Source organism: Parasteatoda tepidariorum, chromosome 8 (assembly GCF_982258835.1).
Source record: "Parasteatoda tepidariorum strain Cologne lab strain chromosome 8, Ptep-v5.0, whole genome shotgun sequence".
In the NCBI taxonomy this organism is placed as follows: Eukaryota; Metazoa; Arthropoda; class Arachnida; order Araneae; family Theridiidae; genus Parasteatoda; species Parasteatoda tepidariorum.
Genome location: NC_141762.1, coordinates 23,180,904 through 23,303,968, shown reverse-complemented (window position 1 = coordinate 23,303,968; position 123,065 = coordinate 23,180,904). Strand labels below are relative to the sequence as shown.

The 123,065-nt window shown below is 28.9% G+C and overlaps 6 protein-coding genes and 1 long non-coding RNA gene across 9 annotated transcripts; 3 read left to right on the top strand and 4 right to left on the bottom strand.

Moving 5' to 3' along the window:
* Positions 1-1,689: 1,689 nt before the first annotated feature.
* Positions 1,690-7,164, bottom strand: LOC147805930 (uncharacterized). Its single transcript, XM_087149991.1, has 3 exons — positions 6,835-7,164; positions 4,637-4,728; positions 1,690-1,984 (listed from the first exon to the last, which is right to left on the bottom strand). Coding segments are annotated over exons 1-3 (312 nt in total). The 5' UTR covers positions 6,837-7,164; the 3' UTR covers positions 1,690-1,766.
* A 3,246-nt stretch (positions 7,165-10,410) lies between these two features.
* LOC107453279 (uncharacterized) lies at positions 10,411-17,466 on the bottom strand. Its single transcript, XM_043045301.3, has 3 exons — positions 17,346-17,466; positions 15,141-15,232; positions 10,411-10,728 (listed from the first exon to the last, which is right to left on the bottom strand). Coding segments are annotated over exons 1-3 (312 nt in total). The 5' UTR covers positions 17,348-17,466; the 3' UTR covers positions 10,411-10,510.
* Positions 17,467-20,921: 3,455 nt separating this feature from the next.
* LOC122268278 (uncharacterized) lies at positions 20,922-26,114 on the bottom strand. The gene is made up of 3 exons (XM_043045302.3): positions 25,961-26,114; positions 23,067-23,158; positions 20,922-21,239 (listed from the first exon to the last, which is right to left on the bottom strand). Coding segments are annotated over exons 1-3 (312 nt in total). The 5' UTR covers positions 25,963-26,114; the 3' UTR covers positions 20,922-21,021.
* Positions 26,115-33,947: 7,833 nt separating this feature from the next.
* LOC107453859 (uncharacterized) lies at positions 33,948-43,756 on the top strand. Of its 2 annotated transcripts, none has more exons than XM_016070836.5 (3): positions 33,948-34,085; positions 37,805-37,899; positions 43,483-43,756. In XM_016070836.5, the coding sequence occupies exons 1-3, from the start codon at positions 34,069-34,071 to the stop codon at positions 43,692-43,694; spliced, it is 324 nt and encodes a 107-aa protein (XP_015926322.2). In that variant the 5' UTR covers positions 33,948-34,068; the 3' UTR covers positions 43,695-43,756. The 2 variants fall into 2 exon arrangements, with proteins under 2 accessions (XP_015926322.2, XP_015926323.2); XM_016070837.5 differs by lacking the exon at positions 33,948-34,085 and adding an exon at positions 34,092-34,241.
* Positions 43,289-104,401, bottom strand: LOC107453871 (uncharacterized). Of its 2 annotated transcripts, none has more exons than XR_015428679.1 (4): positions 104,148-104,401; positions 70,323-70,572; positions 55,950-56,002; positions 43,289-43,665 (listed from the first exon to the last, which is right to left on the bottom strand). It is a non-coding gene; the product is annotated as an uncharacterized LOC107453871 (long non-coding RNA). The 2 variants fall into 2 exon arrangements; XR_015428680.1 differs by lacking the exon at positions 43,289-43,665 and adding an exon at positions 55,071-55,208 and having other exon boundaries at positions 104,148-104,247.
* On the top strand, positions 47,653-55,624 carry LOC107453870 (uncharacterized). Its single transcript, XM_016070872.4, has 3 exons — positions 47,653-47,888; positions 51,857-51,951; positions 54,956-55,624. Coding segments are annotated over exons 1-3 (312 nt in total). The 5' UTR covers positions 47,653-47,886; the 3' UTR covers positions 55,171-55,624.
* On the top strand, positions 57,527-63,714 carry LOC107453869 (uncharacterized). Its single transcript, XM_087149989.1, has 3 exons — positions 57,527-57,583; positions 60,256-60,347; positions 63,436-63,714. Coding segments are annotated over exons 1-3 (315 nt in total). The 5' UTR covers positions 57,527-57,581; the 3' UTR covers positions 63,657-63,714.
* Positions 104,402-123,065: the final 18,664 nt, after the last annotated feature.

Below are 123,065 nucleotides of genomic sequence, written 5' to 3'. Positions count from 1 at the left end.
GTTTTGAAAATATGTTGAATACAGTAGTCATGAAATTAAGAAAAATTGGTAGAATGCTTCGATTAAACTTAAGGAATTAGAAACTTAAGGATTAAGAAGGAAGTTTGCATGTAAAAAATTATTCGAGTAATTACAAATTTACAAAAAAAATTGGATTTCGAGTATTCCCGCTCACATGAATGTCGGGTATCACCGCCCAATTTTATTTCGTCGATAAATGTACGGTTGCAAAGATTATTATTTTATTGCTTCAAATTTGAATGTTATATGCATTTTTAACCACAAATATATGTTTTAATATTATATGAAACATAAATTTATATATTTAAAAATGAAAAATTAATTACTTTTAAAATGTAATTGATATCTCCAAATTAAATTTAATATCAAGACATCATAAATATTATGATAAGCTATTTGCTTACTTATTTATTTTCACTTATTTGTGAACGAATCAATCTACAGAAGCATTTGAATGCAATCAAAATACAAAGTGAATTTGTAATTTTATAAGAAGTATTTTATATTAAGTTTATAAGAAGAGATCATTTATTGTTATTAATTATTGTTACTTAAAAAACAACTTTGAAAAACAACTATTGTTATTAATTATTGTTACTTAAATTAAATTATTTTCGTTCAATATTTAATATAAATATATATTAATATTATAATATATTAATATACATTAATAGTGATAAAAAGTATGACATTTGTTGCTATTAAATGATAGAATTCATTAAAAGTATAAAAATATGCAAAAAATAAAATAATTTTGTGATAAAAATGATAAATGAGGTTTATCTATTGTCAATACATTGGTCATTCTCATTTACACCTGAAAAAATAACCAAAAAACACAATTTTTGTAACTAGGCGGGGCTACCCGACGCATTTTGAAAAGTGCTGAAAAACATGTTTTTTTAAATTTCTATTTTTTTAAGTTTAACTATTCTTTTTTTGGTTTATTCTTTTTGCATTATTTAATTAGATGATAAAACAATAGAAACATACAAAAATGTTGATAATTACTCAGTATTATACAGAAATATAAGCAATACTCCTTAAGTGAGCGGGGCTACCCGACTCTCCCCTACAACTTTTTACCACATAATATTTTTATCTCTATTGAGATTTTTTTAGATTTTATAAAAATTTCATCATAAAAGATATGATAAATATCGGGCAGCATAAATTTTTTTCTCGCATTTTTTATATTACGTAATAATTTTCCTTTTTTACTTTTGATGAGTTTTTTACTTTTGATACTTTTTTTCCCCAATGAATTGAAATTTCAATAAATAAATAAATAAATAACTTTATGTTGAAATCATAAAAAATATGGCCCTTTCAGCATACCAGTTAATCATTAACAAACTAAATAATTCTCAAACTAATCATCAAATGTTTTTTTTTATTCTAATCCCTGCGGAATTTGTTTCAATCCTGCGGAATCTTAAATTTCTAAGTCCAGTTTTTGCGCAACTAAACAAAATGTATTGTGAAGTGAAACACCAAAAACGGCAGTAGCATTAACGATTATGAAATATCTAGAGATACATGTGTCAAAATAATATTCAAAACAAGATACATGTTTCAAAATACATATATCAAAATAATATTTTAAAAGGTTTTTCCATTTTTTATGAAAAAAAATATAAAGTTAATTTCGAATAAATACACACGCACTCATGAAAACAAATAAATTTTTTATTTCTCGTTTTTTAGGCATTCATAAAACTCTTTTGTAACATCTCCTGTATCTCCTAAGCGTATCTCTTAGCATTCATCAGCGCTTCCGAGAGACCCTTTTGAAAATCGTAGCTTCCGTCGCTGGAGAGTGCCATAGCATTTACGCAAATGTACCACCAAAGAATTTTGACGCAAGATTTTCCTGGAGGACAACTGTAGTCTCCACCAGGACAGCACACAGCATTGTCGAACGGAGCGCACTTGTAGACCTGACTATCACCGTAACAACATCCTGTAGAAAAAAAGTATGAAAAAATTAAATATTATCCAAGAAAATATCATTTGCGCTTTTCATCAATAAGGGTAGGGCATACTTGAAGTCTCACATCGATTAGGGAAGTGCGTTTAATAGTATTCTTCGAAAATCTTCAGCCAAGAAAAATGAAAAAGCCACAGCTTAATTGTCTCACACTTGAGGTAAAGATCTAAGTTTAAACTATGAGTTCCATTTTGCTTTAAAGAATAATGTGTCCCTTAAAACGCACAAATAATTATTTGAGGCGAATATAATATATAAAAGCTATTAAATTTTTTAGAAATCCCTAATTTGGTGAAATTTTTTCACGTAGATAAAAATTAACAATTTAATAACCTAGATAAAAAAAACAAATGTTTAATTTTAATTATTTAAAAAAAAGTTCTTTGAGCCTTTATAAGGCAGAGTTAAAGCAAATATTTAAATATTAAAAACTTTGTTTACACCTATCAAGGTTTAACTCCGTAACTTTGCAATTTTGAACCGAATCCACACAAGGGAAGATAAGGGGGAACACAGAGGGCAAGGGAATTCCAGGATCAAGCATTGGGGCAAACTAGCCCTCCTGATGAACTTGTTGATAGAACCAACCCGTATTTGTATTACACAGAGAAGAAAACCACGAAAGCCTCCCAGGGTTAGCTCGATGGCAAGGAAATTCAAACTTTTGATCCATCTGTCACTGAGAATATTTTATATCAGCATTGTGGTCGGTTTGAGCTGGTTGCGAAATTCGTATCGCCAGCAATTCGAAACTTTGTCACCTCATAGGAGACCCCTTTCAATATAATTGAACTTCTTTTATCTATAAATATTTAGTGAAAATATATTTTCAGTTACATTCAATATCCGATACTAAGGGCGTGAAAGTTTTCGTCCTTCTTTTTCAGGAAATATTTTTTTGAAACGAAATGATTTTTCAATTATAAAAGATTTTTTTAGCTTAAAAAATTAAGTACTACTGTATTTTGATTTTTAAACAATAACATTCTAATTGCCGTAACTTTAAGTTTTGTTAGTTTTTTTTACAATATAAATATCTTATATTTTAATCAAAATAACTTGAAAATTAATTTGAATTTTTTAAGAGTAATTTAAAATGTTTTTAAATTGGAAATTTTTGTTCCAGAAGAATTTTTAATTGTTTACGAGGTTAAACAATAAAATGATTCTTTCCTTAAAATAATAAATGTTGGGAATAAAAAAACTAGATTGCTGTATGACAATTAAGCACAATTAAACTTTTTTAAGTTAAATTAAGTCCTTACAATTTATATGAATATTCTCGGATATTTGGAGATTAAATTTAAAAAAAAAGTTTGTTGCCATTTTTTTAAAATCAAAATAACGGATTAAGATTTATTCGCATGAAAACTATATGGTAAAATGCTTTTGAAACATTTTTAAAGCTCAGGATGCATTTAAAATTTGGCGATAATTTCAAGCTCTCCTGAAAACTTATATTCATGCATTATTCGTAATATTCGTATATATTTACTACTAATATAAAATCTCGAGTACAATAAATCAAAAATTTAGTAAACATGAAAATCTTTTTCAAAGTCTCAAAGACTTTATTCCTTTTCAAAACTATTAGAACATTTACTTAAATTTAAATATTTGCATGAACGAGAGTTTTTTCTTCGTGTGAAACTGGTAAAAACGATTAAACTATTTTCGAAACTTGATCTAAATTATTAACAGTATATTTTTAGAAAGGTATTTTTTGCTTATACATGCACACATACATTACAAATTTAAAACTGTTAAAATTAAAATGTTTTAACTGTTAAATTAAAACTGCTTTGACTAATGACTAGGTGACTTCCCCCTGACTCGCTTCGCCACCTTCCTAAATTCCTTTTCATTTATTATTGGTTTATTCCTTAAATAGCAATAATTTCGACAAAAATATTAAAAATACAATTAAACGAAATATACAATTATTGTAGTTTTATGTAAGGATATTTTATAAAAATGTTAATCTTAACGAATAATCCAATTACCTAGACATAAAAAAATCATCTGTACTTGAATAAAAAATTTCATTTAAGGAATACTAATTGTGTGACAAAGTAAGAAGATATAAATGCGAAGTAATTTTACTCGTTGACTAGACTAATAACAATTCAGTTAGGAAAAAAATTTCTATCGCTCTTCATTAAGCTTTTTTTTCATAATTAAAAATTTCATGTCTATCAACATGTATACTTTTTATACTGGATAAATAGTTTATATTTAAAGCAAAAAAAAAAACGGGAAAAATTCCGAAATATTATTTAATTCGTAGCAACTTTTGAACAAATTGAAATTTCCAAACAAAATTTTCGTTAACTTTTTAAATAAAAATGTCTCTTTCAACACTTGAAATTTTTTTAATTCAGATTCAATTATTTTAAATGTTTAACAATATGCATGACCTTTAATGTTTTTTTTAATAAATTGCTATCAATATTTAACTAAAATTGCTAATATTTTTATGACATTTTTATAAACATTATTCAACACGTTTTTTAAAATATTTTTGTGGAGCTAGTAAAATTAATTCTACTTAAAAAAATGCGAAATGTATGGTGAAAACACATTAAAATGATTTAGATTCCCTACAAGATATAAAATTTTACTTACTGCCAACTCCAGGGCAAGATCCCCAGCCACACGTCTCAGCAGCAGCCAATGATGACAAGCATAGGACGCCAACGACAGCAAGTAGTACCTTCCTACATAACCGTGAACAAACAAAGCAGCTTAAATGATACTTGACTAACAAGCAAGAAATAAGTATGAATAATTTTTAAAAGGTTTTTTAAAGTGATATCGACTAATTAAAATTTACTCGTTGTATGCAATTTGAAAAGAGAAGGGAAGGACAAAAAAGCATTTTAACTTTTAATTTTCGAATCTCACATTTGAGAACATTTTTCTAAAACTACAAGATAATCATTTTCCTAAAAACACCTTTTCACATTTGAGAGATTTAAATTTTTTGAAATTTTATCCAATTTTATTAAACAAATGCCTCTTTTTATATATATCATTGCACGTAAGAGTTTTCAGGATTTGTTCACAGTTTCTATATTTCGACTCTTAAGGAAGTTGTTGTCCAAATTTTTGCTTATAATTTGCTGTTATTGTCATTGTCTTGTCGTTTTACTTTGTTTTTGCGTATAAAATGTGATGAAACAGTTTAAAAAATGAAGGCTTACGCAATTTCATTTTCTTTCTTTGTGAATTATGCCACTAAATTTGCATCTTTATACAAAAATGAAACTTTTCCTTATCTTCATTGAAATGTACTAATCATTTAATTATTTTATTTCACAGTTTAATTGTTATTGATAATGTACAGTTACAATAGAAAGTGTTTCACTTTTACTGCTAACAAGTAATATATTTATTTTCTTTATTTAGATGAAATTAATTTATGGAATTTAAGTATTTAATGTTTCATTATTCGTAGTAATAGTTTAATTAGCAATGTTAAGGAATATTGATGACAAATTTTCAAAAACGAACTTTCTATCTGTCTTATTTTTAATTTTATCAAATGATTTTATATTTTAATCATTTAACAACACAAAAATTTAAATTTCTCTTCAAAGTTTAAATATTATTTGCAGGAAACATAGATAAAGCATTTACAAAATTGAAGTCTCAAGTAGTCGTTTTTTAATCGTTAGGAAACAATGTGCTTATTTATCATTTAAAAATACTTAAAGTTTGCCTTGTTTCTATTAACAAATTTAAAACTTTTTCTCACTTTTATTGTTAGAAGATAAAATCATTAAATCCTTATCATTCAACAATACATTATAAGTATTAAATTTATAATTTTTCATCTTCTTAGTTTATTTGTTGTTGCTATTAAACTTTGATAAAGCTGTTATAAAAATAAGTTATAAACAATAGTTATACAAACAGTATCACTTTTGGCTTTAACAAATAACATCATAATTTTTCTGTCGTTTAACAATATTTAGCTGCAAATATAATAATTAAGTTGAATTAAATAGTTAGTTGCGAAAATTAAAAACAACATTTATAAATTTTCGGCGAATTTATTTTATTTTAACACTTAAAGAGCTTAAAGAGACGTAGACTTTATTAACAATTTCATTCAGTTATGCGTAGAAATTCGTTGAAGGTTTCAATAGTTTTATTAATAGCTTTATATAAGTAAATAATTTTATTTACTACCAACATTATTTAATTCACATTACGAACCTTCGGTACAAAAAATGTTATAACGTAAACTTTTTTTAATTACCAATACACATTAAGGAAAATTTAAAAACAATATCTGTTATTTCAAAATATAAATAAATATAATAATTTTACATACAAAACAGTAATTTTTTAACTTCTATTTATTATAAACAGTAAGGACTTCATGAAATAATAGAGAAAATTTACAGTTTTAGATCAAGTTATTATTTATAATATTAAATAATTAATTATTGCATCGGGAAGTATAAATGAAAGCAATAACTTCAAATAAATTTAATAGTTATAATTATCAACAAATAATTAAATAAATATAATAATCTTACTAACAAAACAGAAAATTTTTTAAGCTCCATTTAAAAATATAAACAATGAGATAAATTTAAAAAATTTACATTTATAGGTCAATGATTTAGTTATAATATTTAATTCTTACATGATAAAGTGTAAATCGAAATAATACTTGTACTAAGAAATGAATTTTTAAGCTATATATAAACTGTATATAGACTATATATAAGCCGTAACAGTGAAAATTTAATGAAACAATTATTAGTATTATATCACTTAATTATTTATGCAATTTAATAATAAATACTTACATGATGAAGTGCTTCGGATATTTTCAAGTTACAGAACAATAGTATAAATAAGTATTTCGGAATAATTTTTATTTCGAAAGCATCTGATTTATATAGTAAAACAACTCTAAAATTATCTTTGACAACAATTGATAAGACTGCATGAATAAAGTATACAGTGGAAGTGAAACCAAATTCTTTTGTATCATTAAGAAAAAAAAATGTTGATCAAGTAGTCAAAATAACAATACCGGGATCTTTTAAAAGAAGATAAGAAAGAAGGGATCCTGAAATAATCCTATTGGTCTATCTGAAATATTGATTTATTGTATTTTTTTACCGAGTGTGCCACTTACCAGCTAAGTTCCTTATTGATTCAAAGTAATTGTTTTTAGGAATATTTTGTTTCCTGAGTATTAGATAATAGGTAGAATGAATCAGCCTGCTGTTTTAAAGATAACCTAATTAAATGTATAAATATATAGTAGAGCGCTTATTATCGGAACTCCCGTTTTATCCGGATCCAATTATCCAATTATCCGGATCGTTCAAGAATCATGTGTTTTTACCTTCTTCTTCAAAAAAATGAATAAATAAATAAAATAACAACTTTTTTTTAAAAAAACAACAACATCTTTTTAGTAAATACTAAGTCATTAAAATAAATTTGAATTCAAATAGATGACATGTAATTCGTTAAACCTATTAGAAATGTGCTATAGTATGACATCTTAAGATAAAATTTCTGAAACTAATATCTCTTTAAAAAGTTTAAGATTTTGGCTATAATTAAGTCTATTAAAAATTGAAATAAGTGAATTGCAAGGGAAAACCGGCATAAACAAAACATTGTGTTTTTAAAAAATAATAACCATGAACGATTCACAACTTTGTTAAAAACATAAGTATTAGTCTTAGAAGTTTGACATACAAAAGAAATACTTGCAGAAACTAAACATTAATTTGCAATAAATACTAAATGCGAACAAATACTGAGAAAGATTAAGGGCTTTGTTAATAACAAAAAAATAATTACTATTAAAGACTAAGAACTTCCTTAAACACACAATTATAAATTTCTGGACTTAGAGCTATCGCTGTTAGGCTGTCAAATGATCTAACCCTAGAGAGGCCAACATAAAGTTGTCCATGACTAAAAACTGGTTTAGTCTATATAAATTCGTGAAAAAAAGCGCTTTTGACAAAATACTAAAATAGAGATCTATCGACAAAGACTACTCACTTCTGCCTAGCTTAATAGTATGAAATTGCAGCAGATGATATGAAAAACCTGCTGATGCTCTCTCTGGTTATTTCAGTTTCCGTTTTTAAAAGCGCTATGTGTTGAGCCACCTCAGCAAGATTTGGCATGTGACATTTTTAGCTACAATTATTGGTCGATTTTCTTGCATTGCCATTCGGGGAGTTGTAATGAGGCTTTTTTTGTTGCCGTGTAAGAGAAATATGTATATAGATTATGATTATAAATAAATATTGTCAATAACAGTACATTATTTTATCTATCAAGTAGTGATTAATGGAATCTCACTCACATTTAAAATGCAATAAATGTTTTAATTTGAGTTTAAGTCATTTACTTTCCCAGCATATATTGATGTATTATTTATGTAGAATTTATATACAACTTTGTTTATGGACAAATATTATAAGAAATTGTATTTTATTTTGTTTACCAAGTAAAAGTAATGCTCAATGGATTTTCGCTCACATTTTGAAATGTAATATGATGTCTTAATTTAAGTTTTACTTAATGAACATAAGTTAGGCTTATATATCGTCATGACTTATGAATACAAACACACTACAATACAGATTTATACTGCCATGTTTATAATTTTATTACATAAATGCATTTATTTATTTTAAATTTATGTTCCTAAATTTATATGGGGTAGTTTCAAAAAGCTTGTACATTTGAAGTCCCTTGACTTTAAATAATCTTAATTGCTAAATTAATATTTCAAAGAGAATTTTTTACACATTCAACATAGTGAACTATGTGTTTTAAGTAAATGTATTGCATATACATTGAAATTTGTATTTTAAAAATATTGCTTGGGTAATACCATTTTAATACGTCAGATGCAAACAAATTGCTATTACCGGACTTCTTTGCCTGGTATTTAACTCCAATTAAATCAACTGTTATTTGAAAACAATTTTAATTTATCTAGTTGTGAAAAATGCTTTGTATGTAATATATAGCAGCGATATATAGAGAGATAGTTTTAAAATTACTTTTGAGTGAAAATCAAACAGTTTAGCGTTGCCCCAGAATTTTTTCCACTCTGATTTTAAAATTATTTCTGTTGAGTTGGCGAAACTGTGTCTCCTGTCTCCCTCAATTTACTATTTTTTGGTTAGGTGGCTATTTTAAAAATTTTCATTATATTTGCTGCATTCTAAAAATTAAGGCTTTAACAAAACTAAGGATGCTTCATTTTTTGTATCCCCTGTTAATAACATCTGTTAATACTCTGTTAGTAAAAAATATAATAAATTAAAATATTATAAATTAAAATTTAAAAAATAAGTAATAATATAAGAAAATGAATTAAAAAATTTCCATCATATTTTAGTTTAAAAATTTTTTTAAAGCTGAATGTTAGATAGTGTTAAAATAAAGAATTTTTTTGAACGTTAATTAATTGACTTTTAAGTATACATTTCACATTAATATTATTCAATATTCATCAATATTCAACTTGCCTCAATATTCGTATGACACGAATTTTATTATTTGAAATAAAAGAGCATTTAAAATTTAGTTCCACTAACAGCTCTTCCTTCTGCTACATTTTCCATTTTGTTAGCGACCATTTATTAAGCTTTATTTCTATACACTTTATACTATATGCTCTATACTTTTTACTTTATTTCGATATACTTTCTATATATTATATACTTTGAATTAGAGCAAGTTTAGCGATTTATAGTATAAACTTGACTATTATAAAAGTTATGAAATATTCTTTTTATATCAACTTGTAATATGAAATGGTAGATTTAACAAAGGCTTAAAATTTTTCCATACATGGTAATAGAGAAGATGTTTTTTGCATCTTTTATTTTAATAAAGCTAATAATATAAAAAATTTATTGATACTACATGTTGGTAAAAAGAATGAAAATGCTAAAACTGTAATGTTTACTGCTTCAGGCAACTTATTATTTTTTTTTATTTAAATATTTTTGAACACTACCAATAAAGGGCAACATAATGCTGATTCAAGAAAATATTTTACTTATTATTTTATGACTCCAAGAGTTGTCCTGATGATATTTTTCCCCACAAGTTTAAAAGTTACTCAAACAAATTACCAAAAGCTATTTTATTATTCCATCATAATCCCTGATCATTTTATTAGTCCTTCGCAACTTTAAATTCCTAATTGCTTCTTAATAACTTTACTTGACATACAAAAAAAGGTGGTCCCAATGATTTTAATATAAGAGATTAATTTATGAAAATAAATTAGTTTCAATATAAAGGGATTAATTTAATATCTCAATACAATATTTAAAAGGTTTTTTTTGTAATAAAAAATGTAAAGTAACTTCACATAAATACATGCATATGGATGAAAACAAGTCCTTTATTGCTTGTCGTTTCTTAGACATTTATAAATATCTTATATACATTCTAAATACATTTCAGTAACATCTTTTGTATTTCCTAAGCATATCTCTTAGCATTCATCAGCGCTTCCGAGAGACCCTTTTGAAAATCGTAGCTTCCGTCGCTGGAGAGTGCCATAGCATTTACGCAAATGTACCACCAAAGAATTTTGACGCAAGATTTTCCTGGAGGACAACTGTAGTCTCCACCAGGACAACACACAGCATTGTCGAACGGAGCGCACTTGTAGACCTGACTATCACCGTAACAACATCCTGTAGAAAAAAAGTATGAAAAAATTAAATATTATTCAAGAAAATATCATTTGCGCTTTTCATCAATAAGGGTAGGGCATACTTGAAGTCTCACATTGATTAGGGAAGTGCGTTTAATAGTATTCTTCGAAAATCTTCAGCCAAGAAAAATGAAAAAGCCACAGCTTAATTGTCTCACACTTGAGGTAAAGATCTAAGTTTAAACTATGAGTTCCATTTTGCTTTAAAGAATAATGTGTCCTTTAAAACGCACAAATAATTATTTAAGGCGAATATAATTTATAAAAGCTATTAAAATTTTTAGAAATCCCCAATTTGGTGAAATTTTTTCACGTAGATAAAAATTAATAATTTAATAACCTAGATAAAAAAAAGCAAATGTTTAATTTTAATTATTTTAAAAAAAAAGTTCTTTGAGCCTTTATGAGGCAGAGTTAGAGCAAATATTTAAATATTAAAAAATTTGATCACAATAGTTTTAGATTTTCAGAAAACTTGATTTTTTCTTCATATTGGCGTTTTGTGCCATTTTAAGAATCAGCACAGAGAGTGCTGGTTAAAGACAGGCTAAACTTGACCTAACAATCGTGAATTACCGTTGTAAGCTCTCAGCACAGTTGTGAAAATAGCATATTATTTGAAAAAAGTGACGATAAAGCCTTTTAAAAACAGCCTTAGCCGCTTCGCATTGTCTTGATATAGATTGAGAGAGTCATGTCATTTCTTCGATTCTCCTCCCTTAAAAATACTTTTACTCGTGTTCCCATGCCTGCGGAAAACTTTAGATATTCATGTGGGAAGATTTCTCATGATATCCGCAAAATACGAATTCTAACGGTTATGTACTAGATCTATCACATTAGTAAAACATCTTCGCAGTAAATGGTAAGGGATCTTTGCGGCATTCTAAGAGTAAATTCTATATTATACATGCATTCCTTATTCAATATCTACCTGCGTTTCCTTATTCAAGGTATTCTGTAACCACCACACTTGATGTCGGTTTTTAGCATTTTTATTTTAAATGAGTACTTTTTTTGAGATAAAATATAATTGTTAACATTCATTATTTAGTCCTAAATCTCGCTCCCGTGAAAATGACAGGGTGAGTTTTCGCTCGCTAATTCTCGCTCCCGTGATATTGACGGGCTGGAGTGTTCAGTAGTTCTACAAAGATAAGAATAAAAGTAATTCATTTCTTTTGCCAGGAAAGCATTTTATTTATCATTTTACACACCATATAGCAGTACCAGGATATTTTTAAAGTAATTGTAAATAGTTAGTTAATTTTAAACTAAGATACTAGCACTAATCAAATATGTGTATTTGGCAAAATAGAACTTTTATGACCGTTTTCTTGAAAATTAACCGATCGTTAAGGGGTTAAAGAAAAACTGGCAGAAATTTGTCAACAGTTTTTAAATATTTATATTATACACAAATATTCTTTATTTGGGATAAAAATAGTTGATAGCAATAATAAGTAAATTGAAGTTCTGCAAAATTTTGAAGCTAATTCAAAAGTTTCCCTATCAAAACAACATGAAAAAAATCTAATTAAATTAGGCAATTTTTTTCAACCTGCAGTGCTTTTCCCTTTGAGAATTATTTACCGTTCCATTTAGGGAAAAAGCTGGAGTTAAATAAACTCCAGTTTTTCACTTCTTTTTCAGTAAATTAAGAAGAATATTTATGTCAATTGCAATTTGTGGTATCAGTTGCATCATTTAAAAAATATAAACAGGGGAATAAGAATATTTTTGGTCTAATCAAATTTTACATCATATAAAATGTGAAGCTAACTCATTTTTCCTAAATATATTTAACTTAAAATAGCTTTAATATCTATATATTGATCATTTTTCATAAATACATTAGAAAAATTATCAAACCTAATTTTTTTTTTCAGTTTTGATTTGAAAAAAGTGTAGAAAGTTTTGATCTCAAAATCATTTTATGTACAAGAAAATAGAAATATGCACTATATAAAAAGCACGTTGCACTATAATATTGTGTCCAAATTAAGGGCTAAATTAAATTTTTTAATTTGTTAACTTAAATAATGTTAAGAGAAGAACAATAAGAACAGAAGATGAAGTACAGTTTGAAAAATACAATTAAAAATCGGAATTATGCAATTTGTTACTCAATGTTTCAATACGATTTTATTTTACTTTATATCCAACGTTGAACAGCCGTCCCGATTCTTTGTTTACACCTATCAAGGTTTAACTCCGTAACTTTGCAATTTTGAACCGAATCCACACAAGGAAAGATAAGGGGGAACACAGAGGGCAAGGGAATTCCAGGATCAAGCATTGGGACAAACTAGCCCTCCTGATGAACTTGTTGATAGAACCAACCTGTATTTGTGTTACACAGAGAAGAAAACCACGAAAGCCTCCCAGGGTTAGCTCAATGGCAAGGAAATTAAAACTTTTGATCCATCTGTCACTGAGAATATCTTATATCAGCATTGTGGTCGGTGTGAGCTGGTTGCGAAATTCGTATCGCCAGCAATTCGAAACTTTGTCACCTCATAGGAGACCCCTTTCAATATAATTGAACTTCTTTAATCTATAAATATTTAGTGAAAATATATTTTCAGTTACATTCAATATCCGATACTAATGGCGTGAAAGTTTTCGTCCTTCTTTTTTAGGAAATATTTTTTTGAAACGAAATGATTTTTCAGTTATAAAAGATTTTTTTAGCTTAAAAAATTAAGTACTATTGTATTTTGATTTTTAAACAATAACATTCTAATTGCCGCAACTTTAAGTTTTGTTAGTTTTTTTTACCATATAGAGATCTTATATTTTAATCAAAATAACTTGAAAATTAATTTGAATTTTTTAAGAGTAATTTTAAAAAGTTTTTAAAATGTTTTTAAGTTGGAAATTTTTGTTCTAGAAGAATTTTTAATTGTTTACGAGGTTAAACAATAAAATGATTCCTTCTTTAAAATAATAAATGCTGGGAATGAAAAAACTAGATTGCTGTATGACAATTAAGCACAATTAAACTTTTTTAAGTTAAATTAAGTCCTTACAATTTATATGAATATTCTCGGATATTTGGAGATTAAATTTTTAAAAAAAAGTTTGTTTGCCATTTTTTTAAAATCAAAATAACGAATTAAGATTTATTCGTATGAAAACTATATAGTAAAATGCTTTTGAAACACTTTTAAAGCTCTGAATGCATTTAAAATTTGGCGATAATTTCAAGCTCTCCTGAAAACTGATATTCATGCATTATTCGTAATATTCATATATATTTACTACTAATATAACATCTCGAGTACAATAAATCAAAAATTTAGTTAACATAAAAATCTTTTTCAAAACCTGAAAGACTTTATTCCTTTTCTAAACTATTAGAACATTTACTTAAATTTAAATATTTGCATGAATGAGAGTTTTTCTTTTCGTGTGAAACTGGTAAAAAAGATTAGACTATTTTCGAAACTTGATCTAAATTATTAAAAGTATATTTTTAGAAAGGTACTTTTGCGTATACATGCGCACATACACTACAAATTTAAAACTGTTAAAATTAAAATGTTTTAACTGTTAAATTAAAACTGCTTAGACTAATGACTAGGTGACTTCCCCCTGGCTCGCTTCGCCACCTTCCTAAATTCCTTTTCATTTATTATTGGTTTATTCCTTAAATAGCAATAATTTCGACAAAAATATTAAAAATACAATTAAACGAAATATACAATTATTGTAGTTTTATGTAAGGATATTTTATAAAAATGTTAATCTTAACGAATAATCCAATTACCTAGACATAAAAAAATCATCTGTACTTGAATAAAAAATTTCATTTAAGGAATACTAATTGTGTGACAAAGTAAGAAGATATAAATGCGAAGTAATTTTACTCGTTGACTAGACTAATAACAATTCAGTTAGGAAAAAAATTTCTATCGCTCTTCATTAAGTTTTTTTTTCATAATTAAAAATTTCATGTCTATCAACATGTATACTTTTTATACTGGATAAATAGTTTATATTTAAAGCAAAAAAAAAACGGGAAAAATTCCGAAATATTATTTAATTCGTAGCAACTTTTGAACAAATTGAAATTTCCAAACAAAATTTTCGTTAACTTTTTAAATAAAAATGTCTCTTTCAACACTTGAAATTTTTTTAATTCAGATTCAATTATTTTAAATGTTTAACAATATGCATGACCTTTAATGTTTTTTTTTATAAATTTCTATCAATATTTAACTAAAATTGCTAATATTTTATGACATTTTTATAAACATTATTCAACACGTTTTTTAAAATATTTTTATGGAGCTAGTAAAATTAATTCTACTTAAAAAAATGCGAAATGCATGGTGAAAACACATTAAAATGATTTAGATTCCCTACAAGATATAAAATTTTACTTACTGCCAACTCCAGGGTAAGATCCCCAGCCACACGTCTCAGCAGCAGCCAATGATGCCAAGCATAGGACGCCAACGACAGCAAGTAGTACCTTCCTACATAACCGTGAACAAACAAAGCAGCTTAAATGATACTTGACTAACAAGCAAGAAATAAGTATGAATAATTTTTAAAAGGTTTTTCAAAGTGATATCGACTAATTAAAATTTACTCGTTGTATGCAATTTGAAAAGAGAAGGAAAGGACAAAGAAGCATTTTAACTTTTAATTTTCGAATCTCACATTTGAGAACATTTTTCTAAAACTACAAGACAATCGTTTTCCTAAAAACACTTTTTCACATTTGTGAGATTTAAATTTTTCAAAATGTTATCCAATTTCATTAAACAAATGCATCTTTTTAGATATATCATTGCAAGTAGGAGTTTTCAGGATTTGTTTACAGTTTCTATATTTCGACTCTTAAGGCAGTTGTTGTCCAAATTGTTGTTTATAATTTGTTGTTATTGTTATTGTCATTGTCTTGTTGTTTTACTTTGTTTTTGCATATAAAGTGATGAAACAGTTTAAAAAATGAAGGCTTAAACAATTTCATTTTCTTTCTTTGTGAATTATGTCACTAAATTTGTATCTTTATACAAAAATGAAACTTTTCCTTATCTTCATTCAAATGTATTGAACATTTAATTATTTTATTTCACAGTTTAATTGTTATTGATAATGTACAATATAAAATAGAAAGTGTCTCACTTTTACTGTTAACAAGTAATATAGTTATTTTTTATTTATTCAAATGAAATATTTTTATGGAATTTTAGTATTTAATGTTTCATTATTCGTAGTAATAGTTTAATTATCATTGTTAATGAATATTGATGACAAATTTTCAAAAACGAATTTTCGATCTGCCTCATTTTTAATTTTATCAAATGATTTTATATTTTTATCCTTTAACAATACAAAAATTTAAATTTTATCTTCAAAGTTTAAATATTATATACAGGAAACATAGATAAAGCATTTACGAAATTGAAATTTCAAGTAGTCGTATTTTAATCGTTAGGAAACAATGTGCTTAGTTATCATTTAAAAATACTAAAAGTTTGCCTTGTATCTATTAACAAATGTAAAATTTTTCTCACTTTTATTGTTGGAAGATAAAATCATTAAATCCTTATCATTCAACAATACATTATAAGTATTAAATTTATAATTTTTCATCTTCTTAGTTTATTTGTTGTTGCTATTAAACTTTGATAAAGCTGTTATAAAAATAAGTTATAAACAATAGTTATACAAACAGTATCACTTTTAGCTTTAACAAATAACATCATAAATTTTTTGTCGTTTAACAATATTTAGCTGCAAATATAATAATTTAGTTGAATTAAATAGTTAGTTGCGAAAATTAAAAACAACATTTATAAATTTTCGGCGAATTTATTTTATTTCAACACTTAAAAAGCTTAAAGAGACGTAGATTTTATTAACAATTTCATTCAGTTATGCGTAGAAATTCGTTGAAGGTTTCAATAGTTTTATTAATAGCTTTATATAAGTAAATAATTTTATTTACTACCAACATTATTTAATTCACATTACGAACCTTCGGTACAAAAAATGTTATAATGTAAACTTTTTTTAATTACCAATGCACATTAAGGAAAATTTAAAAACAATATCTGTTATTTCAAAATATAAATAAATATAATAATTTTACATACAAAACAGTAATTTTTTAACTTCTATTTATTATAAACAGTAAGGACTTCATGAAATAATAGATAAAATTTACAGTTTTAGATCAATTTATTATTTATAATATTAAATAATTAATTATTGCATCGGGAAGTATAAATGAAAACAATAATTTCAAATAAATTTAATAGTTATAATTATAAACAAATAATTAAATAAATATAATAATCTAACTAACAAAACAGAAAATTTTTTAAGCTCCATTTAAAAATATAAACAATGAGATAAATTTAAAAAATTTACATTTATAGGTCAATGATTTAGTTATAATATTTAACTTTTACATGATAAAGTGTAAATCGAAATAATACTTGTACTAAGAAATGAATTTTTAAGCTATATATAAACTGTATATAGACTATATATAAACCGTAACAGTGAAAATTTAATGAAACAATTATTAGTATTATATCACTTAATTATTTATGTAATTTAATAATAAATACTTACATGATGAAGTGCTTCGGATATTTTCAAGTTACAGAACAATAGTATAAATAAGTATTTCGGAATAATTTTTATTTCGAAAGCATCTGATTTATATAGTAAAACAACTCTAAAATTATCTTTGACAACAATTGATAAGACTGCATGAATAAAGTATACAGTGGAAGTGAAACCAAATTCTTTTGTATCATTAAGAAAAAAAAATGTTGATCAAGTAGTCAAAATAACAATACTGGGATCTTTTAAAAGAAGATAAGAAAGAAGGGATCCTGAAATAATCCTATTGGTCTATCTGAAATATTGATTTATTGTATTTTTTTACCGAGTGTGCCGCTTACCAGCTAAATTCCTTATTGAATCAAAATAATTGTTTTTAGGAATATTTTGTTTCCTGAGTATTAGATAATAGGTAGAATGAATCAGCCTGCTGTTTTAAAGATAACCTAATTAAATGTATAAATATATAGTAGAGCGCTTATTATCGGAACTCCCGTTTTATCCGGATCCAATTATCCAATTATCCGGATCGTTCAAGAATCATGTGTTTTTACCTTCTTCTTCAAAAAAATGAATAAATAAATAAAATAACAACTTTTTTTTAAAAAAACAACAACATCTTTTTAGTAAATACTAAGTCATTAAAATAAATTTGAATTCAAATAGATGACATGTAATTCGTTAAACCTATTAGAAATGTGCTATAGTATGACATCTTAAGATAAAATTTCTGAAACTAATATCTCTTTAAAAAGTTTAAGATTTTGGCTATAATTAAGTCTATTAAAAATTGAAATAAGTGAATTGCAAGGGAAAACCGGCATAAACAAAACATTGTGTTTTTAAAAAATAATAACCATGAACGATTCACAACTTTGTTAAAAACATAAGTATTAGTCTTAGAAGTTTGACATACAAAAGAAATACTTGCAGAAACTGAACATTAATTTGCAATAAATACTAAATGCGAACAAATACTGAGAAAGATTAAGGGCTTTGTTAATAACAAAAAAATAATTACTATTAAAGACTAAGAACTTCCTTAAACACACAATTATAAATTTCTGGACTTAGAGCTATCGCTGTTAGGCTATCAAATGATCTAACCCTAGAGAGGCCAACATAAAGTTGTCCATGACTAAAAACTGGTTTAGTCTATATAAATTCGTGAAAAAAAGCGCTTTTGACAAAATACTAAAATAGAGATCTATCGACAAAGACTACTCACTTCTGCCTAGCTTAATAGTATGAAATTGCAGCAGATGATATGAAAAACCTGCTGATGCTCTCTCTGGTTATTTCAGTTTCCGTTTTTAAAAGCGCTATGTGTTGAGCCACCTCAGCAAGATTTGGCATGTGACATTTTTAGCTACAATTATTGGTCGATTTTCTTGCATTGCCATTCGGGGAGTTGTAATGAGGCTTTTTTTGTTGCCGTGTAAGAGAAATATGTATATAGATTATGATTATAAATAAATATTGTCAATAACAGTACATTATTTTATCTATCAAGTAGTGATTAATGGAATCTCACTCACATTTAAAATGCAATAAATGTTTTAATTTGAGTTTAAGTCATTTACTTTCCCAGCATATATTGATGTATTATTTATGTAGAATTTATATACAACTTTGTTTATGGACAAATATTATAAGAAATTGTATTTTATTTTGTTTACCAAGTAAAAGTAATGCTCAATGGATTTTCGCTCACATTTTGAAATGTAATATGATGTCTTAATTTAAGTTTTACTTAATGAACATAAGTTAGGCTTATATATCGGCATGACTTATGAATACAAACACACTACAATACAGATTTATACTGCCATGTTTATAATTTTATTACATAAATGCATTTATTTATTTTAAATTTATGTTCCTAAATTTATATGGGGTAGTTTCAAAAAGCTTGTACATTTGAAGTCCCTTGACTTTAAATAATCTTAATTGCTAAATTAATATTTCAAAGAGAATTTTTTACACATTCAACATAGTGAACTATGTGTTTTAAGTAAATGTATTGCATATACATTGAAATTTGTATTTTAAAAATATTGCTTGGGTAATACCATTTTAATACGTCAGATGCAAACAAATTGCTATTACCGGACTTCTTTGCCTGGTATTTAACTCCAATTAAATCAACTGTTATTTGAAAACAATTTTAATTTATCTAGTTGTGAAAAATGCTTTGTATGTAATATATAGCAGCGATATATAGAGAGATAGTTTTAAAATTACTTTTGAGTGAAAATCAAACAGTTTAGCGTTGCCCCAGAATTTTTTCCACTCTGATTTTAAAATTATTTCTGTTGAGTTGGCGAAACTGTGTCTCCTGTCTCCCTCAATTTACTATTTTTTGGTTAGGTGGCTATTTTAAAAATTTTCATTATATTTGCTGCATTCTAAAAATTAAGGCTTTAACAAAACTAAGGATGCTTCATTTTTTGTATCCCCTGTTAATAACATCTGTTAATACTCTGTTAGTAAAAAAAAATAATAAATTAAAATATTATAAATTAAAATTTAAAAAATAAGTAATAATATAAGAAAATGAATTAAAAAATTTCCATCATATTTTAGTTTAAAAATTTTTTAAAGCTGAATGTTAGATAGTGTTAAAATAAAGAATTTTTTTGAACGTTAATTAATTGACTTTTAAGTATACATTTCACATTAATATTATTCAATATTCATCAATATTCAACTTGCCTCAATATTCGTATGACACGAATTTTATTATTTGAAATAAAAGAGCATTTAAAATTTAGTTCCACTAACAGCTCTTCCTTCTGCTACATTTTCCATTTTGTTAGCGACCATTTATTAAGCTTTATTTCTATACACTTTATACTATATGCTCTATACTTTTTACTTTATTTCGATATACTTTCTATATATTATATACTTTGAATTAGAGCAAGTTTAGCGATTTATAGTATAAACTTGACTATTATAAAAGTTATGAAATATTCTTTTTATATCAACTTGTAATATGAAATGGTAGATTTAACAAAGGCTTAAAATTTTTCCATACATGGTAATAGAGAAGATGTTTTTTGCATCTTTTATTTTAATAAAGCTAATAATATAAAAAATTTATTGATACTACATGTTGGTAAAAAGAATGAAAATGCTAAAACTGTAATGTTTACTGCTTCAGGCAACTTATTATTTTTTTTTATTTAAATATTTTTGAACACTACCAATAAAGGGCAACATAATGCTGATTCAAGAAAATATTTTACTTATTATTTTATGACTCCAAGAGTTGTCCTGATGATATTTTTCCCCACAAGTTTAAAAGTTATACAAACAAATTACCAAAAGCTATTTTATTATTCCATCATAATCCCTGATCATTTTATTAGTCCTTCGCAACTTTAAATTCCTAATTGCTTCTTAATAACTTTACTTGACATACAAAAAAAGGTGGTCCCAATGATTTTAATATAAGAGATTAATTTATGAAAATAAATTAGTTTCAATATAAAGGGATTAATTTAATATCTCAATACAATATTTAAAAGGTTTTTTTTGTAATAAAAAATGTAAAGTAACTTCACATAAATACATGCATATGGATGAAAACAAGTCCTTTATTGCTTGTCGTTTCTTAGACATTTATAAATATCTTATATACATTCTAAATACATTTCAGTAACATCTTTTGTATTTCCTAAGCATATCTCTTAGCATTCATCAGCGCTTCCGAGAGACCCTTTTGAAAATCGTAGCTTCCGTCGCTGGAAAGTGCCATAGCATTTACGCAAATGTACCACCAAAGAATTTTGACGCAAGATTTTCCTGGAGGACAACTGTAGTCTCCACCAGGACAACACACAGCATTGTCGAACGGCGCACACTTGTAGACCTGACTATCACCGTAACAACATCCTGTAGAAGAAAGAATTTATAAATTAAATATTTTTCAATAAAAGATTTTTTCATCAATAAAGGCACCACGAACTAAAATTTGCATGTAATTTAACAATAATCAGATTGTGATTTTTTGCCGCATTTGATGCATATCTGGATATTACGAGAACTCCCACAGGTAAAAGGTTAGAATAACTGTAGTTACGAAGACTCACTGTTTTTATTTTGAAAAAATCTTAAATTCTGCTATTTGGAAAATTACCCACAGTCTGAAAAATACAATTATAAGTCAGAAATACAGAATTTTTTATTCAGTGTTAAAATATGGCTGAACTTTTGTGCAACTTTTGTGTTGTAAAAACTTTTGTGTACATTGCACTATGATGTATTTGTTTTAAAGGATTAAATTAAAAATCTTAAATTCCGGTATTAGAAAAATTAAGCACTGTCTGAAAAATACAATTAAAAATCTGAAATATCGGATTTGCTATTCAGTGTTTAAACATGGCTAAACTTTTTTTAAAATCTATAATAGTTAAGTTACAATTTTAGTTACCAATCATATCTAATTCAAAAGTATCACCAATAATATCTGATAAGGTAAAGTCTTCGTCTTATTGTTTTAAACAAATATTTTTACTGAAACAAATTAGTTTTTTTTAGTTTAAATCATATGCTATTGATTGTTTTTAGATTTTAGAACAATACTAGAGTAATTCCCATTATTATGACATAGAGTAAGAAAGAGCAAAATAGTTTGTTTTTAACATAAAAACAACCTGAAATTTAATATTAATTATTTCATAAAATTTTTTTATGTTTTGATTCTAGAACATTTGTTTAAATAATAATGTGATTATCGAAACACATTAATCTTCCTGATAAATTAAAAATATTCGAAGAAAATAAAATTTACTATAAATAAAGTCAGCTTAATTCAACCTTTTTCAGAAAAAAAAATTTCTATAACTTGTAGGCCATATTCGAGAATATTTGCTAAGTAAAAAATATCGGTCATCATTTTTCAAAATTGAAATATCGAATTAAAATTGCTTCTTATTAAAACCGTAATTCAAAAATGCTTCTGAACTTTTTTGCGCTCTTGTAATTTCCGGAGCGGATCCATTTTAAATTTAGTTTCAACTTCAAAGGCTCCTGCTAACTTCTTTTTATGCATTATTCTTAATATATTTCGACTTGCTGGTAATGTGAAATCTCAAATACAAGAAAGATAAAAAATTTAGTCATCATGAAAATTCTTGTCTAAAGCAGTGAAAACCTTCTCCCCTTTCGAAACTAATTCAAACATCTATTTAAATTTAAACATCTTCTTTTGTGACTGTATTCTTTTTCTCTCGTTGTGGAATTGCTAAAAGAGATTGGGCTATTTTCAAAACTTGTTATCTCAAATATTGAAAGTATACTTTTAGAATTTTTTTGCAGATATTTTAATGTAATTAAGTAACTATTAAGATTTGTTTTACTAATAAATTTTTTTTATTCGTCCACATAAAAATGGTAAGTTTCTTTAATAACTTATCCACAACTTTCAATTAAAGTGAAAAAATGAAACCAGGTTCTAATCACATTTATAAATTGTTTAATTATTCCAAGTGATGAAAGTGTATTATTAACTCATAAGAAACAGATCGCAATGTGTATTAGTTTTATTTCTAAAATGTACTGATATTAAGTAAAAATTGCTCATATTTTTAAGACATTTTTATTAGTTTTTAATTTCAAAATATTTTGATAGAACAAATAAAATGGATTCCACTTGTAAAAAATACTAAATTCGAGGTGAAAAATATTTAGATTCCCTACAAGATATCAAATTTCACTCACTGCCAACTCCAGGGCAAGATCCCCAGCCACAGGACTCTGCAGCAGCCCACGATGCCAAGCACAGGACGCCAACGACTACAAGTAGTACCTTCCTATATAAACAAACAAAAAAGTTAAAACAATACTTGGGAAACAAATAAGAGCTATAAATATTTTTTTAAATAATTTTTAAGTGTTATCAAGTCTTTATAATTTATTCAAAGAAGGAATTTTAAAATAAAATTGAAAAGAAAAGAAAATCACTTTTCATTAATGATTTTTAAAAACCCTCTATTAAGAACAGTTTCGTAAAACTACAAGTCTATTGCTTGTGCTGGAAAAACTTTTTCACATTCGAGTATTTAATATTCTTAAACTTTTTATCGGAATTGATTAATATGTAGCTTGCCTATATAGCTAGCAGGTTGTCAAACAAATAGATATCGATGTACGATATTTGTTTTTTGTTTGACTGTCTCTGGTAACATCTATGAAAGATATCGGAAGGAGATAAAGAAATTACACTATTTGCAGATTCATTGACTTTCCTTATTTTTGTACTTGTTTAATATACATTTTTAAAGCTATTTTATTTAATTGAATGTTTTCTCGAGCAAATGATGTGTTTAAAGCACTGTTACCAAAAATAAATATATATATAAAAAAATCATTGCACATAGCAGTATTTAGGCTAGACTAGGTTTACTGTTTCTTATTACATGGCTAGAAATATCTCGTAAAAATGGTTAATTAAATATTTATTGAAATTTTTCCATATTTAAACCAAATTATTAAATAACCATATATAAGATGATATTTATACTATTACCTGTGAGAAAAACCATGCTTTCACTTAATCAGCTTAAGCAATCAGAATTTTATGACTTTAACTAGGCCCACTTAATGAAGACACGTAATTCCTTGCAACTACGTACATACTGTAGCCGATAGAGATAATCTGTTAATCTCGTGATTGTCAGATCAGGGGTTCGAGTCCCCGCTTTGACATCACAATATGTCAGTTATGCCCTGCTCATGAAGAGTTAAGTGTCCTGCTTTTCCCAATTTTTAACCCTTGTCTATTAGACTATTATATTATCATTCACTCATATATAGCAGCACCATAAAGCTGCTAAACAATGTCCAGTTGAATTTCTTTTTCACAATTTTGAAACCATGCTAGTAGTAAATGCTCAAAAACCCATATAGTTTTGTACTGATGGTTTTTTAACCATACCAGTTGAAATATTGCTTCAAAACCGTAAAGATAAAAAATATTCTTTATCGTAAATTTTCCGGGAATTGGATGGACAGATTGCTGCCAATTATTTTACCGCAATTTTATAATAAAAATTCCACTAGTGTACACTGTACAAAATATTGGCTAACAGTTGCCCTTAGTTTTGGTGAAGTAAACTAAACTCTTTTTTAAATACAGAACTGTTGTTACAGTGGAAAAAATTAAATTAAATTGTCAAAATCAGAATTGTTTGAAAGCAATAAGGGCGAAAAAATTGCCAACGATTCGCTTGTTTCTTAGTTTTGCAATGCAGCTATGAAATTCATTCTAATTCAATTGAAAATATGTGTTGTTTGTAAACAAACTCACAAAGAATGATTAAATAAATAAATTAAACTATAACGAAAAGAAAGTAAATAAAAAAAATGCGCCAACATACACTTTAAAAATTTTCAGTTTACATCAATGGTGGCAACTACTCACTAAAGTTTTCTACAGTGTGATTAAACAATATGTTTCGTCCCTGACATAAGTTTCTGTTCAAAATATTGCTTTCAGTTTGGTATTGCCAATTAAAGTTGATAAAATGGTTACAAAATTGAAAGTTTAAACAGTCTCACTTTTATTATTAGCAAATTATAAAATAGTATTATTATTATTAGATTTTTATGATTAAACTAAAATTAAATTTTTCTTTATTACTGTTTGTATATATTAAAAGTTCATTTATTTTTCTTCGCAGTTTGATCGTCATCGATAACGTACAGTTGCAAAGTAAAGTCTCATACAGTCTCACATTTACTGTTAGCAAATAATAAAGTTGATTTTTTGTAGTTAAACGAAAATGAAATTTTACACATTATCAGAAATAAAACTATCACTTTTGATGATTCAACAATCCTTGGACAGTATTTCGTTAATTTTGAGAATCTTTTCGCCACGAAAAATTATGTGATTTGTCACATTTTGAAAAATAAAGTCTTAAACAGTTTTTATTGTGAGATTATTTTTTTTAATATTTAATAGTGAACTATATCAAGTATTGAGAATAAATTTGTTTTTTATAATTGCGTATGGAGTTTTGAGAGAGTTAATGGAATATTATCTATGTTTATAATTAAGTTCTAACTATAAATTTAATTATTAATCTAACTTGAATAGTTAATTGAAAAAGTTTAAAAAATACTTATAAATATTTGGTGAAATTGTTTTATGTCACCACTTAAAAAGACATGATTTTCATTAACAATTTATTCAGTTTAGGTACTTATGTCAAAAAAAAAAAATAGTGAAGTGTACAATATTTCAAAATAACTTTAATTACAATATTTTAAACAATTTATAAATAATTTTATTTAAGTAAATAATTTTATTTATGAATAAATTTATTAATAACAAAAAATGTTCAACAGAGAAAAACTGTTTTTGATCACTTCGTATACTGGAACTATAGAAAAATAATTCCTGTCATTTAAAAATATATAAATAAATGCAATAAATTTTTTAAAAAGAACATTAAATTTTTAACCTCTATTTAAAATTTAAAAAAAATTACAACTCGAAGAAGGAATTTAGAAAATACTCATTTATATATAAATCAAGTTATGTTATTAAATTATAATTACTCACTTATATATCAATTAATCAATTATATTATTAAATAATAAATACTTACATGATGAAATGCTTTGAATATTTATAAATTGAAAAACAATAATGTAAATAAATATTTCGGAATAATTTTTATTTTCAAGGCGTCTGATTTATATAGTAAAGCAGCTCAAAAATTATCTTTCACAAATTTTGATAAGACTGCATGAATAAAATATGGAGTGAAAGTGCAACCGAAATCTTTTGCATTTAGAACAATACCAGGATCACTTATTATCAAGATAAAAAAAGGTTCCTCAAATTATCCAATTGGCCCGCCTGAAAAAAAAACGGTTTGTTATGTTCTTTTTTTACCAAATTTGAAACTGTCACTATCGTGATAATTGAATACATCACTATCGTGAATATGTTGATTAAAAGATAAAACAATATTTTAATTTAAATTAATGACAACTAGAAATTAAATGTGACTTTTTGAATATATCACGATCATGAATAAATATTGCAATTAAAAGAAAACACAATATTTTAAGTCAATAAATTATTTACATTTAGAAGTTAAACACAAATATCTTTCTTAATAAATCACTATCACGTGGAAATACTGCGAATAATTGTGCATTATTTAATCTTTCAAGTAGGAATTAAAAGAATTTCTCCTCTGACTTAAAATGTAAGAAGTATCTTACATACGCTCTCTACGACCTCAATAATGATTGGTTCTGAAATTTTTCAAAAAATATTTGTTAAAGGGGGTCATTACGAAACACCTTGAATATTTGTAAGTTTTGAAGAAAGAGGTAACTTAAAAGTTCAGTATTAGTAATTTTATGGACACACTTGAAATTAGTATTAAATGTATGAATTAGAAAATAACATTGCATTTCTTATTTTGACCCGTTTCAACAAATTTTGAAGAAACTACAAAGGAAAAAATAAAAAAAATTGTATTTATTCAGAAAAATGTCACAATTTTTATTTTTATTTTTAACAAAAGAAAAACTAGTCTGAAGCTGCTGTATTGAGATTGATTATTTTCTAATATCAGAGGAAGGTAGATGCGTTAATTTTCACAAAACCTATTTGTTAAATCTAAGTAATTGAATAACTATATCTCCTTGAAATGTGATTTAATCTTCGAGTTTATTCACAATTATTTTTAGTATTTAAATTTAGTTTCAAATTCTTCGTTTTTATTTTAACTTTATTTGCACAAAGTAAAATAAAAATTCACATAAAATTTGAAAAATAATAATATTTAAGCAACAATAAATATCATTATTCTTTTATAGTATAATACGTACCTCATTTATTAATATATTTTTGAAGAACCTTAAGAGAAATGCTAAAAATTTCTTAAATTTTACAGGTACATTAACAGTAATCGTAAAAATTTACGAAGTTTGGTTTATTCTCGAAGTTCTAAGTAATGTTCACAAAGAATAAAATGATGCGCTTTTAGATCCATTTCATACTTGTTTATTATTAAATGGAACAATATCCTTCAATTCAAAAATTCTATAAAAATGATATATATGTTTATGCTCTCATCATCACATAATGTCCACCTTTTACAAAGGTCATCGCCATCTTCAGAAGTCACCTGGACACCGGCCAGCCAAAAACCCTTTCATCTTAGGGCACCCATTGCGTTAGTTTCCTTGTACCTCTTACTTCCTGCGGTGGCACACATAAATCACGGTGTGCCCAATCTTTTATAGTCGCGCGACCCAGGTGATTCAAGTCACAGATTATTATACAACATAACACAAAAACGGGCATTTCTTTGCATTGACCCCTTTTTTTTTGATAGCCCGTCCCCAAGGAAAAGGGGGTAGGAGCTTCTATAGAAGGGAAGTTATGGCCCATCAATAGAAAGTCATTTGTGCTAAACGCGCACACGCCTTTTTATATCTTAATAGTTATTATTGTCCTATATGAGAACATGTTTACACAACTGCGCTATGGATGTGTTGTCATATCTGTTGTTGTGTTGCCGATCTAGGAAAAGTAAGCACAAAAACGAGGGAAGTGAGTTGAGTTGAGTAGTTTAGGTTATCTGCTGAAAATATCGTTTGATTTATGTGTTTCTTGAGGTTGATATATGTTACTGCAGTTCTTTGCACAAATAGATTAAAAAATAACAAATGTTTATTAAATGAGATTACATTTATTTTTCTTTTTAAATCATTGCGAGAATACATTGTATTGATGTATGAATTTAATGTGTTGGTAATAAATAAGAAACAGATTTTAACTCTTTCGCTGAAAAAGCAAAAGATTTTTAAAGGCTAAAAATAAACTATTTACAGCAAAACAACATTTTGGAAATCATAATTGAAGAGCTGTGGATTGGGAGGTTCTTCTAAGTGGCATTTTAGTGATTTCAAGTAAATTTGCTTTTGAGTTTATAAGTTAATAATGGATAATAAAGATGATGTCCTGTCTTTATTTTTCATCAGAAAGCTTCCAAATGGCAAATGCTATAAAAAGGAATCAATAAAATCATAATTATAAAGCTGAGTGAATGATAAGTGACATTTTAGTGAATTTGAATAAATTTGCTTTAGAGTTTGTACCTGGACAGTAAAAATTAAAATTGATGCTTGCCTTAAATTCTTATAAGCAGGCTTCGAAATGGCAAGGCTGTAGTATTTTATAAAATCCTTATTGAGTGGATGGAGGTTCTGAGTGACATTTTACTACATTTGAGTAAATATGCTTTGGAGTTTGTACGTTGACAATGGTTAATAAAGATGATGCTCTGCCTCAATTTCTTATCAGGGAGCTTTTAATAGGAAAACTAAAAATAAAAAAAATAGTCTATAAAATCATAATTATAAAGCTGAGTGGATGAAGGCTCTAAGTGACATTTTAGTGATTTTGAGTCAATTTTCTTTGGAGCTCATGCGTTGACAATGGTAAATAAAGATGATGCCTTGTCTTGATATCAGTAAGCCATTAATTGGTAAAATATATAAACTCCAATCGCTCATTTAAACTGCTAGCGTTGTATCGTTCACAATAAGACTACAAATGAAATTGGAACCTTCTTTCACTATGAAAACTCTTACAGATTTTAACTTAGTGCAGAGTGTTATAACCAATTTGATAACTCGGTGAAATTTGGAGAGATTTTAGTTATCACCTTTGAGCTTCCTTTTGTGTTCCCCAGAAACCACGCGAGTATTGATGTTTTGTCTTAATTTCTTATCTGTAAGCTTTTAATTGCGAAAAACTAAAAAGAAAAAAAAATCAATAAAATTATGTATATAAAGCTAAGTGGAAGAATATTTTAAAGGATATTTTAGTTGGGATACACTCCCAACTTCCTCAGTAGTGATTCGTTAGATTTCGATTGCTTTAATAAAAAAAAATTGCTCCTAATTTAACATACATACTTTTTCAAATCCTGTTTTGACTAGCACCCTAAAAATATATATCAAAGACGGTTAACGCAACACATTATTTATGCATATTTTCTTACTGCTGATAAAAGAGTTGATATTTTCAAAAAAATAAAAATGACAACTTTTTTTGCTATCAATCTCAATAAAAATATATCTAGGAGGATCTCGTGTCTTTAGCAAATTAATTATCTTATCAATAAAAAAAAGTAATCAGTATAAAAATACGAAAACTTAGCTAAACTTTACCGCTACAATTGCCAATTAGAACTATCTGTAATTCAACTTCAAAGTAAATATGGGGCCATGACCTCGCCCTTGTTATTAATAAGTTCGAATCGGGATCCGAACGTGGAGAACATCTAAATATTACCCCTGGCAATTACTTTTAGTAATTAACTGGCCATTAATCTGATGGCCTTATTACACTTGAAATTCAAAATTACGTCAAAGATGGACTGTGAAGATAGTCGATAATGTAATAAAAAAAAAACTGGCAGCTGCTTCGACGTTTTGCACATCCTTGAGAAAGGGTAATTGTTTAAGAATCGAAAAAAGTTTTACGTAGCCGATCTATATATCATATTCGATAGTTAGACTATTTATCAGTTTTAGCTTGGCGAGTGACCTTGTTATTTGGCGAATAAAAAATGTTTTGATTTGTGTGCTGTTTTGGTAAATGGTATAGTTTTTTTTTTATTGTTTACAGAATGAAATGCTTAATAATGATCATATATTTACCAATGATTTAGTTATTGTTATTTTTTGAGTGACATGCTTTAATTAATAAATAATGGGGTGAAACAAAATTATGGAAGAGCGAAGCAAAAAAAAAATAAATAAATAAGAGAGACATTATCTCCACTTTATTTTATTTCTGTTCAATCTTTTGTGGCATTCAGTTAGTTTCAATAAAATTTCAAAAACAGCGTTCACGTGGTAAAGTTTTAGCCTCCTACAACTGCGAGATGTTGCTATGCATAATTACATTTAACTAAATTGAAAAATCTCTTATGTTAGCTACCATTTAGGCTTTTCAAATACAACAAGTGAATGGTTTGTAACTAATTTCTAGTTCAACATTGAGTAGATGTTTATGTATCACAACTTATTATCTCAAACAAATCGGATCATAATATCGTTACCTTGGACCCATCTGCATTATACAGTGCAGATTTGTTATAATCTGAAAAAGGTGTAGTGAAAAAAAAAGTATGGTGAAAACTACCAGACTTTGCTGAAATCTACCGTTTTTTTCCTCTGAGGAAACACCAAAGCTAGCTAATTTTTACCGTAGAGCTTTGTTAATTATTTTCATAAAATTAGCAATAAGATTTTATACTAGCAATAAAGCTTTATAATATGTGATAAAATTTGGTAATTTTATCATGATAGCATAGAGAATGGTGTAAAAATTATTTCTTCGGTTAAATTTGCTTTTCAGTTTTGCATTTTCTACTATACCTGTGTAATAAGAGCTATAGTTTTGAAAACAAGAATTTCCAATTAACCGTTGAATGAAAAAATTACCAAATGAATGGTTTAATTACTGTATATCTTGATTTCATTAAACAAAATTTTACGGTTTGTTTTCTTTAATTAGAAATTTTATTACTATACAGAACGGTAATTTTACCTGAATTTTGTTTTCTTCTTGAGTGATTATGTTTAAATTAAAGTTAAACCATAGTATCATTTAATCAAGACGTTTGATAATCTATTTCAACTTCGAGCTATAATATCGGTATCTTAAATTGAAGTGCATTTTATGTTGCAAATTTGATAAAAATCTTAATGGGCTGTTAAATCAGGACAAATATATTTCCGTTTCATGTTTAATTAAACTTAAACCATTGTAGGGGAGAGTGGGGTCAATTGTAACTGGGTACGATTGTAACAGAGCAAAAATTTCGAGGGTCGGGTTCTAGATTTGGTTCCTAGGTGGCGCCCAAGGTGTATTCAATAAATCTACATGTACACCCCTGCTGGCAACCATTTTTATGAACTTTTGAAAGAGTTACATCATGAAAGATATTTTCACGCTACGTAAGTACTTTTTTTGGTATTAGAATATTATACTGTAACAAAGTAATTTTGTTTAAACAAATGAAAATTATTAACCGAATATGTAAGTGGACACCTTAATTAAGATTTCAATTAAAAAAAAAAGTTTTCTTAATTAACTAGCATTGTTTTTAACAAATGAAGCTGAAATGGCGTCTTGGGGACGATTGTAACAATAAGTAAAGAGACGTTTGCAACAGCTGAAAATAAATAATCTTATGTTTACAAACCATCACTTAACTCTTTAAGAACCACCAATAGTTTCATATATCATTTATATTATGTTGCATGTGCATTATTTTATTTGTCACTTTTCACAGCATAAATTAAAATTTTTAAACCCTTAAAGTCAAAAGTTTAACCCTTTAGGTATCTGCTCATTATTATTTTTACTCCTAAAATATCCCTACTATTTTGATCAATAAAAAAATATATCACAACTATAATAATATGTATAATTAACTATGTTTTTGTTGAATTTATGAACTGTTACAATTGACCCCATAAGTGGGGACAATTGTAACAAGTGCACGACTGTCAAAAATTGTTAATAACTAATATAATAACATTTAAAATAAGGTATTTATTTTTTTTATAGTAGAGGGTAGTCTACTTTACTCGTCTGTCAATTAATACTAATAATATATTGGAGTTTTTGTTAGTTAAAAATAGTTAAGTAAAAAATGTTGCAATTGACCCCTCTCTCCCCTATCGTATAATCAAGAAGTTCGATTATTTGGCTTAGAGTCGAATCATAATATCGTTACCTTGAACCGATGAGCACTATCCGATGTGAATTTTCTGCAACCGCAATAAGGTGTTAAATTGAACCATTTTTTTAGTTAAAGTTGAACCATAGTATCAAGAAATTCGATAACCTTTAGAGAGGTATGGCATTCCCTTTAATTTGTCATTCAAGAGATTACTAACTTGATAGGATTTTGATTATCTCTAAACTGTTTTCGTGTCATTTTGATTTATCGTCCATTAAATGTATCATTTGTGATAAATTATGAAATTTGAGGGCTTAGAAAAGTATTAATCACTGTTAAAATGTAAGTGAAAAATCGTTATTACCGCAAATGTAAATAATTTAGAAGATATGTATTCGGTATTCGAATAAGTTGGGGAAATAAAATTGCATTGAAATTGCAGCTATTGCGACAAGTTTGCACTAGCAAAAAATGCCGAATTATATTTTTTGGGGATATTATTGCAAAAGTTGGGCTCATGTAGTATGTTAAAATTATTAAAACTTTTCGCTCATTTAAAAAATATAAAATAGTAATACGGCATAAATAAATACATTCATATTATATTTAATTATTCACAGTAAAATTCATTAAAATGTAAGAAAATGAAGCCTACAAATATTAAAATAATTTTTTATGAAAATATGAAACTAAAAAGTCACGTGAAAAGGTCATTATTACAAAATAACTTTATTTCACTTGATACAAAATAATTACTAAATAATAAAACATATAAAAATTGCGAAATACTAAAAAATCACTAAGATTCATCGAAACTATAATTGATTAAGAGTAAAATAATGGGAAATGTTTTTACAAACAATTTTACATGAAGCTTATTTTTTAGATAAATATTTTTTGAAGATTTGTTTATGCATCATAGAAATGTACATTAATAACACATAAAAAAAATTTGGAAATTAAAAAAATTTGCACAAAAAATCTTCTCGAAAATTATTACAAAAAATAATTTTAAAAAATAATCAAAATGAGGAAAAAATATAAATATTTCCGTTTACCCTGAATGAAAATACAATAATTTGAAATTTCTTACAAGAAGAAAAAAAATCCGGTACACTTACTGTACTTTACGGTAATGATATTTCTGTTAAAAAACAATCAAACAAAACTCTGGAAATAAAAGCCAAAATATACTGTTTTTAAACCATCAATTTAGTAATTTTTCCGTTCATCGGTCATGGTTTATCGGAAATTCTGGGCTTCAAATTTATAGTTTTTACTAACACACAATTAGGTAAAAATTACAAAATTGAGAAACAAGTTATTAATAGTTGTTGTGTCATTCTCTAAGGTATCATGATAAAATTGCCAAATTTTATTACACATTATAAAACTATGTTTCATTGTTTATTTTACAAAATCATTACCAAAATGCTTGGGTAAAAATTACTGCGGTTTTTGGTGTTCCATATAACCAGCATTTTACCTTATTCTGGTAGTTTTGACAATACTTTTTTCCTGGTAGTTATAATTATATTCACTTATCATTGAAAATTTTAAAAATTATTTGCAAATTTTCCACTCAATTTTATTTTAAAAAGCCTATTTCCACTAAAAAGTAACTTTTTTTACATGTCATTTTGTAAAGATTTGATCCTGCTGGTAGAATAATTTTATTTAAAGCATTGAATGAAAAAGTTAGAAATAGGTTGACATTTTATATTAAATTATTTATGCAAATACTTTAAACGAAAAAATATTTTTTAAACATACTGTTGAAACTATTTATTTCTATTAATAGTAATACAAAAGAGTCACATGATAAAACGTTTAAGTATAGCACAGGTATCAGTAAACTCTACGTATCGCAAATGACCAATAAAATAGTTCGTTCATTTCCTTACCTTTTCATATCTAAGTGAAAAAAATGCAGATATTATATTTACTTTCTCTTGAAAGATTCTATTGTTAGAAAACAATGAAAATCTATGGTTTCACTTTTGCGGTAAGTTTTTTATTGATTAAATTTATCAATTATTTGTCTGATAAGTTTAATAACATTTAACTATATAAACTTTAAAAATTGGTATTTTTTTTATTATTAAATATTTTTCGTGAACTAGTTTTTATTTGCAGACTAAAAATTACAACAGTTTATAATGTAAGTAATAGTTAATTCAGAATTTTATCGATAGGTTTTCATTCATCTTATGTTTATTTGTCCAATTTTAAATGAAATGGAGCATAACTTTGAAATAGTTTGTTTTAAATATTTACGAAGGCTTAGTTATGAAATAGCTTTCATTTGTTGACTTTTGAAAAAAATGCTATAGAATGGTTTTAACTTTTTTTTAAGATTAAATAAAATTAGCATTTTTTTTGTTACTGAAAATATTTTTTTGTACCTATCCAACATCAAATCAAATAGTTTGAAGAATAAAGTTATTGGAAAAATGAAAGTAATCAAACAATGAAATAAGGGCAAATAAAATTGCTATTTATAATTTTTATAATAATACTATTCATTAAAAATAACGTGCGTCTCTATCATTAGATTTCTGACATAATAGTTTTTTATCAGTATTAAAAAGCTCTAGTATTCAAAACTATATCGGTCATCATTGTCTAGCGTTCAATTTTAAAGACAGGTTTCTAAACTTTTATAAACTAAATAACAGGAATTATGCTTTCGTTAACTCATTTTTAAGTATGACTTTATTTTAAATCCGAAAACGGTAAACACACATTAACATTTCAATAAATAATATCGAGTTTTTTTTCTCTTTAAAACTCAGGCACTATTTTTTTTTTAAATTTTCATAAAATACTATAATAATACTAATTTGAAAGTATATCGTTTTTCAACTTTTTACCATTCTTTGAGATGTTAATAAGTATTTTCATATTTTGCATTTTGTCCCTGGAACAAAAAAAAAAATTAGATTTATTCTAATATTTTTTTTCGAATTATATTAGATATAATAGTAGTATGCAAAATGCTATTGAAAAAAGGCAAAACAATTCATAAATGCCTGATCATTCAGTACCCTTGTTCATAATTAATTTTAATTCATAAATGAATTAAAATTCATAAGAAAATAATGTCTAATTTCAGAAGTGATCGAAAGACATGATTTTGTGATTTGTAAAATTTCGTTCCCAAGCATCTGAATTGTAAAGAAAGTTACTCTTTTAAAAATGTTAATAGCAAATAAATTAAAAGAATGGCAGTCTCCATACTTTGATCTCTACTAGAAAAGTCTGTTTTTTGTGCAGTATTTAAAGCTAAAATATTTACGAGTGTTAAATTTTTTTATAGGATAACTTATATAACCATGGTGGCCCAGAGGATAGAGCGTTCTCTTTCCAATGAGTTAAAACGGGTTCGAATCTTAACGATGGCTTGTCGATACGAATTCCGTACCCGGCTGGAACCGACCACAGTGCTGACGTAAAAATATGCTCAGTGGTAAACGGATAATGGGTTAAAGTCCCCTTGCAGTCAGGCTAACCATGGGAAGTTTTCCTCTCCATTTAAAGAAAATACGGGTTAGTTTCATCAAAAAGTCCTCCATGAAAGCAGATTTCACCCAATACTTGATCCAGGATTTTTTTGTCTTCTGGATTGGGTTCGAAATTACAAGGGTACTGAGTAAGCTACATTAGTAGTCGTAAATCCAGAAATTGGGTTCGCTGTTCAACAACGGTTGTAAAATAAAGTAATTTGAATAATCCGTAAAAAAAATAAAATAAATTTCTAGCATATGTTAGGCAATTATAAATATTTTTTTATTAAGTTGTTAAATAAAATAAAATAATTGCTAAGCATCTATCTTTAGAGACTCAAATAAATGTTTTGTTTTTAATTTCTAAACACGTGACAGTAATTCAATGGATTATGTAAGCTTATTTTATTTTTAAAATCAAATTCAATTACATCTTTCTTTTTATCTTCTTTTTAAAACATTTTATAAAATATTTCAGTTAACATGATTGCGAAACTATTTAATTTGTAAACTTTTTTTTATCACTTTTAAACATTTTAGTTTTTTTAATAATTTATCATTAAAAATCAGCTTTTTTTTCATAATTAAAAAAAAGGAGATAATATTTTCATTTTGAATTTATTTAATTGAACTGTTTTCTTAGTATAATATGTATGTAAACAAAACATAATTGAAAGAATATATCGGAATCAATAAGCAAATATTATTGAAATGAGTTGAAATTGATGGATGAATGAATTTGAATATTCAATTCCTAATTGTTAAATTCAAATTTTAGTTTTTGAATTTCTGGAAACACGCATTAAACATTCAGTTTATCATGCAGACTTATTTCTTCAAAGTCGATCTCTTAAGTAGTTTTTGTAGTTGCAATTTTTACAAAATATTTAGTTATTATTATAAAGTATGAAACTGTTTTTCTATAATTTTATTTTTCTAAGTTTCTTGACATTTTGCATTGCATACTTAAATTGCAGTGACGTTTCAAAATTTTTAAAATGATCAGATTATTTTATAATATATAATATTAGTATACAAAATATTGTAGAACAATATGATGAAATTTATAAATAGGTAAGTATTATTATTATGAGTAGAAGTTCATAAATGAATATAATCATTTATCTCGAAATTCAATTCAAATATCTCGAAATTCAAAAATTCAGCATTCAAATATTGCATATAATCAATTTAAATTGAATTTTAAAAATTAAAATCCCTTTTGTTGATTTAATAAAAACAAACAAAAACTTTGAAAAAGATTGCACAGATCATTAAACATTTCCCCTTACATAATGCTATTTAAAAAAGAAAAAAAAATTTTATCTCATTATTTGGAGATCTAGAAAATTGGTGAAGCATTTTATAAGATAGCACATTTGAAATTAACGCTTTTTATTTATTTAATTTTTTTGTTGAGAAATCAAAAGAAAATGAATTTTTTAAAATTTATTTACATTCTATTCGTTCATGCTGAATGTAATGTGTATGAGAATGTGCATTGATCTCATAAAAGGTTTTTAATGCATAAATAAATCATTTCTATTCCTGTTATTGAAAAAATTTGTAGAAAATATTAGAAATATAGCTGATTTTTTGACAAAGTCTAAACATTGCATGCACAATTTTTTAAGCAATATTTTGCATTGTTACTTTCAAGAAAATATAATTCATCACAATATTGTCCTTATGTATAATGTACAATTATGTATGCATTACCATTATGTATTACCAATGTAATAAAGCGTAAGTAATTACTAATTGGAAAAAAATTAAAATAACTATAATAATTTATATTTATTTTTTATTTTTAATATATTATAGTAAATATGAAATTTGACATAGTAAATATGAAAATATGAAATTTAAATATAAAAGTAAATAGGAAATTTCATTATTTTAAAACATCGAAATTCATTTGTACAGAGAGTGTTTCATAATGACTGCCTTTACAATGTATTTTTAAATAACCTCAAAGATTATGTCAACTAGATCATGTATTATCATCATGATCTAGTTTTAAAACGAATTTTGCTCCTCGCCCCTAAGTAAAATATTACTTTTGTGGCCCTTAATATTTAGTACATAGTCTTTGTTGAATTTTATAATGTCTTCGATAAATTAATTAATTAAATTGGAATTTAAATTAATTAATTAATTGGCTAAATTGGCTACTACGAACGCCCTGTATTGATTATTTCCTTCTGTGATTTTGCAGGAAGGTATTATTTGTGATAGTTGGTGTACTGTGCTTGGCATTCTTGACTTCTGCTGAGCCATGTGGAGATGGTGGATACTGTACTGGAGTTGGAAGTAAGTACGATTGTACTCAGTACAAAATTGATGATTTCACAACGTATCGTAAAATTATAATCATCGTCTTACCATTTCGCACATTCTCATTGGACAGTAAAATCACATGGAATTATTAACATTAATATTAATAAACAATAAACATTAATCCCCCAGATATTTTCTGACCATTATCAGCATAAAACTAATATGACTATTATTTTAAGTTATATCAGTATTTACCGGTAAATTATGAACTAATTCTTAATTTAGCAGTACATAATAGCCATTACCTAAATTTTTGTTCGGTAATGGCTACAGGAGTTAAGTTGTGGTTGAGTTATGTTTCATCAAATGAACCGTGGAATGTGGTTTAAATAGATCATCTGGTTGTTTCACCTATCATAAGCCATGGGAAATAGTAAGCATTTTGTGCTAAGCATTTCGTTCATTTATCGTGCTGTCATTAATGCTTGAATGGAAGTACCACATTCCAGTAGTCCAGGGTCACAAACTGGGAAATGTAGAGAACAGTGAACTTTTCATATGTGGAAGGGAATATTGTGGTGTCAACGCTGGGACTCGAACTCACGTTCTGTCAGTCATAAGAAGATGGACAGATTAGCCCTCTCGGCTATAATGTGAGTATAGCTGAAATGAACTAAATGGCTTCATTAGGTGGGCCTAGTTGGTGTGATAAAATTCTGATTGTTTAACCGTAGTAGGGGAAAGCAGTTAATAAATGGTTTTTCTCACAATCAACAGTTTTAATACCAGGGCAATTCCATGAAAGTGTCAACTTTTAGGCGAAATTTTTTTTATGAATTGCATATTTTGATTTTAAAAATATGCTCAGAAATAGCCAAAGTCTACTTATTCATGTTTCATTTTTGATAGTTTTAAGTTTTTTGAATCTAGCAGTATTCTAAAGTAATCACATGGCTGACAAGTGGATTGTTCACATTTGTGCTGAAATTGTTTTCTTGAAAAACACTTATAAAATAAAATAAAAGTATCTTTCTTTTGCAATATTTTGATTAAATTATGCATATAGTACAAAATTTAAACATTTAAAACATAGTCTTGAAGTCATTTTAAGTTTAATATATAAAATAGAAGTAACTTTTTTTATGTCATTCCGTCACATGTTTTAGTATTTTTTTTTTTAAACTGCAACTAAATTTCAAAATGAAAATGTGTATATTTTGGAATATAAAGCAGATATGGCATAAGAATCAATGAGAGATTATAAAATTTTATGCATTTGTTTATTGACTTCCAATAATTAATGTGACGGAATGACACATCCTCGGCGATAGAATGACAAAACGAGTCCTTGAAAAGCCTATTCAAAAGTTAGAGAATTATTTATTTTTCAATTAACCTAATGGCTAAAACAACTGTTGAAAGACAGATAGAATATTGAAAAGGTACAAGATCCCCATAATACTATGGAGAAAAAAAAGCCAGAGACAGAAAAGCAGATAAGAAGGCTTCCGCCACAAAAGCTGAACTTAAAAGCTTAGATGTTGTGCAGAGATTGTGTAAACAAAGAAAAAGTCTAATTCTACCAACCTCTTCACATACAAATAATTTAAATTCCCCCTACAAATCTTGGTAAAGCCGTAAAAAAAGTTGTACACTCACTTCCAAAATCAACAATAAAGTCAAAAAAATTAATTCATTCTTAATGTGAGAAGTATTTAACATTCAACTCAAAAGAAACTAAATTAAGTGAATGTCGATAAGCTGTTTATTTTGATTAAAAAATTTAACTGTCAAGATGATGTTAGTTACAAGCCCCCAGGTGGTATGAAGGATTCAGTCATAATACAAACTCTGACAGAGTAACGAAGAGTGCACTAAAAGAGGCTTTTCATTTGTTTAAAGAAGCAGATAATGATGTAAAGTGTGTTTCATTTTTGTTAAGTGTATTTCATTAATACCTCATAACACATGCACCTATAAATACCACGTAAATGCAAGGTTATTTTAAAAAGCCAAACAAGGCGTTGGATGCTTTAAAACGGCACCTAATATGCAAAAGAATTTTATGATTTCATAAAGTCGAAGCAACAAATTGTTGAAGTCTTGTTTTTGTCCAGCTATTCTATTTAACCCTTTCGCGCCGACTGTCACAAATACGTGCCAGTATAAAACCGTATCGATCAGGGCAAAAAGATAAAACTGGTAATCAAAGTAATTCTTTAGCAGTTTATTTGTGGGCGGAGTTATAATTGTTTGATTTATTTAATTCACCATTACTTTGTTCAAAATAAAACTATTTAGTTACACCTTGAATTAACATTGATTATATGTGTGATTAAACTAACAATAATTAAAGTAAAAGCAAAGTAAGTCTGTCAAATTAGAAACGACTACATTTAAGTTACCGTTTTTTATTTAATTACATCCTGATTCTGATTTTGTACGAATGCTTTTCTGAATCACCCGTCCCCAAGGGGTTAAGAGAGGGCAAAAGAGAATGACTTCAGCTGGTCACTTGTTAGAGCAGCATTGCCAGAGACAAGAGACGTGCACTAGACGTTCATGTAGTTGAGAAGTGAATCATCAAAATTAGAATGTTTTCTAATTTTAACCAAAACCAAGTATATGATTTGAAAGAAGGCCACTGTTTTGAAGAGGAAAACATGACTGAGGAGACTCTTTAATCACTGTCCCATATTTCAGAAAAGGAACATTTATACGTGGCTCAAATTACTTTGATAGACCATTTAGATGTTAAAGTACTAAAAAGAAGACGGGACAAAAATTGATTTATGCATAAATTTCCTGAGAAAGAAGATAAGATGTGTAATTGGCAAGTTAGATATAAAACCTCTTCAGAGACAAGCTAATTTTCAAATTGTTGAAATTTTTACTAATTCTGTTAATCGGTTACATACACATTAATCCTGTTTATCTGTTACATTCTTTTTATCATTTACATATTAATAAAACATTTTTTAAATCTAAACTTTTTGTCATTCTGTCACGGTCATTCCGTCACAGCAAATAGATGCTAATAACTGCTAGCCAATCTGAGGTTATTTTTCCAAATTCAGATTTTACATTGCCTACACATTATACTAAAAGTAAAAAACAGTTCAGAAAAATAATAGCTGCAAAATTCACAGAAACTACCTGTTTTAAGCAGCATGCCAAAAGCTTGGTTGCCAAAATGTCATTCCGTCAGACAAATAAAAAGTTCGCAAAATTAAAAATAAAAAAGATAGAAAATGCTTTTTTTTAAGTTTATGAATCGCATTATGCCAATAATAATGATATGCATGTGAAAAAAACAATGTTTACTTGAAATTAGATGCATAGAAACTTAAATGAAATGTTATTTTTCAAGTCAAAATGTCATTCCGTCACATATAGAATTGCCCACCATCTTATTTATGATAATTTGACTGTTTTGTTTGAATATGATAAAATAACAATTAAATAAATTCTTACTTAACCTTTTTATCCGAGTAATTTCACAGAATGTTTAATTATGTTCAGTCAATATAAGAAATAAAAAAATGTATAAAATACTAATTTAGAATTCTATAGTCATGTTAAAAATTCAGTTTTCAATCTTCACTCCAATGCTAAATTACCTCTTTGCCGAAAAACATTTAACGACTTTTAATACTTACAAAATTTTAATACAATCTTTTACAAAAATGCGCAACTTGGGTTAATACAATACAAAATTTGGGGATCTTCTTAAATGAATAATTTTTAATTTTGATGGAATAATATATTTATCATCGATAGGTTAATAACACGGGGGAACAATTTTTGTTGTATTTATATAAACACTTGATTTTCCCTTAATCCGATGTGAGAATTTCAAATCTGAAATTAGTTTCGCTATTAAGATTTTTTACAGTTTTTTTGAATGACATTTTTAGTCTGCTTTGTGTCGAAATGTGCATGTTTAAAAACATTATATAGTACAGGGGGATGTGTAAATGTTTCGACAAACTTCTAGGGGAATTAGGTCACACCATCAGAAATAAAATTGCACAGGAACCCATACCGAGAAATGTCATTGCAAGCAACTAGAAGCTAACTTTTAAATATCTTAGAGTCATATTAATGATGCAATTTACCATAATTATGTTAATTGATGCGAAATGTTCATAAATTTATAAAAATGACTTGAAAAATAAGAAGAAATTTAAATGGGATATATGTGCAATTTTTTTTCTTAATTATATATATATATATATATATATATATATATATATATATATATATATATATATATATATATATATATATATATATATATATATATATATATATATATATATATATATATATATATATATATATATATATATATATATATATATATATATATATATATATATATATATATATATATATATATATGTATATATATATATATATATATATATATATATATATATATATGTATATTTTAATTTAAGAAAAAAATTGCACATATATTCCATTTAGATTTATTTTTATTTTTCAAGCTATATACATATATACATCCTATAACAAAAAAGTCGACGGAACAAGAAGGAGTTGTTCGATTAAAACGAAAATTGGTGGATAGGAAAACAATGTACAGAATAATAAATGATTAAAATTTCAGAACAATTGAATAATTTATTGCAGAGTTACAGTAACAAGTTCAATAAGGTGTTGACCCGCCTCTAGCCTGGATACAAGCTGCCACACGACGTGGCATAGACCGATAAAGCTAACGGATGGTCTCTTGCGGTATTTCCTGCCAAATTCGACTCAATTGTCGAAAGAGGTCATCTACATTCCGTGCCAGATGCAATAGCCTTCCCATTATATCCCAGACATGCTCGATGGGAGAGAGATCTGGTGATCTGGCAGGCCAAGGAAGAAATTGACAAGCTTGCAGACAGTTCATAGCAGCACGTGCCGTATGTAGTCTGGCATTGCCTGCTGAAAAACCAGCCCCGGGCGCTGCAAAGAGAACGGTAGCAAAACAGGTCTTAGGATGTCGTTGACGTACCGCTGTGCAGTAAGTGTACCTCTAATGACGACTAAAGGGGTTCGGCTGTCAAAGGAAATGGCACCCCAGACCATAATGCCTTGTTGAGGGGCGGTGTGGCGTGCAATAGTGAAGGCAGGATCCCCCCTCTGCCCTATGCGTCTCCAAACACGTCTTCGATGATCGTTAGGACACAGTTGGGAGCGGGATTCGTCACTAAAGACTATACGTCCCCAGTCGGTATCATTCCAGCCTAATCGAGCGTCGATTTTGAGCGTCTTAGCGCGTTCTTGGTGCGCCGATTTCTTTGTTATATATATATATATATATATATATATATATATATATATATATATATATATATATATATATATATATATATATATATATATATTATAATTAAGAAATTAAGAAAACTAAGAGAATCAAAAAAGTTTTACTGATTTATAATGGAGTCGAAGAAAATAAGCAGTTAAATAATAACAAAAATTATATCCTTTTGGCAACTAGAATTTTAAACTGATTTTTATTATGCTCAACTTTTATTGAAGTGAAGAGTAGATGATTTTTCCTTGGTTGATATTAAATTGTAATCTATTTTTTTCCAACAGGATGCTGCAGAACTGCAACATCATACAAATGTGCCCCTGTCGATAATGTTGTGTGCTGTCCTGGTGGTGACTACAGCTGTCCAAACGGAGATTCTTGCGTCAAAATTCTCTGGTGGTTCATTTGCGTCAAGTTAGGAGCACCCACCAGCGACGGAATCTTTGAATTGGATGCACTCACAAAGGCTATAACGAATGATAAGTGTTATGAGTAAAGTAATCAGCAATGTATCTGCTTCATTATCATTATTAAATAAATCATTTTTCAATCAACATATGCACGAGTCTCAAATTATTTTCATTTTTTAAAATAATTGCAAGTGCTTTGAATTAGAAGACAGCTGAAAGATAATCTGAAATGAGGTTAGTTTGTGCAATCGTGAAAAATAACATAACAGAAGTAAATAAAGAAAGGATAAAAAATTGAAACATTTGAACAACTTGAAATTTTTTATATAATAAATGAAAATGGTTTAATTTGCTGATAGAAACCACTTTAATAAATGAGATAATTATAAATTCAAAACGAATCACACATACAAAGATGTAAATTATATAAGGCTGTAATTTTTCGAGCCAAAAATTCGTGAAAAAAATTTCTAATCTAAACAAATTAATATTGTTTTGCTTTGGACATGCACAGAATATTGATGATATAAGATTTCCTTGCTATAAGATTACTTGACAGATTAAACATTCAACATTAGACAAACTAATCGGGAGAAGTTTCAGCAGTTTTTGAAATTTTATTTTAATATTCTTGTAATATAAAATGTGAGAAATTTTCTCTTAAGAAGTTTATCTCATTTGTAGTTGAAACAGGCACTTCCTCATTTTCTGATTTTGTTCCACTGTTAGAAAATAAAAATAAAGACTTTATTACAAAAGTCAACTTGCCCTGACAAGGTATAAAAGAAAAGACAAACTAAAAGATTAACTTCACAAAAAGAACTGAAATAAAATTTTATTTAAATTTTAAAGGATCAATAGAAAAGATAATTAACTTAAATTTACGCAAATTTCATAATTGTTTAACATCGTGCTTCGTACCCAAGTCAAAATGTTTGATGGTTTTCCATTGATGGACCAACATAATCTTGATGGTAATCATCAATAATTCCATCATTGAACCATTATAGTTTTGATTGTAACCAACATCAATAATTAGACTGGTTTATGATGGTCCAACATAAGAATATCAACTTGTTTTGATGGTTTGTTCTTATTGAACCGTCAGAAATTTCCATCATAGTGTCTTAGGAATCAAATGTTGGAACGATAATGAACCATCATCACCCCAATATAGGAATTCGAACTGATTTTTGATGAGCCAACATTAAAAAAAATTGTTTGGTGGTTTATTCCTATTGAACCATCAATAATTATTATTAAACCATCATGGAAATGAATTGTTGTACCATTATGAACCATCACAAATTTCCATCATAGTATCTTAGAAATCAAATGTTGGAACGATCTTGAACCACCTTCATCCCAATGTAATTTCGAACTGATTTAGGATGGCCCATTATAAAAAAATCCAAATTATTTTGATGTTATATTCCTGAGAATCAATAAGAATTAAACCATCATAGAAATGTATAGTTGGAACCATCATGAACCCTCACGGATCATCATGGATTGTTGGTCCATGAGAATCAAACTTCTCTTGATGGGTAACCATCATAGTATCAAAGTAGCATTTTCCATCATGGAATGAGGGATGTCTGTTGGCAAAACCATGAACGCATAATGGAAAATGTTGGCTGATGGTGACCATCAAATGATGTTGGACAATCAGGAATGTCACTGAAACCAACATAAATCATCAAAATGCTTTGATGGGACCAACAGGAATTTTGACTTGAACATCCTATGATTCTTTTATTTCCCTTTTAAATTTCGCACACTTCACTTGAAGTTTTACATCTTTTTCTTACCTGCCTCACTCCAACAATCATAGGCTTCAAAGACCCATGTCTCTTGAATGATAAAAAAATAATAATTTTCGATTAATAGTCATGAGCATATATGGCAGTACTTTTACTTTCGTTACTTGTACCGCCGGTACGAGTAAAAAGTACGTACTTTTACTTGTACTTCGTTACTTTTTAAATTTAGTACTTTTACTTGTACTTTCGTTACTTTTTTAGGGAAAAAGTACAAGTATTTGTAACGGAAATGTGGAATGAAATCGTTACTTTTTTCTAAAACTCGGTAAGCTTTCTAAAAAAGAAGAAAAAAAAATAATTAAATTAAAAAAAGTTTGCTGCTGGTCTGGTACCTTGCATCAAATTTTGATTTTAAAATTATATTATAATATTCTTCCGAATTAAAAAATAAATTAATGTCCATAACTTTCAAAATTAAAAATAATTAAATAAATAACAACAATTTTGGCAAAAACATTAAAGAATATAAGAATATTATTCAATAAAATTTTAGGTTACTTTGAATTTTCGATTTCCTAGAAATGTACTTTTAAATCGTTACTTTTTTTGTTTAGTATTTCTACTTTTACTTGTACTTCTTACTCGTTACTTTTTAAAATAAGAACTTTTTACTCGTTACTTTTTTCAAAAATACTTGTACTTTTACTAGTTACTTTTTAAAAGTAACGTTGCCATATATGGTCATGAGCCAACGAAAAGCTAAAATATTTCAACCTATCCTAACTTAGAAAGAAGAATTCTAAGAGATTCCTCACTCACGCACATAGGTCAAAAATAATCTGATATCCCTAAATTGGGACATTTCCCAGGAACGAAATAAATGAACAGGAACCATAAAAAGGAGTGAGTAAAACCTCCAAAGTAGGGAAAAAAAGGGTAGATCCGGATATCCATTTAATCATAACTCGTTATTTTTAGTACAAAAGAGCAATTAAATAAACAGTTAAATTAAAATAATAAATTAAATTATGATACAATTAAATATATAGTAGCAGTATGTCGTAGGCTAATTTTAAAATCTGTCATTCGGTAAATGTCATTATCCTTTTGAATATGCGAGGCTAATTGAAAAAGTTTATAGCCTTTCTTTTACAGATTAAAGTTTTTTAGGCTCATTACGATCAGTATGCATTTCTAGAGGCAAACTAAAAAATATGACTAAAACATAAATAATAATTCAATCAACCTGCACTTGGACTGGTTCTTAGCCTTAAATTTAGCTTAGTTCTAGGAAATAAAAATTAATAAAAAATTTCAGATTATAATAACAAACGAATTGACATTTTTTTAGACTTTCATGATTAGATAATGACGTTTTTTTAAATTTTCTTTATTCTATTTTCTATTTTCGATTGTTTAGTTCGTAAAAATTTCTATGTGAAAATAACTTGCAAGTCAGGAATTTTTTTTTTGAACAGACAAATAGGTTTAAAATTTTTAGTTATTCAGTTTTCTATTTTTGACTGTTCAATTTGTGAGAAGTTTCAATTGAAAATAATTTGTAAGTCTGAAACTGTTTTTAAAAACTAGGAAACTTGAAAAGATTTTTTTTTTCAATTTTCTATTTTCAATCATTTAGTTTGTGCAAATTTCCTATTGAAAATCACTAGTTAGCCGGGAAACTTTTTGAACAAATGAATAGATTCAATATTTTTCTTTATTCAGTCTTCTGTTTTTGACGGTTTAGTTTGTACAAATTTTCATTAAAGATAATTTTCAAAGATCATTCAATTCAATTTCTAGAAACCTTTTTTAAGCTGGAAAACTTAAACTAATCGACATTTTTGTACACCCAATTCGAAAATTAAAATCAAAATGGCTAGTTTAACGTTCCGTACGATTTGTACTTCAGTATCTCTGAAAACAATCAACCCAAAACTACTTAATTCGGTTAATATTTTCAAAATTCTTATAATAACTTTTTTTTAAAATATTATTTCCTGAATAAATTTTCGTAACTGAAAGGTACTATTAAAAATGTGTTAAAAATTTTAGACGCAGGTCAAAGTATTACATTAAATTATTTATCCAATTTAAATTAAAAAGACTGAGTGTTACGCATGATGAAATCATATACTTTAGCAGTAATACAAAATCACGTGAAAAGTTAGTAAGTGTCTCAGGTATCAACAACAATTTCTAGATATCGCCAATAGCCAATAAAATAATTCCGAAATTTCCTTACCTTTTCATATCTAAGTAAAAGTGATACAGACATTTTATTTGCAAACCCTTGAAAGATTACAGTTTAGAAATCAATAACGATAAACACCAATAGAAACAATAAGCAATATTAAATATTGTTTTACTTTCACAGTAATTTATCGATTGATCAAATTTATTTAGTATATTTTGCTGATACGCGTTGTGCTATTATACTATATAAATTCAATGAACAAAAATATTAATCAGGAAATAGTTTTCACTTATTGCGTGAAAATTACATCAGTTTATCATGTAAGTAATTGTCAACTTATAAAAATTTTTATAAGTTCAAATAAATTAGATTTTTGTTTGTTACATTTTATATTAAATGGATCATTTTGGTTTAAACTCAAATAATGAATATTTCAATTGGGGTGTCCGAGTTAAGAAAATTCTTTTAAATGTTAAAATTAATTAAAAATGGCTATTTAATTAAAAAGAAATAAGGCTAAGTAAATTTTATAACTCTATTTAAAGAAAAAGATAGTACGCTTATAAACACTTTCAAGACAAAATAAAACAAAATCCTTAATGTTTTGTTCTTCCATGCAAAAAAAATATCTATTCAATGTTGAAACGCTTAAAAACAATTATTCCCTAATAATTTATTTGTAAATCAAACTGCTATTTAACAAATTTTTATAATAAATAAAATAAAAAATGCCTCTTTTTTTACCTTTTATTTTTGGCATAAATATTTGCCTCAGGAGTATTTAAACGTTTAAAATGTGAGGAAAGTTCTTTCAATATCACTCATTAATATTGCCTAGCAACAAATTTTACGAACGGATCTAAAATGTATCACAGCCGATAGGCATTTCATTTCTGACACAAATAATTTTTAAGTTAATTTTTATTTTAAATTCCAAAAATGTTGAACGTGATTTAATTATTTAGTTAATTGTGTAAAATTATTTAGTCTCAAAGGTGTAACTCAAAAACAATTATTTTTTTCTGCGATAGTTTCATTACATTAGTTAGAAAAGTTGAACGCTTAAAATTTTATTTCTAAGCTTTTAACTACATTTTAGATTTGTATTTTTTTATTGTTTTCTTTCTTTCTTTCTTTACTATTTTGGATTGTGCTCTTAAATTTTCCAGGCTTATAAATTTTTCAACTATAAAAAAACAAAAACAAAAACAAAAGAACAGTTAAGTTAGTTTTTACAATTTTGATTTCCTAATATTTAGTACTAGTACGCAAAACATTATTCAAAAACTAGAAAAAAATTAATATAAATAATATTGAAATAGTTAGAAAATCACAAATTAAATGTTTAAAATTTCTAAACGATAAAATCTCACTAAAATAATTATAAATTTGCAACTTCGTTGCCACATAGTTCCATTTTAAATCAAATTGCCAATTCATAAATTTTGATTATAAATTAAATAAAAAAATCCTCTCAATGTCTTTAGATTTCTGACATAATTATTTACCCGTGCAGTATTATAAAGCTGAGATTTTCTTCATTCTTTCAATGCTGCATATTATTGCCAATACTGCAAAAAATTCCGGACCAAATTATGGCAATTTATACGGGTAAAAAATGAATTTTACATAAGAAAGTAGCGGCACCTTTTGTGCCTGTGCTTTTTACCGTAAACTGATCCTGAATTTTGTAGAGCGTAGTTGATAGAAGGCTATTACAATTCTATGGAAAAAATTGTGAACATATCAGTGATTTTTATCTGAAATCGTACAATGCATGCATAATTTCTGAAGAAGTGTTTTGTATAGTAATTCTAACGAAAATATTGAATAAACTAATATTAATGAAATAACTAATTATAAAATTATAAGAAGTAAATAAGATGAATTTATTACATTCAAATATTTATTTGCAACTATATGAATTTATAATATTTTTAAGTCGATCGAACATATTGTGAACATATCAGCGATTTTTAACAGAATATATCACATGCGTAATTTTTTAAAACAGTGTTTTACATTCTTTTTCCAATGATAATATTAAATTAGCTATTAATAATAAAATAACGAAACACAACATCAAAAGTAGACAGTAAGAATTTATATCTTATGTTAAACTATTTATTTATATCTTTAATGCATGATACAAATAATAACTGAGATATTCACAACATTTGAGCAACAACTTTTATAAGCATATAAGACTCAAACTATTAATTGTCCTTAGTATATGGGTGATTCTCACGAAATACGACAATTTACTGTCCTTTGCTCAAAGATCTAATACTATAATACTAAAAGAACTTTTTAAAAAAAAATTAATAAATAGCATTGCTGTTAGTATTTTAAAATGACTTTGCACTAGAATTGACTGTTTTGTAAAGTTAAAAAATTTAATTGAATTTCAAAATTTCATGTTTCTGGCATGTCACAAACAATGTTTCCAATAATAACTAGCATCAAAACTTTCCATAAATTTTTCAATACCTAATTTTTTTAAATCTCAACCGGTGTAAGCATTTCTAGAATATACGCAGAGGGTATTATTTACAACTTCGTTTAAAATAATTTTTTCTGTCAATAATTTGTTTGTCCCAAGAAAATCTGTCATTTTCCTGGTCACTTTTATTTAGTGGTTTGTAACCAAAATAGATTGAGCCAGCAATCAATATCCTATGTTAATAGATTGATTAAATTCCTTCCTATCTGAACATGTCTTGTTGCACGAATAAAGAACCAACTTTCTGGTTCAAAATCTATTTCAAAACTTTTTCGAGGTGAGTAGGTTCTTGTGTTTTCATTTTCATTAAAATCATTGAATCATTAATAACAAATGAACTTGAAATCATTAATAACATAAACTACATACATTTATCTGAGTCATTTTAAAAAATCCTGTTGTTTTCTGCAGAATATAAACGTCTTAGGCCAACATATTAAATTAAAGTAAAGCTATATGCTATAAAATGGCAAATTTGTCATTATCCTGGCTGTCATTTTCCTGACTTATGAATGCCAGGACACTGAAGTGCTACCAGAATTTTTTTTTAAATGCTAATACTGTAAAGAGGGAAAGCAAATATTAACCTAATACCAAGTTTATGTATGATTGTAATAAGATTGAATGTAATCAATGTTACTTTTTTATTTAATGATTTATTATTTTACACAATTTTATACTGTACATATCTGCAACAAAATTTTTTTTGATTCTTTCTACAGTGGATAAAAATAATTAATTTAAGCAATTTATGATCCATCTAGCATAAAGGCTTAAGTTGAGTTACTTACTATTAACTTCAAATGACTGTTTTTTAAACTTCTAAGCTGTCATTTTCCTGGCATTCAAGATTTGGTGAATTTATATATTTTTTTTTCTAGAGCAAATGTCAACAAACTACACTGCTGTCTGTAAGATGTTAATAAATGTAACTAAAGAATTATACAAAAAAAAAATTGATTATTTCGAAGACTTTAAATTTGAAGAAATTTTTTGGTCCGAATTGTCATGTTTCCAAAGAATCCCCCATATATTCTTAAAACATCTTTAAAAAAATAAAGCTAATAAATAAATAAATAAAATCTTCGAGGACTAAAAATTAATTTAAGTAAGAAAATATATTGACTATCTCTGATGAATAATTTAGACTGTCTAGTTTGATAATGTTTTGTTTTCATTACTTAAATTTTAATGTGTGCTGTGATACGAGAAAAAAATAATGAATAACACTTCTGGAATATAGTAAAATTTAAAACCGTATTTTGGGGTTCATAGGAACACTAGAAAGTTTCGACACTAATTTTTATCGAAATGCTTTGGTTACGATTTTTGCAAAATTGACAAAAAAATATGGTTTTATAATTTGAGACAAAATTTGATAAACGTGGTAAAATTTGGTAATTTTATAATGACATCTTAGATCATGCCAGAAAAATATTTTATTCGGTGAACTTTACTTTTCAGTTTTGAATTTTTTACTAAATGTGTGGTTATACGTACTATAAGTTTGAAAGCAGAATTTTCAGTAAATTCTTAGCATGTGAACGGAACGGTAAAATAACCAAGCGAATGATTTAAATACCTTATATTTTGGGTTTTATTTCAAGAATTATAATATTTTTTCATTAGAAATGTCGCTTCAATACAGTATGATAATTTCACTAGAATTTTTCTCCGTGTAGCCAACCCAAATCAAAAATTATAAAAAAAAATACATATTCGGAGATGTTGTTACTGAACTCCTTGTGTTTAAGCATTAAATGCTTTATTTATGTGCTTTTGTAGGAAGGTATTATTTGCAATCGTTGGTATGCTGTGCTTGGCATTCTTGGCTTCTGCTGAGCAGTGCGCAGATGGCGAATACTGTTCTGGTGTAGGAAGTAAGTAGCATTTGTTTGGTGGTTGTGGCTAATATACCATATAACGTATTGAGTTGCTTACATTAAGCAATAAGATAAATAACTATTTTAACCTGGCTAATAATTCTAAGCGTAAAAATGAGTTGAATATTGATTTACAAACTGTATTGGGTAGCCCAGGACACTATTGTGTTCATCGAAAAAAATATATTTCCGAGTTTAATTAATATTATTATATATATACAAGAGTAATATTATTATTATTAAAACACGCATGATTCTTTAATTTCTATCATTGTATCTCAGAAATCAAATGTTGGAATGATCATGAACCACCATCATCTCAATACGGTAAAAAAAAAGACAGTTCCATTGCACGACAATGTATATTAAAATAAAAAGAAAAAAAAAGCTTTAAAAAATGCAGAAAAATACACATGGTTTATAATGATTAATAATATGGTTAATAATACGTATGGTTTAATGGGTTTATTATCACGATGAATCAATTTTCGGATGACATTTAATTGAATATCTGTACACATGTGTGTATTGAACCTGATTGGCTGAGCCACGTGTGACGTCGCTTGTAAGCATCTAATTGTAGGCATCTTTTTTAAAATTCATAATTAACTGCTTAATTTGAATAGTATTATTAATTTTATATATATAGATAATATTTTTAGATAATATAAGAAAGATATATTTTTATTTACTGAATTAAGAGAGGCAACAATATGAAGAAGTATGCCAATTTACTAACATTATTTTTATTTCTTTTTAAAAATTATTGTATTTGATCTGTAATTTAAATCCAGTAACTATTATAATTTAAATCTAAATCAAATATTATGAGAAAATCATGAAAATAAAAGTACTCAGAATACACTCTTAAAAACATTACTTCAAAGTTGAAATATAGTATCAGTACCTTGAACCATAATTCTTTGCGAATTTGAGGATACTTTTCGATCAAATTATCAAAATTGTTTATTTTTTAAAATCAAGTTGAGTCATATTTTTGTGTAATCAAGTGAATTACTATAATATGGATCAACTTAGCGCCGTATTTTGCCAAGTTTGGACGATAGTAGTATTTAACATGCTTCTAAAATTTTTAAATGTGTCATATTATATTTAAAAAACTGTTATGTCAGGTTATTTTGAAATAAAATACTGTTTATACGCCTCTCGACCTCAGTTTGAGCAATAAATGAGAAAAAAAAGCGCAACTGAGAATTAAACAAATAATAGAAATTCATGGTAAAAATTATTGTTTTGATAATGTAATAGCTTTGGTACTTTCACAGTTTATATTATTGATATGGAAATAGTAAAGGTTGAAAAATGAAATTCTTGAAGGTTAAAATTGAAAACCTTGCAACTGTTACAAAAGTAAAAAAATCTTTATTTTAATTCATATCGTGAGTACACAAACGTGTGCAATTCTTTCTATATAAATAGGCGCTTAAATTGACACTCTTTAAAGGGAAAAATTCTTATTGAGAGACTAATTTAGTTTTATATGAATCCTTGCCAAATATTTACGCATTTGAGAAAAGAAATTTAAAATTCTACTTTTAAAATAATTTAAAATTCAACCCATCGTTCAAAATAAATAATAGAATGAATAAATATGACAATATATTAATTAAATGAATTAATTAAATGAATAAATCAAATAAATAAATGAAAGTTATCGATATTTTTTAATTATGAACACCATCAAATACTGAAATGTCACCACATTTTTGTTTTCCAAATTCAATAATAAATTATAAGTCACATCCTCTAGCAAATAAATTTTTGATTTTTCTGATCAAAGGAATTTTTTATAGAATTTCAAAAGACCCGTAATTTAGATTATAAAACCACTTTAAAACCTGAATTCTCAAAAATTAATAAATAAAATTAAATGAAATTAAAAAAGTTACAAATAGTTATCATAATGCAATTACAATGCTCTTGAAGCTGCTTCAAAAGTATCAGTCATTTAGAGATAAGATCTTACAAAGGAACAATTCTATGCAACAACAACAAAAATATTATTTTTAAGCTCTTTTTATTTCAGAAATAGTATCTTCTTTAAATTTCGCACTGTTTAAAATAATGCAAATTAATTGTATCGTATCATTTAAACACTAACTATAAATGTTATAAGATGTCAAAACTCAAAAAAAGTAATTTGTGCCGTTGAATTTAACTAATGACAAGTAAGGGCATTAAAAGAAATGAATTAACTGAACAATGCGCATGGGGTCTAATGATATATAGAACGACGCGTTATTGTTTTCGACTAAGGTCAAAGCAAAATCTTGAATGCCTTTATGAGGTGGTCGCTACGCTCTTCTCCTCCAGAGAATACACAAATAGATTGAATGGGCATGAATGTTTCATACGATCAAGTTATAGATAGTAATAGATCTATATAATATGTATAATAGATCTTTATAAAGCAATTCTGTATCGTTGAAAGAATCTTGAACGTTTTATCTTAAAGGGATTTGGACCTAGAGTCAAAGAAAAAGGTCACGAGTTAAAGTAGTGCTGCCATCTAGCGTTTCAGATGGTATGCGCGTCCACATGATTTCTTCTATCATAAAAAAGAACTGAAAGCAATGCATAAAGCGATAGGTATGGCACTAATAAATGATATGTTATCATTCTCTTCTAAAATAACAATACATTCTTACATCTAAGTTTCTTTATGAGTTGTTCGTTACAAATGAGTATTTATTACCTGATTTGTAGATGAGTAAAAATAACTGTTTTAAAATTATCATTATTATTTTTGAACCAATAAACCCATACGGCAGGCATTTGTTAGAAAACCTATCAATGTGATCGAACTGGTATGCTGCAATACGTACACACATTGTCAGTAAAAATTGATGGTTAGAAAATCAAATGAAAATTGGAATTAGATTTTCATTAAGAGTTTTAGTTCGCTTAAATTTATTGAACCGAAGAACAGATGATTTTTCCTTAGTTAATATTCAATTGTATTCCATTTTTTTCCCAATAGGATGTTGTTATGCTGGAGGTGTTTGCAAGTGCGCTCCGGTGGATAACTCTGTGTGTTGTCCTGGTGGTGACTACAGCTGTCCTCCGGGAAAGACTTGCGTCGAAATTCTCAAGTGGTTCATCTGCGTCAAGATGGGAGCACCCACCAGTGACGGAAGCTTTGATTTGCAGAAGGAGCTCGCGCAAGCTGTAGTGAATGATAAGTGCCATGCTTAGATGGACAACCATCAGAAATGTACATAACTTCATTGTCACTATAAAATAAATGATTGTTTTCATTAATTAGACGGTTTCAGACTATTCACGCTTTTTACTATAACCTGAAGAATTTTAAAATCAATGAAGTGAGGGTAATTTGTGTTAGAAAAAGAAAAAACTTTTGATGATGTAAAAGACGTGTTTTCCTGAACTAAAAGGCAGTTTAGTTTATTTCTCTAAATTTCAGCTGAGCGATGATTATAAAAAATGGTACGTTCTAAAACTGTTTGAGCCATATTCAAATATAGCCTGCTATCAAATTTGAATTCCACAAAAATAAAATAATGGAAGAAGTTGAAAATATATGCGATATCATTAAAATATGTCCTGATGTCATCACTACTAATTAAAATATTTCGAAATGTTCAAATCGGTTTAGCAATTGATTACAAACATGCCCAAAAGTTGAAAAGATAAGGGAGAATCCTGAAAAATTGGTACTTAGAAACTGTCTTAGATTATAAGAAAAAAACTGTTCACATTATATTTTTCATACAATATTCAAATAAATGTTCATATTATCGTTCAGGCTTGCAAAATTTTAATTATGAAAAAAGGAAAAGTTTTATCTGAACAGTTTGCTGAGCTGATTTCACACATAAAACCCCTCCTTCTCCTTTTTTACGGAGAAAATAATGAGACAAAATCAAGATTGTTGAGACTAATCATTGATATAAAAGTTTTTTTTCTATATCAAAGCGCAATCTTAAAGTGCAAAATTTTGTACTTATACCTACTCATATGTCAGACCTTGTGATATAGACAAGTGAGGAATTGCATCTTGGATATCCTATAAAATAAAAATTAAATCAATCAATGTAAATTATAGTTTTGAGGGTATAAAGATTTTATGCATAAACAGATATAAGCAAAAAAAAACTTTTATTTTCATACATAAAACCAGCAGTTCTTTTAAAATATTAGCTCTATAGACTTAATGCTGATTTTATTGGGTTTTATCGTAAAAAAGTACATAAAGCATACTTGACATGTCTAGATAGTAATTCCTAAATTTTAGCCCCATTAACTTGGGATTGGAAAGGATAAATACACCAAAATAGGTTGCTCAAGGCTTGAGGGTCTCATCTGTCGAATGCACCCTTCTTTCTTGACATTTAAGATTTTCAATTACAAACCAATGGGAACTATAGAGCTAGAGGTAGACCTAAGATCAAATGGCTTGACTGTGTGTGTAGAAGAGGATTTCAAAATTTTAAGAATTACTAATTGGAGAACAATTGCCAAGTAAGGAGCAAACTTGAGTAAAGTTCTAGGGAAGGCCCTGGCCCACAAAGGGCTGTCATGCCAATAGAAGAAGAAGAACTTGTGATTGTTTTTACTCAATTCAAATTAATAAAAGCATTGGAAACGATGCGTTATTTGTCTAGGTAGATATACTAGGTAGATATAGACTAATTTGGACTAAGATCTATCCACATAACTAAATTGAAATAAAATAAATAAATTATATATATATATATATAAAAGCACAAGTTATTACTTAAAAAAGTGCTTTTATCTATTTGTATCACAGACTGCCGAAAATATGGACAATGACTTTAGTTTATAATGCACAGGATTGGTGGCTACAAAAATCAGCAATTAATGAAAACATTAGTGAAAAAATGGTACATGAAAAAATTTAACTATTTTTCCAGAAAATCTTTCAGAATAAGATATTGGTTTGTCTGTGCTATGCAGTCTTAAATTCAAAAGTTATCTTTATCGGTTAGACCATTCACGAGAAAGAAAAATTCAAAAGCAGAAATTTTAATTTTGCTAAAAATTTCTGGATTTTTCTCAAAATTTGGATTTTATCATTGAAAACTAGGTATTTTTAAAAGGTGAAAAGATAACTCCATCCTGCAATTATAGAAAAAGCAATCATTGTGAAAATAATAGTAATAAATGAATTTTTGCACGGAATTAGTTTTGCGTAAATGAATTTTTTAAAATAGATATCAAAACTTGAATTTCGTAACTTGTTCTTCACACCTGATAGGAAACACAAAAAATAAAGTCAACACAACAGAGCCCAAATTTGAGTTGATTCAACAAATTTAATTATTTTTGAATTTGTACAGGAATTAAGGGGAAAAAAGTGCCATTATTGCACTTTTAAGAGGCGTCATAAGACATAGTCTTATCTTTCGCTACTTAGCAATGCATTATTATACTTTAAAAGACTGAAGTACTTTCCTAGAAATTTAAAACAATAGATCGATAACTGCTATCAAATATTTATCTTGTGATTTTGAAGTGCAATTTATTATTTAAGAAAGAAATACAAAAACATTGATTTAATCTAAGCATTTCAAGTTTACGGTTTGCACGTATTAAGTTACGAGATAAATAATCAAGGAAGAATAATGTGAGTATGAAACAAACAAATTTCATTTCCTTCTTGTCTTGTTTTTACTAAATTGTGCGAAAAATTGTGAAGAAAATTTTTGATTCTAAGAAATATTTGTTCCTTTTTTTCTGTGATAAAGTGATGCTGATTGTTTGCGAATAGCCTGGCTCTAAATACAGAAATTATTCGAAATAAGAAGTATTTGATTGTACTATATTACCCCGAGTAGCCCAAAAGTTCCAGTTATGTTTCAAAAATATTAATGTCGAATAAGTAAAATGCAGTTTCTGTTTCAACTGAACGCGAAATGATGTATCCATTTGAAATTTAAATTATAGCCCTAAAAATCTTTTCAAAATTTTTTGTTAGAAATAATAATGATGAAAGCAATGTGGATACATCGGTGCTGTGAGAAAAATAAATAAATAAACAAACAAATAAATAAGTAAACAAATAAATAAATTAGAATAATATTTTCTCTTAACATTTTCTATGTGCTACGATTATGTTTGATTCATAAACTAATTTTATTTTAAGAATTATTGTAATGCATCCTAAATGAATTACTTTATACTAGTGGGCTGCGCCCCCTGCTCGCTAACGCTCACCAACCCCCGAAAATTGCTACGCAATGTTATATGGTTTGCTCCGCAAACCAAGCTCGCTTCGCTCGCTACTAACTTAGGTACATTGCAAATGCACAAAATTCTAAGAATTCAAAACAATCATTCAAATCCATATAACAACTTTTTTTTCTAAAAAAAATTACATCTTTTTAGTAAGTACTGAGTCCTTAAAATAAATTTGAATTCAAATAAATGACATGTAATTCGTTAAATCTATTAGAAATGTGCTATAGTATAAAATCTTAAGATAAAATTTCTAAAACTGATATCTCTTTAAAAAGATTAAAATTTCGGCTATAATTAAGTCTATTAAAAATTTAAATAAGTGAATTGCAATGGAAAAACCTGCATAAACAAATAAATTCTAGTAAAATAAATAAATTCGTGATATAAATCAAAAATTGTCAAATAAATTCGTAATACATAAATTCGTGAAAAAAAAACGCTTTCGACAAAAAACCAAAATAGAGATCTATCGACAAAGACTTCTGCCTAGCTTATGCTCTCCCTGGTTATTTCCGTTTCCGTTTTTAAAAGCGCTATATGTTGAGCCATCTTAGCTAGATTTGGCATGTGACATTTTTAGCGGTAATCATTGGCCTATTTTCTAGCGTTGCCATTCGGGGAGTTGTAATGAGGCTTTTTTTTATCGCCGTGTAAGAGAAATATATATATAGATTGTTTCGTAAAACTACTTTAATGATTTTTCTGTGTATCATGTCTTGCTGCAATTATAAAGTTTAGTGATACTATGTAACAAACATGGTGAGGGCTACTTTACACCAAGCAGTGTAACAAAACATTTTAGGTGTTTCACAACATGTTTCGTGGTGTAGAGGAACAACAGTTTGATGTAAAATTTTCCGTTTTCAGATACACAATTTATTCAGATACAAGACACCATGTTCAGAAACAGGATACACAATCCAGCATTTTTCGTGAAACAACAAAGGGACAATAGTAGCGGAGAGGAAAAAGTTTATAAAAAAATTTAAATTTCATATCAGAGCGCGATCAATAGCATGTGGTTGTTTTATAAATGTAATTATTTGTATCATTTCATCATTCCAGTCAAATATCAAAAAGTCTTTTATTTCATTATATTGCCTGTGCTGAACACCCGACTCATTTTTCAGTTTGCAACTATCGATGCTCAACTTCGTAGCCTTGTAATTTTGAATTTGACCCAGAAGGCAAATTGTCCTTAGTGGAGACATTTTTGATGGAACTAACCTTCATTTGAATTACACAGCGAGGAAAACCACGTAAAACATCCAACGGTTGGCAGGGGGTATAGCGATTTTCCTCCATAATCCGTTTACTACTGAGAATATTTTACATGGATTCAGCATTGTGATGACTTCCCCTTAAATGTGAGCCTGAGAGCCATGGTGTCCCGGGTTCGAATCCCGGCTATGGCTGGTCTGTACGAATTCCGAACCCGGATCTCTCCCACAGTGCTGACGTAAAATATCCTCAGTGATCGACGCAAGAGTCTTTTTGTTGTCAGACGAACTGCAGGAGGTTTTCGTGGTTTTCCTCTCCATGTAACACAAATGCTTGTTAATTCCATCAAAAAGTCCTCCACGAAAGCAAATTTCTCCTAATACTTCTGGACTGAGTTCAAAATTGCAAGTCTGCGGAGTTGAACATTGTTAGCCGTAAACTCAAAATTAGATCGGCTGTGTAACAACGGTTATAAGAAGAAAGTGATCCTGAAGCAGAATTCGAATCGACCAGCCACTGCTGATATTCGAATCTGGGTACCTCATTGGGGTGTGAGTGCTGTATCTACTGAGACATTTCGGCTCCTCAAAAAGCATTGTAATAACATTAGTTTGAACATTTTAATGATACATTTGAGCGCAAAATGCCGCAAAGAAAAAAAAATATGACACAGCTCAAAAACTGTGTCAGCAATCATATGCATTTATCTCTTTATTTTTTCCCTTTTCAATACAAGAAGTTTACATATTTAAATTTGGTAATGTTTTAGCACAATATGTCTTTAAATATTTTAGCGTGACGTTATAAAAACTGAAATGAAATTTTATTTGCATATAGGAAAGTACTACTGGTCTTTGCCGTCCTGCTGTTGGCAGCTCTAGCCAATGCTGAGACTTGTGGAGATGGTGGTTACTGTGATGGAGAAGGAAGTAAGTGTCGCTCTATTTCCAGAATATAATTATAAAATGATGGTATTCTAACAACGATGTAATTTTTTAAATAAAAATATAAGTAGAATTGTTATATTTTGATAAATCGCATTTTGATCTGAGAGCAGCGATTTTTGCGAAGCTTCGGTGTGAATTTCTGTTTTCACTGTAATTGATAAATATATGGAGTTGATAACTGTAAAGACAGTTACAATCTGCTGTGCTGAGGACCATTTCTGGTCTTCCAGTCGATTTTTTAAATTTTCCTATTGCAGAGTTAATTATTCATTAAATTTTATAGTAAAACATAACTAGATTAGCATTAGAAAACAGAACTAAAATTGATAAAAATTGAAATTTTATTCTCTGTAAGATAAAATACCATTTTTTTTTAAAAGAAAAATCATTTATTTTTGTTAGGCCTAACAAAATCAAAAAGCATGCATACTTATTGTACCTTGGACCATTGTTCAAAGAATAAGTGCCTTGGGCTAGTGTCCAAGAATTTAGGTACAAAGAATAAGAATTTCTGAACGTCATCTAGCACAAATATTTTACAACTTAAAATGTAAAAATTCTTCAATTCTTAGAAAATGCGTAACTTTTCTAAATCTTCCAATAAAATGGTATTTGATTTATGTTTACAATTTATTTAGCTAATTGAAAATTGATCTAAAAAAAGTTTCAGTTGTTTAAAAATTGTAGGATTAAGTAACAATTTAATAACTAACAAATATTGTTGTACCAGTAATCTAAGGTACAACATATTGTGTTCCTATCCAGAATACAAGGTCATGCTTTAGCTTTTCTGTAGTGTATGACTGTATTATTAAAAAAGAATTACACTAAAAGACAAATGTATTATGTATTACTCACAAAATTTCCTAGTTACATGATTTTTTGCAGAATGCATAAAAAAAAAGCGTACAAATTGATCCAATTTACAATATTCTCACCTATATACTTATTAATCAATATTTTATTTAAATGGCTTCTTTAACTTTCGTTAAGATTCATTACATTTACAAAAACTACATTAGTTAAGTTGCCTGTATGGAGTTGTCCTTCTGAAATGCCGAGCATTATGCATTTTCTCCTTGTTATCCATTTACACTGTAAAAAATTCAGTATCAAATTATGGTAGAAAGTACTGGCACTCTGATTGCAATATCCGTAAAATATATTTTACTGTGAAATTCATTTTTACCGTAAATTTTTATGCCGTAATTTTTACTCTAAAATCTATTTTATTACTGTGATCCAGTGACTTTAAATTAAAAATTCAGGTGTATCAGACTTTTGTTCCGTAATGTAATTTGAAAATAATTATTTTACGGTAAAGATTGATTTTATGGTAAAAAATACTAGCACCCTGATTGTCGGTACTTTGTACAGACATTTGATACGATGCATTTTACCGAATAGAATGTTATATATTGAGGTGAAATTTCTTTACTAACTTGTCCAAAAAAGTAACATTTTCTCTAAAAATAGTACCTTCTAAAACAAGTAGGTACTGAAATTTTGTCACCTATATGTTTGGAGTGCCATTTAAATACTTTAGAGACATTATTTTTCCATGAAATTTTCGTTCCTGTTATTGTAATGATGGCTTAGTTTCAAAAGCGCAACATTCTACAAAATGGTTGCAGAAATGCGAGCATTTAGTCCTTTTAGAAAATAAATCTAGCATTTTCAATCTTTCGCGAACATTGATGCATTTTAGGAAGTGAATATCCCTCTTCTAATTTTTTACGAACATTTAGACAATTTGAGATGTAAATATAACGTTCCCAAACCTTTTATGGACACTTAACATTTCAGAAAGTAATTATAACGTTTCTAAATCTTTTACGAACATTCAGACATTTTTTGAAGTATAACGTCTTTACATTTTTTACGAATATTAAAGCGAACTAAGAAATTCTGGCAAAATAACCGTACTGTATTGTAATGACATTACTGAATAAAAAAAACATAATTCTAGCCACACACACACCACACCAAAATATACGATATTTAAACTAATCATTTGGTAATTTTAAAGGGGTATACCGGAAACTATCGTATTCAAACTTATAATTCTTATTACCACATTGTTGACATTTAATACAAAAATACAGAATTGAAAAGTAAATCAACTGAATAAATGGTTTTCATTCCAAACTTTAAGGTAGCATAATAAAGTAACTAAAATTTACCACAATTACCAAATTGTATCACACTATATAAAACCATATCTTATCGTAAATTTTCCTAAAATCATTAAGATCACTTCGGTTAATATTACCGAACTTTTTAGTGCTCCCGAAGAGCAAGAAACACACTGAATATTTCCATATTCTGGTAGTTTTAACCATACTTTTTTGCTCAGTGTACACATTTTGCAAAGTAAATATAGTTGCTTCTAAACTTTTTATAAACATTAAAATTTTTTTGGAAAAATATGACGTTTTCAAATTTCTTACGAACACTCAGATAATAAACACAACACTTCGGAAATATTTAAAATTTATTGTTCAATCACCATTGACATGAAAAAATATTTCAAAACTTAAATTAGATCTTTTACATTGCGTATGATATAGTATGTGTAATAACACATGACGCAATGACTTTAACTAAAATTGAAGTTTATACAGGGTGTTCAGTAACGACCACCCGTAATATATATGTTATTAGAATGCTTGTTAAGAAAATAATCCAAAAAGTACACTCATTAGAGGTTGCAAGTTAATATTTAAATTAAAAAAAATGCTATCAAATGTCATGAATTAATGCTAAACAAATGGGACTGAAAATATTAAAGACTATTTGATTACCAGAGGAAAAGTAAAGGAGTTGAATTTAAATTTTTAGAAATGTTTCCGGCAATCAAACTAGTTCTGATGCTTTTCCCTCCCATTCCTCCCAAAAGATGTTAACTTATGATCTCTAAAGTGTTTTTCTTTCTTACAAGAGCTCTAAAATACATTTTCGATTATGATACACGCAATGCGAAGTTTAAATTGAATTAGGATTAATAATTCTAAAATTTGAAATGCTTACTATACCGAATTTCGAATCATAAAACTTCAATTTCTTTCAGGATGCTGCAGAACTGCAACATCATATAAATGTGCACCAGAAGACAATGTAGTATGTTGTCCAGGTGGTGATTACAGCTGTCCAAAAGGCAAATCCTGTGTGAAATTTCTCAAGTGGTTCGTTTGTCTAAAGCTTGGAGCACCAACTGATTATGACGGAACAAATTCAGTCGGAATTTCCTACTCAAAAGCAAACCCAAACACCATGTTGTCTTTTGATTAAACCGATTTTGGAGCAAAATAAATGCTTGTTTCTTTAAATAAAACTTAAATCTACAAAAGTTCACTTTACTATCCACAAACAGTTCTCGAGCTACACCATGTTAAATGAAGAGTTATATTTTTTGTACAATTTTTGGGTTTTTACTTAAGAATAAAATAAGTATTATGGCTTATAGTCAAATTTCACTACATTTTTTCAACAAGATAAGATTATTAAAGACGAGATCTCATCATGTTGATTACTTCAGTGGAGAGAGTAGGTTTTCAAAATCTAAATCAAGTTAAAATCACAAATTTTTCGATATTCTGTTTGAAATTCATCAAGGAAACAATTTTCTCTAAAAATAAAGGAAATACTTAAATTTTATATAAAGGTGTAAAAAATAATTTTTTTATATATATTTTTTTTATCGGAATTGGGTATAAAAAGGAAAAAAAGGAGTCTAAGATAGGAGTTCTTAAACTGTGGGTAATCTTAGTGAAGGTCATTGTTTTACTTTATTTCATAACCATCGTTGAACAGCCGACCCAATTATTGGTTTACTACTACAAATGTTCAACTCCGTAGCTTTGTAATTTTGAACCCAATCCAGAAAACAAGGTAACTCCTGGATTAAGTATCGGGAGGAATTTGCCTTCGTGGAGGATTTTTTGATTAAATTAAACCATATTTGCGTAACATGGAGGGGAAAGTCACAAAAACCTTCCACGGTTAGCCGGATGGCAAGGGAACTCTAACCTATGATCCGCCTACCACTGATGATATTTTACGTCAGCACTGTGGTCAGTGTGAGCTGGGTGCGGAATTCGTATCCAACAGCCATCACTGGGATTCGAGCCTGGTCCAACTCATTGGAAGGCGAACGCTCGATTCCCTGAGCCACCAAGGCTCAAATATCAGTTTTTGGTCACCGCAGGTGTGCCAGCGGACCTACGAAGCGGGTTTACAACTTTGAATGACCCCTAAATAAAATATCTATTCCCACACTCCAGAGGTCCAAGGTTCCAGGCCCATCGGGCAGGGAAACCACCAGCAGCCATCCAGAAGCAATGCGTGGAGTCGTGGGCACCTAGAGCCCAATCCTTTAACCATACAGACCCACTAAAACCAACATCTTCTAGAAAAGGGAATGTCGCTGCTCAATTTAGATCAATTTAGTCATCCGACTCAACGGACATAAACTGCTCAATGGAGTGAAATACGAAATAGGTCACTACGTGCTGTCTACTAAAGGATAGGATTTCTCGTTTATGATAACCCGTGCAGAGGCCTTCTCTTATCTAGGAGGTGTCGCTTAACCCATTTGTCTAGGCTTTGTTAAGAGGAAAGAGGGTTAGTAACATGTTAATATATAGAGAATTAACTTAATTAAAATTATCCTAAAATCAACAAAACTTAAATGATTACTGAAATCGTTATAACTATTGCCTATGACCTAAAATAAAATTACCTCGACTTCAAATTAAAACGTTAAGCGTAGCTATGGTGGAGGTTGAAGAAGCTGAAATTAAAAAGAATTATGGAGACTAGATCGCTGTCTCAAAAGTCCCTTTATCATTGGAGGAAAAAACTCTTCTAAGAAACGTGGATAACGGAAAAAACGAAACCAAGTTACGTTTTTCGTTTTTCCGCGGTACTTGTGACCGATTCCATGGAAATGGTCATGACGATCGCCAACATACAATATGCTGGCATTAAATGTATAAAATATTGGAAAAATTAAGAGGTACTATGAGATGGTTCGATGAGTCGACAGTACAGTGGAGCGTTGGCCACTTGTGCACAATAACGTTTATCTTTTGTGCTGCTAGTTGTCCAACACGTCCCTCTCCCTCTTAGTAAAAAACTGACTAATCTCCTTCTGGAAGACAGGATTTTTGCTGGTAAGTCTTTCCAACTCATGAAGACCATTGTTTAAGGTAAACCAACAAAATTTATTATAAGTAATTGAAAACAATAAAAATTTTCACTGTTGTTCCAATAAAATCAGCAAATTTCGCTGAGCTGATTCGGTACCACGAAAGAAACCCTTCAGCTCAATCTATTGGGGAATGCATTAACATATATCATAAGAGGAACATATTTCATGCAGTGGTACTTAATCTGAAAAAAACCCCAATGTAGGGTATACCCGGCAAATATAGACCGAAATTATCAAACTATTCGTTTGATAATTTATTATTGATAATTGTTTGATAATTAATTTGAAAAATTATCAAACTATTCGTTTGATAATTTTTCTTTTCATATGGTAACGGTTTGTCGAAAAATCTGGTTTTCAAAGTTAAAGTTCTTATTATCACACATATAGTAAAAAATACAAAACTGAAAAGTAAATTTAATCGATTAAAACGTTTTGATGCTTTGCTTTAAAGTATCAAAATGAAATTAACAAATTTCATCAGATTAACAAATTTTATCTCATATTATAAAACCATATTTTATTATTAATTTTACAAAAATAATTATCAAACTGCTTCGATAAAAATTACTGAGCTTTTTTTAAGGCTTCCATAGACCCAGAAAAAGGGCAAATTTTACCATGTCCTTGTAGTTTTGACCATATTTTTTTTCTCAGTGTACGAATTAATATGAGAAATTTGATTAAAAAAAACGCATGTTCTCTAAACGGTCATATTTATCTACTATAAATTATCGATACAAGGTAAAACGTACAATCTATTTACTAGCTTAGAATAAGTGGGGTAGGAGGTAGCCATCATTTGAAATTTTTTTTAATTTGAAACTGCTCTGCAAAAAATTTCTGATCAAATTTCGATAAAAAGTACCGGCACTCAGGTTAATGCATCTGGTACCGGCATTTCGCCGGAAATAAAGCAAAAAATCTGATACATAGTAATTTTTATAGTAATAAACCGCAATCCAAACCGATTTTACGGTGTATATTTTTAAGTAAAGGAAAAAATAATAATGAATGGATACAAGAATACTTCGGCTTGCGTAAAATGCTCCAAAAATAATGAAAACGTAAAAATGAAAGTAACTCCAATTACCAAACTTATTTCGATCACTATCCAATTTAAAATATATGAAACATATTTTTGAAATTTCTAATTTTTTTATACTAAGGATGAAAAATATACGTCAAAATATGCTCATTCATAAAAAAAGAATATTTTTAAGTAAAAGAAAAAAAATGATGAATGAATGCAAGAATACTTTGACATGCATAAAGTGCTTTAGAGATAATAAAAACGTGCAAATAAAAATACCTTCAATTACCAAACTTATTTCAATAACTATCCAACGTAAAATATTTGAACTTGCTGCAAAATATCTTTATTATGAGGATATTTGGGATTTATAGGAGAAAATTTGGGTTTGCGTAAAATAATATTTTAATCATATTTTTGAAATTATGACTTAATATCTTTATTACGAGGATAAACATTAATAAAAAAAGCTTTTTCACAAAAAGTATATTTTTAGATAAAAAAGATTTATAAATGCATACAAAAATATTTCGATTTGCTTAAAATATTTCAAATGTAAGTACGGAAACGCAAAATATTAAAATAACAAACCTAACTTTTGACTACTCCCCCACTTAAGATATTCAACCAGTTTAATGAATTAAATTAATTTAATGAATCATATCATTATATGGACATTGTAACTTTTTTTACTTAACTCTTTTTAACTAACAAAAAATCCAATATATTAGTATTAATTGACAGACGAGTAAAGTAGACTATCCCCTACTAGGAAAAGAAAACCTTATTTTAAATGTTATTATGTTAGTTATTAACAATTTTTGACAGTCGTGCACTTGTTATAATTGTCCCCACTTATGGGGTCAATTGTAACAGTTCATAAATGCAACTAAAACATAGTTAATTATACATATTATTATAGTTGTGATATATTTTTTTATTGATCAAAATAGTAGTGATATTTTAGGAGTAAAATTAATAATGAGCAGAGACCTAAAGGGTTAAACTTTTAACTTTAAGGGGTTAAAAATTTTAATTTATGCAGTGAAAGGTTACAAATAAAATAATGCACATGCAATTTAATATAAATGATATTGGAAACTATTGGTGGTTCTTAAAGAGCTAAGTAATGGTTTGTAAACATAAGATTATTTATTTTCTGCTGTTACAATCGTCCCTTTACTTGTTGTTACAATCGTCCCCAAGACGCCATTTCAGCTTCATTTGTTAAAAACAATGCTAGTTAATTAGCAAAACTAATTTTTTTAATGAAATGTTAATTAAGGTGTCCACTTACATATTCGGTTAATAATTTTTATTTGTTTAAACAAAATTACTTTGTTACAATATAATATTCTAATACCAAAAAAAGTACTTACGTTGCTTGAAAATATCTTTTGTGATGTAACTCTTTCAAAAGTACATAAAAATGGTTGCCAGCAGGGGTGTACATGTAGATTTATTTAATACACATTGTGCGCCACCTAGGAACCAAGTCTAGAACCCGACACTCGAAATTTTTGCTCTGTTACAATCGTACCCTGTTACAATTGATCCCACTCTCCCCTACTATGAATAATCGTGATATTGTCATTTCAATGTAATAAATACTTACAAATGTCTAAAACTAAGCAAGTTCGTAAATTTCATGGATGTTGTTGCAATATACTTTTGCGCAAATTCTATTTCAAAAGTAAAGAAACTCTTAAGAGGAAAAGATTTTATAAATACAACATTTTATGAAACAATTTTTAATTTTGAGTTTTAAATTTCTGTTATGGTATAAAACAAATCTTATCAAGACAGTTTAGGGGTAACAAATTAATCTGCAGCAAAATTCTGATGAATTAAATAGTAAATCCTAAGTTATTTAAGCATGTCTCTCACAACAATTGTAGATCCTGAGATTTTAAATGCTCTATCATTAACGGTCAATAAATCTTAAAATACATTTTATAAAATTAGACTTTTCAAGACAGTTTTTTTCTTCTTGTAACTAAACTACAACAAAATTCTATAGAAGTAAATCTAAAGATCTTACAATAATTGCAAACCCTGAAATTCTGAATGATCTATCATCAAGGGATAAAAAATCTTAATCCGTAGAATGCATTCTATTAAATCAGACTTATCAAGAAAGTCTTTTTGATTACAAATTAAACTATAACAAAATTCTGATAGATTATATAAAAGCAAATCTTCAGATAGTTAAACAGTTTTCTTGCAATGACTGTGTACCATAGGAATTTGAACTCTCTGTCATTACCAGTTAATCAATCTTAAAAGTTAAAAATTTTGAAGAATAAAAAATAAAAAAATCGTCTCCGTTTTGTTTCATAAATGAATGGTTTGGTTTGTTTGATGTCTCTTACGTTGTTTTTTTTTTTTCTTCATATTTTTCCTGTGATGTTTCAATTTGGTTTCTTCTAGCAAAAACAAACTTTTTAACAATTATAAGTAATATGATAAACGAAAGATCAATTAAAGAATAAGAAAAGAAAAAAAGAAATATACAGTGTGCCGTGTTCTTCACAGAAAAATTATATTTACAGCACATAACAAACTGGGTTTTTAAATGAAAAACTATAGTATTACAAATTTCAACTGCGTTGCGCAATCTGCTTACAAATTTACAGACGCCATGTAAATCTTTTAACTTACTTTTATTTCATCCGTCGTTGAACAGCCGACCCAATTTCGGATTTACGACTACTAATGCTCAACTCAGCAGCCTTGTAATTTTGAGCAATCCAGAAAACAAGGTAACTCCGAGATCAGTACCGCCAGAGGTATTGATTTGTTATGGGAACATGGAGGACTTTGCGACTCGACAGATTTAACGTGCATCAAACGCCATTTACTACACGGGGAGTTTTCGGCCGGCGGGGATAGAGCCCACGAACTCTTTATCATGGGCCCAGCGCCCTACCAACCAGGCTATCCCGACCCTATGTAAATATTGCAGTTGAAATGGTTTAATGCGGCCAGCTAGGCGGCTGAGCGATTAGCGTGCCTGACTGCGAAGTCAATGGTTGTGGGTTTGAATCCCGAATGGATGTTTCTTTCTGAGTTGTCCTTTCTTGTGTGAATGTGGCTCACCCTATGAACGGGTAGCTGTGGCAGTGTGGCGTGTGCTCACCTCCTTGATTAAGGTTCACAGGTGCCCACCGGGTAATGTTAAATAGAAACAGGAAGTTAAGTGTCTGTCGTTAAAAAAAAAATCTTTAAGTGAAATTTTATTTGTTGACAAACTTCATGTCCGATTTTGAATCTGGGTGGTAATAAATAACTCGCTTCCAATACAGAACGCAGCAAACCGTGTATTTCTATCTCTTTTTGTTTTGTTTAATTGATTTTTCAAATCGTCGATCATTTCAAGTATTTTATTATTTTAGAGGATATCATGCGCTAATTGATAACTTCGTTGTCATTAGTAGTAAGGTGTGGTCTGTATCTGGCACAGGAGTTTAGGCGCAGTTGCGTGCAATTTAACATGGCATTTCTCTATTCGGAAAGGGGGGAAAGTCAAAAAGTTTGTATGGCAACGATTTTTCGATCGATAATCAGACCCTCTGAGTATCGATCGCTTTTGGTGTGCTGGTTCTGGCACACTTTTTGTCGAGAGTTGTCCGCTATTGTCCGCGCGTTGCGTTGATGAATAATGTTGGATTTGAATTAAAATAAATAAAATAAAATATAAAAAAAAACTTACCTTTTTATAATGATGAGGGTGATGGTGGAGGCTTTGCTAGTGGTGCTGGTGCAGGCTGTACTCTTTATTGGGATGAGGGTTCTTGTAGAGGTGGCGGAGGTGGTGGTAACCACCTCCGCCACCTCCATACCAGGAAGAAAACGACCACATTTCATGATATATTTCTCATCGTCTGTCATGTTGTTCCAGTCAACTCCTCTGTTATATAGGTTATTGAAGAAGTATACTTTCGCCATCCTCGGCGTATGTGCTGTTGAAATAAATATAATAAATATTTAACATAGATATGCATATTATTTTAAAACTATTTGGTATCGTTTCAAGTTCCGAACTAGGAAATGTATTTTTTTCTGATATAAATAAGGAAACATCTGTTTTCGTGCTTATATCCTTATACGCACGTTATAAGCACAATGGTAGAAAGAGTCATTTTTAAAAATGAACTCAAATAAAGATGTTTCGTGTTACAGTTGCAAACGTTTTACTTTGGGAGTAATTTGTTGCAGAAAGAGCGATAGTTCAAAACGTGTTGGAGTTTGAAAAATTTGCGAAAAAGCAACTCTAGGTAAGTTTTTACTTTATTTCAAATCCAACATTATTCATTAAACGCTTCGCGCGAAAAATCGCGGACAACTCTCGACAAAAAGTGTGCCAGAACCAGCACACCAAAAGTGATCGATACTCAGAGGGTCTGATTATCGATCGAAAAATCGTTGCCACCCAAATTTTTTGACTTTCCCCTTTTCCGAATGGAGAAATGCCATGTTAAATTACACGCAACTGTGCCAAAACTCCCTCCGACTGTGCCAGATACAGACCATACCTTACTACTGTCATTCATTTAGTTCTTCAACTCAAATTTTTTTTTTGAAACACTCCACAAGTTGAAACTTGAAAATAATATTTATGAAATATATATAAAATACTGCTTTGTAGCAATTAAAATTAAAATATTGTACTCATATTTAGGAGACTTCTATTAGTTCTTGTAACTTAGTTGGTGATATATACAGTGAATGCTGAGAAGTGCGAAGATGGAAGTTACTGCGAAGGACATAGAAGTAAGAATCCTTTTTACACACTTTATGTTAAAGTTCTTCTATCTTTTGTGCCAAAGCAATGAACTAAAAAAGGCACAGAGGACACACGTGTGCTGATATGGATGGGTGATCGTGTAAAGCTAAGGGTGGCGGCGCTAGTGGTAAAATTGCTCTTTCAATATTTTTACGCCGCAGATTGAGAAAACGCACCATCATATTATTGCATCATATCTTTTGCAGTATTTCACATGTACCGAGTTCTTTCTTTCAGCCTTTAAACTTCAGCATTATCATATTAATATTATAATCAATAGAATATTTTCTAATTAGGCTAACTTAAAAAGATATTTTTGGGGACATTTTATTCAAATGTAGCCAAATAAGGGATAAAATACAAAACATGGCAAACCTTAAGAATTATTCACAATGAGATATTAACTTTCCAAAATTTTTTTTGGCCTTACGACCTCTGAGAATCAATACATTTCTGAAAGTTCTTATGAATGGTACAATTATGTTTAGATTTGAGACCAAATTACAATAACAAAACTGCATAGAATATTTGGCTTCTTCACACATCGCCTCGTAGTCATAACATATGCGGAGGGATACACCGGAAATTTTCTAAATTTCTTCCGGTTTAAGGACACTTGTTATTGTTTATATTAGTCCACCCATCCATAGGTTAAGAAATTCAGGAGGAAAAAATAATAAATTAATTTTAGTCTAAATTTTATCTTTATTATTATTAATTAATAAAATCTAATCACATATTAATTAATCTTATTTAGTCTGAATTTTATTCAAAAAAAAATTAAATGTCATTTCTATATTAGATGTTGACCATATTAACAACTACATCCATAACGGGTTCAAGGATTGAAAAAGACTTCATAGGCCTATTATTTACCCACAAACGCACCTTTCTACTGTCAGTGGAAAAAACAAAAATTAACCGTACCCCGTGACCCCTTAATGGATAGACAAATAAGAGAAAATCATTGCTGAAATTGAAAAGCACAGAAAAATAATGAACCAGCAAACACTACTTAAAAGTACACATAGTAAGACTTAAAGAAACGCCTACTTATAATTATAAATAGTTGCATTTACAATTAGATTAACCAAGTCAAAATAAAATATAAATTGCCGAATCAGTAAGAAAATATTATAAATAAATCAAGTATTGACACCTATTTGAAAATCTTGAACAACGAAACAAAAACATTCAATGAGCAAAAAAAAAAAAAAAAAAATTCGCCAAAAGTGCTGCCATCTGCTTTGGAAAATGAAATCCTTAATTTCACAGCATAGGCCTATTTATGCGGGCTTCAATATCGGCCAAACTATTTGAACGTTTTTTTAATATTTCGAATTATTATAGTAGTTAAAAGAAAAATTATTATTCTTTAAGGTAATCTTGAAAATCCCAATAGCTGAAAGAAAATCTGTTTTATTATTACATATAAATTTAAACCTAAGAATTTGACAAATAACAATATTCTTAAAAATCTTAAAGTAAAGGTTGAAATTAAAATGTGTTAAACTATTAACACTAAATTTAAAATCCCTTCTTTTATCGTATAATGCAATGAAAATTTTACTGTTAAGAATTTTAATATCAAGATCTAAAAAATATGCACAATTATTTTCTGAATTCGTCTTAATTAAATTTAGTTCTTCAGAAAAAATATCATTAATGAAATCAAAATCATTACAATCAATTTAATTTAGATATTCAGACAAACAATTAAAGCAGGAAAAAGTAATAAAAAGCAATAAAATAAAAGAAATTTGTGTTTGTGAGACAGCACTTTTCCTTTTTTAATTTAGATATTCAAACAAACAATTAAAGCAGGAAAAAGTAATAAAAAGCAATAAAATAAAAATGCAATAAAAAAATAAAATAATGTTTAATGATGTAAGTTCTTGTTTAACTTATATTAATTTGCATCCAAACAGCATGCAGATAAGCAGATTTTTGTGAAAACCGTTTAAAAGTAAATTAGTGTTAGCCAAGTCGAAACTTAATTGTTTACTATTCCTTTCGTTCTGTGTTAAAATATAATTCTTTTTTGTCTACGTCATTTAATTATCCTAGATTTATTATTTGCTTATATATTTAATTATAACCGTGATTATTTTTGTTCTGCGGATCTGGTCTCATGGTTTGGTGATTAGTTTATTCCGCTGTCGTTGTGCTTTTCTTTGTGTTAAGAAATAAACCAAATCTTTTCTTGTAAAACAATATAGAATGTCTTATTTACGAGTCTTAATTATCAAATAGAATAATGCGCCATTTTTTTCTTAATTCTAATAGTTATCGTCAGCAGAAAACTGGAAACCATTTAAGGGAATGCTTCTGTTTAGGGATCTTAGAACATAATCTTCTCTTTTTTATCGTTTATAAGGTATTCTAAAACGAAGTATCTCACATGAAGACAAATTCTTTCGTGTTACACAGTATTATTGCAAGTCGACTTCAACTTTAACCCTGATATTAATTGATATTTTTTCAGGAAAATTATAATTGTGTATATAGGACACTTCTATGAAGTATGTGATCCATAATTTTAAAGTTGCAATGAAATGTATGGTAATCAAATCGTAATGTATATAAATTGAATGAAATGTTCATTAATCAAAAGTTTTACTGGATGTATAGGTTACATACGGTTAGAACTTTATTTTTTTTAAAAAAGTAACAGCATATACTCAAAGCTAGACTAAAATACCTAAGCATCCAATGAGTGAGTGAAGCCAAAAAGGAGCTGAAAAAGCAAACAAGCAGGGTGTAGTTCTTCTTCGCTCTCAGGAAAAATTACAGCTAAACTTTGAGGAGTGAAACTACTTCACTTAATTAAAAGAAATTGGTGTAAGAAAATAAAGCACCTACACTGAGAAAAAATTATGGCCAAAACTACCAGAATATGGTAAAATTTAGCGTGTTTCTGAATCTATGGAAACTACAAAATACACGTTTCAGTAATTTTTACCGAAGCGTTGTAATAATGAATTTTAATAAAATTAACAATGATATGTGGTTTTATTACCATGATGTTTGGTAATAAATGTGATAAAATTTTGTTATTTTATCATGATATCTTAGAGCATGGTTTAAAAAGCATTTGTTTGGTCAAATTTTCTTTTCAGTTTTGTGTTTTATACTAAGTGTATGGTAAGAAGAACTATAATTTTGAAAACCATAATTTCCGGTTAACTGTTACCATACGAACGGAAAAATTTTCAAATAAATGATTTAAATACGTATGTGTTGGTTTTATTACCAGAAAGATGCTTTTTTCTAACAGAAATGTCGTTGCCATACGAGTACGGTAACTTTACAAAAAAACTTTTTCTCCGTTCACGTACAACGATGCAATCTTAATATTTCGAGATTAACATTAAGATTGCATTAGTTAATATTATATTGCATTGTATTGGAATTAAATTATAATCTTGATGCTATAACTTAAATAAGCTAACTATTTGTGCAGACCATATTTTAAGTTACAAAAGCAGACAGAAAATCACACATTCTCTCAATACACATGCCTTTCTTGCGAATTGATTTGGATTCTTAATCCTCAAAATATGGAATGTATCGGCGGCAGTCTCGAAATTAGGGTCCTAATAATTTAGGCAGAAGAGCAGTCGAAAGTTTAATGATAATTTTATTTAATAATTTTTTTTTGTATCAAAAATGTCTTATTTTAAAAATATCATTTCTCAAGAGCTTCTTGTGCTTGTGTGAGAAACGCTCTTTAAAATTCAGCTAATTTAAAACAAACGTTTTCTAGTTTTATATAATGCCCTTGATTACCTAGCCTAAGTAGCGTCACTCATTTCCCCACGATCTTGTACCGCCTTCGATTTAGATTGGCTGTCGCCGATCACATGGGTAAACAGTTGCCATATTGGTGACTAGTTAGAAAGGCGAAGTATCATTGCTGCTGATCTGTTATTTCTATTTTCGCTTTTTTCAACTTTATTTTTTCATACTTTTAAATTAATAATGACAGTCATTTGTCATTATTAATTTTGGCATTATTGATTTATTAACATTGACAGTCATTCATACTTTTAAATTAATGAAGACAGTGTTCTAATAAGTCAAATTAAAACTTTAAATTATATCATATACCTGTTGGTGATCGCAATAAAAAACGACGGAAAGTATGGCTACCTAGAATTGGCAGAGTAAATAAGTGGAATCCAAATGAATCCAGCAGACTGTGTGAGGTAAATTTATAATTAATTTATTTACTTATTTGTTTCAAATTTTACACAATATTATTTATTTATTGAAGTTATACTTCTTATGCGACTTCCAACAAGGGTTGCGTTAAACGTTTAACGCTACATTTTTATTGGCCGCGAAATCACGTGGTAGGATCCAGTTTTCCCTCATTCATTTCCATATTGTTTTGGTTCTCACTAGCATAAAAATAATAAAAGTTATAAAAGTATTGTTTTTCTATAAATATTTTTTTAGTTTGTTTTGATAAACAGATAATTTAATAGGGTAGTATTTGTTATTTTCCAATTTAGTGGATAACAATTGTAAAAAATGAGTGAAAACAATCCAACGGACAATGCGACGGATTTAAGGCTATGTCAAGGTACGTCTCTTGTGAATATCAATTGATTGTTAGGTTTTCTCTGCTGAAATTACATTATGACGCATTCACATACATTATTAATGCCAATACATTTTTTCATGGCGAGACGATGAGTCAACCACAAGCACTTCCACTGGTTCAAGAGGTTCACGAGGGAAAAATGCACGATATTACCGTTATTACATAGCACGGAAGCGAGCTGAGCAGGAAAAAGAGTCGTTGAATAGAACTAGTGATCCTTCTACGACTGCTGATTCTTCTACAATTAACGTCGCAGGTTACGAAGTTTAACTTCTTCCGCGAGGAGGGATTTCACGCACTATTATTATTTTTTTTTTTTTTTATGTAGAGCATATATGTTTCGCTTTTTTTCTCTTCTTCTTAGAGGTTTTACAAATCCAATTGCATTAAATATATTCACCTGAAAGATATGAAAATAAAATACAAATATTGTTGTTAACGTAAATGATTATTTCATTAGAAATCTTTAAAATTAGATTTTAATATCACTTAAGTATTTGAGCGTTTTTTTTTTTTTGTTGCCAGAATTAAAAGTAAACTATTGTAACATATTAAATATTTTTCAACTAAATAAATTGAAACTTTCTACATTTTAATGAGGTGAGATAATAGAATTTGAACACTTAGTTTCTTTATTTTTAATTATTTTAAATACTTCATATATTATTGAAAAATTTTGCGACATTACAAAAGAAATTTGCTACATTTAATAGTCCAGACTTAAATAACACTTTTCGTAGAAATATTTATTAATTATTGAACAAGCCAGAATTCATCTATTTTGTTATTCTTATGTTCTTCTTAGACGCGAGGGGGAACCCTGGCCTTCTCCAGGAGTTTTTGAGTTTCTCCAGTTTTTGATATTCAAAGTGTTGATGTCCTTCTCAACGTCACTAACTCCCACAAAAAATTACAAAACTCCCACAAATTAAACGTTACAAAACTCCCATTTACTAATTAGTGACTGAGTTATCTCATGCCTTAACTTCAAAGTATCTAAAATAATTATATTATTATAATTATAAATTAACTATATTTAACGGCATTTCTTCACGTAACATATCTTGAATTTTCGAAATAATTAAAAAAAATATTTTGTTACAAATGTTGTTTTGAATAAGAGATAAACTGCTTAAAATATTTATTATTACATATTATTAATTATTAAATATAATAATAATATATACATATATTTAATACTATATGTAATATCTATATAATATATTTATTATATAGATAGCAAAAAATTTCCAAGAGTTTAGAAAAAAAAGTTATAGCAGACTATAAAAGACGAAACGAGAAAGTTTTAACTTATAGATGAGGTATTATTTTCACTGAATAGAATATACAGGGTGTCTCAGTTAAGCGTTTCAGAACTTCTAAGAGGGGTAGAGGGCATCGTGACGACTCGAAATCATATAGCAATGTGGGGTCGGAAATGCTTTCCTGAAGCGGTGACGTACATAGAAGCACCATAAAGAAAAGAGACCGTAAGTGAAAAATCGCTTTAATAATACATTGAAAAAATTACATGGCTTCCTCGGTCACCCGACCTATCATGTCTTGATTTCTGGAGTCATATGAAAAAACTGGTTTATGACACCCCTGTTGATAATGCTGGTTGCAAGAATCGCAGTAGCTGCCTGCGAGATATGCCTGGAGTATTGCAGAATGTTCGAATGTCCATGAGCCGGAGATGTGAGGTGTACATTGTAGCCGGTGGCAGAAACTTTGAACACTTACTTTGGCCCATGTACCATATAATTTTTTCAATGTATTATTACAGCGATTTTTCACTTACGGTCTCTTTACTTTATGGTGCTTCTATGTACGTCACCGCTTCAGGAAACCATTTCCGACCCCACATTGCTATATGATTTCGAGTCGTCAGGATGTCCCCTACCCCTCTTAGAAGTTCTGAAACGCTTAACTGAGACACCCTGTATAATTTCAGAGGAAAAATAAATATAAAGAATAAATGGTAAATATTTAAGTGATCCTCAAGAATATGAAAACATTAATCAATAAAAAGTGTCGTTTAAGAATAGAAACTCCGTATTTCTCCAATAAGAGTCACAAGAGACTTTCTGTCAACAAAATTACGGCATGTCGCTACTTAATCTACGTATCTAGGGCTTTAGCTTCACTATCTCATTATGAATAATAGCTATACTAAAATATGTAATATTACGCCTTCGACAACCAAATGAGTTCATATGAATACGTTACATTACGATACTTGTGAATAAATTTAAAAAAAAAAAAAAAAAACTGTTATATGTATTTTGTTCAGATAATAGAAAATAAAAGTGGTTAAGCTACCTCGCATTGAAACTACATTAAAATATGTCATAGGATTTTATTTATTTTTACAGCTTTAGTTTCTTTTTAAGTTTTGAAGTAATAAAGCCGTATTGAATAAGCGCTTAAAATTAAATTTTATATTGACCACAAAAGGTGAAAGAAAAACAACAAAATTTTTCAACCTATATAATACACTTTTTAAATAATGTCCGTCTCAAATTTGTATTCATAGAACTAAAATTGTATTGTTGAAGAGGAATGAACATTTCTTCATTCACGATTTTCGAGAATAATTTTGAACGAAACGATGAGGGTTTCTTTTTTTCTTAACAGTAAAGACATTAACATACTTTTCCTGATGAATATTCATTCAGAAAAACTATCATCTTCTTTATTCACGAATTCATTAAAGTAAAAAAACGGTAATTCAAAAAGATGTTTTATCCAGTATCCAGGCTCATAATTAGTATATGATTGAAAAAAATCTAGCTTCTTTATTTCATTCCACAGTAAGGAGTGCTCAATTTCTTCCATTTTCAAGATAATGTAATTGAAAATATTTTTCCCTCTCTAGGTTACATAAAAAAAAATCACGTTTTTTTGTCTTAAAAATGCAGCAGTATGTATAATAGTACAAAATGAAATTTGGAGTATCGCCCACTGAGAAAAAATGCATGGTCAAAATTATCAAAATATGGTAAAATTTACCGTGTTTATGGCTCTATGGGGACACAATAAGCTTGGTAATTTTTACCACAGAGCTTTTGTAAAAATGTTGGTGAAATTAACAATAAAATATGGTTTTATAGTATGCTATAAATGTGGTGAAATTTGATAATTTTATCATAATATCTTAGAACATGCCATAAAAACCTTTTATTCGTTTAAATTTACTTTTCAGTTTCGTATTTTTTACCTAAATGTCTAAATAAAAAGTATAATTCTGTGGGGGGAGGAGATCAGAAGGTTGAGTGTTCATATCACGTCCGGGTCACCAATGTGGGGAGAGGAGTATTAGACCATGTCAACCGTCATCTATGAAAAAGAACCCCGACATAGAGTCGAGTTAACATGTCTTATATACTAGTGAATTGCAGTTGTAATTTTGTAGTGGTAGATACGCTACAATTCTAAAAAACTGAGTCGCTGGTAAGCCGTTACCATATGAACGGAAAAATTACTAAATGAATAGTTCAAATATCGTATAGTTTGCTTTTTAATACCAGAAGCAATTTTTTTTACCAGAATTTGTTTGTGCACTGAGATAGTCAGATGTAGGGAAAGTAGAAGCCATCTAACCAAACTATGATAAGCTAAGTCAGTAATTATTATTACAATTGAAAGTATATTCTTTTGAGAAAAACGTGTTTGAAGTTCCAGAAGGCATTGGTGAAGAACTCTGCAGAAACTGCTATACTAATTTATTAAGGAATAAAATATGGAAGTTTTACATATATTCCAGTAATACATATATTCCACTAATATATTCCACTGTAATATATTTACATATATTACAGTGGAGAATATATTCTTAAAATTCCAAGAAAAAAAAGTGCCAAATAATTAGTTGACTCGTAAGATTAAGATAAATCTTGTTTAAGTTTTTATCCAAAAAAATAATATCCACAAATCGTGTCCACTTCCACTTTATATCATCAAACTATTTTTCTCTCATAATTTTCGAAGTACAATCTTAAACGAAATGACGAAAGTTTTTTTGCTGTAAAAGCATTTACACACATTTCACGATGAATATTCATTCAGAAAAACTAAATTTACTATTCATGAATTCATCAAAATTAGAAAACAGCAATGTAGTTAGTTTAATCCAGATTAAAGTTTCGCGTTTAATAAATAATAAAATAAAAAACTAATTTCTTTTTCTCATCCTGCAGTAAGAAGTCCTCAATTTCTCTCATTTCCAAGATAATGTAATTTGAAATATTTCCCACTCCCCAAGTTACGTACTTAAAAAATAAAAAGAAGAAAATCACGAGTTTAATAAGTCATAAAAATACAGCAGTAAAGACAAAATGAAATAAAGAAGAAAAAAAAAGAAAATTCTCATCGCGGGAGGCAGATGCAGTAAAGGCAGTAGCCTTCTAAATCGTGACAAGGTAAAAGAATAATAATGATTACAGTAGTAAAAATGAAAATAAAATACGAAAAAAAAAATATGATTTGGGAGAAAAGAAAAATCGTTTTCGCACCCCCGCAATTTTCGGACTAAAGCTATGTTGTTAAAGATTAAAGAACACAGGAGAAGAAAAAAAAAACCTCTTACAACCGGTGATTAGGAAATTGAAAATCGTGCGAAGGCCATTTTTGAAGTAAAACAACTTACCGTTCAGTCACGGTCGCTTGATTTTTTAACGGACTGTACGCTTAATCGGGCGAGCAAATAGACTTAACTTTTTCGTCCGTTTTTCTGCCATTTATTTATCTATTTATTTATTATTATTTTTTTCAGTTTTATCCCGTTTCTCACCGCCCCCACCACATATCTCTAAAATACAGATAAGGTAGGTATGTTGGTTATTGCAAAAGGTAGCAACTAAACAGGAAAAATTTCTTCCGGTATAGAATTGTTTTTCGAAACGGCTTTTTGGTACAATAATAGTCAAACAAGTAAGTAACTATGTTTTTATATATGAACTGTAGCCCCATTCTCTCACTGAAGATCTTGTTAAAAAAAAAAACACTTACGTGGATGGTATTATATTTAAGTAATTATCTAGTGAGTAATTAATTTAATGTATATACAGTCAAACCACGATATCTCGAATTATCGAAAATCGTATGTTATCGATGGTAAAATAAAGAAAGTGCTCTTTACATGCCTTATTTACTATTCCATATTTATTCTAAAAACACATTTTGCACTTTCATTTAAAAAGAGATTCAATTGTTGTTTGCTTTAGAGATGTGTAAGGAAGTTTGTCTGTAACACTTTCTAAGTGGACTACAGCTTTAAATGTCTCCTCTGACACATTTGGCTGCTTCTCAATAAATCTCCTTACAGTGTCCACTGCAGAAAGTGCTTGTTTGTTACTTACATTGGGTGGTTAATCTCCGATTTCCTCATCCTCTTCTTCTGATAGTTCACAAGAAGCGTTCGTTTGAGCAATGATATCATTGTCATCCCACTGACCACACACTGTTACTGCATCACCTACGTTTACAAAGTCATGAAATTCCATGTCAATCAAGTTTCATGAGTCCGGTCAATCGCTCCCAATCATTTTCGGTGTAGTTTTCAGCAGAATTAACGATTGTGACTGATATTGATTGTTTGACTACTTTCGTGATCTTTAATGAATCCAGCCTTCTTGAAGCCATTATCGTAGAGAAAGACACATAACGTCTAAAAAACACGCCACTGACGTCTTTATGTCCGTTTTTTAAAAAAAGTTTATCATTATGAGAACTGATTTTCTATTCTTAAATTTTTTGGAATAGTTTTTTTTATTTTCAGAAGAAAAATCTACACTGTTTATGGAGAAAAAAAATTCAAGTTATCGAGGGATTAGAGAAAAAAATTCGTGAAATCAAGTTTTTTTTAACATTGAGTGTATAGGAAATTTGAAGAGAATTTTTTTTTCTTCGAGATATCGAAAAATTCGTGAAATCGAGTTCAAAATCGATATATATATATATATATATATATATATATATATATATATATATATATATATATATATATATATATATATATATATATATATATATATATATATATATATATATATATATATATATATATATATATATATATCGATATATATATATATATATATATATATATATATATATATATATATATATATATATATATATATATATATATATATATCTCGATATATATATATATATATATATATATATATATATATATATATATCTCGATATATATATATATATATATATATATATATATATATATATATATATAGCAGCATAAAAAATTAATACAAAAAGGACAAGAGGAAAGAAAGAGAAAAAAAACGAAGAATATTATATTTATTGCGCATTACAAAGCACTCTTTTATGCAGATATAATCGTGTTAGCTAATGAAAAGATTACATCTTTTATTTTCCGAATATTTATTTAAAAAAAATTCCCTTTTTTCGGATTTTTTTTCCGGGTTTTTATTATATTTGTTACTATTATTTTTCTTTTTCTCTTTTTTCATTGTTCTGAAAATTTTTTCCATGTTTTCTCTACATTTTGAATATATATATATATATATATATATATATATATATATATATATATATATATATATATATATATATATATATATATATATATATATATATAAAGAGAGAGAGAGAGTATGTTTATGATGAGTTTGAATATACAAATTTAAAATTTATATGAATGAACTTGATATGAAAAAATCGTGATTAGACGATAGACGGGTGTGGAATTTAAACAAAATACCAATATTAAATTATTTTGTATCATTATATTGCCCCAAATTACCTTATAGAATCTCTTATCACATGATATATAACTTCGGGCGTTTTATAGTATTATGCTAGCCGCCTTTGTCGACCAGCTTGGTAAACTGCCAAAAGTATCTTGTACAACATATAAGCTAATTGGTGACCAAGCAGAAGACAATATTACAAAATGTATAATAGCTATAGAGAGAAATACCTGAGCTTACGGTGCTACATAAGAGAAATATATATGCTTAAACTACTGTTATTATTACATTTCCGGAACTATTTGTGTTTCATCTGCTAAAACGATTCCTTAATACACAAACAAAGATTATTAACGATCGGTATAACAGAGAATCATCAACAGTTAAATGAGATGATTTACATAAACTACAGCTCCAATAAATAAAATGATTTTTACACTAATTCCATCATATTACTCATAAATGAAAAGAATGTTTTGTGGCACAGTTGTTTAAAAAAATGAAATCAACATTATCTAAATCACAAGCTGACGAAGCGAAGTCACAATTTTAAAACTTTACTTATAGTTCTAGAAAACAATTCTCGAACCAAAATGAAATGTGCATAAAATATATGTAAATGTAGTGGTTAGAAAATCATTTATCAGACTTTTTTTTTAATCCTGTCTGGTTCTCTTCAATTACTTAAATTTTCGCGTGACTAACTGTCAGATTAAAAATAAAATGAAGTAGATGAAATTATCTGTGCAAAGCAATCAATTCTAAGTAATAGCAATCATCCGAAATCGATTTGGTTAAAAATAATTGTTTTTCTTTCGAAACACAAATTATTATTTTTTTTTTCAATACGAATTGTTTTTCATTCCAATTACTAAACGTTAAAAAATATTAATTTTTTTTAAACATTTAATGATTGTTATTATCGATAAAAAAATGTTATCGTCTAAACAATTATTGGTTATTAGTTCATAACTAAATCACTAACCCACTTGTAAACATTATGCGGAGGGATTTCAAAAGAACTGGAAATATTAAAAACCGTAATAAAAAAAACAGCTTTATAATGAATGATTGAAAACAGCTTTAAAATGAATGAAAACAGCATTGATGAAAACAATGATGAATGAAAGCAGCTTTAAAATGAATAATCCCAAATAACTAAAGAGGAAAGATATACTTGATGATTTACAAACTTCATTGGCTTCAAAATTATGAAGATATTAAGTAAAGTCGGCGCTCAAAACTAGCCACCCATTCTCAAGACTCGCGAGACGAGAATGGGTGCTTATTCTTGAACTCTCAAAACATGTCAACTTTTATTAATGTCATCCTAATTTTGAAGCAAAGGAAGTTTTTTAAATTTCAACTGGAACCCTATTATACTAAAAACCATGTATCAACAATCAGGGATATTGTATAAGACTTTCAGATTATTGAGAATAATATGAAACACATTACAAAACAACGAATATTTGAAATAAAATTTGGTTTGCTCTGATTTTGTAAAAAATATATCATATTACTTTGTTTACATTGGGTATCCATTACAAAAGGACTCAATATAAAAAAAGAAAATGTAAAAATCATATTATGTTCCGTAATCACTACCGTAAATGTATATTAACAGAGATACCAACTGCTCCAGGTTTGGACAAAATATTTTTGAAAACAGCAGACAACTTCGAACTAAAATTTGAATATTTCCGATTAATTTTGCCAATTTTTTTAAGAAGCTCAACTCAGCTTAACTCTAACAAAGCAGTGTATCACATAACCGTTAGATTTAATTAGAATTGGGGGTAAGTAAAAACCCTATAAATCGAATTTACTAAACCAAGAATCATACATTAAAAGACTACCGCTCGAAAATATGTATCTGCTGTCCGGAGCAAGTTGGCATCTCTGTGTTATTATAGTTTGTCTAACGTAAGAACTCCCCTAGCCATTCGTCGGGACCCGTGGCGGTGACTATGGTAACGAGGTATAACTATTTTAAGTAGGGGTGTGGGGTAATTGTTTAAGACAGGTTTCGGCTCGGGTCAGCGAGAATTTTGAATCGGGTTTCTTCGGTCTACTGTGTTAGCCCTAGATAGAAAAAAAGCTACCCTCCCTGAGATGCGCTATTCTTGTTTCCATAGCAGCAGACGGCCTCAGACTTTTTTCAGGGGAGAGTTCTTACCGTAGACAAGCTATAGACTCCTTAAACACATTCGAATTTCATTTGGTAATCAAAGTCGTTCACAAGGCAAACTTGTATCCATTGTTTCATGCGTATGTAATTATTATATGGATGTATTTAGCATAAAATGTTAATAAAAATGCGAAGCACTTCCTCTTCTGCTACAGAAAAACTTCGCTTTTTTTTTAAATATTATTTTAAGATATTCAATGTATTACTTATCCATATACAGTATTTTTCTTACTTTTTCACATGATAAAAAACTGAACGATGACAGTGAAATTTTAAATTTTTGCCTGATATTAGCCGTGGCTGATCGGTTAAGCAGGATTTGACCCAAAAGAATTTTCACTAGCTCTGTAAAAGTTGGCTTATTGGTCATTTTTGCAAATATACTTAAAAGTGTTCAAAAAAAGGCTTCTTCCACTTCGATATATCGTAAAACTAATTAACAAATTCCGCTTTTTGCTAGAACCATCACCATTTTGAAATGCAAGAGGCAAATTGAAAGTCTCCAGCATTTTCTAATCAACCTAATGCTTTCAACCTTAAGCAGTGATTCCGCTTACACACTAAAACACGTGAAATACGCTAGAAAATTGCGATGCGTCCACTGGAAGGCTTTATTTAATACATATTTATTAATCATTATTTTTTTGCATACACTATCTGTATTGTATAGTAATATTAATTGGAGAATAATAGTGGAATAGTGTTGCAAAGTATTTCACACTGTTAGAATTCTGAACCTGAATATACAGTAAAATAACCAGCAGCAGTTTGCCCATCCTATTAATCATAAAGTTCATGGTTAGGAATATTTGTTTACCATCATGGTTTTGAAACCGTTTACAACTCAACTGATATGGTTATACAAAACTATATGGTTTTGCAACGATTCTAAACCATAAAAATACAACCTAAATTAAACGGACATTGAAGCTCTGTGGATGCTGTGCCATTAATGCATGAATGATAGTTTCCTAATCTCATAGTCTAGAGTCATTGTTTGAAGAGTGCAGAACACTGGAAACTTTTCGTGTATTGAAAAAATGAAATATGTGATATCAAGTTTGGGATTAATCATTGGGATTCGAACCCCTGTTCAGCTAGTCATGAGATGGGACCGTTTAGCTCTCTCAGCTACAGTATGTACCGAGCTGCATAAAATGGCTTAATAAGTTGGGCCTAGATCGCGCACCTTAGAATTCTGGTTCTTAAACCGTATTAGGTAAAAACTATCAATAAATGTTTTTTTTAATCACTGTTAACAGTTTGGGTATCATCTTTTTTATGGTTATTTCACTGCTTTGGTTGAATATGGTTAAATAACAATAGAATAAATTGCTATTTAACCACTTTAACCAAGAAGTTTCAAACAGTGTAGATTAAATTGATTGAAAAAAAATTTAATTAACTGATTAAAAAGCTAAATAAATAGCCTTAAAGTATTTTGGATCAATGCGAAAAGCTTAGAATAATCATGCTGAGTGAATGAATATGATATTTTCTTAAAAGACTAAAAGAATTTTGCTCGTTACCATAAGCCTTCATATTGTTTGGTTGATTAAAAATTCCTGGAGATCTTCTTCATGTTTGAGAACAAAAGTAAATCTAGCTGTGCAAACTTGCATTATTTTAAATCTAAACGAAATAGAAAAAAGAAAGAAAAAAAGGGTAGAAAAAAAGAAAAAAACTCGTGACGAACTTTTTTAAATTTATTAATCCAATAACGATATCTGAAAGAACAATGTCCTATCATGTTCAGAAAACCATTTTTCATCGTTACAGAGATGTTTCATTTCGTATTTGAAACTGAGCATCAACAAACATTTGCATTAGGAAAAAATAAACATATAGTTATTTTGATAGTAAATTGTACATTTGTTTGTATTGCAGTGGTTTTAAATTTTATTATTTTTCTTATTATCTCTAGTATTTTTCAGAGAATACCCAATCTTAAAAATTTTGGACACACCTACCTGCAGATATGCTATTAAAACTATATGAAATAAAATAATTACTTTTCCTTAACCGCAACATTGCGAGGTAAAATTGTAAAGAATGCAATTATCATTTTGAAAAGGGAATTTTCCACCCGTCACGTCAGGCCTCATCCACAACTCCGACCGACTGATGTTTTATAATCAATGTGTCGCCAAACGACTTTGATTAAATACTGATAGAACAAATTCCATGGCTCTTCTCCTAGCACGAGAACTCCTGATCGTCTGCTCTTCTTTTATTCGACTGGCAGGTGCTTTCCGATCTTTAAATGTATTGAGAAGAAAACATCGAGGGAAAATAAAATAAAAAAAGGGTAATAAGAAATGTAAAAAAGAAAAACAAGAGAAAAGTAAAAGCAATAATGATAATCTGAAGAAGTAAGAAATGCGCTGTCGGCGTGACTTGTGCAATTAACGTCGCAATAGTCTTCTTCCCACGCCAACAGAATGAGGGGAAAGGTAGAATCAGGATTGTTGGGGGTGGCAACCGAACAAAATGCTCCGAGGTAATTCTGCAACATATTTTGGGGATTATATTTTAAGTAAATAAAATTGTATTACGGATTTTAAATATATATGTACTTTTTAAAATATTTTGTCCTTTTGTACCAGTGCTACTGTTCATTAAATTCGTTCACAAATTTTCTGAAAGATTTTTCAAAAGAAAAAAAATATTTTAAAAATTATACTTTTAATTTTTTGATATAGTTGAAAACTATAAAAACAAGTTTACAATTTATTATAATTATTTTTTTTTGTTTCATTTACAAATCGAAAATTTATTTATAAAGAATTTTTATTTATTAACGAATTTTTTTTATTTAATAATTTTCTTAATTTTTTTTTTAATTTTTTTTTTTTTAGTTATTTATTTTCAACTTATCTTAGCATTTAAGAGTGAAACTTATTTTTGGATTAAGATAAAATTTTTCTGATTTGATAAATGTATACTATTATTATTGTGTTTAAAAATCTATGAAAAAAAATTTTCTTTCAAGTTTATGTAAACCAATTAATGTGAAATATCGTAAACATGCTTATTCTAAATTTCGTGAACTTTCCTTTTGAGAGAGATAACATTAATTTTTGTTGATAATAGAGAATAATTTTTTGTTGATAATAATTTTAGAGTATAAATTTTTGTTGAAGGGCATTTAAAGCTACAGCATCATTTGATAGTTCATTGGGAGAAAGAAAAAATAAATAAAATTTTCTCTCTATTCTAATTTCGACGAAAAGACATTTTACATAATTTCAAATTTTAAATTATGTTTATGATACATTGATTTTTGATTGTTGCTCTAGGGGATAACTTAGTTTATTATATTACAACCAAAATTGACCGGGATAGCCTGGCAAGTAGAAGCTGGACTTACGCTCGTAAGAACCGGAGATCGGATCCAGCCGGCCGAAGACTCTCCGTGTAGTAAATGGTGACTGATGCACTTTAAATCAGTCGGGTCACAAAGTCATCCAAGTTCCCACAGCAAATTATACTTCTGGGGGTACTGGATCGGAGATTGATCGTATTCTGATTCAGGTCAAAATTACGGTCTGTGGCTGAATGAATGGATTTATGAATGCGTCCGCCCTGTAAGTCGAGCTCTCGGTCATAGATGGCGCCACAGGCAAACAAGAACAATTACACCTCTAGTACATTACCTTAATGACCTACGACAACAGCAAGCAAAACTATTTCTAATATTATTTTTCTCTGGAACAGACAGGACAGTGTTTTCTGCTGTCCTTAGCAAAAAAAAAAAAATAAAAATAAAAAAAATAAAAAAAAAAACAATATTTTCAATTTTCTCCATTTCCGCTTTACCTCTCAGTTTAGGTTTCAAATACACATAGTAAAGCAATGAAACCCATTTCATAAAATACCTTATTTTTATTTTGAAAATAAGAATTACAATATTGTCTAGAGCTTTGAGTACCTAATACTTATTTTAAAAAATATAATAAAATCTAGTATTTAAAATATTTTATACTTATTTTAATGCTAAGACTTATAATAATATCTAATACTTAAACTATACTAAAACCTGATACCTTTTATTATGCAGAATCATGAGAAATAACTTGAGACACATTTAACATAGTGATTAAATTGCCTGTTAAAATATCACAAGGACATTATCTAATTACCATGAAAACATACCTGTCGCATAATTTTAAACGTTAAAAGTGATGACTATTGGTCTTAATGCAGAGCCTTAAACGTGTCACAAAATTTTATACCTTATGTCTTTCTTTTTTTTTTCCTTCTCCCTTTTTTAAATTTTGTTCTTTTTTTTTTCTTAAGGGAAACCAAAGTTTTATAATGCTTACGAACAAACCCTTGCATCTAAAATAGAGCAAATGGATTGGGACGTAGGTTAGAAAACGCTGGTCTAAAGTAAAGGAAATAATTACCTCAGTTTAAAATGCGAAATCTCTTTCTTCTACTGATTTATGTTTGCCGTGAGAATCAAAATGTCAAACGCAAACAATACGAAAACATATATACCTTTTGAATAGAGTCAATGAACACTATTCAAAGCATCTTATTGAACGAACGAAACGTTAGAATTCCATTTTTGCTTTGAACGAATTTGAAGATTTTTTTCATGGTTTGAGATTGTTAACGTCGAGCTAGAGCCTTTGGTCTGAGACTCATTTCTAATGATGTTCCGAAGACAATACTGGCTCTTGCGCGTACTGCACTACCACAATTTACATCACAGGGTATAAGGTGGAAGTAATTACCTGTCTTAGTACTACGCTCCCCGACCACCCATCCATGCATTGTTTTTTCAAACTCTGATTTTGCGCTAGAGTGGATTCGAAGCCACTAGTAACCGATCAGTGCAGATGCACGTAAATCGGTCAAAGTGTGCGTCAAATCGTTCGTGTCTGAAAATCCCTTCTTTGGTACTGGTACTGAAGTTTAAAGAGAGAAGCACCGCCTCAGGTGGTGTCCACCTCATTTGACCGGAGTTAAAATTATATTTATTCCTACCATGTGTTCCTGCCATTCATTCTATCCATTCATTCCCGCCATGTGGCCGTTAAAAAATAAAGTTCTGAAAAACAGTGCTAGGTGCTTTGCCATGGATAAGGGTCAGTGATTGGATAATAGCCATGATCACGTGCTATCTGATCAAATACCCAGTCTTTAGCACGAAGGACTGAGTTCCAACCCGGGCCGTGGTAAGGAATTGCTAAATCAACCTCACCAACAAGGCCCTAAAAGACGTGAAGAAAAGCATTTGGTCTGTCACTTAGTTTAAAGCATAATTACACCATAAGAAATGGTTTAGAAATAAATAATATTTTTATTACACAATATAAGATATTAATCTAAATTTAATTTACTACATCACCACATTTTTATCATATCTACATGATTCATAGCTGTGGACAAAAAAGTGCAATGTTTGAAGTTGTGAAACGTACAGTGATAATATCGTTCAAATTTGCTGCACTCACAATATGGTGCAAGATTGAAGCCTATTATCGTATTCGCTTAACTAAATGTCCGATACTATTGCACAACTTGAATGAAAATGAATGCAATCTAACGACATACCACAGTCGAAACAAATTCGCATTGTTAAATGCATCGATATCATGGTTCAACGGTTAGCCGATTGTTCTGAAAGTAATCCTTAAAAACTTGAATTGCATTCCTGTAAAATATGCGAGCGCATTTTGTATACGATCCCTCCAATTATAGCTGCTGACTTCTTGTTCTGGGAGAGGGGGCTCACACTCGTGGGCGGGGGGTCCTCCAAAAACAAGCTTCTGTAAAATAAGATGAAGAAGAAAAAAAAATCGAACGCTATAAAAAAAAAATAAGAAAGCCAAAGCGATGTATACATTAAACAATAGCGAAACGAAACTAAAAATAAAAACACACACACCTTCAATCCACTGAGCAAAATGTTTGCCCCAGGCTTCCCCGATTTTGGACAGGCACGAAAAATGTAAGAGTCTCAGTAATTGCCCATGTCACAGAAAGGATAATTACTAAGCTGGCCTTTTTTCCCAGGCGGCAGGAATTACGTAATGGTAGGACAGGCGGTCAGACTGACTGTCATTACATTGCATTCCAGGAGGGGGGTTTTGAGGGCCGGGCGGGGCCTTGGAGGTGGGTGTAGTATTATATTATACATTATACTGCCATTGTTAGAAGAATTCGTTTTTACATGTAGCCAACAATGCTTTTTGACAAGTTCGAGGGATTGAGATTTCTTTTTTTTTCTCTTCAACCAAGAAGTAATTACAGCGCAGTAGCAACCACCCCCCACTTCTCTGCATCTATCGTTGCCATTCACGGCTTTTCAAAGATCGTTTTGTTCATGACTTTTTTTTAAAGGATCAGGGAACGATGGTAGCAATTTTGCTCCCGTTTTGGGCCATAGGTGTTAGAGTAATATTTCTGTTGTTATGTTTTTATTTTTATTATTTTTACCTTTATTCATAAAGGTGAAACGACTGCCGAGTGTATTGTGTTTTCTGTTTACATGGTTCGTTGCGCACGGTAAGAGATTTTTATATTGTATATAAAGTATAGCATGGATGTAATTTGGTGGTTCTTTGACAATCTAACAGAATTTTTATATAATGGAAATGTTCATTTTTATTTATTTGGATTTGCATATTTTGTAAAAAATTGAAAAGAAAAAAGATAAAGAAGCAATTATTTCAAATTAATTGACTTTGTATCATTTTATTTGTTTTTATATTTAGCAATAATATATGTTTCATTTTGTGCAAAAATAACATTTTCTTCAAATACCCACCCAATTGGCACTCGTCGTTTGTGTATTAGTAGGGCAGATTTGCTGGTCACTCTTTCAGGGGCACCAGATCAGGTAGGCCCACGTTGCTTCCACAGTAAGGAGAGATAACACAGATAATGAAAGAACATTTATGATTTTTCGGGATTCGAACGCCGAACCTTTCTGATGAGATGTCAGCTCCCTGACCACTACACATCAGTCGGTACAAAAATAACATGAAATTTTTTTTTTGCTGCATTTAAACATTTATCATTCTATTTTTAGCGAATAAAAGAACAACTCAAATGTCAAGAATGTTTAATCAAATTTTCCCCTCAAGTAAGCGAAATTATAACTACAAGTAGGTAACTTTGGTAACACATTAGTTAGAGAATCGAACTCCTGTCCGGAGGGGTCCAGTTTCGATCCTCGACTCCACTAAGACCCACTGACATGTATGCTCGCAAAATCTGTGAAATCGAAAATCCTGTGGCTGGTCACTGAGCCGGTCGCCATGGGATCGTGGCTAAAATTTCTCTCCCCATCGGATCTTTGTTTAAATTGAGAAATTAGTCTGACGAATGGGGGTTCTGAGCTAAGACACACTTTCACCTTTGTGGTGATTTCTTGTCAACCGAAAGACGCACCTTCCTAACTGAATTCGAAAAGGGCGAATGCTGGTGAGCTTGGTTTGTCCAATAAAGAGATATGTTAAAAAAAATTAAAACCTCTTAAAAACAAATCTTGAATTTAGGAGAATTCGTCTAATATGTTTTATTTAGGCCAGGATAGCCTGGTTGGTGGGGCACTGGGCCCATGTCCAAGAGTTCGTGGGTTCGATCGCAGGCGACCGAAGACTCCCCGTGTAGTAAATGGTGACTGATGCACGTTAAATCTGTCGAGTGGCCAGGCGCGGATCCAGAAATTTTTCCTAGGGAAGGTCATAGACTCAGATCCCCCCCCCCCACAATTAATTTTTTAATAAAAAAAAATTTTTTAAATATTTTTTTTTGAAAAAAAAAACTGGGGTTTTTAATGCTAGTTTTCTCATTTATTTTTTTCATAATGAACATAACGAACTATTCAAGTATTCAAAATCTTTAAATAATAAATGTAATGCGTTTTTTTAGAAACTTTGGCAAATACAATCTTTGGTTAAACCTATTGAAGCGCGCTTCAATATTATTAATGTTTACAATCAAACTATGACGAATTTCGTTTTAATCTTTTGGTTTATGATTCTTAAACATTGAAAAACACAATTAGATGGGAATAAAATCAATTTTTCCGACCTATCTAGGTGTCTATGCCCCCTTAAATAATTTTTAAAATATTTTACTTTTTTTGTAAACTATTAAAAAAACTATTTTTAAAGAAAAAAAAAATTTTTTTTTTTTTGGGGGGGGGGTCATGACCCCTATGACCCCTGGATCCGCAACTGCGAGTGGCGAAGTCCTCCATGTTGCCATAATAAATCAAAACCTCTGGGGGTACTGATCCAGGAGTTTCTTTGTTTTCTGGATTGGTTCCAAATTAAAAGGCTACGGATTGAATATTAGTAGTCGTAAACCCAAAAATTGGGTCGTCTGTTCAACGGCGGATATGAAATAAAAATATAAAATATGTTTTACTTATACAAGTAATATTTTATGAACCTGGGTGAAACATGATTTACTATAAGTGCTTATGATCAAGCTGAGAACCAAATTTGAAAAAAATACTTAACACTTAAGAACAAAATGCATATAAAATAATCTGGGTGTTCCGAAAATGTCCGATGATTGAAAAAATTAATTAAAAATGAGGGGGAGGAGTTAGAAATGTACGATTTGCTGCTTTCTACTAAGAAAACTGTTTTTCGAAAAAAAGTTACAAAATTAGTTTCAAAGCACCTGAATAGATGGCTCTAAAGACTACTGTAAAAACTACTGGCTGTATAATCTACTTACTATAAAAACTACAAAACAAAATTTTCTCTTCCCTGACAGACCACTCTATCTAAAACATTTGCACGGCGTCAGATGGTTTTGTGGTGACTGGTGCACGCTAAACATGTCGGTTTGCGAAGTCCTTCAAGTTCCCATAACAAATCAATACCTCCAGGGGTATTGAATTGGAGATTGATCGGTCTCTGGTTCACTTCAAAATTACGATTTGTGGATGAATGAATGGGTCCGCCCTGTAAAATGAGCTGTGACGTGTGTGTGTGGCTGAAGTCATATTCTTGGCTGTGGGTGGCGCCTTTGTCTTAAATACGCTTGGTTTCACCAAGCGAATTTGGCAAGTGGAGTATGGTTTGCGTTACGCAAAGAAAAAAAAAGACTCGAAAACCACCAAGCCTCACACGATTTACCCGACGCAAGGGGAGTCTAACCCATGATCTGTCTATCACTGAGTATATTTTACGTCAGCACTGTGATCAGTGTATGCTGGGAGCAGAATTCGTATCTACGAGCCAAGGAGTCGAGCCTGGATCGAGCCCTTGGGAGGCGAACGTTCTATCCCTTCATTCAAATTAAACATAATGTTCTCAACTTCTCCGAATTTTTTTTAAAATAAAAACCTTATTGTGCTATCGTAAGAGCTGATGTTTATTTAATACAATCTCAATTTTTTAAATACAAAAAAAAAATATTTTTGTTTAATTAAGGTAATGTCAGAAAGAAAAGAAATCGATACTTAAAACTGCTTCTTGCAACATAAATTATCACTTTATCAAAAGTATCGAAGGTGAAGAATAACAATAAGTCAAAAACAGGAACTTTTAATGTTTAATGAAAGTTGACACTTTGTATAATGCATTTAAAAGCATTAGCTAAGAAAATAACAGGCCAGGAAAAAAAAAACCTTATCAGTGAAGACAGAATTCTTATTGAACTTCTGAAGTTATCGTGAAGCACTTAAAAAGTTTTATCGGTGAATACGAGAAATCGAGTGCTCTGTAATACTCAATCATGATCGAAAACTCAAGTCTAATGCGAAAGAAAGAGAAGAAAAGAAATTTAAATTAAAAAAAATGGTTACATTGTAATAAAATTTTTATTTTGTCAACAACCGCTATAAAAAAATTCTTCGATAAAATTCACATTTCAAAACTAATGGCTGAATTATGTAGTCGTTTGCTGCCTGCTGATAACAGAAGAACCTTTTACTGCGCTGGAATGTGAGCAACAAATTTTTAAATAAAACTTGCTTACAGCATAGTGTAGTGTTATAATATTATTAGGATGTTGAAAAATTGCGAAAAACGCAGCATAAACTTATCTAATTAAATTATCGAATTGGAACATGACATTTCATTGCAAATACTGTAAAATTAGCCTCCGAAACATTTTTATTTTATGGACAATTGTGTAAGATTTATTTATTATATGTTAATGACCAGGGTTCTGAAAAATTATACTATTATTTTAGTTAACTATAACTACCGCAACTTTATTACAAATGTAGTTTAACTGCAGCTACATTACTTTTTTTTAATATCTAGTGACTATTAATTACTTTGGAGATGCAGTTACTTCACTACTTTTAGAAGACAAACTAGGCTAGAGAACTTAAATTACACACATGTTCAAAATGGTTTAGAATAAAAAAATTTATGTATTTGAACTTGATCAATTTACTTAGAAATATTTATTCATGCTTACATGAGCCAGTTTGTTAAACGATTTTTTTAAACAAATTTGCTCTTTTAACCTTCAATTTTTCATGACGTTCTCAAAAGCGAATATTTAATTTAACAAATGCTATGAAATTATCAAATATTTTAGATTTTGTTTAAGTGTTTAATGCTCTTTTCTTTACTCTAAGAAATAAAGTACAACGAAAATATGTTCTCTTCCTTTGGAAAAACATCAATGTTTCATGAATGAACATTGGCGTTTAAAGGTGTAGTCAAAGTGATAAATTAGCTATTATTCGTGATGGATAGTTTAAATATTAGTAATTCTAATAAATGCAAAATTCTCATTAGCAATCAGTCATAGGGGCGATCTTATAGTGTCCACTGTCAGACGCACGAAAATTTGTACCAATTCAATTCGATAAAATTAGCTACGTTTGAACCAGTCTAGTAAATTTTCAAAACAAACGTTGAAACTTATCGTCAGAAATACATCATCTGGATTAAAATTGCATAGGAAACGATATTATGTTATCGCATACGGCTAAGGGTGCCTCTCTATTATGACCTGTTCCAAATCACAAGAAGTAATAGTTCATAATAAGGAAGCGTCCATAGTGGTGTATGACCACATTTTCGGGCATGGGTTCCTATCCAATTTTAATCCATATGTTCCCTAATCCCTATAGGAAGTTTGTCATGACGTTCAGGTGACCCCTTGCTTTTAGATAACGTTTTTAAATTTGTACTTTTTGTCAAGAAATAGACTGAAAGTTTCATTAAAAAAAAAAGCGTAGCTTGGAGTGAGAAACCTATTGCAGAATTGAAATCAGAGACTTGAAAATATACAAGATCCGTTATAAAATCTCAGGCAATAGAAAAGAAAGGGCAAAAAATTGTTCCCCCATTCCGAATTTTTTTAAAAAAGTACATAAGTTTTGTACGAGGACATAGAATTGTTCTTTTTTATAATGCAGCCAAAATGTCTTCGTACCACTACCTAGTGAATCCCACCACTACAAGCACGCCACATTTAAAGAATATATTATCTCAGACTTATATATTTGGCCACATACCCTTTTTTTTACCACCACGAAGACAAGAAAGAACAAAAACGCGATACTCAGATTAAGTAGTCGAAATATTCTTAGTATCTTTACATAAAGGGTATCATTCAATACCCTAACAACACAGATGGGATAGAAATGCCAATAAGGAAGTGAATTCACGAACAATCAACTTCGCCGAGCAATTAAGCCAAAGATGATATTCAACCAAGCCTATTATCGATATCATCTCCTTCTCTTCTTATAATAGATAAACGATAATGATATGAGTGCTTATTTCTGTTAATTTGCTTTCTAGCTATTTGGCGAAGGTATTTGCCTTGGCTGAAAACAATGTGAGGTCCATAACCATTAAACGTTTAATGCCGTGCTTGGCCACAAATCTTAATGATAAATGAGGAAGGACAACAAGAATAATTACGGTCACTTTTAGCTTTGAATCGTTAATTTGATTATCTTAGAGGTACATTTAACTTGATAATTTTTTTTCCAAACACTTGTGTACGTAGATTATTATAAACTGGGGACAATTTTGTCAGATTTTTTCAACTTCGCCCAGTTAAAATCGCTTGTTCAGCCCTTTTTAATTATACAATTATGACAAAATTGTATTCTCTTGCTTCGTTCAAAAACTTATTAAAATACCGAAGATTATGTTTTGAAATCCTGACTAAGTTGTGCGGCTCATTTAACCATATTAATAAACGAGTTTGCTGCAATCTTTACATACTAGGGGGAAAACATATTAGGGTTGCTTTCAAGGTTTGTAATTGTTACTTATGACTATGAGGTCAAGCTTAGCCTATCTATACCCAGCGCAATCTATGCATATTCTGAAAATAGTGCAAAACGATAACACGGAGAAAAGCCAGAGTTTTGAGAAAGTAAACAGCCTTTGTGGTCCTATTTAAGATTCAAAAACTTACTCCGATAACATGTAGTCTGGGTTCGTAAAAATTTGCAAAAATTAAGAGTAGGTAGGACATTAATTTTTATAATTTTCTTGTAGGATAAAAAATGTTGCCATATTATCCATCTTTATATAAATTTAATAACTTTTAAAACATTTTAGTTATTTGTCTTTTCTAAAACCCAAATAATTTTTTACGGCAAGATGCCATAAAGAATTTAAAATTATAACTTTGTCTCCAGAGTAAGACGCTTAAACAATGACTTTTTTTTTAAAATTTATATTTTCTTGTCGAAGGAAATTGAAATATCACATTAAGTTGAATCGATCATGCTTCTTTTACATTTAACCATACTATGCTTTTTTTTTAAACGTAGAAAAAATTAGTATTTAGACACCATACAAAAGTTGTAGTAAATTTCCCCTACTCTATAATCACAGACATTTTCGATCCAGTATGTCTTCAATACGACTATCTACAATGCGCAAAATAAAAACGGACCACTCTAAATAGGTTTTGATCTTATGATCGGATCTTTGCGTTCCAGAACTCATTCTTTATTGTTCGAAAAGGTGACCTCAAATATGATAATTAATTAGTGCAGACGATATTTTAAGACACGAAATCAGACACAAAAACGTACTTTTTCTGAATAAACATACCTTTTTTAGATGAATTCGGATTTTGACCTCCTAAATATAGGGTGTAGCCACAATAAGGGAAATATTTACCCAATAGTTTGGTCAAGAGAGCTGTCAAAAGTTTGGATCCCTTAATGTTATTTTTACTTTTTGCATATTTCGTTCTATCTCAGGAACTTTTAAAACGAATTGAAAACTTTTTGCTCGCAATTATAAAATCCATTTATCATGCAAAAAATGAATTTTTAGTAAATATTTTTTATTTTATTTTTATTTTATTTAATATTAGTCGAAAAAATTGCATTTTACGGTATGCAATTTTTCACATCATTTTAAAGAATATAATTTTAAATGGAAAAATACAAAATTTGAGTGAAAGAGGTCGAATAGTTCCTGAAAAATCAAATTTTTAAAAAACGTCGTATATTTGGAATTCGATTTCTCATTAACTATTCAACCGATTAGGATAAAAATTTATATTTTGCTATATGAAATTATATTCTTTACAATGATGCAAAAAATTTTATAACTTATGATTCAAAATTTTCTTGGCCATTCTTAAATAGATTAGTAAGAACAATAAACATTTACTAAGAGTTAATTCTTCGGAGAAACGAATTTTCTAACTGAGTCTAAGAATTATTCAATTAGCTTAAAAAGTTCTCGAGATATGGTGAAATACGCGAAAAGTAACATTAACATTAAAGGGGGTCCAAATTTTGAAGTGTTCTCCTGACCAAACTATTGGGACCATATTTCCCAGATTGCTGCTACCCCCTATATTTTGAGGGTCAGAAATTTGTTTAAAAACGGGTATGTTTATTAAGAGAAAGTACGTTTTTGTGTCTCTTTTCGCAACTTAAAATATCGTTTGTACTTGCTAATTAGCGTTTTTAAGTCTACCCCTCGAGCCATTCAAATTGAGTTCTAGAACGTGAAGATCCGATTCGTAAATCAAAAGTTATTCAAAGCTATCCTCTTCTTATTTTACTGTTCAATGGGACTGTTCAATGGGAACTGTTCAATGGGAATTCTAATAAAGAAATTCCCATTCAGTGAAATTCTAATAAGGATTATTTTCTTTAGTTGAAAGTACCCAAAGGAGCATTAGTTCGCAGGAATTAAATGCAGTTGGAATATTTCAGAAAAGAAAATTTTTTGTTTGTAATTTGAAGGGGATAAAAAAAGAAAGAAAGTATAGTAAACGTTTATATTAAGCTAATCGGCCTATCTATCTCATTTTCTCAGAAAGGTAAGAAAAAGAAGAAGAAAAAAAGTAATAATGATTGTTCAAGTTTCTGAAACTCAAATCAATTACTAGACCATAATTTTTAGAGGGGTGTATACTTCGGATAATAAATTATCTCTTCTTATTCTTTATACAGGCATAAACCCTTTAATGTTACAAAAAATAAACAAATAAATTTAAAGAGGCTGAGGAAGGCCTGAATGAAAATGCCTGAAAATAAATGAGCGCGGGCGAGAGAAGAGGTCATTTCAATTAACCCTGTGAGCAGACGAAGTGGTTGAGAAACTCAAAGGTCACAGGGTGGATCCGGCTACTGTTTTCGCCCTTTGACAACTTTTATTCCTGGCATAAATCTTCGAAAGATTAAAAGAATGTTCGCTACCGCATCCTTTTTGGAATTCTTTTTAGGGTAGTGCTTTTTCGCTGGGTAACAAGGAGGGAAAAAAAAGAAAGGTAGAAAAATGTTTTTATTACGTCGATTTTTATCCTCTACTTTGTATTGATAAGATCAACTCGCTTGGTTTGTATTTTATTACAACAATTGCTTACAATTCCGTTTATTTATTGTTATTATTTTAAAAATAACACTGAGGAACAAATTTGTTACTTTTTTGCAAATACTTGATATCGCATAATTCAGCTGAGGTAATTTCAAATCTGAAATAAGTTTTGCTCTTAAACCTACAGATTTTCTTCAAAGGACAATTTCAGTATATTCTAATTTCTTCAATTTTAAAAACGTTATATGTAAGAGGGGATGGCATAAATGATAAGGCAAACTTCCAGGGACGTTAGAGCTCATCTTCAGGATTAAATTTGAACACAACCGAAGCTCAGAAATGTAATCGTAGGCCGCTCGGAGTGTTCTTTATTGCGGCACGTTCAGAAGTACATGATGAAACAGCCCATGATAGGGGAATGCCCCTAGCTGGGTATGATGACATTCCCGGTCATGGGTTCCTATGAAATTATAATCTTGATGATGTGCCCTAACTCTCTTAGAAGTTTGCCGTAACATTAATGGAATACCCTGCTAGACATAGCGCTTTTAAACATGCACATTCCGTCTGAAAATAGAATAAAAATTTTGTTTAAAAAGAAACTTGGAGAGAGAAAGTGATTTCAGATTTGAAATCAGCGATACAAAAGTGTCTAAGATCTGTTAAAAAATCATATGCAACAGAAGAAAAAAAATTGTTCCTTAGTGTAATTGTTTACTTCCTCTTTAGACTTCTTAATTAAATGTAAGTTTATAAATGGAGAATGAAGAGTAGAAATAATCAAGAATATTAAAGAAAAGAGAGAGAGAGGGGAAAAAAGGAGAGAATTAGGAAATAAATGAAGAAAAAAAATATCGGGAACTTTTCCAAAAGTGGAAACTTAAATGTTAACTGCAACTAATTTAGAATTTTACTTATATTTGAGTCATAAGCAACAAGTATTCATTTTTTATGCAAAATATGTTTTTATTTAAAAAGGTCACCCCTATAATGACGCTTTTTCGTTGAATTTTGGGATTTTTATTTTTTTTAATCTTAAACAATAAATTTATGGATAAAATACACGATTTGGCTTGCACTCTATTTTAATGAGTTAGAAAATGAATCTCTTAAGAGAAAATTAGAAAAGCATTGCATAGTGTAAATTTTTGAAATCAACTTTTTTGAATCAGTGTAAATTTTTAAATTAACTTCTCTTAAAATCTTTAAAAATTAAAATTCATGAAATCGATACAAATATCAAGTTTATATTGACTTTTCTGCCATATGCCTGTCATAAATGAAAAGAAAAAGCATCTATTTCTATAGAATTTACTGAACTTAAAGAATTCCAGTCAAAATTGATTCCAGTCCAGGTATCAAAAGTAATTCTAGTATATATATACCTTTAGATATATAAAAATTCTTTTAAATACAAAAATTCACACAAAAACAATCTTTTTTCTATAAATGTTACATTAAGTTTTTTATAAAAAATATATTTAATTATCGTATACTGAACAGGACACCCAACCATACTGGAGCACCAAGCCTGAAGCTTGAATCCGATGATTGAAACCATTACGCATAGAAGACTCTAATTTTGCGCAAGTCGACACTATTGTTGAGCTTAAACTTATCTAAAATTCTTTATAAAATAAAACTCATAACTCTCGAACCGACACTCACTTTTTTGTCACATGTCTATCGCAAATAAAGAGCGGCGATTCCTATAAAATTCATTTAACTTACGAAAATTCCTGTCCTATCCTGTCTTGTCCTATTCCCTTGTTGTCCTGTACGTCAAGTTACAGTCACTGATATCAAGAATATTTTTCTTATTTTCACCCTTGGGATGTGTAAAATATCATTAAATGTTAATTTTCAGTCGAAAATAAGCACTTTAAATCTTTTTAGGTTACAGAAATGTTTCACTACGAGATTAATTTTAAGACATAATTATCTAATTCTTTATAAACAAACACTATTCACGAACATAAACGTATTTAAAATCTTTATAAAATGAAACTCATAAATTGACTTAATTCTCAAGTTGAAACGAACTTTTTTGTCACATGCGTATCACAAATAAGCTACTATTCCTATAGAATTTAACTAACTTATGAAAATTCACGATTCCAGCCAGTGATGCTTCTCCCATTTTCGGCTTTAAGTAACTATTACGTGTTTCAATCGAGGAGGGAAAAAAAAAAAAAACCATTTTATATTTTTTCTAACTACAGAAATGTTATTCCGCGAACTGAAACTTTTTTTAAATACATAATTATCTAATTCTGCATAAATAAACATATTATTTCCGAACATAAACGTATCTAAAAATCTTAATAAAACAGAACTCATAAAACTGACATAAACCCTAAAATGTTTCCGACTTTTCTTTTACACGCCCTATGCGATACAAAGGAAGAGCGGCTATTCTCGCAGAATTTAATGAACTGATGAAAACTCATGATTTCAGTCAGTAGTTTAAGGGGCATTATTCTCGATAGGAGAGAGACCAAACCTCTAGGTGTGTAGACTATAAAAACTGTGGGCGTGTGACCGGAAGAGAGTTGGTCTTTCATGGAATCCGTAATGTGGGTTTTAGTGCAATTTATCCTCGTTAAATTGCCGATATATTTGTTCGATGTATCTTATAGAAATTATCTAGCAATTATGATCTCTTGATGATGAAAGTAATATTTTTTTGTTCCCACGAATATGAAGGTCAATTCAGTTTTTTAAGATCGATGTATGATTTGAAGCGAGTTTGAAAAGTGTTAAAATGGATTGGCGTCAATAGTAAAATTATTATATCGGAAAGGCAGTCATTCTCTTCAATTTTGCTTATCAAACCTGAAGGCACATTTTGAAACATCACATAAAAATTATGCTTTTTGCCGTAATATGCCAAAATTTGCCAATTGCAGCACATTTTGAAAGATCATAGGGAAATGATACTTTTATCATAATATGCCAAAATTGTGGGCATGTTTTGAAAGATCATATAAAAATTATGCTTTTTGCCATAACATGCCAAAATTATAAGTACATTTTATAAGTTCATATAGAAATTAGACTTTTTACTATAATATGCCATATTTGTGAGCACATTTTGAAAGATCATATGCAAAGGACGCTTTCTGCCATTAAATACCAAAATTATGGGCATATTTTGAAAGATCATATAGATGATGTTTGCCATAATATGTCAACATTGTCGAACCGTATTGAAAGATCACGAACATTCAAAACGAATGTCATGTGCTTCATTGAAGAAAACTTCTTTTGTAGAAATCTTAATATGCAGGGGTAAAATAAGGACACTTTTTAAATAAAATATTTTCTAAAATAGTTTATTTTACGCGTGGATTAAATAAATTTCTCCTAAATAAAAATTAATAATCAACCAGTTAGTTGCGATTTTTTCAAAATAAAAATTTAAACTGAGTTCGTAATATGGATAATATGCTTACCAGCACCATCGAAATGATTAGGTTAGGTATCAAGTGATAAAATGGATTATTTGAAGAACAGAAGAAATATGAATGAACTGAGATATTCATTCTAGAATGAACAAAAGTATTTTTCTTTTATTTGCTATAATTCTTACAAACTTTACATGGATTCAAAAGTTTCAATTTATTAAAAGCTAATGCTTCAAAGGGAAAAAAAAGAATGAAGTATTTTAAACAAAAACTTCTAGAAATACTTTCTTTTCAATCAGTTTTGTATTTTAAATCTATATTAGTCTTCAAATCTTATGTTCAACTATTTAATAACAAAAAATCAAATTTATAAAAACAAGAATTTAATTTTTAAAAAAAGGTTTTGCTTTTTTGTCATTATGAAAAATTTCCTGTACAAACATGCGGAGTTTTGATCCACGTAAATGTTAGATTTTTCTTCCTTTTTTTCCGCTATTCGACAGATCTCACTTGAAAGGTTAATTCTTTAAATCATATACTCAAAGAATGGAAGTACTTAAAATACGTAAGAGAATAATATTATTCCTATAAAAGTATATTTATCAAAGAATTTTTGTTTCCATATCATGCGGTTCTGTGCTAACTTAAAACAACAAAAATACCTAATATAAGTAGAAACTTTTTTAGTTACAGTCATATATGGCAGGAGATAATGGAATTTTGAATGGATATTTTGGAATCTATGTGGGGTAATAAATAATTGTATAGTCATAGTTAAGTTCTGTGCGAACTTTAAACAACAAAACTACCTTACATAAATCGAAACCTTCTTTACTTTCAGTCAAAAAAGACAGAACATAATAGAATATCATAATTTTAACGCTTAAAAAAGGTACTTTTGGCATCTGTCTAGGGTAATAAATGATTTTATGGTCATAGTTAAGTTGTGCTCAAATTGCAATAATATATTTCTGACAGAAAATAATGTGAATTCAAAAATTCTTAAAAAAAAAAAAGAAAGAAGAAAAAAGGAACAACAACAATTTAAAATAAATACTGAGTTCTTGAAACTGGTAATAATATATTCTCGATCCTTATCAAATAGTTGAAAAAATCCATCAGCAAACCGTTCTTAACCACCTACATACAACAAATACAACTTGGCATCAAACTAAGAAATCTGAATGTTTGATGGAGGCGTTGGCAGTGTTTTCAATGAGCCACTCAAGAGCCCCTACAACAGCACCTGCGGCCACCTGTAGCATCATCCAACCCTTAAAGCTCGATTCTTTTACAATCTGTCAGTTTTGTGTCACCATCTACGAATCTCAAGAGTAGTCAGAAAAGGTCCACCGTGGGCATTATCAAAATATTTGTTCGCCCACACCTTGACCTTCCAGCAGGAATGTCTTCACGTCCAGTTTGTTACAAAGATTCGATTCTGGTGGCACTCGATTTAAAATGTTCTTGGCAGTTGTGGGCGTAATGCAGTGTTAGATAAATGATCGTGAATTCAGAATTAGCAATATAATATGTAAAAGTGTCAATGTCGTATTAGATTCACATTAAAGGCAGTTTAAAATAAAATAAAAAATAATGTTTCAAATGTCTTATCTCTTTAAATTCTTATCTTATCAAATGTCTTATCTTATCAAATGTCTTATCTTTTAAATTTGATTAAATTCATAAGTTTATTTATGTTATAATTTAATTAAAATATAAATTTGGTTTAACTCCTAAATATTTAAATTCATTTCCTGAGTTATGTTAACAATTTCATCTAAATATAAATAAATTTAATTATAAAAATAATTCATTCTAAAATTGCATAAATTATTTTTATGAACATTTTTCTCATGAAACAAAAACAAAGATACTGAAGAGACGGTTTATATTTAGTAGTTTATAAGCCCCTACTCTTTTAATGATCTAACAAATCGTCTTGATGTTATTTAGGGAAATTTAATTTATTTCGATACCATAGTTTTAAGTGATTATTGAAGCAGTAAAAAAATTTTTTTTTAAAGTATGAAAGTATGATTTGATATTTTCTGACACAAAATATAAAAATGTCAATTATCAAATATATATATATATATATATATATATATATATATATATATATATATATATATATATATATATATATATATATATATATATATATATATATATATATATATATATATATATATATATATATATATATATATATATATATGTATATATATATATATATATATACTGAAAAGGAGGAAGGAGGTTGCGATTTAATAGAAAAGTTCATAGTTTACGAACCCTCACTTTTTTAATCATATCCAACAAATTGCTTTGATGTTATTTCCTAATAACTTAGAATAAAATGCAAATTATTTCAATACCTTAGTTTTAAGTGCTCATTAAACCCGTAAAAATATATTTTGATTTTTTCTGACACATAATATAATAATGTCAGTTAAAAAAAAAAAAGATACTAAAAAGGCAGTTTAGATTTAATAGAAAAGTCCATAGTTTATAAATCCTCACTTTTTTAATCATGTCCAACAAATCGCCTTGATGTTATTTCCTAGCAAATAAGAAAATTTAAATTATTTCGATACCATAAAAGTATAATTTGATTTTTTCTGACCCATAATATTAAATAGTATTGATCGAGAATTTTCATTAAAATTCCTTTTGGTCCCCAGACAGTAATTGATTCAAACCGACGCCCTATAAACTCCTCGAAGTTCTCCTGAAAGTTTAATTCCTCAAAGTAGTGTCCTCAAAGTTTCAGATGTCCAATTTTAAATTGATAAATGAAGTTTTTAGTATGTATGTGATAATTTTCGTAGTTAAAGTTGGAGAAATTTCAAATTAGAGCAGTTAAATAACTGTTAAGATGATAAGATGAAGGCAGTTAAGTTGAAATAGTTTGGAAAAAGGACTTTCGATTAAGGTCTGGCCTCGAGCCACATAAAACTTTAATTAAGCTCCGATTTTAATGACAATTAGGATAGGTCTGGTAAAAAACAAAATGCAAATAATTTTTCACCCACACCTTGACCTTCAAGAAACAATGACTTCAGGTCCAGTTTGTTTCAAACATTCAATTCCTAAGGCATTCGATTCGAAATTCTGCTAGAACAGTTGTGGGCGTAATGTAGTCCGCGATAAATGATTGCGATTGCTAAATTAGCATAACAATCTTTTGTAATATCTCAAATATACGTTATTTTAGCTTTTAAATTTTCCTTTAAGATAAAGCGAATTGATACTGGTGCCGTTCTTATAATTGAACTTAGTTATTTAAATACAATTCTGATGTTCGATAACGACGTGGATAATTAGGCGTTCGTAAAATAACTGCCACCCATGGTGGTTCACTTCTAATAGTTCTTCTTTTAATAGCTCATGAATTCAACTTTTCAAAATTATGCTCTGAAAAGCTACAATGAAAGTGCGTACTTAAAATGTCCAACTCGTCCGTCATGATGATTTTATGATATACTAGAAGGTCCCATCACCTGCTCGCTCCACTCACCAATCCCCGTGATTGCTTCTCATTCGTCATTGTTATTTTATGAAAAATCTTCTTTTCTACAAAAACGACGAACATTTTTTAAATAATCATAACGAAACCAAGATTACCTTGATTTGAAAAACAATCAAGTGTATTTGGAAAGGAAAAAAATTTGACTTCGGAATGCAGATCGTGTGACCCAGTACGATAGATCTTCATAATAGCTCAAATAAGTAACAGTTTTCATCTTTCATGAATTAAGTTTTAATAATTTCAAAAACTTCAATATTATTAAGATTTATATCTGCAACATTTCAGCATTTCTCTCTCTCTCTCTGCTTTTCTTCTTCTTTTTTTTGTTCTTTTTTGGCTTACTTATAACTTTAATTCGAGCACGAGCTTATAAAGTAAAGATCTCGAAAATGATAAATATATTGTCTTACAGAGATGGATAAATAACCATTATTTAACGCCATTAAATCCAGTTTAAGATAATGGTACATAATGGATAATGGCTAAGATAATGGTAGTTTTCAGCATAAAAAATAACATTATGAAAGATTCTTCAGTATAGGTGATTTCAAATATGCGAATTAATTCCAATAAAAATATATTATTCCAATAAAGTAAATAAAAAACACCTATTACAGAAAACAAAAAAAGTTTGAAAAAAAGAAAAATACTAACATTAACAATATAAAAGATAGGGATAATGACAACAACAGTAAGATAGTGATGTATAAAATGATATATATTATAAAATAATGTCAAATAAAAAATTCCAGTATAAAAAAATGAAATATAAGTTTTTGGATTATTAAATATCATGCACTTGCTAGTATTTTAAATAAACATGCACACAAATTCAAATTTTGCATAATTTTTTTATTAAAAAAATTCAATTATACTTCAAGATATTGTATAAAAAGATTTATATTGTATTGAAAAAATTATACCGTACTTAGAACATTTTTATGATATAGATTAATAACGGTTGAGATTAAATTTAGAAAGATTATGTTGAGGTGAATTTCAGTGAGTTCTCAAATCAGGTTGCAAGTTAATGGAAGTAGTGGAAGCCCCTTCCATCGTCATATTGAATTTTATTATATGAATTTTCGAATTTTTTTTTTTTAATATTCTTGTTTTATTTTTGATGTTAACAAGATTTTGATGATACAATTTCTTTCGACATTCCTACATCTTTCAAAAACGATTACAAATAAAACGTTGCTTCAATAGACTATAAGATATAGTGCTTGAGAACTTTCAGAACTTCTGTTTTTTTTTTTTTTTTTTTTTTTTTTTTTCCTTTCTTTCTTAAAAATATAAAGCAATCAAATAATGCTATTAGTCATTTTGGATTGCTAACCTAATACGGTACATTTGTCTATTTCTACATTTTTTGTTAAAAAATTTGCTTTTATTATGTGTAAACTGATGAAAACCGATTTAGATGCCGTTGATAAAATCTCTTAACGCAAAAATCAAGTCATGCATAAAAAATTTAAAACAGGCAAATGTATATTAAACTACCTTTTAAAGAAAGCCTATTTCAAACTTGTATTATAATGATTTTATTGGAAAAATCAATATAAGATCTATAAAAACTGCACGCTATATTTCTGTAATTCTAATCAAACGATAACCTCGTTTTTTTTACTGCCGTGCAATTAGAAAATGTATGTAAGTGCTTTAGTTGCACTAACGTTTGAATTGAACTGTAGTTTGCATGCATTGAATGATACTGACAAATTTAATAAATATCCAACATTAGTTTATTTGTGAAAACTAATTTGATTGTGTGAACTTTGTAAAGATGATTAAAAGCAGATTTAGAATTTTACGCTCCCGTTTTGGAAGAACGGTTTAGAAGAAAGAGTCCTCTAAATCTTTAACCATAAATTCTTCTTTTTTCGAAATTAAAGTAGAGGACGCAAAAAACAAGAAAAAAGAAAGAAAAAGAAACAAACAAAACACCTATTTTTCAGGTTATTATTTTTCGCACCCTGAGTAATTAAAAAAAACCATACAGGTGCAATTGTGAAAAACGCGAAACAAATAATAAGAGCAATCCTCTTTTTCCCACATAATTTCCTCACTCATTACCAAGTGCTTCAGCAATAACCCCACCAACAGGTTGAGATAATAAACAAGACATTCTAATAACACAGGGGAAAGAGTGAATTCCTCCCCTCTGTGCGAATCGCGTCTTAAAGATGGAACATTATGCAGGTTTGATCGCCAATTCGCTTTATTAAGAGTCGCCTCATGTTTCCCTTAAGGACAGTTATTAGCGACTATCGGGTACAGTCTTATGCGATCAAAATATTAATTATAGGTGGGATTGATTTTTTTCTTCTTCTTCTCTCTTGCACCAAACGACAATCTGGGATGAACAAGGCCTGGGGTGAGGTAGTGAAGGCGGAGTAGGTGATGTGCTGTAAGGTCGGGTTGGGGCTCTTTCTAAACAGGGGTTACGGTATCGTTGATTTTAATTATTTCCAGATACAAATTTGTAATTTTTGTGTTTCATCATATTCCTAATCATCGAAACATTTAGTTAAACTATCCTTAAATATTTAATTTTTCGTTTTTTCCAATGCATGGCAATTCTCAAAAGCCTGACTTCCATCGAAATGTGTCAAAACTGATTTCTTGCTACGCAGATAAAATATATTATGAGCTTAGACCTAATACAGAGTGCAGAGGAAAATGACAACTGGCTGCGCCAGAAAATATAGACAATCTATCCGGAGTCATGTAAGTTAATTTTGGTCTAATGAAGTCATATAAGTTGAAGTGTTAATCCTGACTTGACTTGAGTATGTTTACTATGGGAGGATGAATTTTTAACTTCAACTTGAAAATTGTTGTGGACAGAAAAATAGTATGGATTAATTCTCTCCTTCAATAAATGGCAAGACTCACAAGCTTGAATCTCATTTGAAATGTAACAAAACTATTTTCCTGCCATACGAATGAAATATATTATGAGCTAGGACCTAATACAGAGTGTAGAGGAAAATGACAACTGGCTGCGCCAGAAAATATAGACAATTTATCCGAAGTCATGTAAGTTAACTTTGGTCTAATAAAGTCATATAAGTTGGAGTGTTAATCTTGACTTGACTTGAGTTTGTTCACTATGAGAGGATTAATTTTCTCTTTCAATGAATAGAAAGTCTCACAAGCTTGAATCTCATTTGAATAGAGTTAATTTCAAATAAAATAAAGGGTCTTCGATTTCTAAATTTGTTTTGGACACAGTACATAGGGTGTTGTAACCAGTTTGAGCTTGACACTGTTGAGGATCAAGAAGTACTGGATCGAATTTGCTGCTGTTATAGACTGAAAAAAAGTACCTTAAATTTTACACTGAAGTGTGGAGAGGACCAAGAAATAGTGACTGGAATTTATCTCTTTGGTGGCGATGGACGGAAAATAAAGACTCAAATCTGCCAACGTAGTGTGTCGAACCTAGAAATGCTGTCTTGAGCTTACAGTTATGGTAGACCTAACAAATTATTCGGAATTTATGTAATTTGATGGTAATAAGCTAAAAACACCTAATCCAGACGTCGTTAAGTTCCTAACTTACTTATCTTTAGGATGTAGAATCAGCATTAAGGTAATTAGTAATATCAGCATTGAAGTCATGTGTTGATATGAAACTGGGTTTTCAAAATTTGGTTTTGAACCAGGGTTTTTACACATAGAAGCTAGCAGGCATGATTTTTTTTCTATTATGTAAGATTTTAAATTATTGAGAGAAAAAAAAAGCTGTACCAACCTTCAAACGCAGAAACGCTGTTTGTTTTTTTAAAAAAAATGCAAACTAATAGACAACTTTTATTGTAAATGAGGAGGAAAAGAACGCCTATATAGAATTCAGTTAAAATCTGCTACAACAATATCCACCAAGTAGAAATGTTAAACCGATTAACATCAGGGAACATTAATATAATAAAAAAAATAATGAACGATTTATAAATTCATAAATATTCGAAAATTTGTTAGATTAAAAGAACCGCAATTAGTTCTTTATCCCCGATGCGGTTATGTCTCTTGCCCAGCGACATCTGCCGATCTCGCGGTCATATGTCATTAGAATTGGCCATTACTGCGATCTCCGTGGTTTATAATCATCGCATCATGGAATGGCGATTAATGAAACATGGCGTCCATTTTAACTTCTTTTTTTTCTGTCGAATACCTGAATTTTATAGAAGGTCTATTAAAAGTGGTGAGGCCTGATGCAAAAAGAAGATACCCCGCGTTAGGGGTGGAGTTGGGAAAGTTATGACACATGGCTTGTTCTATAGAATCTTTATTTCAGCCAGTTTTAATACTGGGGTTTAGAATAATTGTGGAACGTAGATTTTAAGTGCATGGTTTGAATAACGACATAGAGTTGTTGTTTTTTTTCATCGTGACATAAAATACAGATCAACAACAATTAGTTTTGTTTATTTTATGATTTACGATGACCAGCAACGGTAGGGAAACACTTTCATGCAAATTAATGTTAAATGCATCGATTTTCCATAACTTGTCAATAAACTACTTCTAGTGTTAAGTATTTTTACTAAATGAGGCTTTAAAATAAGAACTGTTATCAGTTTTTAAGTTTCAAAAATTAAAATAATAAATAAATAAAACAAGTTCTTGATTGTAAAAAATAATATTAAAATAGCTCAGTTAGTTCTGACTTCATATAGAGATGTCTGAGTTAACGTCGTTTTTCTTACTTGTCCACTAAACAGGGGCACCCATATGTTTGAATTTAGAGGGGGGGGGGAGCTCATGAAAGAAAGCGACAAATAGCTTAATGAATTAAAAAAATAATAAAAGGAAATTTTATCAATTTAAATATTTTTAACTTAATTAGCTGAATAACTAATTAATTTAAATTAATTTCACTTTTAATTATACATGATTAATCAAATACGCATATGTTTCATTAAGAATATATTTTCTGGGGAGGGGTGACGGGCCCCTTCAGCCCTCCCCTACGGAGCACCCATGCCACTAAATAAACATCAATGATCAATCAGTTATAGATGCAACTATTCGATACGTTTCTGATGGGATAGAAATGCGAGTCGTTAAATAGGAGTTCATGTAGTTCAGCCTTTGATTTGGGCATCATTATTGCTGTCAAAAATCAATAATTAAAGTAAATATATTTGTACTGAGTAAAATTAATACACTATTAACTTACAAGATATTTTTTGTGAGAAAAGACTGAAAAGTTATTCAAAGCTATTAAACTGGAGAACCATTTATTTATCTATTTATTTTTGTAGTTGTCATTGTTATAATACTTAATATTGTTACGAATCTATCTCGTGATAATCTAAAGACCATAAATAAAGATGATGCTTAACTTTATCCTGTGAACTAATAACTTCTAAGTGTTTAAGAGTTTATCGATGACATTTGAGTGTCCGGATGCAGTCCGTACAACATGGTCTGAAACATCTTTAAAAACATTCCTTTTCAAAATTAGGTTTTTTTTATAGAGGAATAAGTTCTTATTTCAAAAATGTAACCTATTAATATCTACTTTTCAGTTCAAGTGTAATAAATATTTGGTCAAAAATATTACATTATAAAAGTAATTACAATTATAAAAGTATAAATATAAGAACAGGTTTGGAACAAAAAATCAAAATTTCAAATCGGATTGAGTAGGATTGACAAATTCGATTGTATTTCATAATTGTTTTAGCTTGTTTTAAGTAAGAAGAATTTTCAAAAAATCGGCCACTGGCCAAAGTGCAATTAAATCCCACAAATGGTTATTAAAAAATTATCTGCCAAACTCCACTCGATTGCCACTATTTTCGTCAAAAAGACACTTCGTGTGTATTCTATTATATTTTTTAAAATAAATATGGAATAATTATGAATAAATCATAATATTCTAAAAATTGTTTTATTTCTCGATTGTTTCTTAAAATTTTTCTTCATTTTAGGAAAAAACCTTGCAACGTTCACCATATTTTGAGAAATGCTTCAAATTAAATACCTTACATTATTTATTACTACCAACAGTTTTTTTAATCATTTAAAATTTCGAATTTTTAAAAAAATGCTATTGTTAAAAATGTTACACTGGCCAATGGCCAGTAGTAACATGTTAACCGTAACATTTCACGCTTACTAACATGTTACTACTGTTACTTATAGCAAACTTTTTATAATTTTTGCTCTATATCGCCAACATAAAAATATGATTACAGACAAAAAGTTAAACCAACTAAAAATCTATGAGAAATATATGGATCGTTATAATGCTCGAGCAAATTATGATCAGAAAAAATGAAATAAATTTGAAATTAGACTAAATTATCAGATTTTGAGAATGACTAATTTCTCTTTGTTCTGGAGCTTTATATTGAGCAGTTCGTCAGTACGTCAATAGTATCAAAATTCGTAACAATATGTCTTCTTTTTATTTTAATTTCCATTTTATTTATTTATTTTCTTTAAAATGGCTCTCTTAAAAAAATGAATCTTGTAAAGGGCTCTCTGACTCTATGTTTATTTTATACGATTATATAGTTTACTCACCTGAAAATTTACACTATATTTTAAAGTGGTTAAGTCATTAAAGCCTTGTATTGAATTAGTTCAAAACAAAATTGGTACACTAAACCAATTTTTCTTCTCACTACTTTGCATTAGTTGACACAAAAGATAGTCAGTAAATGTTCCCTTTACTATTAACAAAGAGGAAAATGATTGTAGACTTCATAAATTGTCACCATATATATAGTCAAATAAATTAAAACAAGAGTTACAGTTAGTAAGCTAACTTTTAGTTAATGCAGTTAGCGTTTAATAAAGATACAATTAAATTTTCTATAACCTAAGTTTGTTTGAGGTAATTCAAAACAACACAATTTTTTATAGTCATTTTTCTTTACAGCCATAGGTAAAACAAGTTCTTTAAAGATAGTGTCTTTTATCTGTTGAATATTTGCGAGACGCTAATTAAAAGCAAACAAAATTACGGATGTGATACTATATTGTGAAAGATACTAAAATACAGTCAAACCCCGCTATAGTGAACCTTAAGGGACCGAAATTTTGGTTCACTATAACCGGGAGTTCACTATATCCGTTACGCAGGTAATTTAACTTATGGTTCCCAAACTCCTCCCTTTTATTACACATTATTTAAATAAATGACTGTAAAATATTATTTAGTAGCGAAAAATGTGTTATTTTTCATTACTCTTCGTCTTGCTTACAAAAAAAAAAAAAAAAAAAAAAAAAAAAAAAAAAAAAAAAAAAAAATTTTTTTAATCTTTAGCTGATGAGCAATCTTGACAGAAAATGCAAATTGATCCTACTGACACCTTACAGGTGCATTATCTGCCAGGGTTGGAAATATCTGCTTGGTTTGTTAAGGGATCTGAAAGTGAGATAAAAGAAGCTTATCGCTAAATTCCCTTCTATAGATGGGCTTAAAAATCGGTATATGTATTTATTTTAAAGTAGAAATTTCAAAAATATTACAAAAAAAAAATCAATTGAAGACAGAAAAAAGTTCATTATATCCAACTTCCTCACTTTTTTGGTTCACTATATCCACAAAAAATAACATTATGCGTGTATAGCAAGGCACGGGACCTAACATTTCGTTCACTATATCCGGGAGTTTACTATAAACCGTGTTCACTATAGCGGGGTTTGACTGCAATTTCACAGGTTTCCATCAATTGCTCTTTTTATGTGACTAAAGTGGGAAAAAAATAATGTGAACTAATTTCGTAAATTTACTATCAGAACACATAATTTTGAAAAATGGAGGAGAAAAAAAACATCGATAAGATCTTCTTTTGTTCTACCAGAAATATACACTTTTCCAAAACAAACACCCTCAACGCCAGATGATATCTTTCTCTGAATCTATAAGGAAGGGTTATAATCTCTACTCCAGTGTATTTTCTTGCCATCAGGAACATCATTGGACCCATAAAAAAAGAGTTCCGAGCTCATTTATTACTCTTACCATTGTTACAGAAGTGGCTTGTAGTAATCTGTAGACGTGCTTCTGTATCTTTCACATGTCCATAAGAATTGCAAAGAAAAAAATAAATAATAATTTCTTATTTTTTCTCCGTCAAATGACTAAAGGGTAGGGAGAGATGGCTTTTGCCTCTCAGGCAAGTATTTCGATAAGAAAAAGGTCAACAACTATGGCTAAATATGTTTCTCTGATGACTATCTGATGAAGATCACATTGGCATTGTCACGCAATGCCCGGGGATGGCTGGGGAGGTCTGACGGTAAAGCGATGGATGCGAGCTTTTTTTCTTTGATTTTTGTGACAGTAAATAGAAGCATACATTGTAAGAAATTTTAATGGATCTTAGCACCAAAAATGGTAGCAGCTAATCAGTGGCGTTCATAGACTTAGGGGCGCCCCTGCAGGAATTATAAATGCGCCCTATCTTTGATTTAACCCAATTTTTTTTAAAATTAGAATATGAGAAAAGAACTCTATGAAGAGACATTTGGGATTGTCAAGATGTCAAAATTGTTGAGATTTTTGAAACTTTGGAAATTCACAGTGATAACTAACGAAAACAACTATCAAAAATCTACATTGATTTAGATTTGGCGTGTTTAAAAACTTAAATGTTCAATTTAAAATTTCTCAATTCTCATTTTTTGAAGAAGAAAAAATTTATATATTTCAGCTATTTTTGTTTCAGGTTCGGGTGCTACAGCTGGTCGCAGGTTGGGCATCCCTATATGTAGTGTATGATTTCTGGATCGTGTGTCCTCCGCATCTCGAGGGTTGCGGGGGTGTTACTCATCCCACTGTAACTAATTTACGACAAAAGGGGTGTAGTGTAACATCAAAAATAATTCCTTGGTGTGTGCAAGGAGAAAAATATTCTGGTAAAATTATCATGCTGGTATGTAATAACATTTCTCGTAAAAAGAAGCAAAATACTGGACAATAAAGCAAAATATACAGTATTTAAACGATTTCTTTGGTAATTTTTTCCTTTCATACAGAAACGGTTCACCGGAAATTCTGGTTTTTAAAATTATAGTTTTTATTACCACACAAACAGTAAAAAATGTAAAACTGAAAGCTAAATTTAACCGAATAAATGGTTTTTATGCCATGCTCTAAGGCATCATGATACAATTGCCAAATTTTACCACTTTTATCAAATTTTATCCCGCATTATGAAACAATATTTTACTGTTATTTTTATCAAAAAGTCATGAGCAAAGCACTTAGAAAAATATCATTGAGCTTTTTGATGTTTCCATAAAGCGAGAAACGCGAAAAATTCACCATGTTTTGGTAGTCTTGTCCATACTTTTTTTCTCAGTATGTTGTTTGTAAAACTCCTGAGGATTGCTCTGTTTCACCTTTTTTGGTAAGTAATAGCCCCACTTTTTGCTGTAGAGTAACTATCAAATTTATGATACACATAAGAGCCTGTAAAGTTATTTTCACGATGCAAGTAATAACCGTTTATTTGAAATGTATACATACACTAATTCTTAAATTAAAATTTAGCGTGTAAATTAAACGCATGCATAGCGCTGAAAGAATACTAAGATGACTTTGAATTAGGATTAACTGAACAGAAAAGGAGGGAAATTAAACATGATAGAATTATTTTATCCAGTTTACAAAGACTTAAAAATTAAAATATAAATATCCTTATTCCACAACTAAGAACGTGCATGCATTTTGTAACGGTGAATTTTTGTTTCTGTATATAATAGAGCAGACTGCAAAACAACATCGAACTCATAACTCTTCGTACTTGATAATAAATAATTTAATAACGCAAAAACTAGTGTTTAAGGAATCAATAATAATTCGTGAATGGTGTGAACGCGCATGAGTTTGGTGTAAGCATTTTGCACTATTGATGTTCAGATTTAACTACAATTCTGTCTCTATTGATTAAAGAATTAATTTTATTTAAATAAATATTGTATATATGAATCCTAAATTTATGATTCTTGCTTTATATTGCATAGTAAAAATAGCTTTACTGATTGGTATGTGTATCATATCTTAATTATAAAATTTACTGTTGCTGAATAATACAAACATGGTGGCAGCTACTTTACACCATGAAATTCAAAAGAACATTCTACGTTCTAGAATGTTGCGCCAGGAACTATTCTTGATTTTAGTGTAGTATAACATAGTGAAACACCACTTTGTGTAAAGTAGTTGCCTCTATTTTCTGTGTTCAGATATGCGAATTTTTTTTACATTGTACAAGTTTTGCATGAAAACTTTTTAATATTTTTTTTCCGTACATTGAAGTTAATTTGCACCATTGTATATATACTTTGAATACTGCTGCTTACTATGATAAGTCAAAAAAAGAAAGAATGAAATCCCGGTAAGGGTGAATGGTGCATCTCAAAGACATTATCAGATCTTCATCAGGTTGGCTCTAGCACGCAATGCCCGGGACAAAAGAAGATGAACAAAATTCGTTTACAGCAAGATAACAAAGGTTGAGAGAGGTTAATCTTTATCATAATGAAAGAAGAGAGGCTGCTTTTAATATAAGATAATTATTAATTTGAATTGCGTTTGTGAATATTTCATTTTTGGATTTTTATGAGAAGCATATACAGGCATTGCATTCGAAAATACTTCCAATGTATTTTTGGCACAGGAGTAAAAATACCATAAGAAGGAAAATAACTCGATGCATTAACTAACATTTAACTAAAATGAGAAAGAAAAATGCAATTAAAATTAAAATTTCTGAAAAAGAAACTAATTTTTTTAATTTAATACGAGATTTAATAAATAGAATAGGGTTTAGAAAATTGTAGATGATTAAAGAAACAGTACAAAACGTATTATTTCGTTGATTAATTACAGTCCCTGGCCAGATCATTAGACGCACTATAATATTCTATGTAAAATCTTAACACTTGTTTACGTTCGTGCATCAATTGGTTAACATTGTAATGCAATACGTTAAAAATAAATACAAATAGGAACTATATAAAAAGTCTCCTTAATAAAAACCCGTTACATGTATGTTTAAATATAAAAGTATAGCATATAAACAAGTGCAAAACATGTAATTATTAAAAAACTTCAGTGCGTCTAATAATTTGGTCTAATAATTATAGTATGCTAATATAACACTATATATAATAAATATTCTATATTTATATAATATATCGGCTAATTTATCCAATCGTGGAATTTATATTACATCTTCTCTAATTTAACCAATTGATAAACGAACTTAAGCAAGTGCAAACCGGTTTCAGTTGCGTGAAAACAGTAAATGTGTACAGTATCACCTGATAATTAAGATTTTATATAAGATCGTACAGTGGGTCTCACGATTTGGCTAGGGACTGTATGAATGATTTCCGATAAAAGTATCAAAAACATATTTCTACACAACTGAAATGTTAAAAAGGAAAATTATGTTTACATGAAACAAATAGAATAACTTTTGAGATGTTCTATATTACATTACATAGATCCACAGTGTGAATCATTTAGAACCAGTGTAAACACATTACTCCGATTCATTCACTGCATGAGATAATTAGAAAAGTATTTACATCTAACCGAAATGTTGAATACAAAAATAAAGACAGCATGAAAAAAAAATTATAACAACTCAAAAACATGAGGGAGAAAAAAGATAGCTAAAAAACAAAACAGATAGTCTGTATTTTCTAGTTCGTGTTGATCCAGAAAATTCAGGGTCAGTGCATCAGGATCGGTGCAAAACATATCGCTTCGATTTATTAACTAAAACTGCTTATTAGCAAAAAGAGTAGAAGCGTATTTATTTCTAATTGAAACATTAAACACAAAAATAGAAAAAATCTGCATAAGATAATTAGAAAAGTATTTACATCTAACCGAAATGTTGGATACAAAAATAAAGACAGCATCAAAAAAAAAATTTATAACAACTCAAAAACATGAGCGAGAAAAAAGACAGCTAAAAAACAAAACAGATAGTCTGTATTTTCCAGTTCGTGTTGATCCAGAAAATTCAGGGTCAGTGCATCAGGATCGGTGCAAAACATATCGCTTCGATTTATTAACTAAAACTGCTTACTAGCAAAAAGAGCAGAAGCGTATTTATATCTAATTGAAACATTAAACACAAAAATAGAAAAAATCTAATTTTTTCTGTGATATTTTCTGCATTAAATACATAGAAATACAAGCTCAAAAGGGAATCTATTTAGAACCAGTGAAAAACGCATTTCATTAACTGTAAGTGCTTCAAACCAACGATATAGAAACAAAGATATTAAAAACATATTTATATCTTATTGAATTTTTTAACGAAAAAATAGAGACGTCATTGAAATAAAACAATTACAGTTCGAGATATTACATTTATTACTTAGAATTGCAAAGCCCGAAAATCGGAGTCGTTTAGGGTAAGTGAAAAACGTATTGAGCCGATACAATAATTACAACTGCTTCCGAAAAAAATTATCAAAAATGTGTTTATATCTAACTGAAATAATAAAAAGAACGTAAAAAACATATTGCTTTTTAAAACTTCTGCCACTTATACAGAAAAAAGACCAAAATCACAGATCTTTAAGAATCAATGCTGCAAGTACGCTGAGAAAAAAAAGTGAGGCCATAACTTCTAGAATATGGTAAAATTTACCACATTGTTATAAAATTTCTGGAAAAAAATTGGCCAAAGAGCAATTTATTTAATTGTTATTTTTCTATATTTAAACAAAAAAGTCAAATAACCATAAAGAAGATGGTAATCAAACTATTAACAGTTAGAAAAATCGTTTATTAACAATTTTTACCAAAAATGGTTAAATAACAGAATTTTCCTGCTCCAGTTAAGCCCACCTAGTAAAGCAACCTAGCCCCTTGCTACTGCATGCATATTATAGCGAGATGGCTAATATGTCAATCTCATGACTGACAGAACAGGGGTTCAAGTTCCAGCTTTGACACCTCCATTCCAGTGCCCCATGAAGAGTTTCCAGTGCCCTGCCCTCTTCAATGCCCATTATCTAAGGAAAAGCCTAGCTCCTGTGTCCAGTTTAATTAATTTTCTACAGTTTTGAAACCATGCTAGCAGTAAATGGTTAAAAAACCGTATAGTTTTGCATTCATGGTTTTGTAACCATACAAGTTGTAAAAGAATTCAAAACCGTATAGGTAAAAAATATTCGTTACCATAAAATTTAATGTTAATCAGGTGGACAGACTGCTGTCGCTTATTTTAAAATAATTTTAGAAGAAAAATTCTAACTGAGCGTATTTCCGGCTCTATGGGAATACCAAAAAACATGGAAATTTTCACCGAATCGTTTTGGTAATCACTTTTGGTAATTTTTTTCCATCCTATATCCACATGATTGACACCCGTCATTCAGGCCTCAGTAGGGCAGATTTGTTGGCCACTTTTTTAGAGGCACCATATTAGAACGTTGCTCCCACAGTAAGGACCATATATGGCAGTACTTTTACTTTCGTTACTTGTACCGCCGGTACAAGTAAAAAGTACATACTTTTACTTGTACTTCGTTACTTTTTAAATTTAGTACTTTTACTTGTACTTTCGTTACTTTTTTAGGGAAAAAGTACAAGTATTTGTAACGGAAATGTCAAATGAAATCGTTACTTTTTTCTAAAACTTGGTAAGCTTTCTAAAAACGAAAAAGAAAAAAAAAATTAAATTAAAAAAAAATTCTTATGTTTTTTTAATTGCATCTTGTACCTTGCATTTTAATTGTACCTTGCATCAAATTTAATTGGTTGGAAGAGAAAGCTAGGGAGGAGGCTACAGAAAAATTGGGAAGATTTGTCCAAGCTGAACACCCTGCTATAACTAATAATGTAACAGAAAAAAACCCAGGGATTTTAAATTTTCTAAAGCTTAAAACATCATGCCAATGACCAACGACAGAAGAACATATGGCATACATGAGCTCAAATGTCGAAACGGAAAGCATATCAATTTTGAATCGATATCCAATTGTAAAAAAATTATATGTGAAATATAATACTGCAGTACCTTCTAGTGCTCCCGTAGAGTGCTTATTCAGCATAGCTAAGCACGTTCTAAGAAATTCTCGCAGCAGACTCAGTGACACCACTTTCGAAATGCAATTATTTTTCAAAATGAATAAAAATATTAATTAGCAAGTTATTTTCATTCATTTTCGAGTTTTATGCATTTATTTAATACATTTTAAATCAAAAATCATGGATTTTGTTATTACGTTTTTCAATTTTCTTTTTGAACTCACTAATAATACATTTTTGTCTTAATACATTTTTAGCTAAATACATTTTTACCTAGCACATTTTTTACTAAAATTATGTTTATGTTTACCTTGTCAAATAACGCCCAGTCAAATCTCTAAGAACTTCAGAACTATTTGTGCTATTGAAAACTATTATAATTACTATTTTAACTCTTGAAAACTCGAAGGTATTAATTTAGCCGCTGACTAAAATTCGTTTACAAATTTTAATTATTCCATTAGGCAAAAATGTTCGGAAAATGATGTTCTCGCATGACTTCAGCATTAGCCATTGTTACAAATAAAACTGTAGACTGTTATGTTTCAACTTATACTGCACATTCAATTATTTTTTACTAGCTCAAAGATCACAAAGCTATTTGAAACCCCGTGTTTGCTTTGTTTATGTTTGTTTGTGCTTTTAAAACGCATTTCTGTAGAGTAAAACAATTTTAAATCAATGGTAATTTAAATAAATAAAAATAAACTAAAAATTAAAATAAATAGATAAAATTTCTTTTTCGTGCAAATCCATAAAAAGTTTGATATTAAAATTATATTATACGATTATATTATAAAATTATATTATAATATTCTTCCGAATTTAAAAATAAATAAATGTCCATAACTTTCAAAATTAAAAATAATTAAATAAATAGCAACAACTTTGCAAAAACATTAGAGAACATAAGAACATTATTCAATAAAATTTTAGGTTCGTTTTCCTAGAAATGTACTTTTAAATCGTTACTTTTTTTGTTTAGTACTTGTACTTTTACTTGTACTTTTTACTCGTTACTTTTTAAAATAAGAACTTTTTACTTTTTACTCGTTACTTTTTTTAAAAATACTTGTACTTTTACTCGTTACTTTTTAAAAGTAACGTTGCCATATATGGTAAGGACAGATAGTACAGAGAATGAAAGGACGTCCATTCCGTGCCCGGGATTTGAACCAAGGACCTTTCTCATGCAAGGTCAGCTCCCTGATCACTACACAGGCCGGCCGGCCCTTTTGTTAGTTAAACAATAAAATATGGTTTTATAATTTGTGATAAAATTTGGTAAACGTGATAAAATTTTATTATTTTATCATGTTATATTTAAAGAAAAGCAAAACTATCATATTTATCAAATTTATTCTTAAACCTTATCATCTCGTATCAGTTTTGCAGTCTGGGAACACGAAAATGCTCGGTAATTTTTACCGAAGTGCTTTGGAAAAATTGACCATAAAATATGGTTTAAAATATTGATTTTTTAAATCAGTGTAGAATCATTTAAAAACATTATAAAAAACAAGATTTTTACAATAAAGCAGTTTTATGAAACATAATTCTTATGAAGAGTAATTTACTGCGAAATTTGAAATTATTAATAAAATCACAGCGCTTAAGACTATAATTGAATCCAATTAAAATAAAGGAACGAAATCCAAAAATAATGTTAAGATGATGCCTGTAACTGAGAAAAAGCATAGATAATTTAATTTCTCAATTCAATGCAACCTCAAATCGTGATCAATTCATAGCCTGAATTATTTATTCAATACAGACCTGAAGTTATAAATTAATATTTTTATATTTTCGGTTATAACTAGGCATAGAAAGAGCCCGCAAAAGAAACATTAAAAAATAAAAACAAACGATAGAATTATCCATTTGGGGGAGGCTGGGCCCAGAGAGGGGAGGGTGCTGGCCTAATGTTGGTCCATTTTCGGGTCTATCATTTACTACTGCACATCTCTCTTCAGGGTCCATGTTTTACCCATTAGTCGGGCCCCGACCCCCATAACCTCGGCCGTGCTACTGAGATGAGGTTTCTGACTCCACCCACCCCTTTGCTCAAAGATGAATCTAGGGGATCGCCTAAAAATTAAAAAGTAAACAATTAAGTATATTTCGATAATTTAACTCGTCAACGTGTTTAGCCAATTTAAAGGATTTAATTCGTTATATATATATAAGTTCAAAATGAAGAATAAAGCAAAGAAAAATTAAAGACATATGAAAAAGGGGGAAATAATAAGTATATATAATGAAACTTATTGTTTTTCTTAACTTAAACAATAAGTTTCATTTATTGCGCATAAGCTGCAAGTAAACAAAACTCATTAGATAAGTTCAAGATGAAGATAAAACAAAGAAAAATTATAAACATATGAAAAAGGGGGGATTTGCACATG

Excerpts from the sequence above, each read along its gene's own strand:
- LOC147805930 (XM_087149991.1), bottom strand. Across the intron at positions 1,985-4,636 it reads ATCTTGCCCTGGAGTTGGCA|GATGTTGTTACGGTGATAGT; the intron begins GTAAGTAAAATT and ends TTTTTTCTACAG.
- LOC107453279 (XM_043045301.3), bottom strand. Across the intron at positions 10,729-15,140 it reads ATCTTACCCTGGAGTTGGCA|GATGTTGTTACGGTGATAGT; the intron begins GTAAGTAAAATT and ends TTTTTTCTACAG.
- LOC122268278 (XM_043045302.3), bottom strand. Across the intron at positions 21,240-23,066 it reads ATCTTGCCCTGGAGTTGGCA|GATGTTGTTACGGTGATAGT; the intron begins GTGAGTGAAATT and ends TTTCTTCTACAG.
- LOC107453859 (XM_016070836.5), top strand. Across the intron at positions 37,900-43,482 it reads ATACTGTACTGGAGTTGGAA|GATGCTGCAGAACTGCAACA; the intron begins GTAAGTACGATT and ends TTTTTCCAACAG.
- LOC107453870 (XM_016070872.4), top strand. Across the intron at positions 51,952-54,955 it reads ATACTGTTCTGGTGTAGGAA|GATGTTGTTATGCTGGAGGT; the intron begins GTAAGTAGCATT and ends TTTTCCCAATAG.
- LOC107453869 (XM_087149989.1), top strand. Across the intron at positions 60,348-63,435 it reads TTACTGTGATGGAGAAGGAA|GATGCTGCAGAACTGCAACA; the intron begins GTAAGTGTCGCT and ends AATTTCTTTCAG.